Here is a 144,179-nt window from a genome sequence, read left to right as displayed (position 1 = left end):
AGAGTGAATCATCCCTTATATCATTTCTTAAGTCTTAAATTAGTGTTATATACAATTATTTTTATTACATTTTATATATATCGCCTTTTTTCCCTAGGTGAGACAAGGACTTTTAAGGGTTAAGGAGAGACTATAAAGAGCCTTACTTTATGGGTATTTATGACGCTAAGGCTGTAATGACTGGGAAAGAAAATAGTATTAAAGCAGACTCGTTTGGGGGAGGGAGGGAGGGAGGAAGTGTGAGTGACTTAGTGTGTGTGTGTGTGTGTGTGTGTGAGGACTTAGTGTGTGTGTGTGTGTGTAAATGAGTGGAGAGAAATATTACTAGTTAATATTGTTTTTGTTATTGTCGTTGTTGTTCTCTCTTTTTCCTCATTCATTAACTCAAACAACAACAACAACAACAACCAAACAACTTAACACAGCAACAACCACTAACTTAACACAAACAACCAAACAACAACAAAAACAAACAACAACCAGACAACGTAACACAGGAACAGCCACTAACTTTACACAGTCAACCAAACAACAACCAGACAACGTAACACAGGAACAGCCACTAACTTTACACAGTCAACCAAACAACAACCAGACAACGTAACACAGGAACAGCCACTAACTTTACACAGTCAACCAAACAACAACCAGACAACGTAACACAGGAACAGCCACTAACTTTACACAGTCAACCAAACAACAACCAGACAACGTAACACAGAACAGCCACCAACTTACACAGTCAACCAAACAACAACCAGACAACGTAACACAGGAACAGCCACTAACTTACACAGTCAACCAAACAAACAAACCAGACAACGTAACACAGAACAGCCACTAACTTTACACAGTCAACCAAACAACAACCAGACAACGTAACACAGGAACAGCCACTAACATTACACAGTCAACCAAACAACAACCAGACAACGTAACACAGGAACAGCCACTAACTTTACACAGTCAACCAAACAACAACCAGACAACGTAACACAGGAACAGCCACTAACTTTACACAGTCAACCAAACAACAACCAGACAACGTAACACAGGAACAGCCACTAACTTTACACAGTCAACCAAACAACAACCAGACAACGTAACACAGGAACAGCCACTAACTTTACACAGTCAACCAAACAACAACCAGACAACGTAACACAGGAACAGCCACTAACTTTACACAGTCAACCAAACAACAACCAGACAACGTAACACAGGAACAGCCACTAACTTTACACAGTCAACCAAACAACAACCAGACAACGTAACACAGGAACAGCCACTAACTTTACACAGTCAACCAAAAAAACCAGACAACGTAACACAGGAACAGCCACTAACTTTACATGGTCAACCAAACAACAACCAGACAACGTAACACAGGAACAGCCACTAACTTTACACAGTCAACCAAACAACAACCAGACAACGTAACACAGGAACAGCCACTAACTTTACACAGTCAACCAAAAAAACCAAAAAGAAGACAAACTTAACACAGACACAAAGAGTTTTAACGTATTAACCCAGAGTTCAAGAGGGAGGAAAACTGCCCACAGACGAGAGGTTATTTAGCTTATTTAAATCACTCCGCAAACCCTGGTAAATAACACACACACACACACACACACACACACACACACACACACACGCACACACACACACACACACACACACACACACACACACAGACACACACACACACACACACACAGACACACACACACACACACACACACACACACACACGGTATTATGGGTAACCAGTTTCTGTGGTGGGTATTCCCACTATATTTTTGTTGGATCACCTGTCGTCGTCTGTCTATTTAATTTTTTCTATCTTTATCTTTATCTCTCTTGCCTTATATATTAAAAAGATTAAGCGAGGGACGTAAGAATCTCTCTCTCTCTCTCTCTCTCTCTCTCTCTCTCTCTCTCTCTCTCTCTCTCTCTCTCTCTCTCTCTCTCTCCTCTCATGTATTCAAAAGAACTTGAAGGGTGAAACAAGGATAAGAATCTCTCTCTCTCTCTCTCTCTCTCTCCCTCGCTGTCTGGTGGGTGACGGTGGGCGGCGAGTTGGCGACGGCTGGCGGGCGGGCGGTGTCAGACAGAGGGCGGGCGGAGGACGGGCGGAGGGGGGCGGGACAGCCGTGGGCGCGGAAGTGCACCTCTGCCCTGCTACCTTCACGTTCTCACCACCCCGCGGGGCACTGATGTCTGCCTCACCTCCACACCACTGCTCTCTGCCCCACCTCCACACCGCGTCATCACACATCTACACCAAGTCACCACACCTCTACACCACGTCACCACACCTCTGCATCACGTCACCACACTTCCACATCACGTCACCACACAAATTTAGATTTAGGCGCGAAATAGGTAAACATTGGTTTGGAAATAGAGTAGTGGACGACTGGAATAAGTTACCAAATATCATCATTAACTCGAATACGCTGGATAGCTTCAAACATAGGTTGGATGGACATATGAGCAATAGGGGTTGGGTGTAAATGGGACTGCCCAGTATGGGCCAATAAGCCCGCTGCAGTTTTCTCCATTCATATGTTCTTATGTTCTCCACACCACACCTCCACATCACGTCACCACACCTCTACACCTCCACTCACCACACCTCTCATAAGTAACCACTTAAGCCTCCAACTAATACATTATAAGTAATTTTGTCATTAACTTAACAACTACGCGAAACCGAAAACTGTTTATAAATCATGGCCACTGTAGCTGTCTCGAGTGCCGACTACAAGCCACTTGAACCACACTGCAGCATATTCTAAGTTACCTCTTGTATAGTTCCTGGAGGCTACTTAAACATTGCAACATATTCTAAGTTACTTCACACTTTAGCTGAGAAATACGTAAAACCCCCGTCTGACCGCATACAGCTAATCTCATCTGCCTCTACTTATACAATTAAATCCACTTACACAGCTCACTCCCATAACGAGGCCTTCAATCTCAGTTACTTTACAGCTCAACAAATTCCCCTGGTGTGAATATAACAATTCCTCTATTTTTTCCTCAATCTGTGTAGCGAGGGGCGGCCACAGTCTCACCTCCTCGTGAGTCAGGTGTAAATATTCTTATAAAAAAGTATCCTTGGCAATCCGGTTCCCCATCCGCCTGCAGCGCGGCAACTCATGACATCACGACAAACTTACAGCCAACCGGATTGTGCGGCAGCTTGTGACGTCATAATCGTCCTACCAATGATAATAATTGTTGCTATTGATAAAAAATAAGATGATAAAACAGAAACTATAATAACATTAGCGGTAAAAAAAAATAACAAAAATAATAATTATAATAATGATAATAATAATAATTACAATAATATTAATAAAATAAAATAAATAATAACAATAATAGTAACAACAAATTAAAACCATAACAACAACAACAACAACAATAATAATAATAATAATAATAATAATAATAATAACAATAATAATAATAATAAAACACCACTGACAACACCAACACAGCCAACGCCGCCACAACCAACACCACTACAACCACTACCACAACCAACACTACCACAACCAACACTACAACCAACACCACCTCAGCCAACACTACCACACAACCGCAACCAACGCCTACAACCAACGCCGCCACAGCCAACACCACCACAACCAACACCACCACAACCAACGCCGCCACAACCAACACCACCACAACCAACACCACTACAACCAATATTACCACAACCAACACCTACACAACCAACACTACCCACAACCAACACCACTACAACCAACACTACCAACACAACACCACAATGTACCACCACAACCAACACTACACAACCAACCAACACCACCACAGCCAACACTACCACACCAACACCACCACAACCAACACCACTACAAGCCAACACTACCACAACCAACACCACCACAGCCAACCAGCACTACCACAACCAACACCACTACAACCAACACTACACCACAGCCAACACCACCACAACCAACACTACCACAACCAACACCACTGCAACCAATACTACACCGCACAACCAACACTGCCACCAGCCAACACCACCAACAACCACCAGCCAGCACCACCACAACCAACACTGCCACCAACACCACCACAACCAACACCAACACAGCCAACATATTAACCCAACCAACACTACACAACCAACACCACCACAACCAACACCACCACAGCCAACACACCACCACAACCAACCACCGCAACCTAGCACCACCACAACCAACACCAACACAGCCAACGCCTGCACAACCAACACCACCACAACCAACACCACCCACACCACCAACACCACCAACCAACACCACCACAACCAACACCACCACCAACCAACACCACCACAACCAACACCACCACAACCAACACCGCATGACCGCACAACCAACGCCGCACAACCAACGCCAACAACCACAACCAACACCACCACAAACAACACCACCACAATCAACACCACCACAACCAACACCACTACAACCAACACCACCACAACCAACACCACTACAACCAACACCACAAACCACACCACCACAACCAACACCACCACCACCACACTACCACAACTAACACCACCACAACTAACACCACCACAACTAACACCACTACAACACGTGTTTCCTCCATCTATCAGCTGTACCCTGATGATCAAAAGAGTAGACAGGTATGTAATTGACAGGTGATTAATCGGTAGTTTTAGACAGGTGTATCATTGACTGTATTAGGCGGGTTTGTAATTGACAGTATTTGACAGGTACTACCGTTATTTGACAGACGTGAACCGTGTTGGCATTAATAGTGAGGCATCAAGCGTAGTGGAAGTTAGTTGAGGTCACGAGAGGTCACGCGGGCAATTGCACCCGACGCAACCTGTATGTACGCACACACACACACACACACACACACACACACACACACACACACACACACACACACACTCACACAGAAAGAATTGAGAATAGGTCATGCAAGACAATTCTATGCCATCCAACACCACATATCAAGAAGCTGTCAGTACAGAGTCACTAACCGTCTCAGCTCTCTCTTATCATCACCATGACCTCCTCTGTAAGTTTGGGGAGAAGCTTCTGCACCACCCTCGGCACCGGCTCCCGCTCCCACCCGAAATCCCTCGACCACGAATTGTTGTTTGACACCACAATTGCACCCAGCCCATGCGACCACGTACTGGTCGCTATAAGAACAGCCCAGTCCCAACCGTTGTAACAATTATCAACAACTCGTAGTTAACTTGTGTGTGTTCACTCTCTGCCAATTTCCCTTTTGTACTGTAACTGTTTTGACTTTCCTTAATAAGTGACCCTCCCTCTCCCCCATTGCTATATATACAGTATATGTTCTACTTACGTCATCTGTATATTTTCAGTCTTTGACTGCAGTATTTGTTAAAAACAGTTAATTATTATCATTATTATTATCATCATCATTATTATTATTACACACACACACACACACACACACACACTCCTCTCTCTCTCTCGCTCTCGTGTGTGTGTGTGTGCGCGCGGGCAGGCACAGGTGTTCTTCGAGACGGTGACAACTGAAATAATAACAGGTGTGTCAACAAAGGCATTACCCAGGTGGTCACAGGTGTGCGGTACGAGGGTGAGGCGAGGGGGTAGCAGAGAGTTAGCTCTGGAATATGATGTATTTCTTTGTGTATGAACCTCTGTCCTGTGTGGCAGTGAGAAGTGATACCACCCTCAGTGTCAAGACCTGACTGAATTACTCAGAATAGGCAAACTGTACTACAAGTTTTGTCAATAAATTTGTTAAACTAAAAAAAAGCAGGTTGGGTTAGGTTAGGGTGAGATGTTTGAGTGAGAGGAAAGAGGAGAAGTGATTGAGGGGATAGGGTGAAAGGGGAGAAAAGAGGGAAATAAAGTTAGGTTAGGTTAAATTATGCTAAGGTGACAGTAACAGAGCAGTGAGGTTTTAGTCCGTTGAAGAGAGCAACACCTGTCAGGGGTGAGAGGGATGGGGTGTGACCAGTGCGGGGTGTGGCAGGGACGGGATGTGGTAAGACACATCCTCCTGCACGTGTTAAGGTGAGGTGAGCAGCGTCAGGTGGGACGATTGTGGTCACCAGGCGCAGCAAGTGACCCCGGGCCACAGGAAGACCACAAGGAGGAGGAAGAGGAAGACGATGGGCAGAAGGGAGAGGAGGAGGAGGAGGAGGAAAAGAATTATAAGAGAAGAAGAATGATAAAAATAAGATGAAGAACAAATGGATGAAAAAATAAGAAGAGGAGGAGGAGGAGGAAGAAGTCGTGGAGGAAAACCATGATGACGAGGAGGAAGAAGAGGAGGAGAGTAGACAACAGTAAAAAAAAGAAATAGAGGATGAGAGAAAAATAATAACGAGGAAGGAAATAAGGAGGAAGAAAGAAGAATGAAGAGGAAGAAGACTAATTAGAGAAGGGGGCAGCTGGTGACGAAGGCTGGGTCAGTCAACCACCTGCCAAGGGTTGACTGCAAGGACATCATACCAGTTACCAGGGCCGTCACACCATTTACCAGGGCCGTCATACCAGTTACCTAGGGGTCATACCAACTCGCCACGACCCCTTCCTCCCCCTGGCCACACACCTCCGGAACAAGGCGATATTTCACGACCCAGGAACTCAATAATCACCCTCTCCTCCCCCCTTCGTCCTGATGCGAGGTACTATTCCCACAGTGTTTTTCCGGTGTATTTTTGGTGTGGTGCTGTAACGTAATGTGTGTGTATGTGGTTGGTGCTGTGCTTCGACTTGATTCCCACGAGAGAGCTTCATGGCGTAATCTCATTAAAACACCATTCTTTTTACGGCAGGCTTTATCTACCCCCAGCCATCCTTTCACCCCTCCACCCCCCTCCCTCCTCTAAAGCTTCATCTGACGTCATGAGCTTCATCTGACGTCATGAGCTTCATCTGATCACCAAATCCATTATTAATTTTATTTGTTATACCGGGTGTTGAGATATGCTTACGTCATCATCATCATCATCTTGTTTTCTCTTTTACCTCCCTTCTTTTATCTCCTTCCCTTTATCCCTTCCTTCCATCCATATTCCCCTCTTCCCTCCCTCTCTCCCTCTTTTCCTATTCTCCTCCCTCCCTTTTATCCATGTTCACTCTATCCTTCTCTCCATCCTTTTCATCCTGTATCTCTCCCCAACCATTTCCCTCCTCTCTCCCTTCCTATTTTCTTCCCCCTCCCTCCCACTCCCTTACTTCATCAGCCTCCCCATCTCATCCCACATCATCATTATCTCCTCATCTCCCTCTCTGTCCTCCTCCTCCACCCCGGTGCTTGCTTCCCATCGCCCAGCTGTCCCTCGTCCCCTCACCTCCCCACGTCACCCCTCACCACCCTCTTCCCCCCTCACCCCTCTTCCCCCCTCAGCCCTGTAAATTCACTTACAAGACGGCAATGTACTGTTGTAAAAGAGTTCATTTACACAATCTATACTTTGATTTACGCACACACAAACACATACACACACACACACACGGCGGGAGAGGTCATGTAAGGGACACTCTCTCTCTCTCTCTCTCTCTCTATTACCTCAAGATAGACCCGGCCGTTCATATTACCTGCCGGACTAATTATTATTACCTGGTCGCTCCCGTGACCATATGTCCCACACCTGGCCCCACCCTCACCCCCACGAACCCACCCAGCCCACCCGACCCGACCCACCATCAGCCAACCACCTGCTCCCCACCGATGAAAAATCCATTCAACCATCTGATCCATTACTGGCCTGATCACCCCCACCAGCCCACCATTATCACCGACCCACCATTATCACCGACCCACCACCAGCACCGACCCACCACCAGCACCAACCCACTACCAGCACCAATAACCACATTTGAAGAACAGATAATCACTCATTGTGTCGGCAGGTTCCTGATCTGTATAAAACCTGTAATAAACGCGTAGTAAACAATATCTGATCACATGAAGACTAGGCACCCCTCAGCGTTCATCTGAGGAGTCGCTACCCCCCCCCACACCTGAAGTTTAAGCACCCCGATGCTAACCAAGGGTGCCTAATCTTCATGTGGTCCCAAAATATCGATATATTAAATTTATTATCTGGTTTATTCAGTACACCTTAAGTTGGGTGATGAATATTAAGGGTAATGGAAGTTTGAGGTCGGACAGACACTCGGACAGATAGCTAGAGATACACACGGACCAACAGACAGATAGACGGATACACAGACAGACAGACAGACAGACAGACAGACAGACAGACAGACAGACCACCACGACAACAACCTTCCGTCATCGTAGCGACCAAACAACGACGTCGTATGAAAAACGAGAATTAAACCTACAAGTAGTTAAACCCAGGTCAGTACACGGCGGGGGTGGGGGTTGGGGTAGGGTTGTTAGGGGAGGAGGCGTGATGGGGAATGCAAGGGGTAGTGGTGGGTGGGAATGTAGTGGTGGTGGTATGAGGTGGAGGGAGCGTGATAGACGGGGTAAATGCAAGGTGGTGGTGGTGAGAGGGGGATGGTAGTGAGGGGGGATGGTGGTGGTGGTGGGGGATGAAGGGCGGGGGTGATGGGTGGGTGGGATGGGTCAAGCAACAAGACCCCAGGTGAAGGAGTTCCCACGGCCACAACCTGTTGCCGTGGCTTGCAAGACCGTGCATCCGGTCACCAGCGTCCGGGTGTCGTGACCTACGCGCCCACACCTGTTAAACCATCACACCAGTCGTATACAAACTTACACCACCTGTTGTTTAATTTGATGTGGTTTATTCTCTGCGTGTGTCTGTCTCTCTCTCTCTCTCTCTCTCTCTCTCTCTCTCTTTCGCTTTTTTTCTTTTTGATCTCTTATCTTTTTTTATTATTTCTATTTTTTTCGCTTTATGCTGTGTCTCTCTCTCTCTCTCTCTCTCGCTAATTTTTCCTTCGTGTTCACTATTCTATCTTTTACTATTTCTTGTTTTATCTCTAGCACTATTTCTATTTTATTCTATTTCTAGTTGTGTATTTTATCTCCGGTACTAATTTCTGTCCTATTTTATCTCTCAAATCTCTATATCATATCATCTCTAGTGCTAATGTCTCTTTTGAGCTCTTGTAAACATGAGATACTCCATAGAGACTACTGGCCTAAAACATTAATGACGACACCCAACGAACCTAACCTAACCTAATCTAATCTAACCTAACTAACCTAACCTAACCTAACTAGCCTAATCTAACTAACCCATCCAAAAATATTGTTTATTTTCTTAGTTCAGTTAAGTTACGTCATGTTAGGAAAATGTTGTTTGTCGTCTATAAATAATTTAGGCTCGCTGTCTCTTTGAGGGATCCTGGGTTTACAAGATTGACGCTTCGTAAAGATATCCTTTGTGTTATTTTCCTATGTTTTTTTTCATAATTTCCTTATTGGCTCATTAAAAGACATTAATCTGTATCTCTCAAGGCCCACAAAAGAAAAATATGATGTGTCTTTTTGACCATCAAATATTAATGAAATCCAAACAAAATACAAATTCCTGTGAAATATATTGATTGATGAAGTTTCAGTGAATCAAGAAAAGCATTGTATCTACTTTAGAATCCGGTTCGCGTGCGGTTCATTACGATTTTCGACACGTCACGACCCGCCTCCCCGCGCATCATGTAAACAAACCCCAGAGCTGCTGGAGGAGGGTGCTGGTCTGATGGCAGAAGTTGACTCCCTGTCGAAATAAAAGCAAATAACTTCCTTAATAATTATTAGTTTTCTCAGCAGTAAATTCTAAGTCAACATAAAGATTGAAATGATAATAAATTTAATTGTTGCATAAATGTCCACAATTCAGTAATTACGGTGTTAAAGGAAAGTAAATTAATCCCAAACACGTTACTGAAGCATAAAACAAACACTGTGATTAGTCAACCCAGCACCGTCCTCTTTTGACCTGACTGATAATGTTGTTCACAGCATAATGAGGAAGTTCTGTCATAATGGCTCCGACAACTATTTTCTTTTTTTTTTAGGAAATATAGTTAACCTGTGTGTTTGATGTGTTTATGTGAGGTTTATGGTTTAACGACCTTGTTATGGAGGAAATAGTGAAAGGATGTAATTAAAAGAGATAACTGGTATTTTAGGAAGATATAACAGGGTGGCCTCTTCCTCATCCCCGTCACACACGCCTCTCCCCTCTCCATCCCCCACACATGCCTCTCCCCTCTCCATCCCCCACACCCTCCCTTCTCCATCCCCCTTCACACGCCTCTTCCTCATCCCCCACACACGCCTCTCCCCTCACCACCCCCACACACGCATCTCTCCTCCCTCCCTCACACACGCCCCTACGCACGCCCATTAACGCGCCACTGTTCCAGATAGCTTCCACCTGAGGAGTTCCATTTCCGAGTGAGCCAATTAAGGCTTTGAGTGTGAGCCGTTAAGAGAGTGAGGAACCGTGCACCTGCCTGCCCTCCCGCACGCACACACACACACACACACATCGACATCACTTGGTCAACTTAAACACTATTACTTTTTAATGTATTTTATAAGTATTAGATAATGATGACAAAAGTTTTAGATGTTTTAGTTACGTGTATAGTAATTTAGGTTTGTCCGAGCCAGTGTTACCACAATACAGATGCTTTCTATACCCTCCTTATCACACAACTTAACTTACAAACACTTTATCACTTTTTTATTCTACTTTATGAATGTTTAAGTGTATGATAATATTGTTATGGGAGTCTTATTTTTAGGTAATATTGAAAAAAGTGAGTGAAAGTCGACCAAGCAACAAGTGAAGGATCTGGTAACAATGTCTGGGGCTGTGGACGGAAGGAACAAGTGAAGGATCTGGTAACAATGTCTGGGGCTGTGGACGGAAGGAACAAGGGAAGGATCTGGTAACAATGTCTGGGGCTGTGGACGGAAGGAACAAGGGAAGGATCTGGTAACAATGTCTGGGGCTCTGGACGGAAGGAACAAGGGAAGGATCTGGTAACAATGTCTGGGACTCTGGACGGAAGGAACAAGGGAAGGATCTGGTAACAATGTCTGGGGCTCTGGAGGAAGGAACAAGGAAGGATCTGGTAACAATGTCTGGGGCTCTGTACGGAAGGAACAAGGGAAGGATCTGGTAACAATGTCTGGGGCTGTGGACGGAAGGAACAAGGGAAGGATCTGGTAACAATGTCTGGGGCTGTGGACGGAAGGAACAAGGGAAGGATCTGGTAACAATGTCTGGGGCTGTGGACGGAAGGAACAAGTGAAGGATCTAGTAACAATGTCTGGGGCTCTGGACGGAAGAAACAAGGGAAGGATATAAGATACAGAGGTAATATGCGCAAGTATGATGGAGGTATGTGGAGGTATACGACATACTCCCTTCGTGTATAACCATCCAGTTTAAAGCATATCGATAGGATTATAAAGTATACCCTGGAGTAATATAATTAGTATATTAATTCGTATAAGTTACAAGACATACCCCGAAGTATATCTAGTATAATAAATCGTATAAGAGTATATAAGACATGCCCAGGAGTATAAGACATATCCTGAGGTATATCCATCCTCATGAGTGTTATAAAGAGCTATAGAAGACATATATCCTATTGGTAGTGTGGGGGAAATAACGGATATACCAGGAGTATACCATCATGGCGGGAGATATAAGCTATGGGGTATAACCTCACGATCGGTGGTATAAGACAGACTGGTATAAGAGGATATATGAGGTATAATCAGAAATATAACCTTAGGGGATATACTAGATACTAGAATATAGCATAATAATTGCTATAAGAGACTATACGAGTATACTGTGCAATATAACCTTATAATTTATATAATGAAACGTACATATATAGGCTTTGGACTATATCATTGTTTATATGATGGTATATTATAGGATATGACCTGAAAAATATCATACTAGATTTAAGGAACATATATAAATACTTTATATGCAAGTATACTAATTAATATACACATTATATAACGACATATAAATAAAATAGATATATAGACGTTATAATATACGAGTATAATCCGCGATATAACAAATTATATCGCACAAAGACACAGAAGATATGGTGTAGAATATATGGTGATGGTGGGTAGTATGTTGTGGGTATACTCAGGGCGGATATACTCCAGGTGGGGCCGGAAGTATAACATTAGCTAATTAGTACTGGAAACTCCAAGGTTAGTGTGGCGTATATCTGTCTGCCTTGAGGGGGGCAGGGGTGAGAGAGGGGAGGGAGAGAGGGAGAGGGGAAAGAGAGGAAACGGAGAGAGAGAGAGAGATAAGAGAGAGAGATAAGAAGAATGGAGTAGAGAAAGAGGGAAGAGAAAAGGAACAAGAGGAGGGAAGAGGAAGGGGTAATAAGGGGATTGATTTTAGAAGGTGGGGAGGCTCGGAGAGAAGGGGTGAGAGTTGGGGAGGAAGGGCGGGAGGAGAGGGGAAGGGGGCAGAGAGTAGGGGAAGGGGTAGAGGGAAGATGGAGGGTGGAGGGTGGAGGAAGTAGAGGAGGAGGGAAGGAAGGGGTGCAGGGGAAGTAGACGAATAGCCCAATTAAAGAGGGAAGTCGTAGAAGAAAACGAGTGATAAACAGGGGTAGCATCTGTGATAACGAGGGAGGAGGAAGGGGAATGAGAGGAGGACGAAGAGATGGGGAGGGAGGAGGGAAGAAGAACAGAGGAAGGAAAAGGGAAGGGGGAAGAGAAGGGGAGGAAGGGGAAGAAGAGAGGGGAGGAAGGGGAAGAAGGAAGGGGGAAGAAGAGAGAGGGGAGGAAGGGGAAAAAGAGAGAGGGGAGGGGGGAAGAAGAGAGCGGGAGGAAGGAGAAAGAAAAGTAGAAAGAGGGAAGAAGAATGAGATTGAAAGGAAAGAAGAGAGGAGGAGGAAGTGAGGTTGATGGAAGAGGAGAAAGTGAAGTAGGAGGAGTAAGAGGAAGCGAGATGGGAAGAACAGAAGGTGGGGTAGGAAGAGGAAGAGGGGGGAGGGGAAGGGGAAGGAAGCAAGGTAAGAGGAGGTGGGGGAGGAGGAAGAGAGAGGGGAGAGGAGGAGGAGGAGGAGGAGGAGGAGGAAGGAGAGAAGGAGGTGAGGTAGAATCACACACACACACACACACACACACACACACACACACACACTATATATAAAAAATCGGGTCGTGAACGAGAATTACCTGTATATAATCCAATCAGCACATAATGTGAGCAAGACGAGGGATTAGTACACGGTGAATCTCCCGGATTAGTAGAGCAGAGAGCCCGGGGTCTACTGTCTCTATCCCAGGGTAATGGTGCGACTGGCCAATCCGATTAGCAAGGAGGGGATATATAGTCCGGAGTGAAAGAGATTGGGTTCAGTGATGGTGATTTGAGGTGTGTGTGTGTGTGTGTGTGTGTGTGTGTGTGTGTGCGTACATATATACATACATGAAGACAGACACATACATAAATTCATACGTAGTCTTACACATCAACAAGACAGGGAGCATATTAGTTATTAAAATATTCCTCCCTCCTTGCCTCCTTCCCTCCCTTCCTTCACCTCCCTTCCAACTCATTCCCTCCCCCCCCCCACCTTCCCTCCCACTCCAGCACGAGCCCGACCCCCTCTCCCTGGTATAGCCCTCTCGCCCATCCCACTCAGGAGAGATAAGCGAACCATTCACGTCCCCCGGAGCGTGTAGGGGCGTGGGGCGGCAAGAGACACAGTAGCCACGTATATGAGGCAGGGTTTACCTCGCCAGCACGAATAGTCTAGTTTAACGCATACTGACTCTTTGGTATTCAGCTGTGGGAAGGAGGGAGGGAGGTGTTGAATGCAGGGAGGAATATGTTGTGTGTGAGTGTGCGTGCGTGTGTGTGTGTGTGTGTGTGTGTGTGTGTGTGAAGGAAGGGGTGTGGGTTGTAGGAGTGACACCAATGGTTGGATTAGGTTAGGTTCCGGGTTAATCTCCGGGGTTTAGTTCAGGGATTCGATGTTGGCACTACACTGGTTTTGGTGTCGCTGGTGTCTGACAGGGTGTTGATAAGGTTTTTCCACTAGGTTCTGGCCAAGGTTTTTATGAAGTTTCTTACATACTGTGAGTAAAGTCAAGTCAGAGTATATTCCATGTAGTTTATGTAGATTCAACGTAGAAACTAAACTATAATTTATCCTCTTAATCATTTGTGTTATTGAATGATTTATTATTTTGACTCCCAGATGGCGGGTCTTAACAACGTCGCCTTCCATCTTGTGTTAAGGGAAGACCTGGTAGGTAGTGAGCGTCCGGTTGATCTCTCCTTCACTAGGCCTAGGAGAGCTTATATCCCCCCCCCCGTGTGTTGGTGGTCATTAGTGTGGTCGTCACTGTTGTCGTTATCGTTGTTGTCAATATCGTTATCGGGTGCTTCAGGTGGGTTAACATGGGGCGGAGAATCTTGTGGAGTCTTCAGGTGAGTACTGAGGCCTCTTCTTCACCTGTCGTGTTACCTGTGTTGTGTGAGGCTCTCTCGTCAGTCATTAATTGGCTTCAACAATATGGATTTCAAAAACGTGAAATGAATTGTCAAAGTTGCCATAATCAGAGGAACTGGACGAGAAGCTCCAAAAATATGGACAACTTTGAATGGAAATATCAGACCAAAGACTGTCAGGAGTACAAATCCACAGCTTCTATAAGGACTGGATGTTCCTTTTCTTCTAAATTCCACGTCTCACTTCAGAAATAGAGTTCGTCCATTTTGGGGATCACATCAAGATTAGGCACCCAGTGTGGCTCCGGGGAGCTTAAACTTGAGATGGGTTAAATTGGGGTGCCGAATATTCAAGTGGATATTTTGGGGTGCCGAACCTTCAAGAAATCAGAAATGAATGTGGTGGTAGGGTCCTGGCTGATGGGTATAGTGTGCGGTGGTTGGGGGTGTGGAGAGGCGTGCGGTGGCTGCTGAAAGGCTCGAAGAGAGACGTGGCGTGGCTGGAAGGCGTGGAAGGAGGCGTGGTTTGGCTGGAGGGGCGTGTAGACCTTGACCCAGAGGTGAGAGAGTTGCCGCGGGTTCTAGCTGGTGGTCACGCAGGCAACTATGTATTCCCCCTCTCTCTCTCTCTCTCTCCCTCTCTCTCTCTCTCTCTCTCTACTAATTGATTCATTTACGAAATGGAGCGAAATGGCGCCAATATCACAAGATGTAGCTTTGTTTTGTTATAGGCACATTTAATAGGTACACTTACTTCAAGGTATATTTGACAGTTATACGTAATAGGCACACGTCCCTATCAGGTACACTTACGCAATGGGTAAATTTAATAGGTACGTATATTGTATAGGTAAACTTAATAGGCATAATTAACAGGTACTGCATAATTAATATATACTGCATATGTAACGTGTACCGTTTAATTAATGGGTACATTTACCTAATGGGTATAATTAATAGGTACAAATAATTAGCACACTAATTAAGAACCATTAATGGCCAACAAACCTGCCCGAGTCCGACATTATCGTTCTCAAGATTTACACCTGTCCGTCAGCCCGTCCGTCCCACCCAAGCAAGGATTAAGTTCGCTGTTCACCATTAAAACTAAATTCTTTGTTATACGTATAGGGCGTTGAGTTAATTATTACTTCTCTTTTATTTAATTTTTTGTCTAGTTTAGAAACCAGACATGGTGAAGGGCATCTAAAGGGCCCAGGTTAAGACACCTAAATGCATTAAACCATTATACGTTGAGGCAATTAATTATATAAGAATGAGACAGTGAATTAATACCTGATAAATGTATAATTATCGTACATGATGTTGAGGCAATGAGCTCAACTATTAACCCGTCAATCACTTCACAAAAAACATAATCACCGTTGTCCGCCATGGCACTATATCAATGACTACATGGGCCAGTCCCTCGGAAACTACCTTGTTCCCATCACTTCTGGCCAGGTATAAGTAATTTCCCTCCACCATACAGTGACCAAGACGTCCAATCATCACTTTAAATGTCCCCGTCGTCGTCACCCAGCCAGCTGTTGTTGACACTTGTGGTGTGACTCCTTCTGTTATCTCTTAGTAAAGACACCAAGGGCTCCAGTCTTATCACAACTCAATATTTCGGTTTACTTCCCAATACGAACACGGATGACTTGTTCCTAGGTTCCGTGGCCCGGGGCTGGCAATATTAGAATATATTAAGTACAGAAGGATGGCAACTGGTGGCCACCCGCGTATGGGAAGAGCCCGAGGGAAGGACCCGAGTTGCCGGTTAGTCGGAAATAGACCTGATATGCAGATCTCTGGAATGTTGTGATTTTATAAGACTAACTACAATATTTCGACGAATTCAAAGCTACATCGTCTTATACCAAGTTGTAGTGTGTTGTAGATCACTGTATAAGTTATATCAAGTGATTACTTATGTTTTATAATGAAGGGTGGTCAGTATGAGGGAAGTGGGCATCTAGCAACTGATCAGAAAAAAAAGAAGAGTTAGGCTAACCGCGAAGTTCCGGCCACGGTGGCGTCACCTTAATCATTTTCCCCCAAGAAAACGAACCACAAATACCATGTTGACTAATATTACAATAACCCTTAACTTGCCCCAGGAAGATACATCTGTCTTTTTGTCCTTCACCCGCCCGGGATAAACTATGCTTTATAGACGGCGAATATTATGGGTAGTCATTAAAAGTTTTCTTGTTTCCTACTGAACATTATCATCTCTGTATTTCATACCAGCTGTGGACCTGAGCAAAACCTTGCGGAATCTCAGCGGACATTAGAGCTTGTAGTCCCGTCTATAACTATGTGAAACTGAGCCTTAAATAGGCACTGTTAGGGCATTGTAGGGTTACTGTCGCCCCGAGCGATGGGTTTAACACCGGATGTATCGAAGGTAAACTAATTGTGTTTAGAGAAAACGGATGCCCATGAAAGATTTTTATCAGTCCTCTTTTGTTTAGGAAAGGGGGGCAGATAGTTGAGCATGGCCGCCCACATTTCTCCTACACTGCTCTCTACATGACCTAAGTGTGCACCTTAATGTCAGGATTACAGTCATTAATAACTGAATTATCACAGCGTCGACAAGGCTGATAGAAGCGGCCTCTTGGCGGGGTTACATTATCTTTTTCTCAATCACTGACATCAACAACTGTTCATTCTGGTAATCTGTCGATAATGTTAAAGAAACTACCGCAACAACCTTACTCTGTTGGTAACCGGAAGAGAAGGATCATAGTAATACGGATTTATTGATAACCTTTAATGAACATAGGGGCCGATAATGACCACGAAAATAATAGTAGTAGTAGTAGTGGCATCAAGACATGAGAATGAACGTAATTGCAATCCATAAGAGGCAACCCTGTTTACACTCACCCTTTATCTCTCATATATCTGTCTAACCTATACTTGAAGCTACCCTACCCTACCCTACAGCGATCCCGTGTTAATGATGGCGTTTGGTAACTTGTTCCACTCATCCACAAATCTATTTTCACTAATCTAGAACCATTGCTATGTGTTCCATCCTGAATTCCTAGTTTAAGTACATCCGTTATATCACCTTTAATCAACCACATTCATCCAATTAAACATTTCCATCATGTCGTCTCCCATTCTACGTCACCGAAGAGAATGTAAATTTAGTTTTTTTATTGTCTCTATACTCCATGTTCCTAATGTCCGGGATCAATTTTGTCATGTCTTTTTCCAATACGTTATAGAGTATCAATATAATTTCTATAGTGTGGTGACCATAACTGACCCGCATATTTTATTGTGTTCTCATATACGGGAGATATAGTTGTGTAATAATAATAATAATAATAATAATAATAATACCCAGAAAATCTGCGAGCACATTATGTACTTTGCACTTTAAGATTACAATATGCACTTTGGGCCCACAATATGCACTCTGGGTTCACAACATAAACTCTAACCTCACAATATGCACTCTGGGTTCATAATATGCACGCTGAGCTCACAATAAGCACACTGAGCTCGCAATAAGCACACTGAGCTCACAATATGTACTCTAAGCTCACAGTAAGAACTCTAAGCTCACAGTAAGAACTCTAAGCTCATAATAAGCACTCTAAGCTCACAATAAGCACTCAGGGTTCATAATATGTACTCTGAGCTCACAATAAGCACTCTGAGCTCACAGTATGTACTCTAAGCTCACAGTAAGAACTCTAAGCTCACAGTAAGAACTCTAAGCTCATAATAAGCACTCTAAGCTCACAATAAGCACTCAGGGTTCATAATATGTACTCTAAGCTCACAATAAGCACTGAAAGCTCACAATAAGCACTGTGACCTCACAATATGCACTCTAAGTTCACAATAAGACTTCTGGACTCACAATACGCACTCTGTGTTCATAATATGCACTCTAAGCTCACAATAAGCACTCTGGACTTACAATAAGCACTCTGGGCTAACAATATGCACTCTGGGCTGACAATAAGCACTCTGAGCTCATCTAACCTCCACCAAGAGAGGAGAGTGATGGCGCAGAGGTTAATAACACAGGCGGGTCTCTCTCATAATAACTAGAACCTGTTTTATGTTAAAACCTCTTTAATTTCAGTAATCTCGTGCAATACAATAATTTTTGTTTTTGCCTGGATGTGTGTGTGTGTGTGTGTGCTTGGTCTTTGTGTTTTTGAGTCGGTAATGGAACCGGTTGACTTCACGACAGTCTGATGAGGTGTGAGTGTGTGTGTGCGCATTTTAACGAGTTTCAGTTTCTTCTTAATTATCCTACGAATCCATTACTATGGCATAACAGAGGACGAATGTATCAAAAGATTTAAAAAAATATGTATATGTGATCCCGTTAAAACTCACACGAATAATAAAAAATGGTTAACTCTTCGTCCTTCACCTATACCCCAGACGCCAACACAGTTAACGTCACTTTACCCGAACTTCTCAAGACGTCACCGCAAGTATAAAGTAAATCTGGCCTTGTGGTCGGGGAAATGGCCACCTCTTCACTCTGGTGCAAATCTGAGAACGACGTAACACAAGCCGCAAGAATGCAATACAGTGTGGGAAAATGCAATGTGTTTTTTCCTTATATGTAGCGACAACTTCTTCAGAAAAATTCCTAAATGTTTGTAAGTTTGGGAAAACATAATACTCAGGCCAAGTGAATTGTTTTATATATATGAGTCCTGTGTAATTAGTTTGCACCTGTCTTGATAATTTTCTAATACTTTCCAATATATATAAACAGATTTCTCGGCGGGGTTGATCTTCGTCGCTCTTATAATGTAGACATAACGTTCCCAAAAAGGCGAGAGGAAAAAAAGACCAGCTGGAGAGGTAGTGGACACTTAGAGGAGAGGGAGAGAGGAAGAGGTGGAAGAGAGCAGGAGAGAAGAAGGAGCGGAGGACGGGAGAAGGGTTGGTCGGCAGAAAGACAAGGAAACTTCCCCAAAAAGGAAGATTGGAAGATAAAAATCACTATGGCGAGGAAAACAATACAGAATATCATGAGGAGTACTCCGAGGAAGACTACGGGGAGTACTCCGAGGAAGACTACAGGGAGTACTCCGAGGAAGACTACGGGGAGTACTCCGAGGAAGACTACAGGGAGTACTCCGAGGAAGACTACGGGGAGTACTCCGAGGAAGACTACAGGGAGTACTCCGAGGAAGACTACGGGGAGTACTCCGAGGAAGACTACGGGGAGTACTCCGAGGAAGACTACGGGGAGTACTCCGAGGAAGACTACGGGGAGTACTCCGAGGAAGACTACAGGGAGTATTCCGAGTGAAATCGGAAAGAAAAAAATCGGATAATATATATTCGCTCTACTTTTCTAAGCAGTACAAGTGAACATAGTGTTCCGAGTTCTCTGGGAAGACAAGAGAACAGTATTCTCGCTGACACCAACTGTAAGAGTAACGAGGCTGCCATTATCCATGAATCACTAAACAACTATGTTGTTCCGGCCATGATTCCCGCCTAGACAAGGTATAAGGATAGTCTTAAGAGAAACCCCAATACAGGCCTTGGGATGGATTATCCCCCACTCTACCCCCTTCACACAGTACCCACCCCACAATACACAGCAAAGACCCTCACCCCCTCTTCTCAGGTCACAAACAAACATTCCATCAATCATCTGACCAAACAGCGGTGGGTGGCTTACCTGGTGACGCTCTGGCCAAGACCAGAGACCTGTTGATGTCTATGTCCATTAGACAGACCAGAGACCTACAACTAAGACATACCAGACAGTTTACGTCGTAAACTGTCTGGTATACAGCACACCGTAAAGTGTACGGTGTGCTGTCACCCTCACAGGTGGTGCCAAACGTATCAGTAACGTACAGTATTTGGGTTTAAACAGTTATATTTTCTCTGAGTTAAACTAAAGAACGTCAAGCAGTACCAACAACTGGGATCTCTCGAATCCACCACAAGTGACCTCCTCAGCTATAGGCTCCCAGGGATGACCTCACTTCTCCCTCACCTCAGGTCAACTGCGTGACCACAAATGACCCCCGAGGACCCGGAATTGACCATTAAGTGACGTCCCGTCGTAGTTTTTAAGCGATCTCTAATTACCTTCAACAATCTTTACTTAAATTTAAAATTTGCCCTAAACAGTCGTTGGGCTTGTTTATTGTGCACCCTTGCTTCCTGTGCAAGGTGAATTGCTAAAGTGTTACACAGTAGTCCAACAGGGAAGTATATGAAGTCATGCTTGTATTGTTAAATGATGAACGAGCGTCACTTTTCCTAGTTTATTTGACTAACGTCAGAAAATTTCATTCAACAAACAGACCCCTCGTACCCAAGGGGTTAAAAACTAATTACTAATTACATATAACGGATTCCCTGTGTAGATTCTTCTGTTTACAACAAAGTGTGGCAAGTGCTATCAGGCCTGCCAGTGGAAGGAGGGACGCCGTGATAAGAACATAAGAAAATAAGGAGTCTGCAATAGGCCGGTTGGCCTGTGCTTGGCAGCTCCTGTCGAGAGTTACTACCACTCTCTATCATCCATGAATCTATCTAGCCTCCTTTTGAAACTTTCCAAGTTCCCGCACTTACTACAAAGTTGCTAAGCTTGTTCCACTCGTCCACCACCCTATTTGAACCAGTTTCTTCCTATCTCCCTCTTAAACCTAAACTTATCCAACTTGAATCCGTTGAATCCGATGGTGACGACTAGGGTCATGTAGAAGGAGGTTTAGGGACCGCCAGGATTTAGTGGAGGGATATGTTGTGTGGCCAGGATCCGGGTTGTCCATATAGTGGTACTTATATTCAGGACAAAAGTTAAGATCAGGTCAGGGGGTGATGCTCTTCGTAATGGCGGTTGGCATGATGGCATCAGCAGCTACTGTGTCGTTGTGGCGCAGTGTGAGACAGAGGTACTGTCGCTGATGATAGGAGATTCCGTCGTTCAGTGTGGGCGTAGGCAACACCCTCACGGATACCCATGAAGATGGTTATCCTCCGCGTGTGGGTGTGGAGGAGGCCAGGTCGTGGATCTTGATCTTCCTGGAGTGTGGTGCTCAGGGATTTACGCTTCTCCGAGTGCGTCAACAGACCCATCACAGTAGACAAGGAGTAGGGGTCATGACTCGTGAGAGAGGAGGTGTCATCGTCGATTTTCACAAGTCATATAAATTTGAGTATGGATCTCTGTTAGCTACCTTTGGGGCCGGGAAGGGTGTGGACGACTGTACCCTCCTCCAGTGACCTTCACCAACGTCATCGAACTTCAACGACAACTCTCGACTTGGGACGAAGTTTCTCGGTCTCCAAAAACCTCCAGCGAAACCCTGTCGACAGCTACTTCAATCGACTTCCACCGACCTCGCGTGACCTCCAACGTGGCGGGCAGCACACTCCCATATGCAGCACAGCAAAAACTGGTCCCGCCGAGTGAGTGTGTGTACTAAGTAGCTCCGTACCGGAAGTTGCAAATGAGATGGCTGTAATTTTACTTTTGATAATTGTATCAGCATTACGCCATTACCAGTGCAGATAATCCCTGATAATTACCTGTTGGATTATCATAGGACAAGAGGTCAAGGCTTAGTTAGCGTGGTGAAGCCTCAGGTACACGCCCCTGTAATTTTATGTCTGTAATCTTGAATATATGAATGCTATTATGGAAATCTGTCTGTCTATCTCTCTGTCTGTCTGTCAGCTGAGGAATGTGTTGGTGCGATTTCAAATGGATACAGTTGTGGTCCTCTATTATGTATGTGGATGATTTATAAGGGAGGCGAATATACGTTTTCTGAAGGATGGTGTTACTGACATTGGCGCCTCATGTGCACACGTTTTCTATTCATAATTATCAGGTACTGTTCACTTTGTTGCGGGGAATTTTGTGGCCTTCCTGATGGGTCAAGAAGAGCTGGTTGCTTATTTGTCCACGAGCACTGCGCCCTCTTCAAGACCCCAGTGCAGTTATATTCAGGAGGTGTAAGTTACTTGCTCCCCGAGGTGTCTCAGGTGTGGTAGGTTGCATTGAAGTCACCACTATCATACTCCACCACTACCACCACTGGCAAGCACCACTACCACCATCGGTAAACACCACCACAATCATTGAGGGTGCAGGACCTGGTGGTGGCAGGCAGGGCTACGTGAGGTCATCAGCCAGCGATGACAGGAAATCCCAGAAAATGGTTTTATCCTTGACGCTGAACACCGCAAAAAAGAGGCGACTCCTGCAATGGCCCGAGGGTTGTACCAGCGTGGCGTAGCTCCTGTATAACTTGCTGGACCATGACGAGCTGGACCAAGGGGCTAAAAAACGGACCACGGTGTTTATTGTTGCCTGACCATGGTAATACCAATAACTGGACCAATATAATGAATGCAGCTGGACCATGACGATACCTCACAGCTTGAGGACAACACTCGCATGCGTACCAAGACGATATCAACAGATGGACCAAGACAATACCTCACAGATGGACCATGATAATGCCTCACAGCAGCTGGACCAAGACAATACCTAACAGCTGGACCAAAACAATACCTCACAGCTGGTCCCAGGATGGTGACCGTGTCCAGGAAGGCTTGAGTCATCCCTGTTGCGTATTCTCGGCGTATTTCCGGCCAATTATTCCTACTATTTGGCATATTTTTACTTTTTTTTGGGGGCGTCACGATCCAAGCACTTCCTTTTCTCTTCCTGCTCCTCCTCTTCTTTTCTTCTCATTCCCTCTTTCTTTTATTCTCCTTCCTTTTTTCTTAATATTTTTCTTCTTCTTCGTCTTCACTTCGTTCAAAGAAAATGACAATACAGATACGTAAAACAAATCAACAAACACAGGGAACTACAGTCATTATAACGTTGCCGGTGATTATAACTCAAGTGTTGGTGAAAAATATTCCATGGGTAATTTTTGTTGTGAAAATAACTCGACTCCACAACCAACCACTTTCACTATCATGCTCCAAGAGTGTACGTGATTGAAAGTGTCCGTGGTTGATAATGTAAATAATTGAAAGTATAATTGATTGAAAGTGTCCGTGATTGATAATTTACGTGACTGAAATTGTACGTGATTGAAAGTGTACGTGATTGAAAATATCTGTGATTGAAAGTGTCCGTGATTGCAAGTGTACGTGATTGAGTTTACATAGTTTTTAGTTTTGTCAAGTCATATTTACTTTAGGCAGCCGTCGACATGTTACCAATTATTGTATTATTTACTTAGTCTGTTTAATACCAGACAGCACTGAAATTACGAGAGGCTTGTAGATTACACCTGTCTACCTGCCTGTCTGTCTGTCTGTCTGTCTGTCTGTCTGTCTGCCTGTCTATCTGTTTGTCTACCGTGTTAATTATCTCTGACACTTCCGGTAGGTGGGGCTGCAGGTACACCCTCTGTTACATCATTAACACTGGTTGTTGACACCTGGCAGGATGTTGAGATTATGTCAACACACGCACACTAGTATTATATACGCAGGAATACACGCACGCACGCACTAATAATGGCTAGTCTCTCTCTCTCTCTCTCTCTCTCTCTCTCTCTCTCTCTCACACACACACACACACACACGGGTCCGCTGTTGCAGTGGATTGACCTCAATTTGACCTTGAAGACACTCCCCACCCCCCATCTTAATAGCCACGTCCCGACGGTGATTTACCCCCTCACCCTCACCCTCACACACACATACCCTCACTCTCACACCCCTCACACACACACACACACACACACACACACACCCCCACCCTCCCCACACACACACACACACACACACACACACACACACACACACACACACATTACACTGTAACACCTCCCTCCTCACCCTCATCGTGAGAATTACCATCCTCCTTTCTAATTTCTTCCCCTCAGGGATCCCCTGAGGGAGAGAGGGAGGAGAGCTAGTGTTTGAGGTAGGAGGTAGTTAATCGTTACGATTCTCCCACTTCTTACTCTTCTCACATTGCAATTTAGCTCCCCATTCCTCGTTTTTTCTTCCTCCTCTCTCTCTTTCACACTCATTCTCCTCCTCCCTCTCCCCTTCCCAACAACGACAGGAAATAACTAAACATTATGGTGAAGAAGGGGCACTGTCCATTTCTGTTGTTGAACTTTAATGGCCAGTTGGGGCGGTGAGGCCTGTGTTGTGGGAATTGGGGAGTAAGGAGGTAAGGGAGGTATGTGTGAGAGAAAGAATGGAAAGGGGTGTTAGTGTGGAGGGGAGGTTTTGTTGATGTAGGAGGGGAGAAGGGAGGGGAAGAGAGTGCAGGTTAATGGGGGATTGTGTTTACTTGTGAGGGGGGTGAGAGGGATGGTGTGGTGTGAGAGGAGTAGTGTGTGTGTGTGTCTGTGTGTGTGTAGTAGTAGTAGTAGTAGTAGTAGTAGTAGTAGTAGTAGAAGAAGACACAGATAACAACATGAACTTTGCCTCCTCCCCCCCCAAAAAAAAAAAATCAAAGAATTTGTTTTTTTACCCCAAATAACCGAAAATCTTATTACAAAACGGAAATTAAGTAAGTTTTATCAATGGGCTGTACTATAGATCACGTTAACGAGCTCACTAGCAATTGGACGGGTCGTTAAGAGGCTGTCTGTATCTGATAACGAGACAGGGGGAAGTCAGTTAAGAGACAGGGGAGGACAGTTAAGAGACAGGGAAGGTCAATTAAGAGACAGGGGAGTTCAGTTAAGAGACAGGAGAGGTCAGTTAAGAGACAGGGAAGGTCAGTTAAGAGACAGTGGAGGTCAGTTAAGAGACAGGGAAGGTCAGTTAAGACACAGTGGAGGTCAGTTAAGAGACAGGGGAGGTCAGTTAAGAGACAGGGGAGTTCATTTAAGAGACAGGGAAGGTCAGTTAAGACACAGTGGAGGTCAGTTAAGAGACAGGGAAGGTCAGTTAAGACACAGTGGAGGTCAGTTAAGAGACAGGGAAGGTCAGTTAAGAGACAGTGGAGGTCAGTTAAGAGACAGGGAAGGTCAGTTAAGACACAGTGGAAGTCAGTTAAGACACAGTGGAGGTCAGTTAAGAGACAGGGAAGGTCAATTAAGAGACAGGGGAGTTCAGTTGAGAGACAGGGGAGTTCATTTAAGAGACAGGGAAGGTCAGTTGAGAGACAGTGGAGGTCAGTTAAGAGACAGGAGAGGTCAGTTAAGACACAGTGGAGGTCAGTTAAGAGACAGGAGAAGTCAGTTAAGACACAGTGGAGGTCAGTTAAGAGACAGGAGAGGTCAATTAAGACACAGTGGAGGTCAGTTAAGAGACAGGAGAGGTCAGTTAAGAGACAGGAGAGGTCAGTTAAGAGACAGGAGAGGTCAGTTAAGAGACAGTGAAATCAGATGTGAAATTTGTTTAAGGTGTAGAAGCTGTCGTCAACACAACAACCACACCCTAAGTTAACGAACTCCATGACCCGGAGTTAAAGAATATTTCGAGATACCGGACAACTCTACTGGCTAACCATTATCCCGGAACACAATCCGTAAATCAATTAACATCCAGGTTTCTAATTACTGTTGGGTAGACAGAGGCAAATGGTGTAAAGAAATCTGCCCGTAGTTTCACCCTGCCCGGGGATTGAACCTGGGTCTACCGACTTGAGAGGCGAACATGCTGACCATTACACCATACACATACATACAAATATAAACTGACCAACAGAGGAAGACAAGAGACAGACACACATACAAACAGAGACAGACGAACATGGATACGTAAACAGAAGGGCTACTGGCTGAGACAGAAACAGACAGACAGATCTTACAAAACAAATAATCAACTATTACAAAGAGATAAAGAGACGAACAAAGACAACACAAACAACAACAAACAACCACACCAATAGCAACAACACTAAAGATATCAACAACTACAGTAACAACAACCAAAATCACAAAAACAACAACTACATCAACCACAACAGCCAACAACACAACAACAATAACCTCAACAAAGACATCAACCACCATCACAACCACAAGAAGCTACATCAACCACAGCAACCACCATCACAACCACAAGAAGCTACATCAACCACAACAACCACCATCACAACCACAAGAAGCTACATCAACCACAACAACCACCATCACAACCACAAGAAGCTACATCAACCACAACAACCACCATCGCAACCACAAGAAGCTACATCAACCACAACAACCACCATCACAACCACAAGAAGCTACATCAACCACAACAACCACCATCACAACCACAAGAAGCTACATCAACCACAACAACAACCACCAGAAAAAGAACATACATCAACCAGAAAAAAATCATCGTCAACCATCAACCATCAACCCTGATTTAATAAGACGAAAGATTATCATAGTTTTCTCTCTAATAATACAAAACTTAATGGGAAATCTCTCTCTCTCTATCTCTCAAAGGGTCGTAGTAGTTAATTAAACAACCCACCCGGCTGATTTACAACTCTTGATCAAAAACTGTGTATGAATCTTGGGTAAACATGTCCGCCGTGTACAACGAACACAGTTGGTGGACTTGGCCGCCCGTCTCACACACTTTATTATTATCTCTCTTACGGAATATTGATGAAGATTTGGAGATTCGTTTCAGCGCGCAGGTGTTGGCCAATTAGTATTCCTCCTCTGTTGTGTTGATGCTTCTCTTGTTTTTTATTGGTCAGGGAAGACACTCGGGAGATCTTATCGGCTCGCTCTTTTCATTACGTCTAACATTTCTCGGAATAACAAACGCGTAATTGCATATTTAAGTACAAATATACTTATAAAGCGAAATAAAAGTGGGTGTAATATACTTAACGACCCTTAATGGATAGTGTGGTAACAGTAGAGGTGTACGTTTAGGTAGCATCTTGGTACTGACTGCACTTGACCGCACTTTACTTTCTCAAATGTAAAGTTAGGTATCCATTTACAGCTGGGTGGACTGGGAGTGCCTCGGGATCGAACCAGCAAACACTAGGAGAGGACGTGAGTGGTGTGTCCGGAGGGAGGGAGGGAGGGGGGGGGGGAGACAGCACCTTGCCAGTGTGTCCTGCGTCAGGTGGATATGTTTACACGCAGAGGGCGCAGCACATGACCCTCGCCCGTCATCAGCCTGTCTTCCTGTCTATTCTGTCTGGCACACTGGCTGTCTGTTTTATCTGTCACTGTCTCTTTTATCTGTCAATGTCTGTTTGTCTGTCTGTTTGTTTTGTGTATCTGTCTATTTTGTCTAATACTGTCTGTCATTGTCTGTCTTTTGTCGATCAAAAATGTTTGTTTTTTGTCTTCTCAATTTCTGTTTTTAATTATTTGTATCCTTCTCTTCTTTATTCGTTTTCTTCCCCTCTCTTTGTCTTCCTTAACGTCCTCTCCCTCTTCCACACCTTCAGTATCACCCTTCTTCCTCCTCTTACTTCTTAACCTCCTTAGTATACCTCCATGGCCCCAACTTCCCTTTTTTTTTTCTCCCCACTAGATTATAACGCCCCTTTGTCTCCCCAACCTTCTCCCCCACTCTACCTTTTCCCTCCCCCTCCTCCTCCTCTTCCTCCCCACCAGGCGATAACTCCTCCCTTATCTCCCCCACTTCAATTCTTATCCCCATTAGAGTAACGCGTATTTCTCTCCCCAACTTCTCCCCACCTGGTAAAAACGCTTCCCCTATCTACCCAATCTTCTCCCCACCCCACCTGCACCCCTTCCTCCCCATCAGAAAACTAACGCTACCCCCTATCTCCCAACTTTCCTTCTCACCCTCCACCTGGTAATAACGCTCCCGTCTCCTCACCCCTCCTCCCAACTGGCAATAACGCTCCCTCAATTTCCTCAACCTACTCCCCACCCCACCTACGCCCCCCCCTGTCTCCCACCCAACCTTCTCACCTGGTAATAACGCTCCCCTGTATCTCCCCAACCTTCTCCCCACCTCCACCTTCTCCCCCCCTCTCCAGGTAGCATCAACACACACCCATCAGAATGCGTGGCCAGGAGTGCTTTATTACTCCTCTCTCTCTCTCTCTCTCTCTCCGTCTCCCCACTCTCTCTCCGTCTCCCCCCACTCTCTCTCTCTCTCTCCCCACTCTCTCTCTCCGTCTCCACTCTCTTCTTTTTTTCCTCTCATAATTTGTCTTCATCTCTGCCTATCTCATTTTCTCTCTATTCCATCCCTTCTCTTTTCTAGACTTCTATCCCTTTCCCCCCTTCGCTCTCTTCTTTTTCTCCATCCTTCCTCCTCTCTCTCTGTTTCGCCTTTTCTTTTCTCTATTCTTCACCGTTATCTTAATTCTTTTCCTCTCTCTGTCTTTCTCCTTCATGCCACTCTTTTCTTGACATCTTTTCCTCTCTCTTTTTGTCTTCGTTTTTTTCCTCTTCTCTCCCTCCTTTCTACTCTTGTATTCTCCCCTTTTCCCCTTTCACTTCTATCTCTCTTCTTTCTTTCTGTCTTCTCCTCTTCCTCCCTTTCATCTCTTCTCTTCTCTTCAGGTGTACGGCCTTCATCGTGCTAACCACCACTGTTTGACTTTAATAGCTTAGGTCAGTCAATCGTCGAGGTCGAGTCTTAGGTCAGTCTAGTGTTGAGGTCGAGTCTTAGGTTTGTATCGTCGAGGTCGAGTCTTATCTGTACTCTCTGAATTATTTAATACATTTAATGCATTAAACCTCAAACACTCATATCCCATAAATTCCTGAAACAACAACAACATAATAACCAAGGGAGTACAGTACACTATACACCAGTCATCAAAATTCTTCTCTTAGACAAAGAAAAAACGTGAGAATTCGGCAACTGTGGGTTCGTTCTCATCCAGCAGAATAACGTATAAGATTAAACCCACCCAGCAAAGTGCAGCAGTTAGCGTTGGTTCATTTCTTAACGTGTTATTTAGATTTTTCCTGGACAGTAACTCCCGGATTAAAGCGTAGAGGAGAAAAACTGTCTTTACCCTGGGTTTAAAGGGCCATGGCCGTGACCTTGAGACGCTTCCCCGCCATCACTGACCAAAACAACCTCCATGACGCGACAACGCCCTTGTGTGTCCTAGGATAAACAACACTGGTTTTTGTTTTGGGTCCAATGTATAAGACTTTCTGAAACGAACGATGACCAAATTAAGTTTAATTAGGCATTTGTTACGGTTAATTAGGTAAGTCAGGTCACTGGCTTTTAATTAGAGCTGTAAGGAGTAATTATAATCCCTTCCACGAGATCGCTGTTGATATCGATCGCTGTCTCTCATGGGGAAAAAAAGAAGGTGAACATCTGCATGTTCCCGGTCCATATTACCGGGGAGGCGTAATAATCCGGTGATCCCGGTAATAATCCGATGTTCCCTGGGCGGCGCAGTGTTGGCTGTGCGCAGTACTGTCCTTGATGCAACAAAGAGGAAGAACATAATGGCGATGATTGCCTCCAGCCCGCCATCGTTCCCACTAAAATATGTACGCTGAAAACTGTCGGGTGACCTCTGCCACGCTGAGACGACTGAGCACGACAGCGTCAGATGTTTTTACTTATTAATAATATTTATTATATAATAACAGTAATAATAATTATACAGTAATAATTAATTGTACAGTAATAATAATTCAGAGCAATAATGGTAATCTTGTATTTATCGGTGTAATATTATGCGCACCTTTGTTGACATTCGGCGAGGCTGGGAACTTCCCGAAGCACCAGTTACATTATATGATTTATCGTTCATAAGACGAGCCTAACCTAACCTAACCTAAATTTGAGCTTCACCAATATAAACATTGCTATATGATTTCCACGTAACCCCCCTTCCCCCCCCCAGCCTTCCAAGATCACAAGTAACTACTGGTCTGTGGTGATCCAACCTAAACATCCTGCCAACATCACAAGCAACGAGGTAATGCAACATTTATATTGTCTTCTTCTTCCTCCTCCTCCTCCTCCTCCTCCGCCACCACCACCACTAACCTCTTCCTCCAACACCACCACCTTTTCCTCCTCCAACTGACCTTCCACCTTAACCTCCTCCTGCTTCTCCTCCTCAACCTTCTGTCTTCCTGACCATATAAATAAACCCTACTACCCCCCCCACCCCCATCACCCCACCCTCTCCCCCCTACCCCCCTTCCCACTCCCCCAAAATTAAACTTAAGGCATCTCTCTCTCTCTCTCTCTCTTTTCCTTCCGTCGACTTCCTTTGTGTCCTGGGCTAAGTTTTCCCACGGTTCTGACAACTTTCCCACAAGGAGCTGCGCCCTATAGTGTACTCTTATCATAGCAGCCACCCCTACTACTACTACTACAACCATCTACTACTACTACTACTAATACTACTACCATCTACTACTACTACTACTACCACCAACATCACCATCCCCACCCACCACTACCACCACCAATACCTCCACCACTAACACCCATCACCACCACTACACTACCTCCCTGTCCGTCAGTATACCTCCTGAGGCTGCACGCACGCCTTGGGGTATGCTGGAGGGTGTAACTCACGAGTGTTCGGGGGTAGACGAGAGAGAGAGAGAGAGAGAGAGAGAGAGAGAGAGAGAGAGAGAGAGAGAGAGAGAGAGAGAGAGAGGCTGTGTTTCTCAAAAGTCCATCAAAATCGTCGTCCAGAGATAAGGAATAGCGTGTATGTAATGAAACAGAGATGATGACCTGTGGCGATAGAACGACGATGACAGAAGACGATAAACAATAGACGACGATAGACAACAATAAACAACGATAAACAATAGACGACGATAGACAACAATAAACAACGATAACAACAATAGACGACGATAGACAACAATAAACAACGATAAACAATAGACGACGATAGACAACAATAAACAACGATTAACAATAGACGACGATAGACAACAATAAACAACGATAAACAATAGACGACGATAAACAATAGACGACGATAGACAACGATAAACAACGATAAACAATAGACGACGATAAACAACAATAGACGACGATAAACAACAATAAACAACGATAACAACAAGAGACGACGATAAACAACAATAGACGACGATAAACAACAATAAACAACGATAACAACAAGAGACGACGATAGACAACAATAGACGACGATAAACAACAATAAACAACGATAACAACAATAGACGACGATGAACAATAACAAACTGCTCTTGTATGTAAACCAAATGACTGCCAATTACACCTGAGCGGCCACAACAAAGTTTACCTGGCCAAAAATGTGGTTCGTACACCCGATTAGAGAGAAGAAATTGTGTGAGCGAACGATTGGAATCATTATGTGTGTGTGTATGTGTGTAAGCAGAGCCAAGACGATTTGTAAATGACTGCAGTAGTTACATACACACACACACACACACACATGGAGACACACACAACACATGTACACATAAACAAAACACACACACACACACACACACACACTCAGAGACCATACGTACACATTGTAGCTATTAACCAGCTCTGTCATCACTCTTTTAATACTGCGGTATCAACATCCGTCGTTACATAGCCCTGGGCAGGCGCCGCGGGGTCAAAAGTGTCTGTCTGTCTGTCTGCCTGCGTGCACCTCTGCCTGACTGGCGCACCTTCTGCCTGGCGCACCCTTGCTCAAGAACTCGGGAACCGTCCACCTGTGAGTCGACCCCTGGTGATGGTGGTGCAGTTCCTGGCGCGTTATAATGAAGGAGGAAGAGGGAGGACACGGGAAGAGAGGGAGGAGGAGAGATGGAGAGAGGGAGCAGGGAGGACAGAAGGAAAAGGAGGGAGGACAGAGGAAGAGAGAGGCATGAGTGAGGGAGTGGATAAAGGGAGGGAGGGGAGAGAGAGAAGAATGAGGGGGTTTAAGTGTACACGAAAACACAATCCTGTTGCTGATCATAACTGCACTTGCGGTGTAAGGTACTTGTGCTGCCCCCCGACACATCCCAGGTTCCCACGGAGCTCATATCTCCTGTGCAGTCAAGGGATTAACCACTGAAGGAGCGTTGCAGGCATTCTAACAATCCCACAGAGTTGCGAGGTCAATTCTCCGTCGCCCCCCTCCACACACACACACACACGTTTCACAGTAAATCGTCCGCGCTGCAAAAACCTGGTACGAAACGAGGTGGATCCTGGGAACACTGTGTTCAGGTCAAGAGGACCAACAACACTTATGATGACGGCGGAATGTGCAGGTTTTCCTCTTCCCTACTACCACCACCACTACCAACAACAACACCATCACCACCACTACCACTACCACCACCACAACCACCATCACTATCACCATCACCACCACTACCACCACCACCATCACCACCACCACCACCACCACCACCACCATCACTATCATCACCACCACCACCACCACCATCACTATTACCACAACCACCATCACTATCATCACCACCACCATCACCACCACCACCACCACCATCACATCATCACCACCACCACCATCACTATTACCACAACCACCATCACTATCATCACCACCACCACCACCACCATCACTATTACCACAACCACCATCACTATCATCACCACCATCACCACCACCACCACCACCACCATCACTATCATCACCACCACCACCACCACCATCACTATTACCACAACCACCATCACTACCACCACCACCACCACCATCGGTAGATTTACTATTAATATTAGTACTACTAATATTACCAATCCTATCTGTTCTTCTCATCACCACGAGTACTACCACTACAGTACTTATGCTACTTCTAATTGCACCACCACTGTCACTACTACCATAATTACCACGATCATTACCTGTGCTACCATCATTAACACCAATATTTCCATCACTATCGCCATCAGGATGAGGTTTGTGGGGTTGTCAGGGCGTGGGGAGTGTGGTTTGGGTTTTACAAGGTGGCGGCCGGGCCCATACGAGGACTGCTGTTGACATTGCCGCGGGTGTCGGGGCAGGCAGGTGCTGGTGCTGCCGGATCCTGAAGCGTAATTTCGTGTTTGTGGCTCCGGCGAGGAAACAAATAGTGGTGTAATAGTTATGGTGTGATAGTTTTTATGGTGTCCGCGCCTTCAACACTCCCCACCCCGTCAACCCACCCTCCTCAATCCACCCCTTCAACCCACTCGAGAAAAAAAAGACCGAAGTTTCCTCTGCGCATTCTCTTGTTCGTGTGTTCTCTTGATGTTTTGACAACTCCAGTTCTCGTATCAAGTTAATCTTAGAAATATCATGTTTCTCTTTATTCATTCAGACGTTGTCAAGGTAAAAACAAAAATTCAAAAGCTTTTCTTCTGTTTCAATTTCATATAACTTTTGGTACCTTATTTATGTTCAATAGTTGTTTATCTCAGTATGGAAGTCTCCCTAACCATAATAATTACTCCTCGAGAACTCAACTTGGCTGTGTTCCCGAAAAGACGTTTATTTTTTCACTAACCCTCGACCTTAATCTCCGGTAGTTACTCCCTTCGAAATTATCGCTCATTGTAACATGAAAGAAAAGGGATAAAAATTTCATGACACGTAAAGAGAGGATGAGGGAGACCAAAACTCGTTCAGTGGCAACAAACAGACATAGAACCAACAGAAACTAACGGCTCTGTTTATCAGCAGTAAGCGAACAGATAGATCCAACTAAGCCCTGGAATAAGTTAACAATATTTACACCATCTTTTTTTTTGAGAAAGAGAGAGAGAGAATTGAAGACTCCAAAAAGGTTACCAAAATCTGCAGCGTATAACGAAGCTAATAACGTAGATGGAGACAATATGATGACAAAGACGAGGAAGACAGATAACAAAATACAGTCAACAGACATCGATGCCATACAGTACCAGAAACGAGAAGAAACGTTACCAAAACTCCTAAGAGGGTGAAGACGGGGCAAACACAGGCGCACACGAGATCGTTATCAAGGACACACAGAGATAACGATAAACCAGAGACCGTTACTAGAATTTATAACTGTTAACGAGGAGGGTGAATACGGGAGGTGCAGTGGCTGGCTGGCTGGAGGGTCCTGTACATGGGGACCGGAAATACTGGCCAACATTGGCAAGATTACCTTCCAGTGCGGCCTTAATGGGGGAGGGGGGGGGAGGGGCCAGATTAGGGAAAGGGGGAGAGGGAGAAGTGGTCATAATAGGGAATAGGGGACGGGAAAGAGGTAGGGGAGAGAGGGGAAGGCATGAGGAAAAAGAAAAAGGATTGGGAAGAGGACAGATTGAGGAATGCAGAAGGGGGAAGGGAGAAGAGGGGATGGTTGACTAGACTGACGCGAGTTTTGGTGATATAGGGACGGATTGGGTGGTGGTGGTGGTGGTAGGAGGAGGAGGAGGTCCGCATATTTCGTGTTCCCCCGTGGCGGACCCCGACACTGGCGATCGTCAGTGTCGTTGTTATTATCGTTTCCTCCTGTTTTTTGTTTTGTTTTGTTTACGTTCAGCAAGTTGTCAAAAGTTATTATTATTATTATTCATTACATTGTTTAACTCAGACTTAAACTAAAATAAACAGATGAAAATATAACGAGAGAGAGAGAGAGAGAGAGAGAGAGAGAGAGAGAGAGAGATAATTAATGGAAGGAAAAAAATCAGAAGATTCTGGCCCTCTCCTATTGTTTCTCCCTCGACGACCACTGAGGGAGGGGAGGGAGAATGGCGAAGGAGGAACAAGGATGTAAGGTAAGAGGAGGGAGGAGAGAGGGAACGAGGGAAGAGGAAGAACAAGCTAAGGAGAGGGGTGGTGGCTGAGGGAGGAAGAAATGCGTCAGGGAGGGAGGGAAAGAGGAAGGAAGGAGGGAGACTGAAGATGGAAAAGGAAATTGAGGACAGGAAAGGAGGGGAAAAGGGAAATTAAAAATGCAGGTGAGGGAAGAAAGGAGAGAGAGAGAGGGGAGGGAGGAGGGAAGAGAAGGAGGTGGAGGGGGGTAGGAGGTAGGGAGAAAAGGAAGGAGGTGCAGGAGGGAGGAGGTGGAAAAGGAGGAAGAGAAGGAGGTAGAGGGAGGGGGTAGGGAGGTAGGGAGGGAAGGCAGGAGGTGGAGGGGGTAGGAAGTAAGGAGGGGAGAGAGTGAGGGAGCACAGTCATATCCTGAGTACATATGTCACACGCAGCCTTGAAAACTGTCTTGGACATCCTGTTCCTTGGGGAAGGGGGGGAGGGTAAGGAATGGGGAGAGGGAGGGTAAGGAATGGGGAGGGAGGGAGGTAAGGGAATGGGAGAGAGGGAGGGATATAAGAAATGGGGAGGGGAGGGGTAAGAAGGAGAGAGGTAAGGGATGGGGAGAGGGAGGGTAAGGAATGGGGAGAGGGAAGGAGGGAAACGAAGAGGAAAGTGAAAAGGTATTGGAGGGGAGAAGGGAGGGGGGAGTGAGAGGGTAAGGGAAGGGGGAAGAAGGGGAAGGGAGGGGGGAAATGGGAGGGCAAGGGAAGGGAAAGTAGGAGGGTAAGGGAGGGGGAAGTGGTGGGGAAAGGGAGGGGGAAGTGAAAGGGTAAAGAACAGAATGAGAGAGAGAGAGAGAGAGAGAGAGAGATGGAAAATAAAATACATTCATATGACAAAACACACAATAGAAACCAGGAAGAGTAGAGTAGAGAAAGGAAGAGGAAGAGGATTGTGATAGGGGGAAAAATAAGATAAACGGAGAAGACTCAGGCAGTACCAGACCACATATTAGATAATGGAGGTAATTACTGTAATACAGGAAATGATCTAATGAACGTATAGATGCGTTTTATCTCTCTCTCTCTCTCTCTCTCTCTCTCTCATAAGTGAACGCAAATTGAGTCCTCGTTAAGTTAATACTAATCTCGTTTTAACAGACCCAGATAAAAAGACAATGAAAAGGTGATCAGCTGAGCGGCGTTCAGTGACATTCGTACGGTATTTAATCAGAATCATTTTAAAAGCAGAAAGTCTACATGGGAAGATGGTGAGGTCGCTTAGTGATGGATAGAAGTGTCCTTTTTGTTTTACCAGTGAGTGTTGTGATGGGCGTGACCTCCCCTGTGCTACCTACCTCAACAACCCTCACGCCCCTTACTACCCTCACGCCCACGCTGTTCACCACGACCCTCACCACCACCACACAGCTGTCTTGTCTCACAGCCATACAACCATAACCCCACCACAACCACCTCCACCTCCTCCTCCACCTTACCCTTACCATTATCCACCACCCCTCTTTCCATCACACTAATGGTCAGCACAACCCCATATATACCTCCCCACCCATTATTAACACCCCTCCCCCCCCTACGCCTCCTCCACACCCCCTCCCCATTCCCATTTCCAGACCACATTGGCACGCGAGGGAAAAAAATCACCTCCCCTGTAATAAGTGCGCCATTTTTCTCTCGTCTGGAGTAAAGAGAACTATTAGACGTCACCTGTAATGGCTGCCAAAGACACTAGTGACTCGAGGAGGAGGGGGGGGGAGGGGGGGCTGTCTCTCACCAAACCCCCCGGAGGTGAGAAGAACTTAAGAGAGAGAGAGAAAACTGGTGACTTGTAATGGTGCGCTACGGATAGACAGAACGACACACGTATGCATACACATTCATACATAATACATACACGCAGACACACGTATGTACACACACAAAAAAGAGAGATTTTCGTATACATTAAATGTCAGACAGTTTTGACAGCAGTGAAATACTTCTTAAGTATAATTGTTTCCGATTTTCAAAAAGGTTCTTACGTCGAATTTTTTACCCTTGCATCATGACAGGTGTGTGTGTGTGTGTGTGTGTGTGTGTGTGTGTGTGTGTGTGTGTGTGTGTGTGTGTGTGTGTGTGTGTGTGTGTGTGTGTGTGTGTGTGTGTGTGTGTGTGTGGGTGTGTGTGTGTGTGTGTGTGTGTGACAAAATACCGTTGTTAGTAATTAGTATTTTAACTTCATCGTCAAAACCCAACTTAACCAAACCAATAATCACACATATGTCATAACATTAACTACTGTACTGCGAATATAGGCCTATAATTGTTTTCATCATACAAATCTTTAAAAATCAAGACCCGGGATAATGATGATGATGATGATGATGAACGAGGGGATGAAAATATGTTGGGAAATATATCACAGGGAAAAATGATTTGCGGGAAGTATTTTTTTTTCTACGCGTGTGTTGGTCTTTTTTTTATTATTATTATTTTTTTTGGTTCATGCAACCTCGAACGCTGTGTTTAGGTCCCGGGGCAACCATCAGTGTAAAGGTCTTGCCCACAAAACACGCCTTATTTTGACGCTGATTTCGGAAATATGTCAATATCACACTGAGTGATTGCTAGTCGGCTATATATAAGGCATATTGTGTGTGTGTGTGTGTTCACTCTGTCTTTATTAACCATTAGAGAAGAAAGGTCGGGTTAAATTCACTCTGTTTCTCGTTAGTCTTCCGTGTATTTGTGAATGATTTGCCGGGGTATAATTTTTTCTGCTTTATATTTACGATTTTTTTTTGGGGGCTTCGGAAGGCGAAATGTGTGTGATGTGAATGCTCCCTGAATAGACGATTCTGAATTTGAATGGCATGATTTCTCTAATAATAATAATAATAATAATAATAATAATAATAATAATAATAATAATAATAATAATAATAGCACTAACAAGAAGATGATGATAAAGAGAAATAATAACAATACAATAAAAATAACAACACCACCTACAACAACAACAGCATATACAATAACCATTAATCATAGGACACCACCTACACACACCCCTCCATTAACATCTCAGACCACAAGCGGCAATATGGCAACTCAAGGAATTTTAACCTCACAAAAACCTTACAATTATAACACCCGATACAGTTACGCTGAGGGAGGAAAAAAAAAAGAGTCGACCTTACGAAGCTTTGGGACTGTGGGTGCAGGTAGGTAGGTAGGCAGGTGTGTAGGTGTGACTAAATAATGTCAACACAGGTAAGCCAAGTGTAGGTCAGCACTAGTCCAGGTATGATGGAATTAATGGACTCCCGGAAATAACTCTGTCTCGACCTGGAACTTTCCCCTTTGTGGTCTGTCTGTCTGTCTAGCTGGTGGTGTGTGATGTCTGTCTGTCTGTCTGTCTGTCTGGTAATGTGTCTGTGTCGTCTTTCTGTTTAGTGGTTTGCCTGTTTGTTTGTATACCCTACGGTCTGTCTGTTTGTCTACTTGTCTACCTGGCAGTGTGTGTGTGTGTGTGTGTGTGTGTGTGTGTGTGTGTGTCTGTCTACCTGATAATATTTCTGTCTATATACCCGTTGGCCTATCTGTCCGTACCAATTTTAATCTACCAGACTACAGACATACACAGACATCACCCAACCGCACTTTACGACAGTCTGAATGAGAGTTATGAAGGCGAGGAGTAATCAAATCCATCACGTAATATAACAAAGTTTCCCATAAAAATAATGACCATTTTCTCTGAGTTAATTAAAGTTTCGTAATATGGAACAAGAGTAATAAAGATAGGGAATGAAGTAATAAGAGATGATAAAAGTAATAACGAAGAGTAAAAGCAAAAAATACAACATTAATGATTTAAATTTTTATAGTGATGTATTTTGATCATCCTGGGAATAAAAGAAAAAACGGATTATCGTATTTGGATGTTGATTATTCGTCCATCCTGGGAATAATATGTAATGAACGATAACTTCTCGGAATTATATTAATGTTTCGTCCTTAATATAATTTTTCAGTTATATAAATTTGATAATATAAAAAAAATATATGTTTCCGGAGTTTTTACCGTTTTTGTTTTTTCTTGGTAATTACATCATACATCATCGTTAAGTATCATACAACACCGCCAATTATCGTACAGCATCGGTAATTATCATCAAATATCGTTAGTTATCATAGAACATCGCAAAATTAATTATCATACACTTTCGCATAACTTGATAATTATGATATTTTCCCGTCCCATATTGATTTAAATTAATCTATAAACATAATTTTTTAATGTACCATTTACGTATGATTTTATTCACAATGATCATTTTACGAAGTATATTATAAAATGTATGAGATCAATATAAGAAAAATGTCGAATAAATAATAAGAATCTTAAAAAAAATATTATGCCGCTACTAATTCTCCTAAATATCGTCTCTCAACCGACACGTTATCGTTTCCGAAATTTAATATGAAGACGTTAATATATGACTCCAGAACGCTGTTGTCTCACAGACCGACTGTTAAAATAAACTTTTATGACTTTTACACCGCCATTATAAACGTAAAAGATTCAATAACAGTTCACAGTCACAGTCATTGAGGAAGTGATTCAATAACAGTTCACAGTCACAGTCATTGAGGAAGTGAAATTCTCTCACAACCCCCACAAACATTACGTCTCCTAATAGACTTGTTTATGGCTTTCTGTACTGTTATCGCAGGAACTGAGATCCAAGAGGAGAATTTCAACGACAAGAAGGAGATAAAACTTTATTATTTTCTACTTCATTGTTCATTATTCGGTGAAGGAATCTAATATCTCTTTAAAATGAAGTCGACTCGGAGTCAATTTATTTATAACTTTCCGATTAGAATGTGAATGAAAGGAGAACTGCAAGTCGTTCTTAAATGAGTTAAATAATTAGTGTCGTTTCTAGAGGTCATGGATCAAGTAGAGAATTCCAATGGCTCCTTAAATGAAACGAGAATGCCAATCACAGTCGCTCAATGAAGCGTATTTCACAATCCCTCGTTCACACACTTGGTTTGACTTCCGCGTCGCCCTTCCCCGTTACTGTAGCGAACAGTTTACTACTTTTCCGCAACTATGTCAGACTTCACCCTCAGTCTGCCCCGGGGGTGAACTAGGGCTACGCTGCGGGTCCCTGGGGGCAAGGGGTCACGGCGCTACACACAGGGGTACAGGGGGAGGGGCGAAAGGGGTATAGGTGTGACCCAAGGGATACAGGTGTGACCCCAGGGATACAGGTGTGACCCCAGGGGTACAGGTGACCCCAGGGTACATATGTGACACCAGGGGTATATGTACAAGTGTGACCTTAGGAATATACAGTAGGTGTGACCCCAGGGATATATGTATGACCCCAGGGGTATACATATGAACCCAGGGGTACAAGTGTGACCCTACGTATATAGGTATGACCCCAGGGACATAGGTGTGACCCCAGGGATATATGTGTGACCCCGGGGATATTGGTGTGACCCCAAGGTATTTGTGACACCAGGCTAGTAAATGTATGTGAGAAACAGCTTATTATTATTATTATTATTATTATTATTATTATTATTATTATTATTATTAGTAGTAGTAGTAGTAGTAGTAGTAGTAGTAGTAGTAGTAGTAGTATTATTCCTAGGCCCCAGACTAACCAAAATGTAACTGGATTAATTGGCGCTTGAATGCACTAAGGTGAGAACAAGGCCCACTTGTCTTAAGAATTTCTAATCCCTAATGATCAATAAAGAAACGAAAGAGAGAAAAAAGAAAAGGCCCCCCCCAAAAAATTGAAAACGAACGAATAATTAAGAATACAGCGAAGATGTGGTCAAATGGCAGAGGAGAGATATATTTGACTGAGGAAGAAAACGGTAAAGAAATTTCTATCGTAAGGGGATACTGTAATAAAATCCAACGACTGCCAGATGGTTGGAATGGAGGAGGCTGGTGTGTTTATGTTTGTCATGAGTGGAAAAAGATAGATAGATAGATAGATAGATAGATAGATAGATAGATAGATAGGGTCGGCATCGTCTTCGTCTTAAAAACCTATGTACTGCTATTGTGCACCTACCATACTATCACCACATCCACACACCTTCACCACACCCACACACCATCACTATATCCACACACCATCACCACACCCACACACCCTCACCATACCCACGCCACACACCTTCACCACGCCTACACGCCCTCACTTTGACCACACCCACACCCCTTGACCCTCAGCTCAGCCACACCCTCACCCCTCAAGACGCCACACAACCTCACCATTTAGAAAGCTGCGTGAAAGTAATACCCCTGGCGGCTGGCTCAGTGATGGTAGTGATGAGGTAATAGTGGAGCTAGTCATAACAATTAGCTGATCAGGAACAATGACAGTAACGAGGGAGGGGAGGAAGGGGTGGAGAGAGGGGGGAGAGATAGGGGTACGGAGGAGATAGGGAAGGAAAAACAAGGGGAATAGGAAAGGTGAAGAGAATGAAGGAAGGAGGGGAAGAGGAAGGCGTAGGGAAGGAAAGAGGTCTTGGAAAACTAATTAAATAAATATTATCATTAGGTAAATATAATAATATATATATATATATATATATATATATATATATATATATGTGTGTGTGTGTGTGTGTGTGTGTGTGTATATACCAGTCTATATGTATTCATGTATACAGGGTAACTGAAAAGTAAGGGGGGCGAGGGAGGGGCTATGGAAAAAGGAGGAGAGGAGGGACGGAGTGGAAAGGGGGAAGTAGTGCGAGGAGGGAGGGAGGGGGCTATGAAGAGAGGAAGGGAAAGAAGAGGGGGGCGGGGAAAGGAGGAAAGAAAAGGAAAGAGAGTAAAAGAGACCGCTCATTACACCATCAATATGAAGGATTTCACTGTTATTTTCTCCATAAAAAAAAAGAAAATACTGAACGGTCAAATATTGTTGTTCTCTATTTAACGCCTGAAAACTGAAAAAAAAAATATAATAATAACCTTTGCAATGCGTAAGTAATGTTGACACTGTGTGTGGGAAAAATAACAGTGCCAAAACAAAGTTTATAAATCCCTTCATGAAAAATTTCTAACCAAAAAATAAAGCACAAGTAACCAGCAATATATTCAAAAGGACGCCGAAAATACCAATCCAAATACATCATATTATTAGCTTACTATATGGAACGTTAAACAAAAAATTACAAGTATAAGATCATCTAAAAAAAAAAGTTTACATATGTTGCACTGAAATACCTTCATCTGAAGTAAATATTCGATTTAAGTTTAAAAAAAAAACACATGTGCATTACCTTAATGAAATTAAAACTTATGTAATGTATTGAAATATTGTAGTCTAGTTCAAGATTCTTCGATCACTGCTAGAGACAGCTGGCAACTCAAGGCCATTTGTTTACTATAGTACGTCGTAAAAATTAAGAATGAATGTAAAAGTGATCGGTGATTGGTTACTTAGTTCCCGGTTGCTTAATTTACTGGTTGGGCTTTGTTGTTTCGTATTATATTATACTCCGTACTATAGTAAACAAACGGCCTTGAGTTGCCAGCTGCCTACAGCAGTGTTCGAAGAATCTTGAACAAGACTGTATGTAATTTATTAGCACCTTAAGAAAATTGCATCATGTGTTGCACTGAAAACGACATGAACTTTATCTTCATCTAAATAAACTTTACATATGTGGTGTACAGAAAGAATTACATAAAATACTTGTGTACAATGACCTACAGGTGTGATGTTACGCCTTATAGTCTGGCTAGGAAACTGCTGTTTCCAGTACTTGTTTTTGTCAGTATTTTTATACATGTATTAATATTCGAAAGAACCAATCGATAAAAATTCAATTATATCCATATTGGGATAAAAACGAATATTAACCGAATAATCTTCAACGGAAATAATACTTGGAGTGAATTTGTTTTAAATGAAGCAGTCACCAACAACCATACCCTAGGTTAAACGAGCTGCAAATGACCTAAAGAAACCTGCCCTCTGTTTCACCCCGCCTCATTTGCATGGCAGTCATGCTGACCATTACACCACAGATCGTCACACACACACACACAGTGTCACACACTTGGTCTCAACTATCGTTTCGGTTGTTGGATTTTAATTCATCATTCGTCATTTACGGTTGGTTAAATTTTTACTTAGAAACGGGTCATTTTTCGTTAACCACCATCACCTTTTTTTCAAATGAAAAATATATTTTTTTTCGCTAGTTTTCTTGCTGTTTTAGATGATTCTGACATTTATCTTTGGGACAAATCATTTTTTTATGTTAGGTTAGGTTAGTACGTAGACCTATAGTTTAGTTTAAAAAAAATTTCATGTGAAAAAAGGTGATGGTGGTTAACGAAAAATGACCCGTTTCTAAGTAAAAATTTAACCAACCGTAAATGACGAATGATGAATTAAAATCCAATAACAGAAACGATAGTGATGGTGGTGCACGAAACTGACCGAAATACATTATGGTATTACTGTATTAGTGGGTCCAAATCAATTTTTAATTAAAAACACGTTTATCGCATAATTCAGACTATTTTAAGACACTTGTCTTCTATGGCATTCCCATCGGAATCGAGCGGTTACCAAATTATTGCGCGATTTAGGTTGGAATGGGGCCCACTTATGACAATTTACACATCATATACGTAATATTCTGTAAATATATTTTTTTCACATATGCTGAGACATTAAAATTCAACTGGCTCTACACCTTCGCCAGCTTATACAGTACAGGGTATGGTCGTCATCTGACTTACCTGCGTCATGTCGTCGGTTGATTACATTTGGCACAGTAACTGACGTCTCCCTGACACACTGCGCCGCATGAAGTACTTATCATGTCTGATTCTAGTCTTCCTCTATAATAACACCAGAATACGATGTTAGTAATTACTAAACTTTCAATATATTTCAGTAAAATCCAGTCAGGGATTTTCTTTGCTTTAAATCGTATCTGCAGTTGTTAATGCAAATGACTGTAAGCACTTAACTAACCTTACACACTATACTGTAAACAAACCGAGTTGCGTCTGGGCTCCGGAGTTGTCATTGGCTGTGGTTTAAAAATGGCGGCACTCTCCGGCCAATGAAAATATCGTCACAATAACGTATAGCTGCGTACGATACCCAACATTGTATCGTACGCAGATCCTAATTAACATACAGTACATTAAAAACCTACTAACTTTATTGCGATTTATTAATTTTTCCTCATTATTATTGTTACACGTGGTATTAATTGTTTTCCATCTTTAGTTCAATTTTGCAGTTATTGAATATATATAGATTACGAAAATTAGGTTTGAAATTGACGATGATTAGTAAATACGATAGTCAGGTATACTGGAGTTGGTCTACAGGGATATTTACACTGTAGCGTCTACTTACCCAACATAACCTTACCTAACTTATTCTAATATTTCTTAACCTAGTTAGGTAAGGTGAATTGACGCTACAGTGTAAACATCCCGATATTTACACTGTAGCATATATTAACTCAACGTAACCTAACCTAAGTTCATCTAACATTTCTTAACTTAACCTAACCTAAGGATGCTAGTGTAAATATCTCGGCAGACTCAACTCCAGCTCGGTAGACTACATACTACAGTAGCTCTAGCTCAATAGACCGCAAACTATAGTAGCACCAGCTAATTAGACCGCAAACTATAGTAGCACCAATTACAGTATAGGCTCATAGGATATTATTGAAACCTCCCTTAAAATAATTTTATTTCGCAACTTGTCGTGTTTTATTATATGTTTGTGTGTGTGTGCGTGTGTGTAGAGAGAAGTAATCTTATTCTGTAAACACAGAGTCTGCCACAGATATGAGACAAGTTGAGAAGAAAAAATAGCATTAATAATTACAATTCACCACCAACAAACGGCACCACTGAACTGTGTAGCCACTGTCATTAGGTGAGTTCGTGCCATCATCTACGACTGCAATCACTTTGATGCTTTACCGAGATTGAATTAGTTTTTGTTGGCGGCAGTTTCCCAGAGTCAACACCCACCCACATCCTGGTGGAGTGTGCAGCCGAGCCTTACTCACACCGCTACTGGTGCTGTTCTTTCCATCTGCGTTTGCTGTTCTGTCAGTGATGAACATTTTTGCTGTTCCTGTAGCTGTGTTGAGTTCTGCTGTTCTGTTAGTGATATTCCTTTTTGCTGTTTTTTTTTCTATTTGGTTCTGCTGGTTTGATAGCAATTCTTTATTCTGTTTCTGCTGCTGCATCTGGTTCAGCCATTCTTTTAGTGATTTCTACTGATCCTGTCACTACACCTGCTACTGCTGTTGTCAATTATTCATCTTTAATGTAGGTGTGTGTATGTCAGCAGCTACTTGGTGGCCAACGCTCAACATTTTTTCCACACTCATTACACCTCACACTATATGGGTCTGTTAGCAGCATCAAATGGCCTGGTGTAGCCTACGTCACTTGCCACAAGGTTCATTCTCCCTACTCCCCAACACAGCTCGACCTGACACTTAAGAACTACTATATACAGTATATACTGGTATAAATTTGTCATCCCTTTTAGCACTTTTGCAAAATCCAGTTTACGAACACTGCATATACAGGGGGGTATACTGATTATATTATGTCCAGAGGCTGATCTTACGAGACACTACACAACTTAGCCCAGGATTTTTTTTGGGGGGGGGGCGGGGGGAGGGGGGTGCTAACAAATTGATGACCAACTGTTTGCCTGTTCAGGAAAAATAGTTTGTTCTAAGTAGGTAATGAAAGAAACTTTCTTTCCCAAATAAATTAAGCAATGTATTATTTTTGATATTTTCCCTTTGAATGAAGGACAGTGTGGGGTTCAAGATGTTTGGTTCACACTCAGGATGGGTTGGAGAAAGGAAACTCACAATGTGCTCTCTGTATACATGTTGTATTGGATGTACAATGCAGCTTGGTGCTGGGAAGGCAGCATGGTTACAAGCGTGATGTAGAGAGAGCTGGTTGGTGAGGATGCTCACAGGACAGCTTGTGGGTCGCCATGCTCGCCGGCGGGAGGGAGGACCGCCAGGCAGGCGGAGGAGGAGGAGGTGTTGCTGGCTGGTTGGTGTGTAGGTAGAAAGAGACAGGTCACCACGAGGTCAGGTCTTAAATAGCGGGGGTAGGCGTGGCTTAGTAGTTGACCCCCGCTCCGTGATGTATGGCGGCGCTGGTTGACCTAGACCACGAGGCACACATTGTGGAATTCGTGGGGTTGGCTACGCAGCGACAAACAGCGTTTGTAGGGGAGAAATCCACTACAATACTCCCCCTTCCCTCCAGGCGGTGTAGGAGACTTGTTGTCTGCAGGGTTGCATAGCACATGTGAGGCAGAACGGGCGGTGCATGCCTCATGTGAGACAACGGCGATGGCGTGGATGAGCCGGTCGCTGGAGACAACTGTCTAGATACACAATATCTGTGGGAGTAGAGAGGGAGAAAAGGGTGTGTGGAGGCGATGAATGTTGTGCTTCCCTCACGGCAGGTACAGAGTCGTCAGATGCGCCTGCTGGGGTGTGTGGGCCTGGGTCAGGAGCAGGGGCTGCGTCAGCAGAAGCGGATGAGGGCTCGTGACAGCAGCTGGGTCCACAACAGCAGCAGGGTGCAGGACATTAGCAGGGAGTACCTGAGGGAGAAAAGAGGGGTGGTGGGTCCGCACTCAGGAACAGGGGCCGCGTCAGGAGAAGCGGCAGGGGGTACTGCTGGGCCGGGGTCGGTGTCTGAGGCAGGACGGGTGTGTTGGTCCGCGTCAGGAGCAGGGGCCGCATCAGGGGCGGCAGGGGTTACTGCTGGGCCGGGGGCGGCGTCTGAGGCAGGACGAGTGTGCTGGGGTCGGTAGGACGTGGTGTTTGGGGCAGGAAGAGGAGCTGGTGTCTGCTTAGAGAAGCAGTGCTGCTCTAGGGTGTCTAACCTGCGGTTTAGAGACAGTAGCTGTAGAGCCGATGAGAGCTGCTTCTGGGTGGATAAGCCAGTCTTCCATGTTGCTTGAAGACTGGGAGCGTGATCTGTTTCTCCTCCATCCTGTGTGAGTGCGAATCTCCGGGAGACACTATTGTGGGGTTCAAGATGTTTGGTTCACACTCAGGATGGGTTGGAGAAAGGAAACTGACAATGTGCTCTCTGTATTCATGTTGTATTGGATGTACAATGCAGCTTGGTGCTGGGAAGGCAGCATGGTTACAAGCATGATGTAGAGAGAGCTGGTTGGTGAGGATGCTCACAGGACAGCTTGTGGGTCGCCATGCTCGCCGGCGGGAGGGAGGACCGCCAGGCAGGCGGAGGAGGAGGAGGTGTTGCTGGCTGGTTGGTGTGTAGGTAGAAAGAGACAGGTCACCACGAGGTCAGGTCTTAAATAGCGGGGGTAGGCGTGGCTTAGTAGTTGACCCCCGCTCCGTGATGTATGGCGGCACTGGTTGACCTAGACCACGAGGCACACACTGTGGAATTCGTGGGGTCGGCTACGCAGCGACAAACAGCGTTTGTAGGGGAGAAATCCACTACAACAGTATAGCTAGCATTTACAAGGCAGCCTGACAGCCAATACCAAAGGACAAACTATATAACTGCTCAGCCATTCTTTATGTATCCCACTTATTTCATAGAGTATCATAACCATGATCATGTAATTCAGATCTGAATCCCAAGGTAACCTCACTCTACAAGTGTTCCACTGGGAAATATCACCCCACTTGAACACCTTATCATACCAGTGGTGTGTACTTTAGAGTATTTCCCCAGTTTACTCTCTGAGTCTGATCGGAAAACAAAAGAAAAGAATTAGAACTATAATTTTATTCTTATATATACATAATAATAACTATTAAGATGTACAGAAACTTTTATGTACAACATGTACAAGGTAGCATAGGGAAGATGGAATGATTTGTGATTTCTGGTAAATAGTCAGCATTTTCCCCGGCTCATTAAAGAAACGTACAAGATAAAAAAAAACATACAGTATTACAATACAAACATGCTTTTGGCTCATTTTCCCATAATAAAAAATACAAAAATAATCACAGTACTGTACATGTATCTGAATCTTACAAAGGGAATTCTGTAAGGGCTCCATCATTCATTTTGTGTATCTTCAGAAATGTCAGAAAATGAAGAACTGTACACAGTGAAATAATTTTGTGAGAAGAGCACAGCTGCAATGCTCAAGGATTTGCATAACAATTTCTGTAATTATCACACAAGTTGAAAACAGTACAGAAGGATGATCATAGACCACTAAACACAATAAAGGACACTTATAAGATAAAAAAAAATATATATAAAAGAGCACCAAATGGAAAATTAAACTGAGCTTGAGAATGAGTGATATAACACGAGGCTAGACTAAAGTAGATGTGACATCAGGTGAAAAAATCATGCAAATGAGAGGACAAAGATTTTTTTTTGCAGTACAGTACAGTACAGTACAGTACTTGATTTTACATAAATTAATAACTCTACAGTATGTGCATAAAATTTTAATGATTATCAACTTACTATTATAAGTACGAATAAAGCTAGGCTGTCAAGACACTTTGTAAAAATAAAAAATAAATAAATAAAGTAAAGTGTGCAGTGTACAAACAATGTACTGTACAGTAGTCGTCCATGCATCTAAGGTCAGTCGGTACAAGTTGATCTGATAATGTAAAGTAAACCATACCATTGACATTCATAAACTGATTGTCTTTAAAATTGCCTCAAGTGGAACTAAGACATTCACATCTTAAGAATCACAATAAATTTCTGGTCTTGTTTTTGTGCATTTAGTGTCTTAAAGATGATGAATTGGAGAACATAAATCTTGCTCATTATGTAATATTAATATGGTAAACTTCAAAGGGGAGTATTTTAGTAAAGAATTTTGTAAAACTGGAAAATATGACAGCAAAAAGGCATCAGTGTCCTAAAACTTTACAATAATCTTATCTCGTACATTTATACATACCATAGTTTCACTTCTTAAAATGTAAATTTTCAATGTTTGCATGATATTTCCTCTTTGCTTGTTTAAATATACAGTACTGTACAATGATACTTTAAAAACTCATTTTACAGACACTTTGGTTAATAAGGATGCATTTATGCTTTAAATACAAAATCATGCCCAGAAAATTTACTGACCTCCTCCAGATAGTGGCAGTACCATTTAACTTATGTAAATAATTGACTTAAAGCACAAAAATTTCTTGCCCTAATTACAGAGAAGTTTTAAAACTAGAAAAAAAATGGTCAGCATTATGGAGATCTATTTTTTACACCTCACGTAAAAATTTTAGAATTAGTTTTTCTGATTCATAAACTTATAAATAAATCATAATACCTTTTGAGCTATATTGTAAGTGTATACAATAATTATAAAAATGTGGGGTTTGAAGCATTTACATGACAGCACCTACTAAACAAGAAAACATACATCACACTTTAATTTGTGTCATACTTCTTGGCATTAACAACTTGCCCTCTATTAAGCTCTGCTTGCTACAAGCAGAACTTTTTTATGGTGCACATATAAAATTAACTACAGCATAAACATAATGATTTGTTCAATCCTGCATGGATTAATGGTTGGTCATAAAGGTTCACTGTTATAATCATTGGAAAGATGTCTGAGCACAAGAAGCCATGTACGGTACTAGTCCTCAAGAACTATAGACTGTATAGTGTATTTTAATTACCACAGGTAAAGCAGATAAGGGTTTTCATACTTCAGTACTCGAGTTCCCAGAAAGAAAAGATCATTTAAAATGGAAAACACTACCTACTATTGGCTCTATACAGGTACCTACAGCATGTATGTTCTCATAGTTCTGTACCTAACAGCAGGTATGTCCTCGTGGCTCCACACCTAACAGTATATATGTCCTTATGGATCCAAACCAATAACAGCAAAAATGTCCATATGGTTTCAAAACCTACAGCTGGTATATTGTATCAGCTTCATAGCATAAAGGAGGGTTACCCTTAGAGCTACATATACTATAGCATGTTTCTCAGTTTTCCCTCAAACCAATCTTGTTCACACCCTTTCAAAACATCTGAAAGGTAAACTTCAAGTAAGATTTAAATGTTACTTAACCCTCTTAATGATTTATATAGTATTTTTTTATTTCATGATACAAAACAGAAAGCTACTAAAACCCAATTCAAAAATTGTTCTTTCACATTTAACTGAATTACCGATATTGACACACTAAATTTTTATTATCAATGTTACATATTAAACTACCTTTTGTAAAAACTTGGCAAAGCTAAAGATCATACTAACAGATTTGATCCCAGGGCCATGGAGAGTTGGTAAGGCATTTTTGTGTCTATGAGGTCTTAGGGAGGAGGAGGAGGGGGGAGTCATCAAACACATAAGTTGGTAAGTATGAAGTTGTCAGTTATTTGTTACTGTGTTCTGCCATTATCAGTAACAGAAATAATATATCCTCAAAATTCCCAGCACATTGTAAGGAAACTAAAAGGGTTGAGGTAGGAACTTTTACACTTAGCTAGGAATGAGTAATTAAGTTATTTATGCAACAATATAACCTTAACTTTCCCTTTCAGACATCTCAGAAGGAAACAAGAGAGTAGGTTGATAATTCACAAGGTTGAATAGGCAATGTGTATAAATAACAAGAAACATGTATAATGGTAACATTGGAGCCAATAAATGCAGTACAGTACAGGTATTCAATTTCAATGGAAATTATCATGTGCTTCTAAAATGGCCTGAGAAAAGTGCTGAATATCATAAAGAATATACAGTATAGTTACAAATGGGGTTTGGTAATACAAATTAGAACATTAATTAATCACGTCACCCTATGCCAGTCTTTAAGTTTGAAGCTGATATTGGCAACACAATGACCAGTATCTATATAATAATCCCAAGCTCAAGTAAAGGTGGTGTGTGAGGTACTGCCACAAGAACATTACACCAGAAATTACTCATTTAAAATACAAAATCTCTATAGCAAACTCATCTCTTGTACCTCATCTTGACTTTGTGAGAAAACAAAAATTATATATATATATATATATATATATATATATATATATATATATATATATATATATATATATATATATATATATATATATATATATATATATATATATATATATATATATATATATATAATGACCTATGATTAAGTTCATGAAATAATAATCATACAAGGGGCCTAGTGCACCATTACCATGTACCCTATGATTATCCAAGACCAAATTGACCAAAATTTCATTATATCCAACTCTAACACCAAAATCGTTATTAATTTACATCTAAACACACACACATACACAATATCATTCAAAACCCAATCATACAAAGTCATGATTATCCCACACTCAGACACCAAGTCATGGCCATGTAGGATAAAGATAAAATTACTAGTACTGTAGAGGGATATGGGGCCACAGTTAACCACAAACATAATCATCCAAAACATAAATACTTGTAGGACCAAACTGACATAACCTGTGATTACAGTATTACCCCGCTTTACGCGTTTTTTTTTACGCGTTTCCACGTTTACGCGATACCCTGCCAGACCCGGAATACTCACTTTACGCGGTGCATGTACTCTTACGCGGAGAGCGGCGCGGGCAGGGTGCGCACAAGGTCGCCCAGTCATCAAAACATTACCGACTTCTTCACCCGCCACCCACCACAGCCGGCCCAAGTCAGTGATAGTGATAGTGAGGATATGGACTTTGAGGGGTTTGACAAAGAGGCCCTGCAAGCCTCTGTGGTGGATAGTGATACAATTGATACAAGTGATACAGGTGAGGGCCAATAATCTGCCCTCTGCCTCGGAACCAACCCCCCATCCCCGTGTGCCCAGCCATCTTTTCTACTAATGTAAGTGTTAAAAAACCTAATATTATTGATATTTCTCTTAATTATTAATTGTGTGTGCATACCATCACAAAATTAAGAAGTTATTTTTACTACAACGTAGGTATTGTGTCTGAAAAAGTGGAGTTTGGGGGTCGGCCCAGTCTCTATTTCAATTAATCCCATATGTTCTGTTGTTCACTTTACGCATTTCCCGCTTTACGCGGGCCTCCGTGGGTTCAATTGACCGCGTAAAGCGAGGTTTCACTGTATCTAGAACCTGGTTAACTAATACAATGATTAGTCCAAAAAATATTAGTGGGTAATAATTTTTTGTGACAACCAATTTCAAGAACATTTGGTGCCAAGCTGAATGCATTCACAATTTATTCTACATTAGATCATCGCACTGCCGGGTACTCTCTTAGTCAAACTCTTAAAAACAAGTCAATCAGAATTTTTATATATACAAGGATCAAATTCAAAAACATTATTGGAATTCATGTATTCTGTACAGGTACAGTATTTTGAAATTCCAAAGACAATACAAATTATAATTTTCTAGGTTCACACTGTTTAAAAACTGTATTATCATCAAGATATCCTGAATTACAGTTGTTAAGGATGCACTAAGGTAAACTTTTTCCTACTCTGCAACAGGGAAGTTTTGATGTGTAAAGCAAAGTCAAAACATAAGGAGAAATATGGGAGACAGAATATGACATAATGTGTCCTAGTTAACTGGGACTTGGATAATCTAGGTACTGGTGAATGAATTGTTCTGTGACCATGAATATAAAAGCTCAGAAGTGTTTTGGTCACATCTATGAGCCTCTCTAATAATAAGATAAGTAAGTATGAATGGTACATGGAGAAAATGGACAATATAAATACCTGTACCACACTAAGTCTTCTGGAAGAACTAACTTACGAGACAGGTGCGGCAAATGTGAGCCCATTGTCAACTCCTTACAAGGTTCACTTTCCTCCTTTTTTGCAGAGGAATTAATAAACCCTATAAAAATGCAAATAAAGTTTAATAACAGGGTTTGGTTGGTCTAATAATAGTGCTAAAGACATATACAGTATCATCTGAGGAAGGAATAGTATCACAGAGTATTGAAGACATACAAGACTTTCACTCTAGGTTTAACAAACAAATTAACAAAATACATGAGTAAAATTATTACAACCACATAATTAGTTCTTATTCAAAAACATCAGCAACCTTAAAGGAACCACAGTTGCATCATGCTTTTCACAAAATATATCCCAAAATACAGGGTAATTTGAAATATTTCACAAACACAGTCAACACTACAAATGGGAAGTACATCGTCAACTCCCACTGTAACCAAGACTTTAAGCTGAGCTGTAACTGAACCCAAGATGGTGACCTCCAGTACCACAAGTAGGTCTAATAGTAAATAAGTTTATAAGCTAATACAAAACACAATCTCACAAGTTTTTTCAGGGTATATTTGGGCAGTTTTCCCTACTTATAGTTATTAATACAAACAAAATATGTAAATTACATTTAACTTCTTTTTTGTAATGACCACCAAAATTTATTTCTCACAGATCATTAATTCTCTTATTTAAAGGATTCAATTACCTCAACTCTGGAAATTTTTAAAGCTAAAATATAAATATCTAAAAATAATTTATAAAAAAAAAAAAACACCCATCTAACAACCTGATTACAGTACAATACGAGTATTATAAAATAATAATAATAATTTCAGAGAACTAAGTACTACTATACATACACAATAAAAGATTCAACTAATGAACAAATCAGGTAACTTTTGATTTCAAACTGATAATAAAAATATATTTGGTGAAATATACATTCAACAGTGCTCAAGCAGATTCAGTAGTATGGAAGTATTATTTGAACTACAGTTATCAACACTCTCCCAAATAACTGGCACAAATAAATTAGGTGGATATTTTAAGTACCTTTAACGTCAAACTTCACCTAGTTATTACGGCTGTTAACAAATGGACCCCAAGCACAATTAATTAAACAATGCATAAGGCTGTCTGTCCCTGGTCGTCACACACGTACAAGTTGCAGAGCCAGAGCTTGTCGATGCAAGTTATAAGGAACTGGCATTACCTCTGCTTCTTGATTATCCACATTAGTTAGTGATTATTAAAAGTAAGATGCACATGCATTTTTATGTATTTACAAGTATGTCACACGAGAAAACATTGGCATTCGCTAAGTACAAAACTTTGTCGTTATGATCGAAAAAACCAACATCTAGTATACAGAATTCTCAGAAAGGAAAGATCTATAAAAGCAAACAGTCCTATCTAGGCATGTTAAACGGTATTAATTACTTGGAGCAGATCTATACATTCCTTATAGAGTATAGCATCAAATCTTTGGTTGTATTCAAGTTTTAAGCAAATGTGGCTAAGCACATGATCTACTGTACTGTACATCCATTACTGTTAAATAACAAATTCAATCATAGTCAAGAAACAATAAACGAATGACAACGAGTTCCATTTTTCACCGTCCCTGTGAATGCTAAAAAAAAAAATCTATAAATAATATTATCTTAAAAACTGTGCCAGTCTCTATTTTAAGACCCCCTTATACAAGTCTAATGAGTTTTGTGCACCGAGGTTGTATGACAAGAATATTGAGAATCAATTCACAAAAGCACATCACTGCTCCATTTTCTTCTTTGAGAAAGTTCATTATATTATGTATTCACGAGCTGTTATGTTTGTTGCTCCATAAAATAAAATGACCAGAAATAAAATATGCAATGTATCATGAAGGAATTAAAGGTTACCTTATTCTTTACACCACACAAGGCATAAATGATACACCACAGCATCGAGGGGTCTAAGGCATCATATCCATCTCTGGCAGGAGGATATTTACAGTGAAAGCCAACCAGGAGTAACTTAGCAAGAAACCTTCATTTCATGTCAGTGCCTTTTAAATGAAAAAAAAAATAAATAAATAAAAAATAAATAAATAAAAATAAATAAATAAAAATAAATAAATAATAATAATAATGCTCTGGATACTGGGCATAAAGATCCCCTTTGCTGCCAATATATTGAACTCTCCTGTGTGCATTATAGCATCAGAGTGAGATTTGTGATTTATATTTGTTCACCTAGCTGGTATAATTTCAAAAGCAATGCCTCACTTTAAATTTTCTAAAGCAGCACTGAACAGGTTCTTGATTATAATGTATCTTATTATGTATGTAGTGTAAATGCATGTTCCCTGGAGCGCTTCTACAAGCATGCTCCTATGATCAAAAAGAAATCATTTGTGTGTTTGTAGTATACTGTATCTTGTCTGTGTTTGTATGTGCAAATACAAATATACATATCCATGAGCAACCTATTGAAGTGTATGCCAGCTTGTATACTCACTTGTATGTACCTCTTTGCTTTCCCCAATGATTCCTGACACTGTATCAGTATTATTAAATGTAAGATCCTACTTGATCTATTCATGTACAGTACAACACTGCAAGAATTGGTGTGAGCAAGGCCTTCACATACACACAAGTGAGAGATACTTTACCACACACGTCCTTGAGAAACAATACACAATTGTAAGAAAAATTATTTTCATGAGGAAAGCGTATAAATATTACAAGCTGGGCCTCCTCTTCAGGAACTAACCTTCTTTTTTGTTCTTTTACCCATTAAAAATAAATATGAATATATTATCAGTAATAATTATAAAATATATTATCTGACCTTCATTAAGTAATTTTTAAATAAAGTTAATACATATAGTTCAATATATTTACAACCCATTATTCAAGAGTTAGCCTGTGTTTAAACATATGCCATACCTACTTTATCCTGCTCTTCAGATTACATATACTGTAACTACTTGTTTCAAATTACTTTTATATACTGTAATGGTTGACCAATTTTCTGCTAACTAACAGCTCGACACACAATCCTAACAAAGACACTTTAAGCTCATTTCCTTCACCAAGAACGTCTAACTGGTCAATCTGAACATGTAGCCAATATATTATTTAAAGCAGGTGAGTTGAAATCACTTTTTTAATAATGCTCTCATAATCTGGTATCACAATATATACTTTTCTCTCTATCACCAGGGGGAACATCAAGGATTCAGCAGGTGTACATCTTAGTAAATACAGTTGCAGGCACAGCACCAACACAGGGACACTAAAGGTCTTCAAGATTCTTGGTGAAACTTCCTCAAGCTTAACAAACAGACCTCTCAAATTGACATCTGCTTTGGGTGTATGAAAAAGGTGTCACTTTACAGTACACAAAAAAAATAAATTAAAATGAATATACAGCACAGGTAGTTAGATATTTGAGCATCCGTAAAAAAAAAAAAAAATAATAAATTAGGCCATCCCTTCAAAATTAGATTTCAGCTCAGTACCCAAAAAATGAAAATGGCATTTCATATTATAAGCCCATGTAGTAGTCTAGCTCACTTGTTGATTTTGCCATGACCAATTCCTGGCTCAATGTCCACCATCACTGACAAGATTATAATTGCAGGCTGGACTTAAGGCACCTCCTGCATATTATTTTCATATACCATACACCCACTATACCAGATATAATTGTCACACTATTCTCAAGTTATTAAACACTTGCACTTTCATTAATTTATGGATCACTTAAACATTACAATATGGTCATTTTATGAGGAAGCACAATACTGTATCTCTCTTGATCAGTTGGTGTACTTCAATGGTCTGGTCACATGTAACACATAATTCATTATTCAGTCACTAGTGTTAATCATGCTGAGTTTGCTTCTGTATACATGAAGTGCACGAGAAAATATGGCTAGCTATGAAGAATAATAGAATGGCAAGGATTTACAAGACCATATATGGAGGAAAGATGGGGAGAGCTGGACTGTGCAGGAGATGGTTTAGTCAGTAGGCAACTAGTAAAGCTGTAGGAACATGGCAGTGGAGTATGTCAAAAGAATGACAAAAGACCATGAACATGGATGATAAAAAAGATATATGAAACACAAAGAGTAGTTCACGATGTATGTCTCACTAAGGAGATAACTTGGAGAGCCAACAAAAGTTATGGAGAACGCAAAGTGAACATGTTGTGAAGCATTCAATCTGAGCGGAATCCTTGTGGTTCGGTGTGTTACTCAACATAAGGGTAAATGGATTTTTGGTAGCTTTACACCCTAGGTTGTTAGGAATGGCACAAGGTCAATAAAAAAAAAAGAGATTCCTCAACAAACGTGACAGACAGTTAGCACCTGCACTTTGCTATATTAAAAGGTACTTATATACTGCGTGAGAAGATCCTATTTCAATTCCAGCAAAACAAACCCATGAAGGCAAAAGAATGAAGCCTGCATTTTCCCCCAAGAAGATACAAAAAACAAAAAGGGGAAGAGTGGTTCCAAAATTGAGTTTAATGTTTCCTTAATTTAGATTTTGTATAGCAAGTTGCTCCTTTTACAGGAGTGTATGGTTCTTCTGTGATATAACATCTGCTATTGATTACATTTAGTACCACGTAAAAATTCTACCGACTGATTTGAATCACCGCATTCTCCATAGCCTCAGACCACACGTGAGTCATTGTCAGAGCGATCCATTTGGGTGAGTTACTTACGGTGGGAAGTGTATCATGTTTGTTGTCCGAGAGTCATTGTATAGTAACTTCGATGTATAATGATTTATTAATGTGTCTGTGTTATTGAGCTGAATAATATATACCCGGTAGCGGTATGTAGAATTGGTGTTTAGAAAATTTCCCCTAAGAATATATTAAGAGGCAAATAACTAATCGGCCAAGCTACCAAACTTTCCTCACTTTACAATCCTACAACTATAACTTCTTCCTTTTTCTTCTATACGAGTTTTGACTTGTTACAAGGGACAGACCTTGACGACATGCCAAGTCCACACATACAGTCACTTAACACACACACATGCTCTTCATTTTTCTTATTTTATAGCAACATGCCATCTCCACTGATAATTATTTTTTCTAATTCTATAATGCTGTACAGCACTCACTGGGCCTGCGTGTTGTGCGTGGGTGGCGTGAGGAGGCTACCCTTGGACTTGACTGCCAATTGGACCACGCAAAATGTTTTTTAATTGATCATGTTTAGCCTAATTTTCCCGTGCTAGCCCGGCTCAAACCGTGTTCATTCGAATCTTAAACCCGTGTAAAGTGATATCAGATACTGTAGTAATAAAAAACAGCATTTGGGGGAATCCATGTTGAAAAAACAAGTGTTAAGTGAGGGGGCAGTAAAAAATTAGACAAACAGAAATTAAAAGGGGGCAGTATAAAATTAGACAAACAGAAATTAAAGTCGATACAAGGGAAAATACAATGAATTTGAGAACATTTTCACTAAGAATGAATGGATGGAAGCAAAAATATCAGACAATTAGTTAAGAAGACAAAGGTAAACTGGGAAAGCTGTTCAGCGAGTAAGACACAAAAACTGTGAGTACTGTAATCAGGTTTGGCAAGACTTGTGAAGAGTTGTGCAACACATGTGAACCATCAGGTGTGGAGAGTCTGATAGCACACTCCCACGGGGATAAGGAGCACAAGCAGTAAATATGAATGCTTTAAGAAGTGGATAGGATTATGTACTATGAATGCTTTAAGATTTGGATATGGTTAGAATGTATGTTTCATAAAGTAGATAGCTATGGTTAATATGTATGCTTTAAAGTGTGGATACTGCACACACAGATGTTTTAAGAAGTGAATATAACAGCTACACATGTTTAGACACATGTTGATGGCTAGTGTGACTGTTCTAAGAAGTGAACATGGAGGGACAGTGTATAGACCAGGGAGTGACAAAATGAGAGGGAGACATAGCAGTGAAGCATAGGCAGTATGAACATGTGGAAAAGGCAACCAAAATACATTCATGTCTGTGAGCACCAACAAGAACACCATGAGGTGAAAAAGACTGAAAGAACAAGTGAGGAGGTGCTTCAGTGGTAGAGGCTACAGCATGGACACAGAAGAGGTCATTATCTATGATGGAAGTTCAATAAAAGTCTCAGTCAGTCCTTTATACTGTATCAGGAAAAGGTTTATAGGTTATAGAGAGTGTGAATGAAAGATAAATAGAAAGAAATGCAGACAGATATTGATAGAAAACTCTACATAGAGGATACACATAGATAGAAATATCTACAGATTACTGCATATCATTAATAACAATACATTAAGGCATCTGATCAGCTGTTCAGTGGGTATTTTCCATTAAAAAAAGTGAAAAAATTATGTGTTGTGACCAAGTAAAAGAAATATTTAAATAGAAACAAACATATAGTGGTTGATGAAACTTAAATAGTAAACTCTACTGAGTCACTCGACCAGCACTAAAATGAAACATCAAACACTTACAAATATATATGTATGTATATCTACTGTATATGAAAAAATTCTACTTACCTTAATAAATTATTGGGGCTTATACAGCCACTTTAACTGACAAAATTCAACAACTCATGACACATTAAATATTTAAAACATCTATTAACCTACAAAAAATATTGTTATATTTCACATATGGTAATCATCAAACATCCACTAAAGCTGATTGTGTACTAATAGAGCTCGTGCGCATGACCACTTAAATCTGCTGGGTGAGGGATATCTAGGTAAATACTATCATTCCTTTCTCTTTATATAATTATCAACCACATCTTAAAATGTTTTCTTTATGCTTTTCAATTCCTCCATGCATGCTCCAGTGAACAGTATTATACTGTACTGCACTTGTAATACACCATTTTGGCAACTAGATAAAACTGCAAAATTCTCATTAAAATATTTTCCTATACAGTGTGTGTTACATATATACATATATATATATACATATATATATATATATATATATATATATATATATATATATATATATATATATATATATATATATATATATATATATATATATATATATATATATATATATATATATACTGTATATATATATATAATGATGGAGTGTGAATTAGCTTCTGTGATCCTATACATTGTTTTTTGCTTAATATTGTCTGGTAGTGGGTGTAGTAAACTAGCAATAGGAAAGGGAGAACTGTTTCTATGAGTAACCTCAGCATTTCATGCACAATGTAATGCTAATATTGTCTAAGACCATAATGTTTCATATGGTAATTAACAAACCATTCTTGACCTCAATGATGGGGCATGAAGAGTTCTAACAGTTATTTATTTCGTGGATTTCCATGATGGACACTGTCCTTGGGCCTCCGTGGTGGTGGCACAGGGCTCTCGGGCGGCGTTGTTGCGGCTGTCACAGCAGCAGATGCTTTACGCGGGGTCTTGAAGGATAACTTTTTATTTCCACGAGGAGATGAACCACTAGTGCTGTCGTCATTACTGCTCATGTGGTCCATCAAAAGTACACCTATGAAGAAAAAATCACAATTATGAGATAAATTTATAATTTTTAGCTAGGTTATGACAAGCAAGAGACAGAAATTGAAGATACTTTAAAAATTTCATCAATTATGATTTATAAAAACAAAAGACTTTCCACTAATATAAGGTACATGTTACACACAGAACAGTATACCTCAGCTATGTTCATGTTACACTTAAATGAAGTTTTAATTAATTATAATACTGTACACACAATAAGTATTTTTGCTATATGTATATATCTTGAGCTAAAAGTCTTAAAGAAGTTTTAAATAAAATTACAGCATTCAACATATAAACTTCTAGTTGATGGCAGAAGAAGGTAGGTAGCCTAAGTAGTTTAAATAATAAAAGGCGATGAAAGAACAACGGACACCCTGAAACTTCATGTTTTTATGTAAATCCTGATTACACGGGCATAAAAGAAACAAATTTTTGTCGTGGCAACAAAATGTGTCTATAAGCCACAATCCATCCTTAACCAAACACACATGCAGGAACTTATTCCAATCTCACATCTTTTTTTCTTCAGTGTTTACAACCATGTACTAAAGCTACTTCATAAACAAAATCCAAATTTAGTATTTTTGTTTTTGAATTTGAACATCACAACATGAAGCAGGATACTGTACCACAAATTTAAGAGAAAGAAAATTTGGTCTAAATGAGGCTCAGGATGTCCACTAAACATCCTTGCATCAATAATAATAATAATCCTGTTACTCTGGCTACACTTGGCTCCACCTGATGGTCTTCACAGGTGAGCACTGAACAATGAAATGTAATAAAAAATATAAAAAGAAAAATCACATACAGTATAAAAGGACTAAAAGAAGTAAAGGGTGCTAAATGTTTTGGAAATTATTATGAGTGGAAGAGAGGCAAGGACAATAGATACCAGACTTCTATCACACATAAATAAGTACATTGTAGGAGCAGAGGACATAATGGGATTTAAAGTATATTTTAGTTTTGACCCTGTGGACTCTCCCTTCAGTACAGTAACGATAAATTTTGATTTAACTTCATCCAAGCTATAGCCATTTTCTAGATTTCCTTCACTTTCCTCTCATTACATATTGTTCCACTTTCTGTCTGTGATACCACAATTGCTAAGACCAACCGTATTTACAGTTTTAATTTTGTGCGTCAGTTTCATCAATACAGAGGAAATAACTAACTCATTTAACTGATTTCTATGACAACAGATTGCCTGGAAAATTATTAAATGCAGTACTAATGGATTCTCATGGAAAAAAAATCTTTAGTGTAAGAAAATGCAGGACTTTTTATTTGTTTTTAAATTTCAGTTTGGTAAACCATTCACCTAAATTTAGAATATGGCTCGTTGGATGAAAACAGACATAGCTATACTCATATATAGATCAACATATTCAGAAGAGTTGGACACGGGACAAAATAATGCAGTTAGGTTAGAGAAAACAGACAAGTGGAATATGGGTGGAAGTAAGTCAACTTCTACATACACAGAATATTCAACTGTTGATGAACAATACTGAATTAATCTGAAAATTATCTCATCATCAATTTTGCATTCTAACAAGTATCAAAATAAATGATTGAAACATGAAATCCCATTCTATGGCCAAGTGGAAAAAAATGTGTGACCTGTGAGATACCACCGCAAGCACACCTTCAGCAGAGCATGCCATTCCTGGGTAGTGTGCACTGATTGGCAGTAGGGACACATTATCCAAAAGAACCATATTTATGCTGGGAGCATTCTTTTCACATCATCAAATCTGGATTGGTGGTTATCTCAAGGACTAATGAGGTTTCAGGTCAGGAGATGAAACTCGAGGACCTGCTCACTTTTTGAGACTCCTCTAACCATGTGGGCTCATACTCCAAACCTAACAGTTCCCACCTGATCTAAAAATCCCAATCTAGGGAGGTGTGTGAAAATCCATGTCACTGCTTCATGTCCTTAATCATTTAATGGGATTTCATGATTCAATTCATCACTGTGGCCTTTGGGTCCTAATTAGTGTCCCTGTAAGATGCAAATGTCTACGAATGGACATCCTGGATGCTTCCAAAATTAGGAAACACACCCATCAATGAGAGGTATGATGAATGAATCTAATGCCTGTTACATTCCTAGATTCACACAGGTTGGGTAGAAAGTCTAACAAAAAAAACTTTATATGATGATCATGACTTTTGCTCTAACATAGTCTTAACATATTTTCCTGTAAAAATGTTCCAATAAAAGGTAAGTTTGGCTAAGAAACTGGATTGTGATCATTACCAGAGTAATAATTATATTAGATATGCATGTTTTTGAGGCTTGCATTAACAGGATCTGTGTGGATAATGTTCCCCTACCACTAAACACAGCACATTTCCAGGGCAGGGTCAGACTGCTTGGGAGTGCTTAAACTATATCTTACATGTCGCTCATGAGGACTTGTAAGCCATAAAATAACTATTATGGCCACAAGCTTTGAATATCAAAGAAGACAGGATGAAAGTCTCTGAAACAGATTAGTTGAAGTTTTTAATTTTATATACCCGGTAAGTCAATAAATTTTACAGTTGCAAGTGCAAAGTAGAATGATGATTGTGTATCTACACACTTCATCAGCCAATTTTCACTGAATATACCAAGGTGATCACTAATTAATAAGCATCTGTATTTCACCATTTTTGCCACAGTTCTACCTATGTCATGAAGACGAAGTACTGTACTACTCGTATATAAGGAGTAAATACACAGCAAAACCTCACTAATCTGATCTATAAGGGGATAAAGGTGGGTTGAATTAGCAGATAAACTCTAATTGAAAAACAGACATTCATACATGGCTATTAACACATTTGTTGTTGCAATTTTCTTTTAGAAATGTGGCAAATCGAGGTAAAACTGTTCACATCGCCCATCAACAGAAAAGCATATATATATATATTTCTTTGTGATGTCATGCACCACCAAAATAAGGGGACATAACTACAAGCTCGCCAAGTTATCAGCAGAACAAACATAAGGAAGTATTTCTTCAGACAAAGGGTGGTAGATCTATGGAACAGTTTACCAGGTCAAGCTGTGTAATCAAGAACAATACTGAGCTTCAAAATAGTCCTTGACAAAATTATCAAGAACAATGGAGGGATCCTTCACAGGACAATGGCCTTCTTCCCTTAGCATGGCCACCTCTAGTGGGTGACCATTAGGTAAATAAGGTAAAATAAGGAATTTTAATTTATGGAAAGATTTTATGGAACCTAACCTTTCAGTATACTGGCAATGACTGTATATACCCTGTATACCAGTACAGTACATATAGGTAGATCCTATAAACCCAGAGCCTATAATTATATGGTTTATGCGACCAACACACTAATGTTACAGGTTGTTTAAGGACACTTTCTTAAAGAGACTTTACCAGAAAAAAAAATCTACCCATTGGTAAAAAAAAAAAAAAAAAAAATGCTAAATTTTGCCATATTTAGAAGATGAATAATAGCCAAGTCATGAGAACTCAGCCTTGGACTGGCTGCACCACCAACAATACAAGACTTAATGAGTTCAAGAGAGTCCACAGTCCTTATAGAATGTACCCTAATGAATTTGTTCCAATTATCTGAAAAGTGAATTAGTGAGGTTTTACCATATACCTAACACTTATTATACCACTATAATATCAACATCCTAGTAATAAATAAGATATCTAAGAATATGTAATTTTGTTTCCATAATGCAAAAAAAAGGAGGTGCAACAAAGGGGTGAATTGTTCACTCACGTGGAAGCTAAGCACAGTGCAGTTTGTGTAGCATAAAGTGAACCATGAGGCTAAAGAGTAGCACATACAATAAGAAAGTTTAAGTAATAACAATAATAATAATAATAATAATAATAATAATAATAATAATAATAATAATAATAATTAAAACTGGATATTTATATTTGAAGTAAGAGATCAAGAATTTAGGGACTAGAATCATGCATAAACAAATAACAAAGTAAGAAAACTGAAGAGGGAAACAAAGGTGATAAAGATGAGTCCAAGAAAGATAAAGTGACAAGAAAGTAGTAAGAGAGATTCAAAGACGACTGAACAGAATGGAATGGGTAAGGAAGATGGGTTGTGGGAAAAGATTGAGTGAGAAGGAACAGATAAAAAAAAAAAAAATGTGGTATTGCATACACGTGGCAGAGTATAAGAAGATAGGATCATGTAAAGATTAGGCACCTCTGGCACCTCTAGATTATTTCACCTAATGATTGAACACCCTCATGTTATCTGAAGGGGTTAGGTTATTATTAGGGTGTTTAAATGTCAGGTGAAATAAGCTGAGGGGAGCCTTATCTTAATGTGTTCTAGAAGATATGCAAAAGACAGAGGGAACTACACCAAGTGATTATGCACCACACAGGCACTATAAAAGTCAAGACATGAAATCACAAAAGTGGAATAAACAATGTGTACTTGTAGGTGCAATAATATGCTGGGAAATGTGGTTCAACATTTAGTACTCCACTGTAAGAGTGAAACAATTACACAAGTATAGTATGACGGTGATTGCAACCAAAGGAGAAACTTGGATAAAAAGAAGGACTTGAAGAAAAGAAGAGAGGCCAGAGAGAAATTATAAAGTGAGAAAAAATATTGCACAGAAAAAAAAAAGTCTCATGCCATATAAATAATTAGCAAGCTCCAGAGGTTGGGAAGTAAGGTGCTAAACGGATGGTGGAAAAATGACCTAGTACAGTACCGTACTCAGTGAATTAAAATGCAGAAAAATAGTGAAGAAAACCAAGGTAGAGTGTGTGAGTAACAGGTGGAGAGAGTACAACATGAATTGATATGGTCTAAGAAATACTGTGTGAATGGATGAGAACAAAGAATTGATATGAACCTAATGGTGAAGTGGATCTGTGAAGCAAGGAAACAAGACAAAGACAGATGTTAATACAGAAGAGTGTATGGAGAAAGGTGAGAATTAGGGTTTGCAGAGGAAACTCTACCTGGGCCACCAGAATGAACACTTGAATATGGCACAATGGATAAATACAAACATATTTTGTAAAAATATCAAGGCCACTATTTGATTAATTCATGATAAAACAATTAAACCACAGCAGTAATTACCAATTAATATTAAGCATTGGTGTTGATGTTGTATGTTAATTACTTTTCCAGTTATGAATGTTATTATTGCACAGCTCACTAAGCTGCATAAATAACTTCTTCTGATAGCAAAAAGAGGAATACTGTACACAAAAACCTTGACACTATCAACTTGTTTCTTTAAAAATTACTCAAAAGTGTAGGAAAAGTATAACATACTACTTTAAGTTTATGTGGACAATAACAATTTATATAGTAAATATATTTTTTAAACAAGTGTTAGAACAATAAAATGTCAGAAACACTGTTATATAAAACAATAAAAGCAACAAAATATAAAACTATACTTGGGTTATCATATAAATGAGTAACAAATGTGTCACTGGCTTGGCTGTCTAAATGCTTCACCTTCAAGTCATCAATGGGAGAGACTGTCATCCTAATTACCCTAACAAAATGATCATTACAATATATAAATATAATATAAATTTTCTCAAAGTTCAACAAAACAAATAGTAAATTTAACAGTGGGAATGTAATTTTTTTTAGAACATACACAGAAGTTTCAATTAATTCATCAACAATTCTTCAAGTTCAGTTCTCACTGAACACAGCAGTCAGTTTAGAAAAGGGTTTCTAAAAGCTCTCAACTATTAACTTTAGGGTCACTCTAAGCCCAGAAACTTTCACTTTCTGGGCAAACTATAATTCACTGTTCCCAAGACAACGTGCAGAAATGCAAGGTGAACGGTGGTTAGATGGCTCCCAATTTGTCTACATGCACATATACTGTAAAAGCAGGTTCCTGCACGCCACAGTACATACACACACACGCACACCACACAACACACCTATCTGATGTCTGACAAGACTCGCAGCATTGCTGGCTGTAATTGTTGTTCATTTTCCCTTGGGGTACGGGGAAGCTCTTGCTATATGCAGAGTTGCGACGAATGCTTCCTAGCATTTGCCGAACTCCTGTGTGCAGTTAACAGTAGTACATATCATATCTGTATCTACTTCTACATCATAGAATATCAAAAGGGCACATAAATCAAGTATTAAAAAAAATGCTAAAATAAATGTATTATCATAAAAACATGTTAAAATTACAAGGACTGTAAATAATTTGTATATACAGTACAGTAGAACTCTTTTCCCTCATGTTGTCTATCAAAAGCATAATCATCAATCTGAAAAAATACTGTGTTTATAATTATTAAAAAAAAAAAGGGCACTGCCAATGAATTGAAGAGATCTAAGAAAAGCAGGAGTAAAAGCACAACTGCAAAAGAAGTGGAAAATAATGAAGACAGTATTGGCCAATCACTTCTCAAATACCTTGAATATATTACAGGTATTCCAGTATGATAAAAGTAGTAATGTATGTACCAGTATATGAATGGCCAAGAATAAATGGAAACAGAGAGACATTGTAACCAAATCTGGAAATATCACTGCAGCTATACCCCTTGTATTTGTATAGCTGACAGTAACACATCTACTGTGACTGTATATCATGTACAGCACCTAGCAAATAAAAAATACTCCGAGTGAATAAGAGAGTGAGTGAGTACACACAGCGCTACTATTCAGAGTTAGGTGATGCTGCCAAACTACACTGAAAAATTTTTGGGTACACAACCATTTCTGTCCTCATCTGCTTTATGAGTCCCCATTAGTTTATCTAATGACATCTAGTTGTCAATAAAATCCATACACCTAAAGCCTTCTTCCTTGGTCAATATGAAAAAAAAAAAAAAATGCCTTTCTTAAGTGAAAAACAAAACAAAAAACATTCAATATCTTTTGTGTCCCAACATATGGTACTTTTCCATAACTTTACAAAAAAGAAATTGAATGGTCTTACTTTTGTTAAATAAAGATCTAACTAAAGCTACAGTTTATGTCAATCTTGTTAATATATACAGTGGTCCCTCGGTTAACGAAAGGTTCGATTAAAGAAATTTCGGATAACAAATTAGCTCCCATAAGGATTTTCAGTTCGATTGATGAACAAATCTTCGATTAACAAAATCCTTACGACAAACACGTTTTGTTGAGCGCATCAGCTGATCGGCTAGTCCGCCAATACAGTAATTGGTTCTTTGTTTACATTCGTTTTCAGTGAAGTAAATATGAAGAGGGGTGGTCTCTTGAATATTTCTGCATTTTTTATATTAAAATTATTGGTCATTCTGAAATTTAGTTAACATATTGATAATATATACAGCACAGGGAACAGTTTTTGTGCGCCCATCAGCTGATTGAATCACCCAACAACGCTTCTCAGTTTAACTTTGTTTACAGTGGAGTGAACATCAATTTTGTTGGTCTCTTGAAAATTTTTGCATTTTTACATTAAAATTATTGGTCATTCTGAAATTTAGTTAACATATTGATAACATACAGTGCAGAAATTATTATGAAACATGAAGAAGGCATTAGAACCAATGCACTCTGTAAAGAATATGGCATGTCATCATTGACTGCCTCTACAATCAGCTGTTTGATATGTAAACAAAGCTGCCGGGAATACGACATACACACCCCAAAGTAAGTTGAAATACAGTATTCTATTGTTTTTTATTTATTATTATACAGTACAGTATACTGTACAGTACAGTATACTGTATTTAGTTTATAATAAATTTTTTGTAAATTCTATTACTGGTATACAGTACTTTATATCCATACTTTTTCTGTGAGTTGGAACCAATTACCCAATATCCCATTGAAATAATAGATTCGGTTAACAAAATTTTTGGTTAACGAACGACTTTGTGGAACGAATTGTGTTCGTTAACCAAGGGACAACAGAAGTATTTCAATATCTAAAAAAAGAGAAACACAGAACAAGTAAAACAACATGATCATTTATCAGTCCGTAGCTCTATACAGTACAGTACCCCCAATGAGTTGACGGACATAAACTTAGAATCAGTTTCATTTCACGTTCCCTGTAAATATTAACACATCATAACAAGTAGCATCGAACAACTGACTCTGGGATGGCCCTCACTGGGAGACCATTAGTCATACGTGGCAGAGTCATCCAGTATAAATACAGTCAATCAGTCACTCAAAGTATCAATCTACAAATATCACACCAAGACACCACAGTGAATAGCAATCTGAACATATCACACGGACATACCATAATAAACAACATCCTCTACATGCATATTTCTCTTCAAAATTCAATAAAGAGAAACTATTTTAATTACAGCAGATAATCTATAGCAATTGGCAAAATCTGTCTTCCAGGTTCAGTTTTCCCATATTAATGTTTTGTAAATATCACTGTCATCATTTAACCATCTCTACACTCATTCATGTCCATGGCCCATCTTCTAACACAACCTTCCTTGATTAGCTCTCTCACTTTAGCTTTATTCTTACTCTGCGCCTATCCCCAATAACTCCTATCAATATAATAGCTTTCACTATTCACCTAACCTCAGTATTTTTCACAAATCTTATACTGTACTTAATGACCCTTTAATTCTTATACCACAATCTACCCTGATTTTACCATTACTTAATTCAATATTCATCCCTTAATATTTATATCTCATTCCCTCACACTTCAAGGGCAATTATTCTTCGGGTTTTGGAATCTTTACAAAAATATAACGACCTGTATATCTGTGCCTTTAGAAACACCACCAAACATTACAGTATGTAGATCAGTGAGTGAGTCCAGTTCATAGTTCATGAAAAGCCATCCCATAAAGAGTACATTGTCTGAAAAATACAATTATCATATAGCACTACCTAAAGAACTTGGAAAGTAAACCAGACATTAATTGCTACAAATAAAATTATAACTCACTTCGTGCTTTCTCCCGAAGGTGATGTTGTTCTCCTGTGGAGTAGCTTGTTGGTCGCGTGAGGGGAGGTCGCTGCGGTTGGCCAGGGGGTAGTTGAGGTCCATCTAGAAGAGCCGCTGCCAAGCCTGAGACACCTGTACCACCACCAAATCCACCCATGTTGGAGTCAAACACCCGAGAAGAAAATGATGTCCCTGTAATGTATGCCACTTTGTACAGGGTCTTATTCAAACTTTAAAAAAAAAAAATTCTCGGTCATTTTTGTGAATAAAGGGTTCATCATTCAACCCTTACTGTAGCAGAACATATACATGCATATAGATAAAATCATACATCACTATCAAGACACTGGAAAAATTAAATAAAAATATGTACAGTACAGTAAATAAAATGCTTAATTAATCTTTTAGCTTGGCACCATAATTATTTGTGTTGTTTTTCAGTATTGCAAGCCTTCTCCCATTATGCTGTAGAGCGGCAAGAATCAAGAGCAAACAAGGACTCTCTCCATTTGCTGTTACCCATTTATTCTAACTTCTGTGACATTCTCATAAACCACTCACTGCCATTATCTTCTGTCATTCACAGGCACTGCTGCTTCCCGAGTGTCAATCTCTCCTCATTTCAAGTGAAGTAGAAATTCTTGGCAATTACAATTAAATACATTATCTAAAATGTTAATGCAATAACCCTAACATTTACAGGACATATATAGCCATGATTTACATTCTTCAAGATAAACAAATACAGGGAATGAATATCATCATAGAACTACTGTCACTGAGTAATTGGATCATAAGTTATGACTTCTTGAAGAGCAGCAAGATCAACTATGGAATTCTCCCCACTTAACACCAGGAAGCATTTTAGTTTTTAACTTTCATCCACAATAAAAGCATTCAAAGCAGAAGGCATTTCTGAAATAAAGAAAACTAATGAATAAAAATATTAAAATATGGCATTCCTTTAACATGACTTCTTTATGTAAGCAATTCTGAATCTTAACATACAGAATATCAAACTTTATGCTGTACATGAAGACACATTAACACTGACAAGAGCATGGTTGGGAAGGTGATGATAAAGAACAGGAAGAGGAAGATAATAGTGGGCAGGGATATAAGATAATAGATGGGAACAAATATTGAACAGGATAATGGGAGGACGCGATATAATTATGCAGTACGGAGGTAAGAGGAATAACATACAATAATGGTGTGGATGAGTTAAAAAAAAGAAAATGGGAAAAGGGAAGAGAAAAGGGAGAGCAAAGAAAGAGGAGCAATAATAAACAAAAGGGAAGAGGAGAGGAAGAGGAGAGGAGGAGGAGGAGGAGGACCAAGAGGAGAAAGACGAGAAAGAAAAAAATCAGTAAGAAGAAGTGGTGGGGAAACAAGTTAGAGAGTAGAAAGGATGAAGGAAAGTGTAAAATTGTTATAAAAAATGAAATATTTTCAAGAAATCATGCAGAAAAACAAAATTCTTAAACAAAAACACAAAATTCTTCATAAGACGGACACACAGACACAGCTACAGTTGTATGACGCAAACACAAAACACGAGAGAACAGACACACACATTTTTATCCATTTACCCTAAGCTTAGAGAATCCATGCTCTCTCCAACCAAGACACGTCCAGGACTATAGTGAGAGAGACATACAGCTCCCTCACACCTACCTACAGCACTTCACTAAAACCTGACTATTGTACTTGAAACTGGTGAACATGCTCAGATATTTTTAAAGCATTACAGTTATCTTTCATACTTGTCATAACAACTACTAAGAAACAAATAAACTGTAATAGGTAGGTCATACTGTACTGCTCATGGGTAACAATAAACTTTACCGAATGAAAATTTATACCTTCTTTAAATGCATTGATTCCCTGTGCAAATCTCTTAAAGCCAAGATAACCTATGTTTCTCACTTTATATACTGTAGTATTAAGACCTATAATGTGCCCAAATTTCCTTAACTAATAAAATTGGCCCAACAGTAATCAGAGTTAGTTATTTGGCCCAACAGTAATCAGAGTTAGTTATCCATTCAATACCCGTACAGTTGAGAAAAACAACAATCAGCTTACTTAACAGATTGAAGAAGCTTGTCCAGGCATATGCAAAGTTTACTTATTTGATGTAGAGGTAAACATCAGTACTGGTAGCAAGGTGAGCAATACTTCGGTCAACACTTTTATCTCATGTTACCCTTGACTGACAACTATCTTTATAGATAGTTCAATACCCTCCACAAAGAACACTATTCACAACAGGCACACACACTGCAGCCACTACAGCAGACACTATATATAGTTCCAGATTATCTACAGAAATTATCAACTACATGATATAGTTGAAGAGATAGATAGTAACTATAGGAGGCACCAAAGTCACATGCTTAGGAAGCTCCCAGCCAACAATAACCAACCTCCCGGCGCGAGTACGATACGTGGCCAGAGTTACACTAGGTCTTCTTCACTGGGGTTGTAGGACAGCATGCTTCCTGTTGCAACAGAATGGTGCACAGCAAGCTTAGGGAATGTAGCAGCAAGTGCCAAGATGCTGGGTGGGATATTTGCACAGCAACATAATGCAGTCATATGAAGGAGAGATCTCTTGATCGTGTTTCACAACAATGGACTATGGTTGGCCTATTCAATTTTTATGTGAGTGCAATAAGTTAAAACAGCCAACACTAACAATGTGAAATAAACAAACACTTAAAACTTCTTTAACATTAAATAAACTAAAGATAACCAATTAATACTTTTCAACATTGTATGAACAAGGATACAATACATCTGTCTCTCTCATATGGAACACAAGACTAGCAAGGGGAGGGAGTATATATGGAAACTGCCTTTGATATTCAACTCAAGAAAATAAATCCACCTACACTAGTAAATATCCAAAAGTGAACTGTATAAAAATCAAAGGATACTTGAGAGTGCCAAATGTAATGTTATGGTTATGCATGACCCATACTATTACTGGGGGAGAGAGAGGGAGGGACATTATAAAGAATAAGCATGTCACTAGCCCTCTTGCAGGGTTATCAATCAACATTTATAAAAATGCACATTCCATAAGGTGACTACAGGATTAACCCTTTCTTTACTGCAAACCAACACTCACTATGGTATTAACTCACTCTTAGGTGTGGTATGCATGTACTGTACATTATATAACTACAGTTCTGGTTTGCAGTGAAGAAGGACTTAACTACTCTCTTTAATGCAAGAAATACAGATTTGAAAATAATGATACCGTAAATACAGTACAATATAAATACAGTAATATCTCCGTTAGCTGGAATCCCTCAAACCCAGAACCCTCCGATAGCTGGATTTGAAATTTTCTCGGAAAATTCCGGCTTTGGGAACGATTTCCCGAGAGGCACATTTTCCAGAAAATTCTGAGAAAATTTTTCCAATACCCAGAAAATTCCGGAAAATATCAGGGATGAGGGATATTTTTCTGGGTTTGAGAGATGATGTAATGGGTAATTTCTGGAACTTCCGAGAAAATTTTTCCGTTACCCGGAAAATTCCAGGGATAAGGGATTTTTATCCGACTTTGAGAGAGTAGTCTCATTACCCATAAATCTCTCATTCCCGGAAGTGCTCAGCACCAATTGTTCTGGCTAACGGGGATATCACTGTATGAGTAACCTGAGGAAATATCCTTAAACCTGAACCAGTGAGTTAATGCACAATTGTAAATGGATTACTCTGACATAAAATTCTGAGAGAGGATTATTTAATGACAAAGGAAGGAACATAAAATCACTACAGAATTAGTTTTTGATAAAGGAAAAAAAATAATATCTGTGCAAGTGCTGATGTGAATGAAATTTGGGCTCCATTTTAACATGGCACATATAACTAGTTATTCAATATAGTGTGCACTGACAGCCTGAACTTTGCTGGTTTACAACAAACCCCTATTAACATTTACCACAAGATGTCGTCTTGCATGTTAACCGCCACCATGTACACTGCCACCACAACTACCATCATCACCACCACCACCACCACCACCAACACCACCACCATCATCATCACCATCATCATCATCACTGCCACCACAACTACCATCATCACCACCACCACCACCACCACCAACACCACCACCATCATCATCACCATCATCATCATCACTGCCACCACAATTACCACCACCACCACCATCAACACTACCACCACCATCAACACTACCACCACCATCACCATTACTGCATAATCATTGATACAATTTATCTATCATACAGCAAGTAATTCATGTCAGTTGATCTTACAAACAAAAGATTTAAATTTAAAGTACTGTAATTTGTTTCAATCAAAAGACAACAAATCAATTCTTCCTATGGTGATCTTTGAGCCTTGTCCATGACATTGACCTTTGAACACTTAATGTGGTTCATGACACATCCTCAAAATATAAATCTGTGTCAAGTTTCATTTGAATTCCATCACTGGTTAAGTCACTATGAACTGGTCACAAAATACATAACATAAAGGCTGGATGGATGGATGTATCTCTAGCCTTCTGTTGCTTGTATGTCAACAGACTGTTAATCATTATTATTACTGCTACAGGTATTACTACTAAGTATGGACAGATCGATCAATAAAGTGGTGATTAGGTGCTCCACCCACAGTTCAGGAAGCATACAAACTGTGTAAAAAATATGACTTACCTGATGCCCGAGTTGGTCCAGAAGTAAAGGATGCAGGGAAGACAGGACAGTACACTGATGAGATAAAGGCTTCAAAAGTCGTAGCTTCGCTGTACTGCTCTATGATGGTGTCCAGTGCCCGGGCTCTCTCTTCATAGCTGTCAATGGAGTTGGAGGAGATGTAAGAGACAGATCTCTTTCAAACTACTGAATGTTTATGGCTCAAAATGAAAGTCTACTAAGTATATGTCTAATTAATATAAAACTTACCACTAGTTGATGTAAATAATAATCATACAAAATTCAATAATTCACTGACTTCAAATGATAACCCAAAATGTGAGTAAAATGACAACTGTTTAAATCTTAAAAAAAAAAAAAATAGCAGTTCATGTATACTGCACCTGTAACTCAACATACACAGCCACGCTGAAGGATTTTACCTGACATGTACTCTTATGTCTCACAGCTAATTTTTATATTCTTATTCCAGCTGTTGCTGGTGCACAAAATTGGTTTTACAAGATTTAATATTTTAGTTTTCTTTTTTTAAAAACATTTAAGTACAATGGTTTCAATGGAGCACAAGCATTTGCAAACACAATTAAAAAATGGTTAAACTTTTTCTTCTTCAGTCTTAATAAGATTAGTGTCCACTTGTCAAATCTAAAGACAAATACTGTACTGTATCATAAGTTCATTTGGTTAGATATCTAAAAAAATAAAAGTACAGTATAATTATGAGCTCCCACGTCACTGCTGTGGAGGGAGGGGGGACACATCACTGCCCCCATGACACCCCTATTCATTGCCAATGACAGTGACATTTGTCAGAGATCTCACATGACCTATTACCAAAGGTCTGATCAGTGTTAAAGCTGATGTTGACACTGTATGACCTGATGTTCATAATCAGCCAATGCACTTATAAGGGTTATCTGCTCCCTTGGATCCCCCAAGGAGGACCAACCAGCCCTTCACCCTCCACCCCCTTTCTTGGGTGTGTGCCCAGACACAAAATCTGGTAGCTCAAAATTGTATAAAAAAAAAAGATAGGTTTGTAATTTTTATTGCAATATTAATGGTTTTTGGAAAGAAATTTAAGGCCTGGAACACATCTTAATTTTCTTCACAATTAACAACACCCATTCCCATGCATATAATATCCATTGTGTTCTCCAGGAACATAACCTCCACAGAAGAAGTGGACTTACTGTACTTTAATGCAGAACACTTTATGTAGTGAAGTTCCTTTCTACAATGCATATAATAGAAATACAGTAGGATCTCAAGTTTAGCGAGTTTTTGAGTCGCGATTCATATGTTTTGCATCACTTTTAAAATTTCCAGCCTCTCAAGAATAGCTATTTTCATTACCAGTTTCGTGAGTCATTGTTGAGTGGACAGCGCGCATTGTCACTGTCTTTTGTTATCCGTTGACCCGCCGAGGGTTTTTTTTTTACAGCATAAAGCAGTTAGTTTGAATGAGCGAGCGGTGCAGTGACCTTGGATTATATGACCCATTGTGCTTACGTTTCGCGAGATTCTTGTTTGACTATTAGCGATTCTTGTGTATTAACGATGAGTGAGGTGCGTAATGTAAATGTCGTGAGCGGTTCTGGTGGTAATGATGGCCGTAAAGAAGGTCAACAAGGAAAGCCCCAAGCCAAGCGTGACTCCCGTAAGGGGGTCAAGAAGAGGAAATACACCCTTGAAATGAAACAAGAGATGCTTGAAATGATCAAAAGTGGTGCTCGCACCTGTGAAATCATGCATAGGTTCAACTGCCCCTGAATCAACCATACGTTCCATAAAGAAGACCAAGGAAGCCTTAACTGCTTCTGTAAATGTATTCTCAAGATTTTCTAGTAGCAGGACGTTCTCCGATTCTTCACAACGAAACCTACTGTTAGTTATCACAGAACATTACCTTCACAAGCAGGTGGAAAGAAGAAACCATTAGCAAGGCGACCTGTCTGGACCACAGATAAGGCATCAGGCACGTGCTTATTATGCTGTAGTTGCACAAAAGAAACATGTTAACTCTCCACCACCGTTCAATGCTTCTGTTGGTTGGTTGGCTGCCTTTAAGAAGCGTTATGAAGTCAAGTTTACCCACTACTATGGTGAGAGCGCATTGACTGATGTCATAGCAGCAGAAAAATATCCACATGTCTTTCAAGCTCTTGTGAAAGAGGGTGGTTATTGCCGAGAGCAGATCATCAATGGTGACGAAAATGGCATTTTCTGTAAGCACTCACCTAAGACCACTTTAATTGCCAAGGATAAAAAACAGGCAAGGGGTGTAAAGACTTCAAAAGACAGGATTACAGTTTTATTCACAGCTAATGCTAGTGGAGACTTCTTGATGAAAACCCTGGTTGTTAACCGTGCTGCCTGTCCTAGAGCCTACCGTCATGCTAACATGTTGCAGCTCAATGTTTATTGGACGTCTAATAAGAAAGCTTGGGTTACAAAGTCTTCATGCACCGATTGGTTTGACAAGCACTTTGTTCCTGACGCCAAACAGAACTGCCGGAGGAAGAACATTGACTTCAAAGTGATCCTGGTGATGGATAATGCTCCTGGACACTCTAAGATTCTATAGCCACCCTAATGTACAAGTTATCATCCTTCCTCCTAACACCATATCGCTTCTGCAGCCACTTGACCACGAATTCATCAGTGATGTTAAACTGTTCTACTATCAGTCACTCTAGAAAGATTTTTGTCTGCAGACAGACTCATTAGTTGAGTTACAACAAATCGAGGCAGAACTCGATGACAGTGACCAGGCTCTACCAGCTAACCAGGAGGAGGAGGAGGAGGAGATGGTAGACGACCTGACTCCTAGCACCTCACCACCCCACAAATGTGAAGTGTTATCCATTTGTGAATTTTGGAAGAAATATATTAAAAATGCAGTACAGTAGACAGAATTGTTGAGACATGGCATAAGATTAATGTTGCAACAGTGCTACACGCATGGAAGCCTCTGCTCGCTAACTCTGAGATAAGTGGGGCAGAGCAGACCAAGGCAAGCGGAGAGAGGCAGTCCGAGGTGACAACACTAATGGACACAGTGGAAGCAGCGCACTCAGTCCCAGCACCAGGATTTTCAGGTGTTCTGGTTGAAAATTTGCAAGAAATCGTTGGTCAATATCAGCAGCAACCAACAATTGAAGAAATGTTAGAGGATGATGAAGAACAAGAATAACAGCAACCAACACAAGAGGATGACGTTAAGCCTGGTGAATCTACAACACGCCAGCTGACTGAGTTGCTCACAAACATCGCACGTCTCAGTGAACAGTTAGAAGAATACGATACCAGGCCTCATCCTCGGAACTTAATGTGTTCTGCCCTTGATATGGGTATGGAGGAATATAAGGCCTTGTACATGTCCCGTGTTAATACTCGTCAGCAGGCCCTTATTACTCGGTACTTGCGCAAGGCCCAGCCGGTTAATGCCTTGGCAAACATCACTTTAGGAGATGATGATGTTACCACTGATGATGATATTGAAGTGTTGGGTGACTTACTGGTGGAAGAGCTGCCTCAAGACTTTGAGGGATTTGATGCTGAGGTTAGAGGAGGTGTAGAGAAGGGAGCAGGGAGGAAGCAGTAACCAGCCCTCCCTGCCCTTCATCAAGGTAAGTTATTCTACAGTATGAGAGTACATAAATATTGTTATCAACAATATGTACAATATAATATGTATGAATACATTACTGTAATGTCATTTTCTTGGTGAGTTTTAGGTCATTATAGGGGGGTTTGAATGACACCACGGAACAGATAGGCTTATTTATATGTATTTCAATGTCACTCGTTTTGCGATTTTAACTTTTGCGACGCTAAAACTGGTATCAATTAGTCGCGAAACATGAGATCCTACAGTAATGTTCTAATCAGGAGCTAATAGTATTACATTATATCAGAACTAATATAGAACACATTAATGAACTTACAAATTCTGATAAAGTGCCAGTCGGCTGCGTTTGGCTCTAGATGCATTAATGGCTGTACTACGCACCAACCCTGGCAACACCTTGTGAGCCACTATTGCTCCATCAAACAGAGGTCCAAAGAATGGAACCTGAAAAATAAAGAAGACATAAGAAACAATGAGTGACTAAGTCTTCTGCAACATGAGATACCATACTGGAGTACTGTGTGAAAGGAAAAAATGAATCATAAGTTAACTCCTGTAGTAGAAAAGTAAAGTCTGCCTTAAGAGGTCAGATGACAGTAGTGTACAGTATTTCTTAGTACACACTACAGTTCTGTACTTACATCCGGTTTTGTAGAAATTTGTATTCTGTACAGCCTGTTAGGTAGTGGATATATGACAATAAGGACATCACAGAATTCAGTTGGGATGATGCCTCTCCGGTAGTCCCGAGTGTGTTCCGACCATACAATGTGAACCTCGTCATTACCCAAGTGGCGAGTCTGCAGGGATATAATGTAACAATATACTGTATATGAATCCATTAATTTGCTTTTATATTCAAGGGTCAAAACTAAGTGAGAGTTTATGTTTCAATACTGATGTACCAATATTAGAGGTATCCAAAAAATAAATAAAAAATTATCCTTTAAAGCATTTCATATTCGTTCATTGTTATATATTTCAATTCGTATCACTGCATACAGTTTATACTCTAGTTATCTATCCATAATCTACAGGTTACACCAACACAAAAGGTGCTAAACATCCATCAATTATGACAGATCACCTTATGTTCCTTAATACTGATATTTTTCTAGATCCATAACCATAGCTACACACCTTTCCAGGCTTATGTATTTCTCAACCACATAAAACTTATCTTTTCTTTATTACCAGTACCACTGTTTTTGTCTGTGTTTGTAACCAATTATTCATCGTTATTTATACTGTATTGTAGTTATATTTCTAAGGAGTTACTTCACTCGTATAAACTCTGTCAGACCTGAAGTAACACTTTACCTTTTGCAACATGCTTTGTTCAGAAAATGATGGCATACGAGTAGATACATGGAAAACCACCTCAGTTAATGAAGTAGCATAGTATGGAGCAGTCTCCCCTGTTGAACCATTGCGTTGAAGGCCACCAAGAAAACCTGTATGTGTTGCCAATTCCACTTCCCAGCCCAGACCAGCAACAAACTCCTGTGAGGGACATTAACAGTTAGACTATATAGTGTATACTGCATAATGAAAATTTGTTGGAGATCTATACTGACTTTTACTCAAATATCTAGTATTAACTGCAGGTTTCTACCTTGTTCTATTAACTTAAAACCTTCATCCACATTTACACATCCTCTCCTACTCATTTACACAATGCAAACATATCTACATTATAAATAATACATATTTTCTTTTTGCACACTAATTCACCATTTGATATTTGTTTATACTGTACTCACTTCTCTCATTCCCATATGATAGTTTCACTGCCCACAATCTGTGATCATTCCTCTAGAATCACCACTTGTAGAAGTAGCTTTCATACATTTACTTTTTGTCCCAACTCCTCAAAACTAATACTGTATCTTCAACTTGGTTCTCACCCAAGGTGCATCATCTCAATGCCTTCCTTATCAGATACATATTTCTCAAAATAGGACTTGTTATATTTTGTTGCCTTCTAAACACAAAGTAATACAAGAGTTTCTCACCTCAAAGCCTGCAGAACCTGCACTGTTGCTGAGGATGGACATTTTGTCCTCCTGACCTTCAGCCACATATATCACAGCCAGCTTATGAGTCTCTCGACATTTCTGAAACACGATGTAATATATACAGGTCACAACAACCACTCTATGGAATCAAATACTCATGATATGTAAAGAATATATTTTCAGGTTTTAGAAAATGAGTAAGATTATAAAATTTTCTTATGAGAATGGCAAGTTTTGCTCACTGAATACTGTACAGTGGTGTAATCAGTCCCTATACACTCAATTGATAAAACATCTTCAATAATAGAAATCATACAATATATAATTAGTACTGTAATTTAATCTGAGAATAAAAGGATAAGCTGCATTGAAGGTAGTACCTCATTCCCCCCTCCTCCCTCCTGCAACACTGTAAGCTAATGGAAAATTTCCATTAAACAGAAACAATTTAATATGATAAGAAATAGAATAAAACAAGATATCAAGAGGAAATGATTATATACATTTTATTATTTCTATTTTAATATAATGGACACTGAGACTTGATAAGGATGTGCTAACATGGAATGTGGATTTGAGTCATGACAATGTTACTGGTACTCTACTTATCCCAGTCCGTGTACGTACCTCCCAAACACAGATGTCCTCAGATAGTCGTATTTCTTTCAGCAACCATATTGAATAGGTTTATGGACATGGGGCATCAACATGGTAGGTTGAAAATAAACAAATGTTCATTCATGGTGGTGTTGTACCATTGCTTTTCCACAATGATTTTGCAATTACCACTGCTCCACTCACCTGCACCACAAACACCTCGTGCATGTGTTGGTTATGCATTCTTACCCAATATATGTTCAACAAGTTTAGAACCACTTTTACCTTACCTTCAGCTTCACTTTCCTCCTGGTCTCTAAGCATTTCTCCTCTGCTTAGTTTGTGAGTGCCACTATTGCTGAAACTCACAAACAAGCTACCATTTCCAAATTTACTCAGCAAATCTCCGAGTTCTTCGAACTCACCCTCGTGCTCTGATTTCCATAATATTTTACTTATTTTTCCGGGTGTCAAGGCAACACTACTTTGGCGATGAGTCTTTCTGTATGACGCATCACTGGAATTGTCAGATACTTCCTCCATGACAACAAAAACACTACTGATAAAAGGAGGGACATGGGGAGAGACCAACGTGGGCATGGAAAAGATGCTATGAGTCACAATGAATCACCCGAGCAAAAATCAGGCACCTAACTTTAAAATTGTGGCACAGAAAGATCCTGATTATATACTGTAGATGATCGCTGTTGTAGTGGGACAAAAGGCATTAATTCACAATCACTGTAATTTAGGGATTAAAGGATAGAGAAAATGAAAATGGAAAACTAGATTCTAAATGAAAACAAAAGTTACAAACAACTAACCTGATTATCTAAATTCTTCAATTCTCGCAGTAATTTGTCATTTTTCTTTAGTGTATGAATGGATCGTCGTTTTTCCCATGATCCTAGACCCAACTGGTCAAAGAGGAGTCGACCTTGTTGGAATGCTGATCTTGACTCTACTGGTGTAGGACAGTGGCCACTTGGACAAACCATGCTAAGAAAAGAAAATCACGTAAAAAAATAAGTTACAAGCAGACTACACAGTTCATTTGGTTATCAGATATAGCACGCAAACAGCATTTCCATCTAAAAAATAACTGATCATGAAAGAAAAGAGGAGTAAACTGCTTATTTTTTTTATAATTAATCTTATATATTTAGAAAACCTGGGTTAGGAGAGACAGCTGTAAATGGATGAAATAGAGCAAGACAAATTTATAAGCTGAGGAATACATAACTCATTAGGTCTTATAAATATAAGAACAAAATCTGGAGCTTATGACAATAATGTTCATTCAGCCTTGTCAATAAAAATAGCACTTACGAGGGGTACCTGATTTACGAACATCCGACTTACGAACGCCCACCGATACGAACGGGGTTAAACTTGAAATTTATAGTTCGTACTTGTACAATATTTTATTAACCTGATGACTTAATTTTCTTACTTTCATTTACAGTACTGTATTTTGTCATTCTATTTCTTATTTTGTCTTAAATTAAGTAATTTTAGATGTTTATAAGGACTTAGGCTATGATATAGTGGGATTTTAAACATTGTTATGTAAGTATGGTATGCACATAGCATGTTTTCTGACTTCTGTACAAATCCGACTTAAGAACGCCTTCAGGAACGGAACCTGTTCGTAGCCCGGGGACCTCCTGTATTCCCAACCGAGTAGTGTACCTGACTACAGAAAACATTACTCTTGTGGTTTATCACCTTAAAATTAAGTTAAAAAATAAATATAATCAATATGAACTTTCAACAGGGTGGATAAATTTTCTTGGAATCCACATGATCAGAAAAATACTGCTATAAAACAGAACCTAAGAAAATGAACGAAAATTTAATCATCTTAAGAAACTCTGTAACTAATACTGCAGACTTTGAACTCACTTGGGATCTGTAGAGTGTCTGCTGAAGAAGTCATTTTCAACATTACGTTGGTTTAGAATGGTTGAGATGGCATCATGCTGAGCCTCGATGGGGAGAGTTGGAGGAGGACCAATAGCTTCATTCAATGCATGACCAAACTGCTCCAAAACTTCAGGGCTTGTATGTCCTACATAACTCAACAGCTGAGAAAGATGAATATACACAATGTGAGCCTCCAGTATTTATAGGGCATAGAGCCATCTCCAAATTGGGTAAGCAGTCTGTGCTTTCATTAAATACTGTAATTAAGTTGTAGATTTGAAGGTGTTTTGAAGAGGCTGGTGGTCAAGAGAGCATAACTAACATACTTTAAGTCTTTACACAATAAAAATACATGACAGTGAATCAATTCAAAAAGCAAACATAGTGTATTCACATTTCATGTTTAAAAAGGAAGAGTTTTAACTTTGCACATTTTAAATCAATTCAAATCAGGTTACAAGAATAATATGAACCAGATTTTGTTGAACAACCGGTCAATTTTGCCAACAACCATTGATGTGCAGAAGCAAATAAACGTACATCATCAAGGTTGTCAAGATCATCTGCAGATTCCTCGTGTGTTGGTAGTACACCTGGTGGGCGGTGTCTGACTGTGTGTCTGGGTGGTGAAGTTACCACAAATGAAGATGACATTGTATCATCCCGACTTGCATCAAGACCTGGGCACCCAGCAGTATTAAACTGAACCCCGAGTGCAGAATAACCAACACTTGTCACTATTGATGGTGATGCTCCTGCACTGGCCTGAAATATATTTACATATCAATAGATGCAACACTACACAGTCATCTAAATTCCCCAATACTGTACTTGAATAATATTGAAATTAGGGAAGCTGTCCCATTTAGCATAAGACATCATTTTACTAATAGATTAATTTGTATGTTAAAATTTAATAATAATAATAATAAACCCCCCTAAATGCTCCTCAAAGTATACTACAGAAATGACACTCTGAATAATGGACAAATAAGTGAATATATGGCCTCAGGAAACCCATTTCAATGACTATCCACCCTCAAACTTGTCAAGAGAGGAATAATTAATAAAGTTGATGGTAGCGAGAAAATAAAATTATCTATCAAGACAGTAAATGCCAATCTCAGTTACACTGTCAAGATGAAGAACACATGAAGAGCATGAAGCATATCTTAACAAGAATACCAACCCCTGGGGAAATGTTTGATTGCTGCTGTACTTGTGACTGTAACTGTTGTTGTTGCTGCTGATGTGGCTGTTGCTGCTGTTGATGATGGGTGGGCTGTTCAGGCACATATTCAGTTGGTGGGGCATAAAGGAGCGAGGCATCCCAAGAGAACTTCCCTGATAAGTCCCGCAGGATGAGTCGCACCTGATGGCAAATATAAAACATGACCAATATGTCTATTGCATAGGCTTAAGAGTTCTTTACCCTATATTTTCTATAGCAATTTGAAGTCAAGAGTATAAACTGTAAACATTAAAATAATCTGAACATCTTGCCTCTGAATTTGGTGTTTTAAATCCCACTGTAGCTGCACCACCGGGGACCTGTAGTGCTGGTAGCTGCACCAAGGACAGCAGACATGACTGATTAAGTGCAAATAGTTGTACATGAGGGGACAGGAACACTTCAGAGGACAGTTCATCCCCAGAGAGTCCTGGTACATCATCTCCTTCCACAACCAGAGATGAGAGACGCTGAGCTCCCACACCCAGGGGAAAGTGCCACAAGTGGTTCATGATATGGCTTGTAATCTGCAAAAAATTCAGTCGTGGTCAGATGGATACTGTATGTCCCCCACCTAACATAATTAACCCAAATTACCTGTTTACTGAATTTAATTAAAATCAAATACCTAAAGAATTGTAAAAGACAAAGTCTAAAAACTGAGGAAAAGTAAAAAAAAAAAAAAAAAATGCCCAAACCAACCAAACAGCTAGAAAATCTAATCAGGACATCTATGGAAGCACATTAAGAAGCCTACAAACCTTTTATTGCTCAGCACTGGAAACATTTTGCACACAGGCAGGTTAGTGGACAGGTGCAAATAAATGTATCCCCCCTGTATATTCATTGGGGGCTTAAAAACATAAACCAAGGAACAAAGAGTAAAGAATAACTTCCCTTATAGCACAAAGATATAGACCCCAAATTCAGAAACAGTAATAAAGTAAGAGCAAATGGTAAAATTCAAGCAATATGCAGTAAAAGTTCACCTTAATGACAAGGTAAAACATCTCACACCAAGGTACTCATACCAGAAAAATAAAGCACTCAAAAGCAATCAAAGTTTATGTGTGTACAATACCCTGGAGAAACTGTAAACCTAAATAAGAGTGCAGTGAGATATTCTTCAGTCACTCAGATGCAAAATTAAATATTAAAACTTTACTTACTGATCTTGCTGCCAGTTTGATGGTGGATGTGCAGGATGGGGGGAAGGATGATCTCTTTAGGGAGTCTCCTCTAGTGGCGGAGTCCATGCTGCCTGTCCTGCCATTATCTTCCCGTACGTAGCCATCAAAATCCACCACTTCCAAATTTGGTGATCTGATGTGACTACTTTTCTTCCCACTGACAACAACTTGTAAAACCTTAAAAAAAATAAAAATAAAAATCGAACTTATCAAAGAAAAAATAACAAGTGCCATGAAAGGATGAAAGTACGGTACAGTACTTATCTATTGAGGACAATAAATATAAATGCAAAAATTCAATTGGACAAGAGTTTAAAGTTACTAATCTGTAATGTGTACACTTTGGGCACTAATGACCTTCATCACAACAAATTTCAGAAAAATCAATCATCCTATTTTGAGATATGGCTGTTTAGTGCCACTGCTCCCCCTTGTTACACTATAATTAATAATCCCTATAATTTTTGAGCCACTATTTTAAAAAACTAAATGATGAGTTTTATTCTAAAAAATTTAAAGCATTCTGAGAAGAGAAAACCAACCTTAAATACATGTTGCAGAAGAGGTTGCTTGTCTTGTGTGGGTTGAATGAGAACCTGTTGAGGCATGCGCATGACCCACTCAGCCAAGCAAAAGAGAGATGAAAGCACGAGGTGTTTCCCCTCAGAACTGGTGGTGAAGCTCATGTCTGTTCCAATTGATCCCAGAGTTTGACACAGAACCTGGAAAATGAAAATTAAGAACAATAATTCCATAAATAAATTTAAGTGCAGTTCCAAAATACAACCTGGAGTCTGATGAGGAAATGAGAACAAAACATCAATATATGAACTGTGTGTGTGCCAAATAGTGTGTGTTTGATGAATATTTATATCATATATTAACAAGAAAACAGGTTGAAAGGTTTGGGGTGAAGGTCTATCTGTTTATGAGTTGCTTGTCTCCAAAAAAGAATTATTTAAATAGTTTAGAAAAAGAAATGCAGATGAGAAGCCAAGCTAAATAAAAATAAATAAATAAATAAATAAATAAATAACAGAGAGAAACAAGTTGAAGAAAGAAATTATGAGACTTTAAGTTTCAATAGAAGCTATGTGAGAAAATGAAAAGAACAGAATGTGAACTAAATGAGGCAGAAATACTATGGAGCAAAAAAGAGTCTGCTAGCTATTAGTGGAAATTGGAAAAACTGAACAAGAGAGCAAAAAGATGGTAAGATTGAGCAAAAGAACAATGGATGAGGATTTTGGCAATTGAACAGATGATAACTTCAAGAAAATGGTAAATCTTTGTGGAAGGAGAAAAATAAGATCAAGAACAAGGGATGTGCCACGAATAGAGATATTTTACGTAATGAGAGATATGGTAAATGAAGAAGCTGAAAATAAATAAACAGAGTAATTTTGAGATCCAGCATGATTGGATGACACAAGAGAAGTTGACAAAGAATTCAGGAGAGAACTGATGAGATATAGATTAGAGGTACAGACATTGCAAAACATGAAGTAAAGCATTATAAACTGGTAAGTTGAGAGGTATATGTAAGATGGTGAGCACAATGATTAAAAGAGGATGCATAATCAATCATTCATGACTGAATAGATGTGGGCAAGCAAATGAGGATTGGTAAAAGGTCATTTTCATCCTTCTGTATAATGGCAAATGAATCAAGAATGAGTTCAAAGATTTGGAAGAATTGGTCTTCTGAGCATAGCAGGTAGAGAGGTACCGTACTGTATATGGAAGGATATTGATCAATGTGTAAGAGGCATTGCAGATATGTTCATAGGTAAGGAACAGAAAGATATTTGAAAAGAAAGAGGTTTATTGATCATACTAGATGAAGCTGAGAGTTTTCAGAGGACAAAGGTGAACAGAGCAATTATTTGCATTTAAGCAGAGAGAACCTTCAAAAAGGTTAGAGTACATGCCATACATCTGCCATATGATACAGTAAGTAAATACTGTAGCAAAGCTTCATGGAGAGTTTTTATGTTTGAATCATGTGTGTAAAAGTACCAGTGAGCACTGTAGTGTGTATGAGTAGTTTGAGTTACTGCAAGTGGAGGAGTCTTGTGTGTGTGATCACTCTTTACTTAATTAAAGTCTTTTGGGAAGGATCAATAAGAGAAATGAAAGTAATTAGAGGTGATAGTGGAATAAAACTGAAGAAATATGACACAGAGTAGAAGCTGCCTTGTTTATTGTGTGCAAATGATATTGTGTTGTCAGCTACACCTAAAGGTGAGTTTGAGAAAATGTTATACGCTGTTCTAGCATCTTCTCCCCTAACATTTCCTTCCTTTATTGAGGTGTCAGTTTCCTTTGATCAACTCTAGAAAAATTGGGAGAATAGTTAGTTAGTTAGTTATCACTCACTTGGATAATTCTGGTGGGAATATCGGGGTAGTGGGTGAGGAAGGCCTCAGCGTGGTCACACAGTAGCAGCAGTAGATCTGCTGCTACTTGACCTACCAATCGTCCAACCTGTGAAAATTAATTCAATACTCAATAACTGAGATATAAACTCATAATTACAATGTTACATCTAGTTCTATCATATTTGGGAAGTCTCCCTAAATAACTATACAATTCTCTTAGAAAATTAGCACAACTGTACATAAAGTATTTTTGAAAAATCAAATTGAATCAATTCTAGTATCTGCAGCATTCATTACCTGTGGCTATAATTAAAAAAAGTTGGCCTTAATTCTCAGAATGATATAATGTGCATTAGCCAATCCATATAAAATACATTGATTCTCTTTCACATAAACAGTATAACAATGATCACTAAATCATTATGGCAAGAGCTTATTCATATCAAATGTTATCTCTGATTCCAAATTCGTATCAAATGCCGACTTTGATCCTAATTCATGAATATACTTGGTCAGTCATATGTGCACCAAAAGGGTTTTCTGTGGTCAGGATACCATATTTAAAAGTAAAAAAGCCAATGCAGCAATAAAATAATGTTGTTGAATACTAAAGTTAAATGAGTCCAGGAGTGCCATTACTAGGAGGAACCATCAATTTATGTGTGACTTTCAAACTATTATTCTTAGCAAATACTGTATACTGTACTAACACTGTACTATATTGATGGACAATTTCAATTCCACTTTGCAGGTCAAAATTATACATATGCTAATATATATGTTGTGTATCTTCATGTACTGAAAAAAATACACTACATCCCAATGAGTCTACAGCTCTTCTAAAATTGTCATGCATACAAGCCTTCTCTCCTTATGATGCAGGGTGACTGGATAAATGCAGATATTTTGATTCTTAACATTCAGCAGCTAGTGGGCTACTTCATCCCCCTGACAGGATGCAAGTTTACTAAAAGTATGTTCCAACAATAGCATGTACACCTGCTAGTGCACTCGTTTATTGCTGAGGGCACAAGGATTAGTGTATAGAGAAGGAACCAACCCTGTTGTGAATCGAACCCATGACCATTCACTTGTGAGGTGAATGACCTACTAACTAAACTGCAGAGCCACTACTGTATTTTAATTATTTTTATAATCAAACAAAGTAATCCCTTCTTATGCTGCATTTGCTCCAGGGGTATAACACATACATAAACCAAGAAGACACAAGCAATATGACCAGTAGTTACACAAATTAACAAAGGTACAGCACAACACTACCTGGCAGCTGTAATGATGTAGATTTAAGTACAATGAATATCATTCTTAACCTGATATCCAAACCTTAATGACTATATTTCAGTGTTTATGGAGGAACAATCACAACAAGTCAAGATTAACATAGCATTCCTACCTGTTTATTATAATTCACCACATGTTAGTAAGTGAATAAAGTACTTCCCTAAGTCTATAAACTCACCACACAGCATCACAATGCCAAGGTTACAGATGATTATCATAAGTAAAAACTAAATCTCTTTATAAGAGAAGGAAGCTTTATCAGTTTCACAATAATTTGAAGGAGTTTTAGAATTTTGAAGTCCAATCTTAATCATAATCTTATCTAAAAGTATCACCATATATCCTCAGTCTTCAGTTTCAGTCTTATCCTCTTTGTCACTTGCCAGCTTACTAGCCAGTTGGGTGGTCAGTCTGTTCTCTGTTGTGTACTATTGGCTAATACAACAGCCACTGAAAATGGACTAACCCCAACCACAATTGGATTACCCTGTACAGGTAACTCTAAAACTAGTTTTTTTCCTTTTAGTTGCAAATTTTCTGATATCAATTTTTTTAATCCTCAAAACATGTTTTTTTTTTTTTGCATTACTGTATGTCCCCAAAACTATTATACCACACACACTGTCTCTTCTACCAGTCAATCTCGCCTAGTGCTTTTTTATATATACTGTATTTATAATGTGTTTTCAAACTGAATGACTTCACACTGCAGCCCCTCAAAATACATTCACATCAACTACCTTGCAGTTCATTCAATTCTCCCCACCAACAGCACATTCCAACAATCCTCTATATAGTATTCTGCATATTTCCTCACAATTCCCTCTACAATACTTCCCAATCACCAATTCTTGTTTTTAAATCTTGCTTCACTTTCATGCTTTCTCTTACACTCAAACTCTTAATACTGTGCAGCATTCATGTATTCTTAACATCTCTCTCTTCCCTCCTTGGTCTTCTCATTCTTGGTGCATCTGTACTCACCATAACCCACCTTTCTCTTCCTACCTGGTACTTTAACCTGATCCATAATATTCTGGGACTGAACCCCTAATACTCAAGCACATGACATTATACCCACAATCTTCTTCTGCTCTTACCATCTCACACACTCCTGAACTTAAACCCTTCACTTACCCCTAAACTCAACCATCCTTTAAATTTTATCACTGTTTTCCTCTTAAACAAAGACAACCAGGCTCCTTTCACCCATCACATTTTTAGACACTCTTTCATCACAGCAATTACATCCACACATATTCAAATATTGCACTAAGTACTGACAAATATTAGCCTTTCAAATTGTTTCCCTGTTACCTTTACTTTTAAAACTTGTTATATTTATTTCTAAGCTTGAACATTATCTTTCCTTAGTAATGGTTAGGTACTGCTCAACTAACTTATTAATATTCTTCTAATCTTAGCTCATTTTGATTAGCTACCCTGCAACTTTATCTGTCCACTCATTTGTGGGGTCAGTGCACATGCCTAATAACAGTAGTATACAGTAGATGCCGGTCTTTCAATAAACATTCCTTATAATAATCATCAGCAACCCAGAACCCTTCACCCATACATTATCACACAGAAGGAGGTACCTCAGTACTCTGGGCCAGATGCTTAGCTTGGTGCGGTGAAGATACTGCCTGCTAGAATGCAAAATACTTATCAGTCTCATCATGCAGGGAAATGCTGTACTTATTGCCAAAGGACCAGATGTGGAAAATGTGTAGCAATTAGTATGTTTAAAACATATACAGCAAAAGCTTTGAATATCCTACAATGCTACCAAATCCTTAAAAAAATGAAAACTTAAAAACAACTATAATTCAATTTAATTACAGTACAAAAACATAATAAATAACAATAATAATACTGGTGTTAACATAAGTATAAAAAACTACATGAAAATTTACAGCTGTGATAACACAGGTGATAGAAAATTTCCAACGATATTCAAATGAGCTACACAGTTTTACACTAGAGACATGTACAGTAATTCCAGTACTTTTTGTAGTTACAACATGAAACTCATTCTAAGAGGCATAAATCACTACATAAAAGCATCACTATAAAATTTGCACACAAAAAATTTATGTCCTAAGATCCTCCTAAAACAAAAATAGATAATATGTAAGTCATGCATGACTGATGGATTTGTGCAAATGATTGATCACACTGCCTAGCTAATGGATCCATTGCCTTTTCTCCCTCCAGGAATAGACATTCCAGCAAGAGAAAATACTAAAAATCACAGCTCACTAACAAACCTCTAATTGCTCAGTTCCCACACTGAAAATGTGGGCTAGAAGTAAGAGGGCCATCAAGCTGTAAAACTTGCTTTAAATTTGTTTGATGGCAACCAGGACACCATGCCATCAGGTATTCATGCCTAACAAGAGCAAACATAGAAAATGGCAGAAAGTGATGATAATGATGATGAATACCAGATGCTTGGGTTTCAGCATGCCTACTCCTAACTTGTATTTGAATCAGTCTAAACTATGTCGTGTGTATACTGTACAGCATGCCCTGACAATTTACGGATTTTTAATTCGCGAACCTCGATTATTCACCAATGACACCCTGGATATACCCAAGAATGTCTAAGGGTAGTTTTAAAGTTGCTGGCATTTTTGCAGCTGGGACAGGGAGCCATTCATTCTAGAGACAGTAATTTCTTTTACCTGTATATGTGTGTGTGTGTGTGTGTGTGTGTGTGTGTGTAGACACACACACAAAACATAAAAATAAATTATAATGGGAAAATCCTCTCACAAATAATCAGAAACAAGACAACAAAAATGTGTTAAAAATGTTAGAGTCTACCCTCAAGTCAACTCCGTGCCCGCAGCGTTTCCTGTCTCATGTTTACACTCAACCATTGCCTGCAACACAGTATCTCTTGTGTTGTGGTTCAAAACTTTAGTATTTTTATGTGAAATGGACTCTAAAAGACTGCCTAGTGTCAGTGCTAGTGGAGTGAAACATAAAAGGCAGAAGTCAGTGATGACCCTGACAAAGAAAGGTGAATTATTAGATAAGTTAAAGAGGGGATGAGTACTGCCGTGGCTGGTCGGTTGTTTGGCATATGTATACAGTAGTGCACTAAGGCAGGCTAAGTTGCTATTCGTGGTTTTGCCTATTCGAGCCATTCCTTGGAATCTAACCCCCGCGAATAACAAGGGTTTACTATATTTCACTTAACGGTCAGTTTTTTCAGGAACATATCCCAATCGTTAAACAAGGGATACCTGTATAGTTAACAGATGAACCTTGTAAACTTTATTACACTTCTTACAGTACATCTCTGACCATGAATAATCTTTTTACCTTTACAGGAAACATCAAATCATAATCTTTCATCTCAAATTTTATCACTTGTCCTGGGTATTAACCACAAAATGTATTAAGTCAAGGAAAAAGTAAAATAGAAAAATAGAGCTACATTTATACTGCTCACAAGGCATATTTGCATATGGTAATTGCACAAAGAGTACTGGAATTTCTGTATAGTTTGCAATCTCTATTGACCTTATCTCTTAAATCAAACACACAGCAATCTATATTGTATCAACATAAAAATACTAAGCATCAAACTTACTGAATTATTCATGCATAACTGGTTACAACAACTAAGGTCATGCAATGATGGTTTTCAAATCAAGTAAATTTCATCATATCAAGCACTAATATTAAGCAAAAATAAGAAATAAATAAAGTTACAATTTGTTAGATTAGTAAGGTAAGTACATTACATACTAATTACACCATACAGTAAAACCCTGAAAATCCCAAATCAAATTTTCTGAAAATACTAATTTTCTAAAAGGAATAAACTTAAATTTTCATTCAGTTCCAGAAAATGTTTTTGATAGTTCAGGCACATAACCTTGACTTCATATACCATTACAATACAGAGTGCTGTACTGTATAATATTAAATTTTATTTTATTGAACTGTAATGTATTGGTACTTTCATTATTCATGCTAATCTACAATAAATGAAAGGTTAAATGTATTTTTATTAAATATTTTGGTCATTAAAGTGTTTCTAGTAAACCAGAACTTAACTCTGCATTACAACTATGAGTTATAAAACCAAATCAACTATTCAACAAAATCCATTCCAAAAGCATACACCTGATCCTGGGGTACTTCACCTTTTCTGGATTTTACTGTATATCAAATTATACTCTGTCAACTGCAACACTGTGACCAATCAAAATTATAGTATGAGAAATAATCTTAACTCCCAGAAGTATCAGTGGCATTCAGACTTACCTTGAGGGATGCTAGGAGAACGTTGATTGCCTCGTTGACTTTGGTGTGGAATGTTTGGTGGGCCAGTTCATGGTAGAGGTAGATAGCCAGGGTACTTAGGGCTAGGGATCTCGTGCGCCACCATCCATCTCGTTTACCACTCTTCAGCAGTACATTCACCAAATGATCCTGCATAATAAAGGCGAAGAATTAAATACAAATACAGTATATCTACAAAGATATTACTTCATTTATAATTATAATGATACAATGATAACAACTGAGTATGATAATTAAATCTTAACAGAATAGGTTGGGCACATACCTTCACATTAGTGTAGTTCATGATTAGGCTGTTTTTAAATAATTATGAAATACTTGTAAATTATAAGACTAAAACATAAATCACAGCCAGTCAGGTTGGATACAAACCTTAACATCAGAACAATTCATGAGAGCCAGGTCAGCTGCTGAGGGCTGAAGGACTGGCATGGACGGGTAGAGCGAGGACAGTGGCAGCAATGACCCAAGCAAACTCAAGGCCTCCAGTTTTGGAGCTTGCTATTAGGAAAATATTACCATATTTAAAACTACAATTACTTCCTTTATTAACCTTCACTTGTACCTACACACATGAATATTAAGCATCAAAATTAAAGATGCACAATACAATATTCTCTCCAAAAGAGAAAGCGTTATGTCAAACCCTCTGGCAAAGGCTGCCTAAACCTGGGGGTGTATTATTTGTGTGGATTTCACAGATTACTCGCTGATATCCTATATGTAATACAGAGAATTTGTCACAACTTACAACTTTGGTTTCAGGGGATGTGATAACTGTGTTGGTGGCGAAGATAAAGTCTAGGGTGAGCATGGTAGCACCTGGCAGACCAAGGGAGAAGAAGCTTGGACCACACTCTGCCACTAAGGTATTAATAACTTCCTGTAATCAAAGGAAATTATTGGAGTTTGGTCTGCATAAAAAACTGCCTGAAGTTAAGCATATTCTACATAACTATAAGAATAATGAAACAAAAATGTGAAAGTATAATTTATCATATACACAATGAAGGAAAAAATGGTTCAACCCTTATAGTATTGGTCTCAAACCCTTATACTGTATTTTACAGTATTGTACAATAAATTGGAGTTTTTTAATTGTAATGAAATATATACAATTTACAAGAATTGGCAGAAATCAGGAAAAAGAATTTTCAGTACAGCATAAAGAAACAGAGGAAATGAGCAAGAGATCTTAAAGTGGTAAAACACAAGGGCCCAAGTATTAAGGTAACACAGCCTCACAGACAGACAGGAGAACAAACTGTACAAGCTGAGTATATGACAGGGGAACATCTTGAGGCAACATTACAGGAAAAAAGAAGTAAAGATGATTGACTAAGCTAAGGAATAAGGTCCATGAATGAATAAAAGCTAATATAACCCAATCGAATTTACTTACTAAACAATATTTTTCTGTTGAAGGATATCCTGAATACAACACAATAATTATTGTACGGTACTTAGGTATGCAAACTCTTCTTTTAGAAAATTTGACTAAAAAATTCAAATAAATTAAAAGTGCAATCATACTTGTGGTGACAAAGCTAATAATAATAATAGCAATAAAAATAATAATAATAATAATAATAAAAAACTTAAAGAAGCCTACAATAGCAAACTAATACAATATATCTATCCTATTAAGGCTCACTTGATGTATTGATGACCTTTGACCCTTATAAGATGGTCAAATAGACAAATCTATTTATGGGCACCAGCGAGACAACTTTGGCTCTTATAAAATGCCCACGAATTTTTATACTCCTCAAAGCTTTTTATCATTATTTAAGGACAGCACTAACACATCTTTGCACCAAATCCCATAAAAACTCACTTTATTTTGATAATACTGTAGTGGACAAAGACAAAAATAAATAAACAAATTAGGCACTTTTGTGACTTCTGATTCCTAAAAAAAAAAAAAAAAAAGAAAGAAGATAAAATGTACAAATTTCCTATTCTTAAAAGTTAAAGTACGTGGTGGTTAGTAAGGTACAATATATTTCTATTAACTTTTATATTACGTGTCCTTGGTTTAAACAAATTGAACAATAAGTGGCTCACAGTTGAAAAAGTTTTGATCCAATGTATAATATTGACAAGGAGAGAAAGAACACTGGATAAACCCTAAGTCTCCCTCCTCAGGCAGAAAAATAATAATACACGTCATGTGAAGCAACTCCACATAAACCAAACAGGCACAGAGGTTTAGTACTGAGAATTCAAATATTCATGGTGGAATATCCTTTGGCCATACTGATTTTACAGTGCAATTCCCTTCTATATGTTCTAAATATATAGTGTCTTTGTTCCTTAAATATAAATAATACTGAGAACTAAAAACATTCTCAATCATAAAATTCATTAAATAGTCTTACCTTGACTCCTCTTCCTCATTCACATAGAGGAGGATCAATAGGTACAGAAACATTAAAGAAAAGATGGATATAATGTGCAAGTGGCACTACAGAAAATGGAAATACTCTACCCACAAGCACTTGTTCACATCCTCAAATTGCACATGCAGCATACTAAATGAATCTGCCTCAAAAACTGATTCACAATGCACCATAACAATTCACTATGTTTACTGAGTTGTCAGGTTTATCCATGTTTAACCCTGTCACGTACACAACTTGGGAAGAGAAATTTCCTTACCTGATCTTGACCAACAAGACCCTGATGTAAGACTCTGTAGAAGTGTGTGAGTATGTCACGGGGAAGCTGGAGGTCGTGCCGCCGCACAATCATTACACATAATAATCGGTACGCCAGAGTTTTGCCTCGATGAAATTGGGGTGGTAAAGTCAGGGCCTGGTGAGAAGAAAATGTTTACCAACTTGCAAATAATGAGTAAAACAAATATCTATTATCACTATTCAACATACCTGTACTGTATTATCATAATATAAAAGTGGGGTGCAGTATACTGTACAGGTACACCTATTTTTACGATCTGATCTTTGACCTTCCATTGGCATTCAGCGTTATCTTGTGATGATTTATATCCTTGAGGCATTTCATTAAAATATCTCTATCAATACAAGAGTTATGTTCAAGACATGGACAAATTTATAGGCATCCAGATACACTGACAAACAGATTGCGTAATGCCATGAAAAAATGAATTTCCAACACGGTTATAAAATATAAAATAATTATGAAGTACATTATTTACATTTACACTGAATACCAATGGCATGAACACAGACAGGCAAATATGGGAAAAGAAGGGAATTCATTACTACCACCATTATCATCATCATTTTATGGATACTCTCCACACTTGCACGGGTTAACCAGACAAGGATGTCCCTACCTGCTCACCTCTGCAAACCCAGGGTGCCAGTCCAGAAATGCAGCAGAGACCAGGGGATGGGCAGGATGAGCACAGCTCTGGTGACCTGATTGCCATCAGACATGTTGAGGCAAAGTTTTACTGTTGGATGCCCTTCCTAATGCCAACCCATAGGATGGGAACAGCTGGCAAAGTAGGATCACAACTCCATGAGGTTATCGAAGACTACCCACCTACCTTGTGCAAAAATATGCTGTGAGAAAAGAAATCCTAGTCAATAAGTAATTATGCTAATTTTCATGGTGAACTTACCCTGAAACACCATGGAGCGACTAGTGTGAGTGGAGGTATAAGTTCTGGAGGCTCAGGACTGCTTTGGTTGTCAACGGTAATACTTTGATTGCTACGCAACTGTCAAGAAAGGGAAAGAAAATATTTAATGTATGCATTCAGCAAAAAAGAATATTTAATACAATTCTAGAGCACACACAGTTAAAAAATTACTAAGTTATATCACATGAATCATCCTGAATTAAGTACATCATCAAATTTTCTTACCTTTACCAATGTGTCAGTGAGTTCTGAGAGATATTTGAATATCTGTGCATGAATAAGGGGAGAAGCCACATCATTAGGATCACCAAGAAGGCCTAAGACTCGCCGCCATAAGACAACGGCAACGTCTGGTAGCCAGCCACGAACAGTCCCACCTGACATCACTGAACGTTGGTCAGATGATAGCCCTCCTTCTAAGGTATCTGAAATTTTTTTAAATAACCCTTGCAATAACAAATCATTGAAATCAAAAGGTGGTGATGATCAAAGAACTTTACAATACTGTACTAGTTACAGGAGTTCTTTGAACTCTATAAGTGTATTTTATAACAAACTTGTGCTTACTGATTGTTGAATCTTGTAGTACTTATCACTTACAGTACTCTGATTTCCCCTTTTTAAGTAACACTATATCACTGGATGGAAAAAGCAATAAACTTCTTCTGGAACAAACCTATGCTAGTAGTATCTCCCCCAAGTTCAATCTGCATCGGTGAATCCTTCATGGATGACGACTCTACACCTGAGGATGGTGAAGGGGAGGGCGTACGCGAGTCATCCTCTCCATACCCTAAATTAATATACATAATCAATAAAAGATAATGCAATTCAAAGGTACAGACTGGAAATACGACCAAAAATTATTAGTAAACTACAAACATTCCGTATCATTTTATACAAAGTGAAAAGTAACATCAGGATTTATTTATTTTTAATCCAGGTGCTATTCATCTTTTTCTTTTAAATTACGTATTTCAGTGATTTTATTCCCTAATCCAGAAGTTTAAATCCTTTTCATGACTTTCATAACCTTAAAAAAATTCTTATAACTGACTAATACAGTATAATTAATCATGTTTGAAAATTTCAATAAAAATGAAGTCAAAGTAACTCCTCTGGTGACAAGTGAATCCCAAGCATACAAAAGACTAAACAAAGTTTTACCATGAAAAGCAATAGTCAATATTCCCATATAGCTCAAACTCACATTTGCATGACACAAACTTCCACTTAATTATAACTCTGCTGGCAAACAGATATACTGTACAGTACAATATAACAAAATCTAATATCAAGTGATTCTAATTTCTACATATTGTAGCAATATATTCTGATCAACATGAGGATTCTCAGAGCTCTGATGCTGTCTATGAAGAAATGTAATGAAATATTTGAAGCCATTCAGTGAAACTTCAATTAAGAATGAAAAATAAACAGTTCCTCACAAAGGCAAATAAGACGTAGCACCGAGAGTTTTATCCTGAATGAAGATCCACTCATGATTAGAACCTCAAAAGGTTAGGTCAGGTCAGGTCAGGTCAGGTTAAGTTAGGTTGAGTTGGTTGGGTTTGGGTTACACCAAGTTAGGTTAGGTAAGAAAAGACATAACACTTTTAATGTCTGATCATCTAATAATACTTAAGGAAGAAAGGAAGGAAAGAGGGGTAGAATAATATGGATTTTAAATATCATACACTTAATACTTAACAGAAAATAAGAATTCTAATAAAATAAATATCTAATGGATATACTTATAAGCATGATTTACTTTGATAGTATTTCATAGAGTTAAGACTCAAAGGCAGGTTCTACATTAGGGACATCTTTCAACGTATTGGTTTGTGTAGACCACTTGATGTACAGTTGCCTCTACATGAACGTACCACAACCTGGGAGTGTGAGAAGGCTTGGGTATGAGATGTGGCACCGCAACGCCATTATCGGGGCTGAATGAATCAGCATGAAACAGGGAAATTACCCTGTTTGTGTGGCCACACATCAAAGCTAAAAAACATTGATCACATGGATGCTTTATTTGTTTATATTATGCAGAAATGTTGTGTAGCTGTGACTGAGTGATTAGGACTGAACTACAGGGAACCGGCAAACAGGGTAATCCACAGTTTCATGCCCATGACTTTGGCACTACGTTGCCACATCTTGTACCTATGCCCTCACACATTCCCAGGCCGTGGTACATTCATGTAGAAGTAACTGTGCAGTATTTTCTCAAGAGAGCTCACTACAGTATCTTGTGTTTCCATCTTAATTATCTTATACTTTCTGCTCAGATTTAATGCTACCAGTATATGCTTTATTAATTCAAAACTTATATTTTTTTTATTATATGGCAAAAAAAATACCCAAGAACAACCAGACTACCATCACGAATAAGCAATCCAAGGGCAAAAACAGATAATCATCCTTGCCACTCCTCACACAGCAAGGACTGAGTTTACTTCTAATACACTCCTAAGGATGTGAAGATAATAAAATTAAAGATCATTAATATGTAAGCAACCAATATGACATCAAAGTAAATCAAGCATCTTGTAACAACTAAATAAATGAACAGGGTAAATGTGGTTCAGTGTGTCTAAGTAGTGTACAAACTATAGAAGGTGTAGTGGCGATTGTTATCATACTACAGTATAACAGTGACTGTGAATCTACAATGGAAAAGTGACTGTGATCCTACCAAGGTTAAGTGACAATGAATCTATTGTGAGAGAGTGATTGTGATCCTACTATGGGTAAGTGGCAATAAATCTAAAGTGGGGAAACTGTGGGAAATTGACTGAACCTATCATAGGACAGGACAGTGATTGTGAACCTACCGTGGGAAAGGGTCTCCAGGGATTTAGATCTGGTGCCGTGCAAGTACCGGTGACTGCTCATGTGACCGTCACACTCCCCTGGGTATAACAACAATCAAACATTCACTAACACACACAATGTCTTTGGTACCCATTTCTCAGGATGGTAAAAGAAATAATTTACAATCATTTTTTTTTTACAACATGCATGAACAGGCACAAGTCAGTGGTGATCACTTTATTTTCACAAGTGCCTCTGTGAAACTACATACATAAAAAAGTATACTGTACAATTATGTACTAATAAACAAACAGAGATTATATACATAATAATCATATGCACAAATAACACAAAAATTTCTGGTTCATGAGGCACAACTTTTCAAAATGACAAGTCACAGACCCGAAGTATTGAATCTGTCTAAAGTTGTGAGGCCAACTAGGTTCCTTAAGTCAGTTATAAAATAACCCTCCAAAAACAGAATGTGCATCGAGGACAATTAGAGTATGACAAGAAATTAGAGGATGTGTGCCCTCTAATCCTTCTGCCTACCTCAAATCCACCACTGGTAAAATAATTTAAACTTTCTACATAAATTCCTCTTGGTGGGAAGAAAGGAAATGAAAGATGATTTGGTACATGTGAAGCAATAATTAAAGAAGCAATTAAGAACACCATCTATGGAAAATTTCAGATATGAACAATTTTGGATACAATGGGTATCACTCATCATCAAAACCTAAACCAATGAAAATGTATTATTTCCAGGTGCAATCCTTAATAGCCCTGATATTAACTTTCATTTATCCTACTAAAATGTCTCACAAACATTCTAACTCCTCACCTTAAAATGTGTATCATCACAGTACAGTACAGTACAGTACAGTACATTATATACAAACAAGAGTAACCTGAGAAATGATCAAATGCTGTGTCAGCACTTGTTGGTCAAAATGTTCTCACAGTCAGTCAGGTTGTGTGGTCATAGTGCTGATGATGCTACTATAAATGATTCACCCTTAACCACTGCAGTTTAGGTATATTAAAGACACTAATATCTACAATTCCAACCCCAAAAGTAGTATTAAGCAGCTTTACATGAAGCAAAATAAAATTAAAGAAAATATAAGCCAGAAAATACAATCTTACCCCACACACATACCACATGAGTCAACCCCAGTGGGAGATCTAGCTAAAAAGTGGTTTTAGTGACTGTGAAGACCAAAGGAAACAATCCCACTAGTGTTTCAGGAATAAAACTCTTCTTTAAATATTAGTCTTAATATACCATCGACACAATGGAAAAAAAAGATGGCAAAATCTGCTATGCAATGATAAACATCTTGCAACCACTGTTATAAAATTTTAGATCTGCTTGTGGGACTCATATGATACAAAATGCAATGAATAACCAGTTATTTTATTCCCTCCAAGACTTTCATCATTTATTACTTGGTACATTTAAAATCAGTACATTAATACCCCATTGGAAGTTGATTTGCTCTTAAGATCTTGGCTTTTTTCTTTTAATTTTAGAGCGCATAAAAACTTGTGAATTCGAATGAAGCGGACACACCTGCCATTTTTGTTTATGCTTGCTGAACAGGGTAAGCCAATGGGTAGAAGACCATACTCAGTGCCACTTGCCTTTAAGTCAGTTTATTATCATGGAGAAAGCAAGAAGCATCTTTAACCTAATATACTGCTGGTGATCAAGGGTCGTTTGGTGTGAGATACCATTGTGCATGAAACAGTGTGGGCAGCCGAGTTCTAGCATTCACCCAGAACAATTTTCATTCTCAGAGACTTTTTAAAACACTCTTAAATATTCCATGGAACTAGTTTTGCATATAGTACCTGCTGATTTATAAAAAAAATAGTTACCACTAGCCCCCGCCCTTTTAAAAGTTCATATATTACATGCAATACCGAATCTACTTCTAATACAACTGATTTGAGAATATCATGAAGCAGGCAAAACAAAATTTACTTAATAAATGAGCAATAAGATGAAAAAAGAGATAAAAGTAAAAGACAAAATGCTGCATAACATAAACAATGTACACCTAAAGATATTACAGTAACCCTCAAAGCACACCCAAAATAGAAGATAGGTAATTGTCCATTGTAAAATAAGAATTTAATCATCTATAGAAATTGTATTACACCTGATAAAACAACTGAAAGTTTCAAGCTGACTACTAAAGCACATGTACTGTACACATGTACCTGAATTACCTGCTGTAGGAAACCAAAAAGCATCAAAGAAGATAATGTTCACTGCACCCCTCACTTACCGTGTGAGCGCCCTCGGCTTGGCCTCCTCCTTACTATTAAACTTGACTCAGACAAGGAGCGTGTAAGTCTTCTGCCGAGTCCTGGGTGGGGTGAGTGATGTGAGTGAGGGTGATGATCATGGTGGTGGTGGTGATGGTGTGAATGGTCACTGGAAGGGTGGTGTGGGGACAGCTTGGGGCTACCACTGCTGCCACCAGCACCAGCTTTGAGGGACCCTCCACCAACGCTGCCACGACGTTTACGAGCAAATGGACTGCGCTCACTGCTCCCTGTTGAATAATTACATCTTGTAAATACTATAAAGAATGGCAAAAAATTTTCCAATTATAAATAAACAACAATATACAGTCAGTCCTCGACTTACAACGGGGTTAGGGACTGACGACCAGGTCGTAAGTCGAATTGGTCGCAAGTCAAAAATGTGAAAATAATATAGAAAATCTAAAATGGGTGTCTCTTTTTCTTCTCAGCACCACGAGAACTCTCACTTTTAAGCTTGCCATCCATTTTAAAGGGAATTACAAACGAAAATTTTGTCAGTACACAGTGCAATCACTAACGTCGGGACTCGAAAATACGTAATTTGAAAAATATTTTATAAGACTGCGGCGGTCGTATGTCCGGGTGGTCGTAAGTCGAGGAGTACCTGTAATTATACCACATTGTCCAAGTGCCCTTCCATGTGATATAGGAAAGTAACTAATGTACATCTCATATTTCTCTACACCAACACACTACTGTACAGTACAGTGGTCTACATGTTATAGACAAGACACTAAATATGGTAGAAGAACCATATGAAAGAATAGACAAACAGATAAAGCAGTGATTCTATACTCCCCCATGTTGAGAAGTATGAAAATAAAGAGAGCACATGAACATTTATAAAGACCTGATAACAGCAGTTTTCTGAGCAAATTCTGTTCCAGCTATTGAGCTTCTATTCTCTTTCTTGTTATTTTCCATTACCGGTATTTCTTTCACTTCCACTCAGACACCAAACAATCTTCATACACTGTATTTCACAAAGTTCCCTAACTTCACCACAGAACACCTCTACTAAATCAATATATCCTGCACATAACCTCATTTCTTTTCTCAATGAACACTATGATGGTAAAACTTTAATTTATTCATCCATTCTTCCACATGTATTCTCAAGGGATTAGACTAAGTATTTAGGCTGATGGCCTAAAGAGGATTTTAAGGGGGTGGAGACCTGGTGGTCCATAGCATACCTTGTGGGACAAACTAAATAGAATGAGTGATGAAATCAATCTTGATATGCTAATGAATTAACTAGATTGAGTTTATATTTCCAAGACCTTTAGATAGATAAACTTTTAAATCTAGGAACAATCTAAATCATTCAATATGCCAGCTCCATCAGACATTCTGACCAGTTACAGTTCTGAATAAAAATCCAAGTTTTTCCTTATTCATAACTAATTTTTGCAATTGTGAACTTTAAAAATTATCAATCACTACAAAGCCCTTACCTACTATAAATGACATATTTTCCTTTCTCACCAAACAATGTTACCTAAATACACATGAAGTATGGGTGAGTCAGCTCCTGAAACTAACCTTGAGAGCTCACACTGTCTGCCTGTGCTTCCTCCTGTAGGTGTGAGAGTGGTGGAGGCCCAGCATTATGATTGTCTGGTGCATTGACCTGACGATCCATACGCACACTACTCCAGCTCCGCGCAAAACTGCTCCTCACAGACTATGGCACAAATACAGTACGATAGTACAATTTGCAATCATGACAATCAAATAGTTCTTAAATTTAAAAAATCCTTGTACTGTATAGATTTACATTAAACCCTGAAAGCTCTAGATACAGTAATCAAGTTAATTTACTCAACTAACATAATATAAAAGCAATTACCTGTATAGCAAAGTTCTACAGTACAGTACTGTACTAATAATTTTAGAACTGCTCATTTACTTTACCTTCTTCTTAAATGATTCCACACAATATTCAAGACAGTTTTTCTAAGACCCTTATATTTACCATCCCACACTACAGTAATATCTCCGTTAGCTGGAATCCTTCAAACCCAGAACTCTCCGATAGCCGGAAGTGAGATTGGGAACGATATTCCGAGGGGCAAATTTTCCAGAAAATTCCGGGGATGGGGGAGTTTTTTCCGGGTTTGAGAGATGAAAATCAGGCGCATTTTCAGGAAATTCCGATAAAATTTTTCCATTACAGTAGAGTCGGGATATGTAGTGAAATAGGGTCCAAGGATGTTCGCTATATACTAAATCACGATATACAATTACATGTAATCAATGGGGGAAATTGGGTTAGGTTCTGGAGGTCTATAAAAGTGACTAAATTTGACGTAAAATGGCACAGTCTAAAGTTGGCAGAATATAAATTGCATTGCTGGAATCCTTGCAAGATAACGAATAATTATGTAGATAATCATATATTTTGCGGAAGAGAAAAAATTTAAGTCCTATGTACTAAAATGTACTAATTAATACTAAAATTGTTATGTCTATTGCAAACTATAACATGTTTATATTCAAATTAGTCACTATTTTACAAGAATTCCAGCAATGTTAATTATATTCTCTTAAGTCAATTCATTGACATTTTATAAGAGAAAAATGTAAACTCCCTCTACTGTATATGACTTAAATAAACTCCACTAGGTAACCTTGTCTGTGCTCAGGCCCAGCTGTCATAATAAATCAACTCCCTTCCGACTTCCAGTAAGAGTGACTGTGGTTTTTAGGCTTAAGTTTTGATCATATAAAATGACATAGACTAAAGTTAGCAGATTATAATTTGCATTGCCGGAATCCTTGCAAGACAGCAAATAATTTGAATATAGACATCACATATTTTGCACAAGAGAAAAAACAATTCAACTCATATTTGGGGGGCTATTTCGGGAATTTTTAGGAGTGTTTCTGACTTTGTACGGTTTTTGGCTTTATGTGAGGTCCCAAGAACATAACCCCACGTAAGTTGTGAGTACTGTAAATAAATTTATCACTATATATTGGAAAATTTAGATAATTTTGGTAGTACAGTACTGATAAATTATAAATATTTCCTGCCCGATTTCCCTAGCGAAATAAAAACAATTATCGCTATATTGTAAAATAGGAAAATGTCGATAATTTTGGTAGCCGTCATATAAAAAAATAATTACATAAAGTCGCTATATATCCCAACCCTACTGTACCCGGAAAATTCCAGGAATGAGGGATATTTTTCCCGGTTCGAGATATGATGTAACTGGCAATTTCTGGAACTTCCAAGAACACAATCCGGTTACCTGGAAAATTCCGGGGATGAGGAATATTTTTCTGGGTTCGAGAGATAATGTAATGGGAAATTTCTAAGACTTCCGAGAACATTTTTCCGTTACCAAGATAATTCCGGAAATTCCTGGGATGAGGGATTTTTTTCCAGCTTTGAGAGAGTCGTCTCGTTACCCAGAAATCTCTCATTCCGGAAGAGCTCTGCACCAATTGTTCCGGCTAACGGGGATAACACTGCGAAAACACTATCAAACCCTTCAGGGTAATGACTAAGAAGTTTAAATTGTTTCTGTCCTACTTTAATTAAAACTTCAAATTGTATGTCTCAACTTCTCTCTTGAAATTAACACCTTATACACCACTAGACAAAATTTACTACTGTTTATCATATACAACTACCATAAAGTACTTACATCCAGTCCCATTAATTTAGTTCCTCTCTTGATTAAACGGCGCTCAGTCACACGCTCCAAGGGGAGATTATTGAGCTCCAGCCCATATACATGTCGAGCAAGCACACGGGTGAGGGTGTCCAGGGTTTTCTATGAAAAGCATCCAATTAATGGAGAGACCTTTGAAACATTATTGCCATTTTTAAAGTTATATGAGTCAATGAAAAGTGGGAAATACTATATCCAATTGTTTTAGTTGTCCTTTTATAATTTTTTTTAACCTCAAAACTTTTCTCACTTAATGCAGTGCCCAGAATCACGAGTGAATACACACACACATATATATTTTCCCTTCGCCAAGTCATTTATACTATGCTACTTCATTTCCACAACAGTGTCCAAATTTTGTGTTTCCCCAACACAATCAATTACTACACATAGGCACTAAGTTTGCAATTCTGCAAATAAAACAAAACTAATAATAAAAATAAAATATCTTTCTTTTTGTGTCAGTTTTCCATGAACCACTGTTTCACATGATTTTTTCTCTACCTTATCAAAAAAGCTCGGTCAACCTTCTAAAAATCCATTTCTCAAGATCTTCCTTTAACTACCTCTGTATCTATACTTTGCTAACTATCATTACTGTGCCATAAAAACCTCCACTAAACAGTCTAACACCTTGACAGTATACCTTCCTGTTGTACCTCACCACCCTACAGTGTACCTCACTCTCCTACAGTGTACATTAAACCATACCAAAGTTGATTCCTATGATAAGTGATAGATAAGTAAAATGTGCAAGCAACCTAAACAATGCAAACTTTGCATTCCTAAGTACTACAGTCATGTCTCTTTCATGTCTTCATAAATCATCTGTCTGAAATATCTGAAACTACATTTTTGATCTACCTGTATACTTTGTTCATCCATTCAAGATTATCAGTTCACACTATCATTTGAACCTATTGCCTTCTCAGTATTTTTCTTTTGCACAATCAATTTGTCATTATGTGTCAACTGTAAATTTTGAGCAACCTCACCCATTAAATGTTAAAAACTGTACAATTATTACACATTGACAAGCAAACTGTGATGTCTGTTCTCTCTCTCAACAGTTATGGGTCACTTACAAAGTACTGCACATATTAAAAGGTGGCTAGAGAGAATGAAGGAGAGTCAATGTCACCTTTGATGCCAGTCACTATAATATACAGTAGTGAGAAAGGGTTTGCAAGCACTAAAAAAGTTATTGTTCGAGGTTCTCGGCCAGAGTGACCACAAGACTGTGTGATACTCCTTGGTTGTCTCTAGTGATATTGGTGGATGAACAACAGTTTTAAACACATTTTGATAAAAACTGCATATACCTGTACAAGGTCCACCAAAGAATATCATAACTAGATACTGTGCCAACAAATATAGGAGAAATGCTGAGATGTTGCCAGCACAGTATTAAGTATCCAATATCATATTCATGAAGCTGCCATCTACTTTTTGAACAAAACAGAAGATATTACTTTTTATCACATTTGTGAGATAATACATGAGTGGTATTACTAATGTAAATGTAGTGCCATGCAGTGTAAAATATTATGGAATTCATATACAGTATATTGTATGTTACATAGAAGCAATTTTAACAGACTTTTTTATCAACTACTGTACCATAATTTTTTACTTGAAATATTCAAAGTAAATAATCTCTGTTTTATTACAAATGCCAAACACAGCCTATATACATTATATAAAACTTTAAGATTGCTTTAATGTACATGAATAGATGGAAAATGTACAAACCATTTCTGTAAATAACAGCTCTGCTTTGAAGTATAGAAAAATGTGAACCAAGACAATTTTTTTTTAGAGAATTAGTCTTAAAAGCCATTAGGATAGTTCTTACCGCCCACTCTTTGATGAGCTCATCCCAGTGGGTGAGGGAAGATAGGGTCAGCAGAAGTTGGTCCCAGAGTTCACCAGATATAGCAACACTCAAGTTGGCTTTAATCCACGATACAATTAGAGTCTAGAAGAAATAAAATCAAGCTATAAATTTCATAGGTTTAGGGTATTCAATAAAGACAAGTTGTCTTTCACAAAATATGAGGTAATGCCCATCTGATATCTTTAGTCCTCTAACATTTCTGCAGGAAATGAATCAAAGGTTAGAACAACCACAAAAAGAGGTTATGTACAGTCCTCAATACTTGCCACATTTTTGCCTAAGCTTTCCTCTTTTCCTTACTTTTCCTACAGACCCAGAGACAGGGTCATGAAAGTATTAGTACACTGCTAAAAAGGAGTCTTTGATTGTATCTAATAAAGCAGCAAAGTTCATACACATAAAACTAAAATCTTTGGAGTCAAGGCTTTACTCTATCATAAATAAAAAATATATTTTTTAAATACTACACTGTTTCTTATAAAAGTTATTTTGTTCACAAATTCATTCACAGATCCATGTGATCCTCCTCAGGAGCAAGGGGATAACTAGTGAACCAACTAACCTGGAAAAGAGCTGAAGCAAAGCGTCCCCCAAGGGAATCCTCTTTGTGCGTGGTGGGTCGTCCACATAAAGTTTGGGAAGTCACGTGAAGTAGCACCACTAATAGTTGTTCCCTGTGGTTAAATTGTTAGTAAATATACTCATTTAATAATATTACACATCTCACCCCTCTAAATACAAGTCTTGGTAAATTTACGATTCCTCTCTGGGGTTAATACTGAAAGAGTATTATGAACAATGCAACTACAGGCACCTGAAGCAACTACAATATCAAAGACCACATACCAATTGCAAATTTACAATAGATAGTAAAACTTATGTATTCTGTTTAATTATCCTACTTTTTCTCTTTTAAGAAGTGAAAAATAATAGTAGGAGTAGTATGAACTGTAAATGCCCCCACCAAAAATAGCAGGTAAACCAATACAAGTTACCTTCGAGAACATAGCCCTGACCAAACATGAGTCTAATAATAATAATAATAATAATAATAAACGGTTTATTAATAGAGTTGCAGCCGGTGGCTGAAAATATACAGACTTACATTTAATTTAGACATAATGATATAATATGCATTGAATACATTTACAGGGCTGTGCAGTACATAAATCAGGAGTTGTTTGTCTAATGAAGAAATGGGCGCTAGTTGATAATATTGTATCAGATTGCAAAATAAAACAACAGGCACAGCACTGTACTGTCTGAATCAAATCAATTTATGCATACCGGTATCTGAAATATAGCTGATGAAAAATGAATGGGCAAACATACAGAGTTGAAATCCCTGTGAAATAGGTACCAGCCAGACATACTGGATTGGACCGACAAACAAAATGACAATATATAGAAGAAATGATGTTTCACTTATGTAGCAAGTCTGAATAAAATGTATTCATGCACAGATGATAGATAACTATGTTATATTAGGCTTGGTTAACTTAGCCAGACTTGTGTTAGGTTGCAGTAAATATGAAGAAAAGAGCTCATGATAGTTCCTTAGAATGCTTGATGAATTATCTCACAAAATATCTCAACATGAACTTTAGGAGATACAATTAACAAATCTTTCAATTAATCACGCACACACACACTAATACAGTGGTCCCTCGGTTAACGAGCGCCTTGGTTAACGAGTTACCTTCCATAAGATTCTTAACTTCGGTTAACGAGCAATCCCTCGATTAACGAGGTTCTTATGAGCCGACCAGAACATGTTTTCGCTTGCATTTGGCGGTCCACCAGCTGTAGTATTAGTCTGCCAATACAGTAATCGGTTCTAGGGCTTAAATTCCTTACCATTTTAGCAAATATCAAGAAGTTTATACTATTCAATAATTTTAAAAGTTTAATATTAAATTTTTTAGTCATTTTAACAATTACGGTATTGAACATAATTGAAGGTAATGAAACTAGTTTTATGCTCGCCATCCAGCCTCTCAACACACCATACAGGCGTCAGTCTTTGTGTCTTTTCAGAGGAGGTAACATCTTGCTTGAGACTCTCTTCAACTAAATGCTTTTTTTCTGTGTTTGCAAGCAAATTATTGGTCATTCTGAAATTTATTTTACATATTGACAATATATAATGCAGTGCAGTGTTGACTTAAAGAAAATAATCTTGAATTACACCAAGAGAACTAAAATTTTATGGGTGAAATGGCGCCATGGGATGACTTCTCTTTCACCCCAATGCCTTCTCTTCTCCCTTCTCCTCCACCCCCATTCTAATTCCCATCATCATCATCATCATCATCATCATCCAGGAGCCTTCTACATACACACCTCAAAGTAAGTGTACTTTTCTACCATTTTTGTTGAATTTAGGCAATTTTCGGTGAGCTGGAACCAATTACTCAAAAACCCATTGAAACAATGGCTTCGGTTAACGAGTTTTTCGGTTAACGAGCAACCTTCTAGAACGGATTGTGCTCATTAACCGAGAGACCACTGTACACAATAAATAACAAATACCAATATGAAGATATACCATTACATTTGAACTTAGTTACCATGTTTTCTGTATATTCTAACAATAGCAAATTTGGTAACCGATCCATACAAACATTAAAACATAATAAGTAACATATGTAAACTTAGTTACCATGTTTTCTGCTCCATGCGGGTGTTCATGACCATGTACCGGTAAATATTCAACACATGTTTGCACACCTCTACTTGTTCATCCAGAAGACGAGGATAATCAGGTGAGACTTCTAAGAGGAAGACGTTTGCAGCGCTTGTTATGAAGATCTGAAGAACATTCTGTGGAAATGGTAGTCATAGCTAGGTGTACTTAACATTTTCCAGTCAAATGTTTTTGCATTGAATACATTTCTATGCATTATACTGAACAGTACTCTTAATAATATTGACTTCTCTATAATTTAAAATATATTCACATGAGTTGCCTTCTTAAATCAGGAATATATAACAACCAATCATATTTAATCAAATACAGTATGTAAACCCATCCCTACTATTTGGCAAAATTGTTAGAACCAAAAGCAAAAATAACCCTCTTCTCATTCACGCTTTTACAATTGCAACAGATGTGCTCTATAATGGTTTCTCCCTTCCATAATGTGGACCCAAGGTATCTACCAGGTTTATCTCTCTCACTTCACACAACTAAGTACCACCCATTACCAGCACAACCACTGTAGTGACATCTCTGTTAGCCGGAACAATTGATGCAGTGCACTTCCGGGAATGAGAGATTTCCGGGTAATGAGACGACTCTTTCAAAGCCAAAAAAAAAATTCCTCATCCCCGAAATATTTTGGGTACCAGGAAAATTTTCTCAGAATTCTCCAGAAAATGTGCCGCTTGGAAAATTGTTCCCAAAACCATAATTTTCTGGAAAATTATGGCTTTGGAAACGATTTTCCAAGAAAATGTCAATCCTGACTATCGGAGAGCTCCAGTTAAGAGGGATTCCGGCTTACAGAGATACTGTATTACTTTTGCAAATCAATGTTTATGGAATGGCCAAAATTAAAACGGGTTCACTGTAATCTATTTCCTTACACACCTGAAGTCCTGCCCTAATATGGATGTCCTTGTTAACTGCTCCAAGATAAGATTCATTGCGTAGGCGTCTCTGGCCATTATTTTCCTGTGCAACTGTTCCATCATCTCTCGGACTAGTTCCTCCTTCCAGTGGCTCCAACATAAAGGGTGGCATCTCTGGGGCCTAGAGTAAAGAGAATTATGTTAAGTTAACAATAAAAATGGTTTCTATATCACATAATTGTCATGGCCATCATCTAACTATTTTGCTTATATAATACATTAACAAAATATTAGAAGCAGGCAATAGGTGATTTAATTTACTTTTTTTTATAAATATTCTAGGTAATTTTTTAATGAGAAAGAAAAAAGAGGAAGTTTCTATTAATACCATGAAAATAGTACAAAATTTATCTCAGATTTTTCAATTTAAAATTAATGTCCAACACCGTAATATTTGAATATGTTAATTCAGGCATCACATACTAGGCAACCTTAAATCAATTTAATAAAATTATAAACCATAAAGCTAACAGTACACATACTGTAGAGATATCCATATCCTCATCCACACACTCCTACACAAAGGCCACAGAACACTTACATTCATCTGTATCCAATCTTTATATGTAAATATGACGGTCCTCATGATTGCTGCATAGCGGAAACAGAGGCACAGAGCCTGACGAAACAGTTCATGAATGAAGTTAATGTTCTCCCGTGATGAGAAGAATATGTCTCGTACCATTATCCCATCTTCACTTGATCCACCTTCATCACTGGAAAAGTTAATGAAGAAATCAGACAACTAATGCCAACAATAGAGCAATTTTTTCATCCTTACATCACCTCAGCATCAAATTTAATAATGAAGTACAGGGGGTCCTCAATGTGTGCAGGGTTACATTCCAGAAAAAGTTCACAAATTGAAATTGCACATGCAAAACTTGGATATAACAAAGAACCCCCTGTACAATACTTTAATTAATGACATTAATGATTTATAATCCATGTTCATGCAAGTTCTAAAATATGTTACATGTCTAGTACAGTACCTTCTGCCTTAACCAGGACAGACTTGTAGAGGGTATGAATTTTAATTATTTTTAACAAAATACTGTATACTGTACATGTTATTATTCTGAATTCATTGCAACCTTTAAGTAAGGATAGATCAAGGGGGCAAAGAAAACTAGGATATTAATGCAAGACAAGTGTGGACAGTGACAGGACAGAGTTCAAATAAAATATCAAATCACCAAGTAACTACAGGTACAAGATAATTATTGAACTGAAGATTAAGGAACAAACTGTTACAGAGGATTATCTACTACAGTACAGTACTTAAAACTGATTCCATAATACATATTGGCAGTGATAAATACAGTAAGTAATCATAAAAATTGGAATATGGCAAGTTAATTACACAGCACTTCACCATATATTTAACATTAACTGAAATTTTTAACAAATATTGCAATGACTTTTTCTTCTCTTTTTGCAAAGTACTGTACTGTACAATTGAAATTGCAAAACAAAACAAAAATATTCAGAAAATGTCCCTTACAGGAAAACAGCACAGTATACCATAATGTTTTTTCATGTCACTTACTGTACAGTACTATACAGTAAGTCCTCCTCCAACGGGAAAGTTAGGTTCCTCGCAAACGGCGTGTTCAGTGAATCCGCATTGGAAGAACTTATAATCATATGATAATACGTAATAGGATTGGGGGAATGTGGCCATTTAATTTATTCGATTATTATATAGATACTGTACATACTTTACAGTACAGTAGGGTCGGGATATATAGCGACTTTATATAAAGATTTTTTTATATCGTGGCTACCAAATTATCAACATTTTCCAATATATAGCAATAATTTGTTTTATTTTGCAAGGGAAATCAGGCAGGAAATATTTCAAATTTATCACGACTACCAAAATTATCGACATTTTCCAATATATAGCGATAAATTTCTTCACAGTAGACTCACAACTTGCGTGGGGTTATGTTCCTAGGATTGTATAAAGTCATAAACACTCCTAAAAATCCCCTAAATCGACCCAAAAATAAAAGTTGAAAAACTGTATAGTATTGTACTTAAAGAACTGTACTACTCTAAAAGACTAAAAAATTTATCTCATGTGCAAAATATATGTCTATATTCAAATTATTTGCTATCTTGCAAGGATTCCTGCAATGCAATTTATATTCTGCTAACTTTAGACTGCAATTCTCTGTCAAATTTAGTCACTTTTATTGGCCTCCAGAACCTAGCCCTATTTCCCCCATTGATTACATATGATAACATATCGCGATTTAGTATATAGCGAACATACTTGGACTCTATCTCGCGAAATATCCCAACCCTACTGTACCCACAAATGAAAAGCCTTAACTGTACTGTATTATATATGAACTAAAAATATATTAAAATACAACATAAAGACATATCCTTATATATCCTTATGATAAAAAGAAACTGTATGCATGAAATCCATTTCTTTCTTGCAAACTTAGCTGTCAGAGGTAGATAATTTAATGCGGAGCAAATGGTAATACGTTCTAGTCCTTAGTTACTCATCAAAAACAAACTAAAACTGCTACAATAAAAATAATACATGGCACATCATAAAAAACAATAGCACACATTTTATGTACAATAAATATCTCCTTCCACTATCAAACCACCCCCAAGATGATGCAGAGTGAGACTGTGGGCCACTGGCACTGGGCAACAGTTTGCCAGGGCATCACACTGGGAGAGACAAGAGGCTAGGCAGAGGCAACATTCCGTAGAAGTTTTATAATAGAAAATAGAAATTATGAGCTAAGCTTATTTAACTTGACTACCAGTGGATAAGAGGATAAAGAAAACTTATATCACTGGTGTGCGTTTAAAATGAAATAGGTCTAACTAGCTATGTCGCTAGATGCACTACTGACAAACCACTCAGTGACTCCACACATAAATTCACCTCCCATACAGAATATATGCTCTTCATTTTTCTTATTTTATAGTTTTAAATTAGATTTTCTAGTTATATTAGAGTATTCAAATGATTTTTCCACAACTTTTATAGTTTCATTACATGTAACAATGACAACATGTGAAGCAATCTCACAGGCCACAGTTGGCTGGAGATGTAAGTTATGTTTTGAGATACACACTCCTTTCTGATTGGATGAAAGAAAACAAACAACTATGGTGATGCATTCTTGTTGGAGTCCACTAGTTTTCTTTTTTCTTAATTTTAAGAAAAAAGGGGAGAGAAAACGAACTTCGTAATAAAAAGGCTGCACTCATGCCACTTTGTAACATACCAAGAACTTTAATTTTCTCTTCTAATATCATCACTCAGGGCTTTTCTTAACTACACCACCAAGTGAAGATCCTTTATGTTTAAAATCCATACTGTTTAAGGGATAGTTAAAAAAAAAAATTAAAAGTAGATCAACTCGGACAACAGCCATCAACATAACTCTGTATAGCTTACATGAGAGGGAGAAATCGGGGGCGAAGAAAGAGGAAGATGCAGGAGAGAGACAGATCAAGAAAGTATGAGAGTGCACACCCTGTACTGAGTCCACTCAAATTTTATAAATTGTGCAGTTAATTGGTCACACTTATTTTTACATGTAAAAACGAATCCGCACTGGAGAAATGTGCATTGGAGGAGGGCTTTCTGTATATCAACTGATTATTACAGTTATTACATATACTGTACAGTACTGTACTTTATCCTGTAAACAAAATCAAAGTAATGAAATGGCTGAATTTACTTGACATAAAATGCTGATGTAATGGAATCTTGATCACTGGTATTCCCTTCTGGTGCGTCACCATGACCAGAACGTCGACCGTCTTCCTCCCTGTCGAAGAAGCCAAGAACTGGTAAAGAACTACACTTTATTTTCAGATTCACAGATAAACTAAAAATAAAAAGCAATACATTTAGTAAAAATTCATAATAAACAAAAGTACTGTATATCTTATGAATTTTATTGGCAGAAAAAAAGAGTACAGTGCAGATCATAAAATACTGCTAAGATCTAATTTTAATAATATATATATATAAATATATATATGTGTGTGTGTGTGTGTGTGTGTGAGAAGAAATACTCTGGCAAGTTCAAATAAAAGATATATCAACCTTAACATAAAAGAAAGAAAAAAGTATAAAAGCAAATATTATCAAGTTAAAATTCAATAAAGTCTACAAATCAATTTGTCTTATATTCCACAAGGAATGCAGAGTCAGATCCTGGATTTCATTGGTAGGAAATGGAATGGAATGGAAATAAAGTCACAATTCTGGGTAGGAAAAAAGTCACATTTTACTTCAATACCATTGCAATTAAAGTATGAGACCAAGAGCATTTAAGGTGGTTGTTAATTGACAATGCAGTATATAAAATCCGCAGATTGACAACACCAAATTTCATGGCATTACAGTCAACCCTCGCTTTACGCGGTCCCACACTCCGCATTTCCACGTTTACGCGGTACCCTGCTGAAACCGGAATGCTCACATTCCGCGGTGCGTGTGCCCCTTTACGCGGAGAGCGGCTGGCGAGCCGCGCCATTTTTGGATCAAAACCTCCCGCCATCTCTCCCGCCATCTGCCATGTTGTGTAAGCGGTGCGAGCAGGGTGCGCACAAGGTCGCCCAGTCATCAAAACATTACCGAGTTCTTCACCCGCCACCCACCACAGCCGGCCCAAGTCAGTGATAGTGATAATTATAGTGAGGATACGGACTTATATGGACTTTGAGGGGTTTGACAAAGAGGCCCTGCAAGCCTCTGTGGTGGATAGTGATACAATTGATACAAGTGATACAGGTGAGGGCCAATAATCTGCCCTCTGCCTCGGAACCAACCCCCCATCCCCGTGCCCAGCCATCTTTTCTACTAATGTAAGTGTTAAAAAACCTAATATTATTGATATTTCTCTTAATTATTAATTGTGTGTGCATACCATCATAAAATTAAGAAGTTATTTTTACTACAACGTAGGTATTGTGTCTGAAAAAGTGGAGTTTGGGGGTCGGCCCAGTCTCTATTTCAATTAATCCCATATGTTATGTTGTTCACTTTACGCGTTTCTCACTTTCCGTGGTACCCTGTGGGTTGAATTAACCGCGTAAAGTGAGGGTTCACTGTACAGTAACCAAAAATTTTCTCATACTGCTGGACAGCAACCACTGGATCTTTTCTCACATTTCCACCACAACTTGGTTTTGTGAGTTGCATGCTTGGTATATTTGAACTCATTGTAGCAGATTTTTTACTATCAATAATTTACATGGCAGTAAACATTAATAATATTTACGATACTGTCTACAGGCAGCCCCCGGATTATGTACGAGTTCTGTTCCTATGAACGTTCTTAAGTAAAAATTGTACTCAAGTCAAACCACATACCTTATGTGCATACCATACTTACATAACAATGCTTAAAATCCCACTTTATCATAACCTAAGTCCTTATATATAACTAAAATTACTTAATTTAAGAGAAAAGAAGAAACAGAATGACAAAATACAGTAAATGAAACTAAAAAATAAGTCATCAGGTACATAAAATACTGTTCATAAGTTGGACGTACGCAACCCGGGGATCTCCTGTATACGGTTCCTCCGTAATTTTGACACAATGACGGTTTGACCTGAGTCAGTCAGTTGTTGCTAATTGCCTTACCAGTGATCATCATAATTCTCGGAATTGTCAAAGATATCATCTTTCTGTACCTCAATGGCATGGTGAGGGAGGGGCCCAGGGGTTGGAATCCTTTGGGTCACTTGTGATGGTCAAAGTCAACCTCAGGTGACTGTCAGGTTAGTAACTGACCATTGTGGAATTGTTAAGAAAAAAAACTTTATAAAAATTACATATTTCTGTCACTAGTTATACATTTACAGTGATATTTCCGTTAGCCGAAACAACTAGTGCAGTGCACTTCCGGGAATGAGAGATTTCCGGGTAATGAGACGACTCTCTCAAAGCCGGAAAAAAATCCCCCATTACCAGTACTCTCCAGTTAATGGAAAGATGTTCTCTGAAGTTCCAGAATGATGCATTATTTCAACTCCCAAAGCCAGAAAAAGACGTTTTTTTCTAAAAACCAGTTTTTGTGATATAGCCCAGAATGCGACGCCTAGCTTTAACCTAGGTATGTTCATGCCTAGCAATAACTAGCCAGGCCAACATATAGGCAATTAAAACATCTAATAATTACTTAATAAGTAATATTAGGAGGACACGTTGCTACCTGGCATTTATTTGCAATTCTCCCTCATCCCCGGAATTTTCCGGGTAACAGTAAAATATTCTCGGAAGTTCTGGAAATTGCGCTTTACATTATCTCTCAAACCCAGAAAAATATCCCTCATCCCCAGAATTTTACAGGTACCATAAAAGTTTTCATGGAATTTCCAGAAAATTACAGATTTTCATCTCTCAAACCCGGAATAAAAATCCCCCATACCCGGAATTTTCCGGGTACTGGAAAAATTTTCTTAGAATTTTCCAGAAAATTTACCCCTTGGAAAATAATTTCCAATGCCGGAATTTTCCTGAAAATTACGGCTTTGAGAATGATTTTCCGAGAAAATTTCAATTCCGGATATCAGAGAGTTACGGGTTTGAGGGAATCCGGCTAATGGAAATATTATTATATTAGATATCACACTTACTCAATAACTAGCCTCAAAAATGCAAACTCCTGTCACTTTATGTCTATAGCCTCCCAGCTTGGTGGTTCCTCTGAAATGTTGACAACTTTGCACAGACTGACTAAAAGCGGGTTGGCAGCTTAATGTAGAGATAAATTACCTGTACCTGATACTGCATTGGTCTTTTATCCTGGTATATGTTATACCGCTAGCCAGGAATGCGTATTACTGTAGTTGGTAAGGGCAAGTTGGTCTGGCACAATTTGACATTTGACCTGACAAGACTTAACGTGGAGTCAGGTGAGTCTTGGGAGAAGAGGCTCACTGGAGTGCAACAGAAAGTAGGCAACACATGTTAACAGAATGGTGCCATGCCAGGAAATATTTATGTTGTGGTTTGAGTCTTAAGTTTATGGATGAAGGGTACAAGTGAAGCAAATTATTTCAGGGTTTTTACTAGTGTTCTAACAAGCTCACTGCCTCCTGATGTAACCACCAGATCAGAGTCACAGCTTCCTCATAAATAAAATGGGTGGGTGGTGTTTACAGAATTTGCAATTAATTTAATGGAGAGTTACTGTCTCAGAACGTATATTACTTCCCTTGATAATTGACCTAAAACCCATAAAATGTAGTCACAGCTCACCCTACAGATGACACTGATTGTCCACTGCGCTGCGAGGTAGATATTACAAACTTCCGCACCCATTCGACAACTGCCACCTGGCACGTACCATAGGGGCTCAACCCTGGACTACTGCGCAGTTCTGGTAACTCTGAAAATTGAAGAAAAGCAAGGTTATATGACTTAATATAATGAAGATGAATAACTTGCCATATCTTCTAGTCTACATATTGACTCCTTTTTGAGTCTTCCACTTTTAACAGTTTCTGCTCTTCCTCTTAATAGGGTTACAAAGGCACTCTACTAAATACTAGTGGTCAAACACTCTATCAGAGATCAAACTATTTCCTTATTTCTTACCTACCTTATTCACCTAATGGCCACCCACTAAAGGTGGCCATGCCGAGGGATGGAGGTCGATGCCCAGCGTAGGATCCTTCCAGTGTTTTTGATAATTATTTTATTTTTTTCTAAACTCAGTACTGTTCTCAATTTGACAGATTGAGTTGGTAGATCATTCCATAGATCTACCAACCTCTGTGTGAAGAAATATTTCCTTATGTTCGTTCTGCATGTTAACTTGGCAAGTTTGTAGCTATGGCCTCTTGTGTTGGTGGTGCACAATGTTTCATATTGTTATGCACGGCATAGTTTTCAATACTTTTTTGACTGTACAACACACCCACTGATAAACCTTGGGCCACGTAGTCTGTTACCATTCAAGGAACATGAGTAATAAATTTTTCAAGCATGATTTTCTTTCAATGAAACTGTTGTGATGCATTGATAAGACTGGTGTCCCTCAGAATTTTCTCAAAAGTTTGCACAGATGGGATGTTAGGTTGATTGACCTGTAGTTTTCTGCTGCACTTTTTCTACACTTGTTGTATACTGGGGTGATGTTGGCTCACTTCCAGTCCTAGTGGAATGTAAATTTTATTTGCCATCTCCCCTATTACCTTGGTCCATGCTCCATCCACTCCAGGGCCTTTCAATTCTTTTGAGCTGGCTATTTTCCTTTTGATGATATCTTCTGTAACTGCTATCTCTCTTAATTCATTTTCCACCCCTAAGGTATCGGTTCTCTTAGGTACTGGCATACTATTCACTGTCTCTTGTGTGAATACTGATGCAAAGTATTCATTTAAAGCACCTGCTGTTTGTCTGTCATCCTCCAGGGACACCTTATTATTGTCCTTTAGAGGGTCAACAGTATCCTTGATTTTCATTTTATTCCTGGCATATACATAAAAAGACTTGAGATCTTTCTTAATATTTTTGGCTAGTTTTATCTCAAAGTGCCTTTAGACTGATCTAATTTTATGATTGCCCACACACATATAGGTCTACCCATCTGCTAATAACACCCCCTATATTGCTATTTCTAGCCTTCGACAAGTCATGTTTTACACGCATGTATTTTGGGCTCCTCTATTCAGTTCCATAAAATTTAGCTTGACTGCTCAAAGTTCTATTTTATAAAAAAGTAACTACTGTACAGTACAGTACTCTAAATGACTAAAGTTCATTTATTACATTACAAAAAGTATTCATACATGACTATCTTACCTAGATTTGGTTTATACAGAGAATTTGAAGAAATGAAGCTCGGGAAGATATGAGGCATATACCACATTCGGAACATATCAAACAGGTACGAAAATGACTTGCTGTGCTGTGTACGATCTTGCCATTCAACTCTTCGAACCTGGAGATCAAACAAATAAAACAAATAAACAAATAAAAAGGAATATTCATTAAGAATACAGGAAAGCCACCGATAACGACGGTTCTACCAACGACAATTCATATTTATGACCCTGGTTAATTTAGAGCCCAATTCAATTTACGACACTATTTTCTTCGTATTTACGATGAAAATGGAATAAAAAATAGAAAATATTACATTTTTATATAAATAATAATTAAATCCTGATATGTATTACTGCATACAAAAAAAAAAAAAAACGCCTTGCGCACAGAGGCTGCCGGGCTGGTGAGTGGTGACGCCAGCATCGCTAGTACAGTGTAAACAGTCGCAGCTTGGCGGGCCTCTTTGTTTTCACGCGTCTGAACAGGAAAAGGAGAAAAACTTTCTCAGGTTTCTTACGGCATTTTTGCGTCCCTATTCAACATAAGCAAGAACGCAAGTATTGGTAGTGCTGGTTCAAAAGCTAAAAGAAAGTGCATAAGCTTAGCCAAGAAACTAGATGTGTTAAAATGATATGAAAAGGGTGAGAGGTCTGTGAATATTATATGGAGCAAGCAATGAACATATTTTCTGAAGTGGATCCATTAACAGAACAAAGCATAAAATTCACAGGGACATGAAAAATGCAAATGGCCTTTACATAAAGATGTATAATGAGAAAAGAAAGCAGCTGTGCAAGGTTCTTTTGACAGCTTTATTATTTGTATGCGTAAACCATCAACTTCAGCTACACCATCAAATTCAGCATCATAAGCAGCTTCATCAACAACTTTAGGTTCATTAACAGTTTCAGCAACAGCTATGACATATTTATGGAACGCTACAGCCTCAGCGAGAGTTGAACCTGATAACATCGTTATCTGAGTAAAAACTCACACATCATCATTGGCTGTCCTTATGTTTGAGACTTTACCACCATTGGTGAGTAGAATTTTTGTTTTACATTCGTAAGTATTATTTAAAACATATATGAACAGTAAATAAGAGTTGTTTTCATATTCTTATGTAGAGAAATGACGCTATGTTTCCTTGAGTGCTCACGTATACGTTGGCATTCCCAATCCATCTCGCTTTATTTCTTTACCGTTATTGGTTAGCTACTTCTATTGTTCCATTTATTTACATTAAATAACATTACTTAAAACATATACAAGTACAGTATATTCATTTTTTTACATTAATTTTACTCCAGTTATAACCAGGGTCTTATTTTCTTCAGTTTCATATGTAGAACCATTGTCACGGGTGTAAACTAAAAAAAACAATGCCGTCTCGTCTCCTCTTGTGTGTTTTAATGTTCTACGTATTATTAATGAATTGTATTGTTCATTTCGCCTTTACAGGGTATAAAGATTAATGCAATCATATACATAGTCAGTAATAAACAATAATTAATCTTTTGTACAATGAAAGACAAAAGTCGTGTCATGAAATTTGCTGAAAACATATGCCGAAGGGCTAAACTTTTGGTGCGCTCTGCCTTGTGGTAGGGGGCCCACGAGTTATACAGTATTTAAATTCGGACAAAACTGCAACACGACTTTTGTCTTTGATTGTATATATTCTTAATAAGATAAATGATGCTATGTTTCGTTGAAGGCGCAAGTATATGCAGGCATTCCCAATCCATCTCGCCTTATTTCTTTGCCATTAGTGGTTAGCTACTTATATTGGTCCATTTATTAACATTAAATAACATTACTTAAAACATTTATTCATTATTTTACATTAATTTTACTACAGCTACAACCAGGGTTTTATTTTCTTCACTTCCTTATGTAGAACCGTCATCCCGGGTTTAAACATTAATGAAAACAATGGCGTCCCATCTCCTCTTGAGTGACCAAATTATTATTCATTTTTATTGTATAAGGTGCATTCATAAACATTATTTAAAGAAAATAATTTGCATTTTTCATTAATTTTATTGTTTGGGGGGAAAGGAGGGTAAAAAGCCACACAAAAGATATGAAAAGGTCACACTAGGGAACACATCTCATTATTATTGCTTTATTTTAATGGTAATGATTCACGATGCGATGATTCACCTTACACTGCAATACTGGAGGACACATTACCGTCGTTATTCGAGGCTTTACTGTACTATACAGGGTATATATATATATATATATATATATATATATATATATATATATATATATATATATATATATATATATATATATATATATATATATATATATATATATATATATATATATATATATATATTAATTACAATATATATATATACCCTGTATAGATTTGAGTCTTTGATATCAGATGGTAAGTGTATAAGTCCTTAACTTTTAATGATAAAATATTTTCTCAGTCTAACATATAAGGTTACATCAGCAGAGAGAGAGAGAGAAACTTACCTGTGTGACCATAAAGTCTAGGAGTGACCTGAGGAGGTAAGATGATAGATCATCTGGTGGTGTTTTCTCGGTGCTGGGGAGGGGGACGACCGGCGATGGTTCCAGGCACGTGACGCCCCCATAGCCCAGGTCAGGGGGTATGGCTGCAGGAGGGGGCACCGGGAATCCTGGTACCAGTAAGGCGAACATGCGATCCATCTCGGGGGTTTTTGACTCCCCAACTATCATGTACCAGATAACAAATAACCTGGAGATCAATAAGTCATTATTAAGTTACACAATTCTTACACCTTACATCCCCACCTAGTGAACAACTAAGTCTCTGAGTACTAAATGGAATTCGAAGGTTAAAGGCATTAATATCTTCCATCAGTGAGGCATTAATTTTAAGTTTAAAAGTTAAATAAAAAATAGTGATTATTCAAAAACCTGTTAACATAAAAACTTATCAATATACATAATTGTAAGAGCACACAGTAAAATGTAAATATCAAGTGACTATAACAGCATACTGCATAATAAAAAAAAATTATACAACAAATTTATAAAAATTTAAATTTGATACAAAAAGAGTAGCTCAAGAATATTACCGCATTGCATCTCGACGCAGCCGCACAATGTTTCCTGGGTGGAGAATCTTTTTGAATATATGTGTAAGGGCATTGCACTGCCATCGCTTTTCAAATCTTTCAGGTAAAAGGCAGAGGAGTCGATCCAAGACATACAGTGAGCATTCCAAGTCCTCTTTATGACTTTTCTGCACAGCAAATGTCCCTGAGAACCAAACAGTTTTACAAGATATGCAAATAAGGTTAAAAAAAGAAAGATTTCTTCCAACTCTAGCGATTACATCTTACATCACCCCTCCCTCAACCACCACACACAGAATCCAATTCATTTCTCTGGTTTAAAACTATAAACAAAGACCTTTTTCTTTCCACTAACATCAGTGGTGTTAAACTAATCTTTTCAGGATCTATGGGATTAAATAATGTTCTTTCTCAACTGAAAATTACCTATACTGAACAACATCCATTATAGTCAACCACAAGGAAGTGAGTCATTTTGAGTCAAATAAACATCTGCTTTGATTGTCATCTGCATCTATAACCTACCCAGGAGCAGATACACGAATATCAAAAGGGGGGAGAGGGGTTCCAAGAAGTTGTGGGTGGGGGATCATGGCGAGCACAGCAAGCCCACCCAGCTGGGGGGCCCTTTAAGCCCCCTCCCCCCCAAAAAAATTTATTTGAAATCTGACCAATATCATGGGCAATTTGAGGCCATTTTGAGGCCATGTGCACTTGATATTAGGAGATATTCTGAGGTCAATAGTAATAACTTTTTACAATACAAAAATGCCTGAGTACAATACTGCATTAAGGCAAATGTATTGGAATTTTCTGATGAAAAGGGGGGTGCAGACCCCCACGACCTCCCCTGCCCTGAGATTCCCTATACAGTACTTGTACTGCACAATACTGGTACATATCTATACTAATTCAATATGAACAAGAACAATATTTTACATAAATGAGTATCAATGAACTCCACCGACATTTGCTTATACCGTACAGTACTGTACTGTACAGTAGCAAAACAACTATCTGTGCATACTTTGTGGGAAACAATATTAGACCATGGATGATAAATTTTGGTATATGAGAGCTGTCACTAGTCACACATAAAATTTCAGAGAATATCGACCCCCACCTGCACAGATAGTTGTTTTAGCTACTGTACCTGAAACAAACAAACATTCATTTATCAGGGATTTATTAAAAACTTTTATGCATACAAGCAGATTGAAACAAAGTTGAAAATCTTTAGTTTATATGAAATTCTTCAACAGTTTCACCAGATATTCAGATATTCAAGTGAATATGCACACTTTATACCCTTGTACTGCACTGTATTTATTAACTTATAAAAGTTTAATGATCCACTGCCACTGAGAGGAAATTCTCCTTACCCTTTTGCTTTAGATTTCCTTCAAAAGTGATGAATGCCTCATAGAAAACATGAAAAACAGGGCTGTAGTTTACATCTAGGAAAGACTTCAACTCCCCAGCATCTGTATTATCTGGAGGAGATAAAAATTGTGATTAGAGAACTTAACCAACAAACATAGGAAAACACAAATGACATCAACATTTTTGGGCCATTTTCTATACAAAGCCAGTATCTGTGGACTGTAATTTTAATAGTATGCAAAAAATTGTCACAAGAAAAAAATATTTTGAAAATGCCTATGGTTTTACCTATAAAGTTGAGAATGCTATAACGAACGAAACTCCTACAACAATTTTTTTTTTTACTAATTTATTGTTTTTTTATTACAAGTATTAATGATATTTTTTATTTCAGGGGTTTAGATGCATATTTATGCACTTTTTTAAATTTTTACAATTTTATATTATATTTTTCAGTGTTAAGCGGTTGTATTTGGGGGCCTGGAACGGATTAATCCTATAACAAACGAATGCTATAACGAACAAGGTTCTCGAACCAATTAGATTCGTTATAGCATACCCCACTGTATTTGTTGACTGACCCTATTCAAACTCCATATCGCCTGCTTAATGATGGAACCCTAAACCAACATCAGGGATTCTCACATACTGTACACTTACATGAGGTCCAGAAATTCTATTCTCCATAAAACTTTGGAATGAAAAAAAGCCTCATCTAAAACTGCTCAGTCCTTAAAGCTGAATTACATTCTGCTTAACATTTCAGTCAGAGAACTCTACACATATACTGTATACAGATCCAGTTATTCATTATTAGAACTCTTTTATAAAATATTATAGAAGTATTGCTGATACATACAGTATTTCTATACATAGAAATGTAGATGATTATATTGTGTTTATGTAACAGATCCTAAAAATTATTTAATTTGGGGAGAATCTTAAAAATTCAAGTTTCTTAAAAATTCCAGCTTGTTAAGAAATGAAAAGTAAACTACTATACAGTATTTAGTTGTGCTAATGACCCTTAAAATAATTCACCTCTTTTCAATCACTACCATGACTGCAAAAAAATATTGATCCCCTCTGCATAATTAGCTGTGTTTATATACTGTACAAGGTTTCACCGAGTCTCAACCTTGATATTTTTTTTTTTTATTTATGGCTCTTTATTTTTCTTCTTATTATTATTATTATTCATATTTAAAAAATTATTATTATTATTATTATTATTTTTCTTTATTATAATTGTTATTTATTTTATATTTTTATTAATTTTATTACTATTATTATTATTATCATCATCATCATCAACATAATTATTATTATTATTTTATTATATTTTCGCCCCCAGGCCTTGATGTGGGTCATTAAAAATTACATGTTCCCGGGGGGGCTAATGCCCTTAGAAAAAATATATATATATACTCCTGTATATATATATTTGGCTTGAACTTGGATATTCCAATATTTTAAAATATTTTTTACTTATATTACTCAACTTTAACCGCACATATTCCTTCTACTTAATAGCCCAGACCACTAGCAGAATTGAATTCAGAAACTACGATATTAAGGATATATTTTTGGAATGTGCCGATTTTTTCACTATAAAGATGAGCAAAAAGATTCTGATAAAATTTTGTAACAGCACACAACCCTCACTTACAATTTGACCAAAAGCTTCAAATTTGTCCTTTTTTTAAATCTGGGTATGATACGTGGCATAACCAGAAGGTAATAAAGTAAATTTCATTCCATAAAAAAATATGTTAAATGTGTAGTTTTGCTATATCCAGCATCCTTTAGTTTTACCTGAAATATTAAAAGATTATTATATTTGATTAGGTTTGTTTGATTCTATTCTTCTGTCACCATTAACTGTGAGCCCAGAAACTACATCGATGCTATCTATTTCCTAGGTACAGGATACAGGTTCGGCAGCTGTATGCAAAACGTTGATGTCGATTGGTACAGCTACCTAATTTGCATGCATGGGCAGACTATACAATGATAGATACGGTCTGACTATTCTAACCCAACCTAACATAACCTAACCTGACCATACCATTAACAACACAGTCCATCAATACAGCTGCCAGACCTATATCTAATGTGATATTTGGCATATGGCTGCCATACCTGTATCCACTACATATTTCTTACTCATCGTGTTCCTTAATTAGTAAGAGTCACTTTAACTCTACAGCATAAGGTTGAGTAATTAAAGGTTACCAATCATATTTCATTTTTGTCTTGCCTGTGAAATCATGATGTTTGGTAAACAAGAATTGATGGCAACCACTTAATAATAAAAGCTACTGGATGTACCTTTAAACTACTGTCAAGCCATGACACTCATGACCAGGCCTTTAAAGACAACCAAAATAATATTACGTTCCCATGAATTAATCACGACTGTCTATGCCTGACGCTTGTTTCCAACAGGAGGCGTCCGGAGCCTAAATATCATGTACTGGAGTATTTTAAAGGGCACTACCATACACCCTTATACTTAAGGCAAAATAAAATGATAGAATTAAAGAGATAATATTAAACTCTCACCCAACACAGTCCGCAGATGCTTCAGACGGGTGGGCGTATCTCGCTTAATGTCCAGACATTTACTTAGACTCTTCTTCACGTCCGACGATGTGGCGTTCTTCTTGAACATGTTTCAATGTTCATAGTAGGTGTTGGTGGTCATGAAGGTCGCAGGAACCACCCAAACTGAAAGATGACCCAAAATACGCGATAATCATCCAGCACAACAAAGGTTCACAAACACTTGGCTCGAATAGGTACTCCGACCATTCACAATAATTTTACATTTTTACTAACAAAATGCAAAAACTTTATTATTACATTGATTAATGTGAATGCTTAATATATATTATTATAAATTATTTAAAGTAATTATCAGTATATATAATTATATTATGATTATTGACACTGACGGGGAGTTGTCAAATGCGCCTTTGATGTCTCTGCGACGAGACGTATACGGCATCACAAAACAGGTTGTGACATACTGTAGTCTTTACTTACAAGTTAATTCCTTGTATAGATACCACGACATTTCACATTTATCATATATACCTGAAACATACTAAATACAACATGAAATGATTTAACATTTCGTGTGACTCAGATGAAATAAGTAAAAGTAGAACTCGGAGAAAACAATCAGCAAAGAAATTAGTCAGAAAATACACCAGTTGCAATTGTCATCTATTTCGTGATTTTTCCCTAAAAGAAGATACCATCATATATTGTTGTAATAATTTCATTATATGAAAATATTTTTGGACATTTACATTTACATCATTTCTTATTTTGCATGTATTCAAGTCAATTGTAATGCGTTTAGTTATTCTGTAGTAAGGGTATTGTAGGAACGTCCACTACAGTATGTAATGTAAATTAGAAATGTACTGTATTAGCTCCTTCCAATATCAATTTATGTCTTAGTACTGACAACAATTCAGTTTTGTACATTTACAAAATTACAAACCACATCAAATTTGCATAAATATAGAGTGTGTATGTGAGATTTAATTATGCATAGACTAATTGTCTCTCAAATCATCCACAAATCTACAGATCCTTCGATATTAAAATTATGTTCTCGATCTCCCGACACTCATCTAAAATCATCCAATGACAAGTTTTCCATTGGAAATTTTTATTAGTCTTTAATAATACTGTATTGACATTTTGTCATGTACAGTGTTGGTCAAGTCTGGTCTTGAAAGAGCTTACATTCGGTGCCGTCACAACACTTTCTGGCAGATTGTTCCAAGAATTCACAACCCTCACTCCGAAAAAGTTTGCCCTCACAGTTTTCTGGACCTGAGGCTTCTTCAATCTCGAGCTGTGACCCCTTGTGGGGCGAGCGTCCGCCAGCTCCAAGTAAGGACACTTGACTGAGTAGTGCCCCTTGAGAGGCTTATATACCTCAGTTAGGTCGCCCCTTGCCCGTCTGTAGTATAAGCTAAGCAAGTTCAGGCGCTCCAATCTCTCAGGGTAGTTGAAGTGCCGAAGCGCAGGCACCAATCTGGTGACCCTACTTTGAACATTTTCAACTAACTAACAGTCCCTAGTATATCTCGGGGACCAGACGGGGTGACAGTACTCCAGATGGGGAAGCACTTCACTCTTGAAGATCGTTACGATATCTGAACGACCTTCTTATATGACTTAATAATTTATTTGCCCGATTTACCTTCTTCTCGCAATGGCCGGAGAACTTCAGCTCATTGTCAACATACACATCTAGGTCCTTCCCACATTCGGTCTCTAATAGTGCAGTTTCTTCATCCCGTTGGGACATATGATACGCCTCCTTACCGTTGGTACGCCCCGGGTGCATCCTCTTACACTTCGTGACACTAAATCTCAGCAGCCATTTCTTCTACCATTCTTGGAGCTCACAGAGATCCTTCTGCAGCTTTTCACAGCCCGCTTGGTTCTTGATTTCCAGGCTTCTATTTAGTCACCTCTTGCCCACTTATAGTATAAGCTAGGTAACTTGATACAATATGGTTCAAGAATTTTTCCTTTTCAGAGATTTATAATTTATTGTCCCCGCCATATCAACCAAGACCCTGATTCTTGGAGTTTAGTTAGATAGATAGATAGATAGTTAGATATTCAGTAAAATGTTGATTATTCAAATATACTGAGGGCCTTAGACTTCACAACCCTTCAGATCTCATTGGAACATTCAAAATCTCGAAAGGGGTGGCAAACAGGAACCCAGGCCATTTTTTTGTGATGTCAAACACCACCAACACGAGGGGATATAACTACAAGCTCGCCAAGTTATCACACAGAACGAATATAAGGAAATACTTCTCCAGACAGAGGATGGGAGATGTATGGAACAGTCTCCCAACTCAATTTGTGGAATCAAGAACAGTACTGGGCTTCAAAATAGCCCTTGGTAAAATTATCAAGAACAATGGAGGGATCCTACTCAGGACACTGACCTTCCCTCGACGTGGCCGCCTCTAGTGGGTGGCCGATGGGTAAATAAGGTACGGGATAAACAGGGTTATAATTAATCAGTGTGTTTAAAGAGATTACAAACACTGGCATAGATTTTTGTGATCGATGGGAGGAGTGACTTCCAGTACTTATTTTATATAATTTTGAGCACCAGAGGTACACAGCAATATTTTGCAACACGATAATTCTTTAGACATAAATTTATATTTCTGTAACTGCAACACAATGATTCTTCAAGTATATTATGTACATTATTAAAAGATGATTTTAGTAGCAATTAAAGTATGAAGGCATATGCATTTTTTTAAAGTTTATTACAAATTTACTCTTTACAAGAAACCCTTGTTCTCATTGAGCGGGTATTCTGTTACAGACGAAGACAGGGAGTAGGAGGCGAAGAAGATAATATCCACACAGAGTGACAGATAAAACTAAACAAATTTCCTACTCCCGCTATCATGTAGTGTTATCATGAAAAAAAAATCTTATTCTGAATTACATGAATTGTAGGGGTGATTATATAAGCCATCCCCTCCAACATGAGTGCAGGAGAGAATGTGTCCCGGCCCCATAATCCACACACATGAATACAAGTATACACTGTACGTACACATATACAATGCAGATATATAAATGATGTACACTCCAGTACATAGCGGAGGTATACAATGTTCATAGGCAGTTTAGTTATACAATCGAAATACATAAACACTGCGAGTACAGTATACAAATAATGTGTATAGACCGAGTATAACCAACAAAGCCATCAGAGGCTTATTACCTTTACAATACTCTAGATCAGTGGTTCTCAACCTTGTTTGCCCCATGCAACCCTTTCACCATATGTCAGAATGTCATTCCCCCCTCCTTTCCAAGATTGTCTGCCTCAAAAAGTGCATTCCAAATAATATGCATATAATACTGAAAATCCTTTATTTTTTCCATATTAGTATCAGTTTCCCCGAAAACCTGAGGGGGGAAATTACCCCCTGGTTGAGAACCCCTGCTCTAGATGTATGTGAGAACCATCTGATTGGCTTACTTAAGTTGCTACACAAATCAGCGTTGCCCAATGATGTAAACTGTAAATAATGGACCTAAGACTGTATCATAATTATGTAACGATAAATGTGTTTTCTTACTCCTAGTTCAGTACAATAAAATAAATCTTAGGACTGAACACCCTAACGTAACGTAACGTAACGAAACGTAATCTCCCCCCCCCCATTATTCATTTGGGTGTTTAATCAACAGGTGAAATAAGCGGGGATTCCTATTCTTTACGAGATTCACAAAGAGCACATGAATTATTAAGACTCAGCTGGAGTTCAGTTTCATGTAATCATAGTAAAGATGTGACTAACTGGTGTGTGTCTGGCTGAGCTACTTTTTTTTTATAATTGTTAAGAAACTTTGAGGATCATATGAAGATTACCACCCCAACTGGTGATTTAACATCCTAACAATAAACTAACCAAACCTAACTTAACTTAACCTAATCTAACCTAACCTAACTCCCTGGTAGTGTTACAATGTGCAGTCATTAAGAGAAATAAAGTTGGGTTGCTATTATTCATTTGATCCGGTTTTGACTTCCAATAAATTGTTCACAACAGTACCGAGGACAACATCACAATACAGATAAGAATTCTCGGACTATGACAGTTAATCAGTATATAATAGAAGACCCAACATAACTGAAGTGGTACATTTCATGGGCAGACCTGAAGAACGTCGTATTTTTAAGCAGAAACACCCTGCACGTATAACAATATTGCTGACAATCACAATATATATTATGTATTTATAAGATTGGCTCATGGGTATACATATTTTAAGCCTTATGTTTAGTGTAAATCGCCACAAACTTTCTTCACCCTTTGGCAATATGGCGGGCTGTGTTGCTACGAATGTTGTCACTCCCATCATAATCCTCGTGAATCATACACTTGTAATCATACGCCTGTAGTCACACATCTACCAGTGTATTTACTTCAGTGTCTAATGTTTTTGCAGTGAGGAATATCTGACACTACATACCTACAAACACATCTTTAGAGTATACTAATTGACATACTGTACCACTTACATATTATGACTGTACAGTATACATTAAGGCGTAAGAGAAAGCATACTTACACTACAAATAGGTACGTTCTGCTACACCGTATAAACACTAATGGAGTAGCAATGACTATCTATATATACTATACAAGATGTATTGTCCAGTATTCAACATCAATGGGGTTTAGAAAATGCCTTCCCCGTTTCTCACTACCTACACACACAGTCCTCCCTGGTAACCAAATTTAAGAGAGAATTTGAGTTTTGTTCTCATCTGGATTTTTCATATTATACACAGCTCGCCCGAAAGATTCGCTTCATCATATGTCTCGCTGACCATGTTTTGAGGTAGAATGTCTCGCTGGCCATGTTCTGAGGTAGAATGTCTCGCTGGCCATGTTTTGAGGCAGAATGTCTCGCTGGCCATGTTTTGAGGTAGAATGTCTCGCTGGCCATGTTTTGAGGCAGAATGTCTCGCTGGCCATGTTTTGAGGTGAATGTCTCGCTGGCCATGTTTTAGAATGTCTCGCTGGCCATGTTTTGAGGTAGAATGTCTCGCTGGCCATGTTCTGAGGTAGAATGTCTCGCTGGCCATGTTTTGAGGCAGAATGTCTCGCTGGCCATGTTTTGAGGTAGAATGTCTCGCTGGCCATGTTTTAAAGTATGTCTCACTGGCCATGTTTTGAAGTAGAATGTTTTGCTGGCCATATTTTGAGGTAGAATGTCTCGTTAGCCATGTTCTAGGGTGGAATGTCTCGTTGGCCACGTTTTGAGGTGGAATGTCTCGCAGGCCATGATCTGGGGTAGAATGTCTCGCTGGCCATGTTCTGGGGCAGAACGTCTCGCTGGCCATGTTTTGAGGTGGAATGTCTTGCTGGTCATGTTTTGAGGTAAAATATCTCGCTGGCCATGTTTTGAGGTGGAATGTCTCGTTAGCCATGTTCTGGAGGAGAATGTCTCGTTGGCCATGTTCTGGGGTAGACTGTCTCACTGGCCATGTTTTGAGGTGGAATGTCTCACTGGTTGCTTTAGGGGTAGGATGTCTCGTTGGCCATGTTCTGGGGTAGAATATCTCTTTGGCTATGTTCTGGGTTAGAATGTCTCACTGGCCATGTTCTGGGGTAGAATGTCTCGTTGGCCATGTTCTCTGTGGGAGACGACGGGACGTAAATGCTGCTGAGGCTGTTGTAAGGCTGTGGACACATTTCTAGGTCTGTGATGCTTTCGTAGATGTGATCAGCGAGAGAGAGGCGTACTTTTTCATTTGTTCTCAATTTCCAGGCACTTGTTTCCCGGAGGTGAGTCCCGCCCTCTGCTGCATTGCCAAAGTCATTTTCACCCGTCTTTGTGCCTTGTTTTCCAACCATTACACTGGCACCTTGGAACGGAAGTCTCAGGTGACCCTCTTTGACACAGTGCTTAAGAGAAGAAGGATTCCCTTTGTCAAGGAACCGAGGGTGACCAGGTATGGGTGGTAGTTCGACGGGTGGTTGAGAAAATGGAATCGGGGGCCTTGGCAATGTTGACCCTTGGTTGCTCCTTCGCTGTACACAAACATAGACTAATTTGGCGGCCAAAACCAAAAGCAACAGCACACTCAGAACCGGTGTTGTGATGTTGCCAATCGACGTCTTGGGAGGATGCGATTGCGGTAGGGTTGGCGATTGGGTTGAGTTATGAATGTTTTTGGCTGCCTCTGTAGTCGGACTCTCTCCCTGACTCGTCACATCAGCGGTCTCTGAAATTTATTTTTTTAATTTAAGTGTCCGTGTGTTAGGCGTGAGTTACAGCATAAAATAATATAATTGGACAAAATGGGAACCGGTGATAACATATCACAAACACAAGAAACATAAAATTATAAAATGACAAATGCATCGTCGGGTTATTCAACATATTCTGAATGATTGTCATTTGTTATTCAGGAACGCGACTTCATTGTATCTTATAGAACACCGTAAGTATTTGGATACTAGCGTAGTCTAATATTCACTTGTAAGAAAACATCCTCGAGAATATTTTGTAAATAACTGACTAAAACGCGCGTGTGCATATATATATATATATATATATATATATATATATATATATATATATATATATATATATATATATATATATATATATATATATATATATATATATATATATATATGCACTTCTACTTAGTTTGTACTCACCCCTGAAGATGTGAATTACACGAAAGCGCTTGGGAACTTCGTGTTTTTTTTTCTTTGTATATTATATATATATATATATATATATATATATATATATATATATATATATATATATATATATATATATATATATATATATATATACAGTATATATACAGTATATATAATTTTTTTTTTTTGCCTCAAGGGGCTAGTTTATTGGGCACCCCTTATCATCCTGTGCAAGGTGAAGCGCAAAAGAGTTTACAGCGCCCATCTGGGAAGCATGCATAGTTCATGTTTGCCTTCATGACTCATGCATTAAGGGCGTAAAAGCCTGAAGGGTCGTGGGTTTTATCAGTAAGTTACATAAAGTGACAGAATGATGAGTGTGTGGGGGGAAAATTTCCTGTACAATTTATGTTTATGGCAAAGCGTGGCAGGTCCCTAATAATGTCAAGTGCCAGGCTTGTCTCGAGGAGGAGGGATATCTGGCCAGGGAGGGACGAGGTGTTGGTAACAGGGTCATCAATGGTTTGTATGTAAGAAAGTCAGGAGTTACCCCGGGAGTTTGGGTAGGGCCCCTGGGAGCAGAGACTGGAGTGTCAGGCATTGAGATCCCCCACAAGGAGGGTGGGGGTGGAGGTGATATGTTGTGGTAGGACAGGTGCAGGAGAGGTGGAGGGAGGCACATAGGCATTGACAATATTAGGGGACATACCTTTTAGTGTGATTGTGATGGCTTGTACGTCAATATTGTCGGCTTCAAGGGGACGTTGAGAGGTTGGTGGGAGACATCCTTCTTGGCGTAGATACGTAGTCCACGTGCATGTCCTCATGGTGGTCCATCGATGTGGAGAACTGGAGTGGATGGGCCCCAGGTGCCGGCATGCCGGTGGGATGCTGGGAGCCGAGGGTGGTGTCCTCGGGTCCAACAGGGGTCCCTGGTACAGACAGCTCAGGGACATATGCAGGCGCAGCTTGTGGTGGGTGGACAGAATGAGGCACCACGTGTCGTGATGGAGCGGGACGTGGCACGGGGGCAGCAGGACACACCGGTGCAGGCTCGGTAGGTGCCACGCCAGCAATGGTGCCAGACGGTGATGGAGTAGGCCGAAAGCATGAGGGGTACACAGGGGGGCTACCAGCTTGTGTCAAACCAGAAGGCAGGGGTAGTCGGTGTAGGTCGGAGATGGAGGTACAGAGTGTATCAAATAGTTTTCAATACGGTTGGTAAATTCTTGGAAGAGGGATATGATCTGTGTCGTGTCACAGGAGGGGGGTTGTGGGGGGAGGGGCACTGGTGAGAGCACAAGGCCTAACAGTGTCAGAGTAGAGACGGGGGAGGAGGCCCAGTAATAGTTGAGTTAGGAGACGGCCGGGACTGCTGTGTTGCAGCCAGGTGAGGCCAAGCAGGGATAGGTGTTGTTGAAGAAGGAGGTGTTGCTTGAGACAGAGGAAGGGACGCAGAGGGAGACGGCCCGGTAGGCTGGGGGGATGGTTGCGGTTGATGCAGCCTTCGGGGAGGCTTTTCCCCTGGGACAGATGAACGTTTGGGGCATTGCCGTGAGCCAGCATTGTGCCAGCCACTTCAATTACAACACCTGGGGTCAACAACATAGCCCACACCACCACCATTGAGGTGGTCTTTGATTTTCTGGGCACAGACGGAGGAGTGATGGTTACGTGAACAGAAGCGACATCTGGGACGATCACGTCGGCAGCAGGGGATGAAGATGTGACCCCAATGGGAGCAGATGACACAAAAAGCAGGCCCGGGGTGATAGGGTTCTGCATACAGTGGAGGGAGCACTGGGTGAGCCTCAACAGTGGTTGGGCACTCCCTCCCCTTCCTTTAACTATGACAGCTGCTTCTGGGGTCTTCCCCCGGTAGTGTCGACGTATACTGAGTATACGTGGATTAAAGTCACGAGTGGGTGTGTGTGTGTGTGTGTGTAAAAGTGACATCAGAGCGTCATAACAGTGGAGGCTAGTGGTGGTGGGCGGGAGAGCCTACTCCCTCACCGCTGCTCTATATGAGATACCAGTTATCACCACCAGCCACTGATACTTAAGATACTTTAGCTACAAACCTTGGTGACTGTAAATGTAAATCCATTTTAATTTATACTGTCGTATTATAAAAGAAAATTAATGTCACTTTTGAATCTCCACTAACTTCTGGTCTAATCTTACCTGTCTCCTCACAGTCGAAGAAGAGAGTGAAGTTTTCGTCAGCTTGTTTGTTCACCAGTTCGAGTGCCAGGGCTGCTTCAGAGGCACTTTGTCGAGAAGATATACTCCACTCTTCCCAGTTGCTGACTAAAGATGTCGTCAAGTTAATTTTCACCATGTTGGACACCTCCACCTGGAGTGTGGTCTTAGTGCCTGGCAGGAAGTGCGTCATCAACGGCAATAATGGATTTGTATCAATTTTAGTTTCATCAAGGAACCCAGAAATATTTTGTCGTTTATCACTGGAATTAATTATAGTCACATTCCCGAAAACCTTCCTGTCGACGAGAAGCATTAGTCCGAGTAACCATTCGTCGCCGTGGTCAGGTCTCACGGTCAACGACACTTTTCTGTCCCTCAGAGTAAGAGTAAAGGGTTTGTTGCCAAGCAGCTTCTCCTTACAGCCTGAAACAAATACATATAATAATAATTCATCCATCAGAAACTTCCCTCCATTATAAACTACATAAAGTCTGTGTGACCTTTGAAATGAGAGCCATTGTTGTGTAATAATAATAATAATAATAATAATAATAACAATTAATAATAATAATAATAATAATAATAACAGAATTAATAATAATAATAATAACATAATTAATAATAATAATAATAATAATAATAATAACATAATTATTAATAATAATAATAATAATAATAATAATAATAATAATAATAATAATAATAGTGTAAGGGCAACACTCACTTCGTGCCAGTAAGGGCGACAACAACAGCAACATGAAGGATACAAACGACCTCCTGACCACCATATTGTAGCTACACTGAGATGTACACTGTCATGTACACCTTAAAGTACGCAATAGAGATATTGTACACTGTGGTGGTGTACTGTACACTAGTCCGGCCTAGTAGTTATGGTAGTTGTAGTGCGAAGAGGATAAAAGTAAAAAGTAAAAAGGTATTAATGGTTGTGGTAGTAGTAGTGGTAGTGATGGTAGTAGAGGTGAGCAACAACACAACGCAGCCGTCCTCTCATGGCTCTTGTTGAGTCTCGAGTGAACATGTGCTTGTGGTTGTTGTTGATAATGAAGGCAAGAAGGACGGAAGTGGCTGATAACTGTCTTCTCAAAAAAAAAAAACCTTCCTGTTCACCAGTAACAAGTAACATGAGTGATAGTCAAAATATCTTCTGCCATGGTCGTGATTTTCGAACAAAAAGGTTCACTTCCTGGCAGTCATTGCCCGAGATCTTGTTGACGGTAAAATGCTCTTCTTGTAAATGTTTGTATGTACTCTATGTACGAACAGTTCATCCAAAAATATGATCTGATTAGTAACGTAAAGTGTACGTCATGAAGAACACAAACCAGTTATCAGATATAAGAAATACAGCTCTATATAGTTAAAAATCCAGTTGATGAAATATCCTCGTTGTACTGTGCGTGATACTCTCCGTATTTAATATTTTATACTGAAAGTGAAGAGACGTCTCGGTAAATAGGACATGTTTGGAAACTTATCTTGAGTTTGGGAGGTCGGCGTCTCCTGCATCCTTCCGGTTTATCTTACGTTATCAATTGTCTGGGAAAAGTATGAATAATGATAAAAAAGATGAATTATAGATGAAAAACAAACAATAAAAGGAAAATCGGGTATTTTTGTGATTACAACGAAAATTAACCGAGCGTGAATCGTACGGTCAGTTACGTTAGTGTGGAATAATTCTTTTTTGTTACCTCTCATTTTGTATAGAATTTAGTCAAAAGTAATTTTTAGCCAACTTGTATTTCCAGCTGCCGTAGTGGATCACGACAATTTATTTATAACACTTTCTGGTATATTGATTGTGAAGATGTGTGCGTGATTGTATGTCTAATTTCTCATATACTGACTAACTCACGAGTCACTAGTATATCCATTATTCTAGTAACTGTTTAGATTAACGAATGATACCTCTTATTAGAATGAAAATATTCCTTTGTCTTAAGATCAATAGTGAATGAACTCTTGAAGTCAGTCCTATCATGATAATCGAACAATGATAACTGAGTAACTAATACATTGACACCTTCTGATATACTGTATGTGGTTAAGTTGTGATTTGGATCATGGGAGGGCAGACTGGCAAACACTGTCATGTAAGATGGGAGTGATGGGGCATAACAGGTGAGGTAAGTTAAGACCTGGACAGACAGCACAAAAAAATGGTATCGCTTCTTGCTCCAATCCCATTTTTGCTACTATCTATCTCTCTTACACCTTCCAAACATGTGAATACTACCTTTGAACCCAACTCAATGCTCTTTGAATGGTCACTAAAACCAAAGAAAATGTGGTAGCACCAAGGGTAACGTACCTACTACCTATAGTTTGTTCACTCGAGGCTTGCAACTGAGGGCCGTGTTCAGTCAATATACCACCCGACCGATTAGTAGCATCGTCGTGTGTCGGTATTCCAAAACGCTTACAGGTCCGAAGGCAGTCCCGGTGGATCAGGTTTCCTTTCGGGATCACTGGAACAAATTCATCGGGTGGGGGTACCCGCCCTATGGCATTCCCGGTGATTATATACATTTTTTCACCCTCCATTTTTTTATATATATTGAGATAGAACGTATCAAACTGATAGGAAATGAATATTGGTGATAGAAAGTCTTATTTTTTTATATACAGATTGTCCTGTTATTTACAGCTGATCATGAGCTTACAGCCAAGTATATATAAGACCGTCACTACTCAAGTCTCTGCAACATCTACTTGTAGAGAACATCTACAAGCAGATGTTGCCTGTATAATTAGAGATAACGTCAGGGTTATCTACTTATCAGTTTTGAATAATAATAATTATAATAATAATAATAATAATAATAATAATAATAATAATAATAATAATAATAATATAATGGTTACCCCTCGTGTACGAGGATTGCCGGCCCTAGGGCCACCTCGGCGTGAATTTGCTTAAGGTGTAAAAGCTGTCACTAACACAACAACCACACCCTAAGCTAATTAGTTGCATGACCCAGTGTCAAGGAATGGTCGGAGAAGACCGAAAACTCGCCAACTACATTGAATAACCTTTACCCCGGAACACGATCCGCAAATCGCTTAACAATCAGATTCCCAATTACTGCTGGGTAGACAGAGGCAAATGGCGTAAAGAAACCTGCTCATACTGTAGTTTCACCCTGACTGGGGATCGAACCCGGGTTCACTTTCTTGTGAGGCGAACATGCTGACCATTGCATGATAATTGATATTCCTAGAGCATGAAACGAGAAAATCTTTAATATATACATTTTACAGTACTTTGGTTGAGGCAAATTGGTAACTACTGTCCAACAAAAAGACTGGGTCATGACAAAAACAAAAGGACGTGGCTACTTAACAGGGAATTCCTGACCGAACAAATTGGAGGCTACTAAGCCGGGATGTTATGTTTGGTTGGAAAGTCATGTATCTTGATATGTGAGGGTCGTTAGGTCTGGTTCCGTAGGTTTACAAGATTATAGTCGGTGCCAGTGTCACGGTCTATCTCATCCCCAGTCCACAACATCGGCATTGCTCTTCTGCGCATGCGCGGAAAACGGGGGAAGTCAAGACTGCAGTATGTCTCGTTCTGAGTGCCCACTGATGCCTTATGGAACCCAGTTTTCGCAACTGCAACTAAAAAAAAATAATATTAATTTTTTTGGTAGCTCTGGAAGGAATTAATTGACCTCAAGAAATTTTTTCGTTTCATTAAGTGATGTAAATTTCAACATTATTGGGGAAATATTACATATATCTATATACAGTACGTACTGTATAACTCACAAATATATACATCAAAATTGTAAAAACTTAAAGCATTTTCCCTTTTTGATTCTAAAGGAGCTTTTCCCGGATTTTTGTATATCAAGCTACGGAAAAAAGTTAGTGATACTAAATAGTACTACTACTACTGTTGCTATTACCACTACTACTACTACTGCTACTCCTACTCATAATACTAATGATACATGTAATACAACGGAAGCAGATGGTGGTGAAGAGAGGATGCACCCGTGTGACACCTTATCTACTTCCTCTGCCCTGTTTGTTTCCAGTAACACTGATAAAGACTCCGGATCTTAGATATGGTGATGTTTATGACTTATATTTTGAAAATAGTTGTATAAATATTTATAGTATACTGTTGTTAATGCCTTACAGGATATAAGCATGAGATGGTTTTCTTAGGTTATCTTTGGTCGAATCGACTTACTATTTACAATTATTTGTATACTTGCACAGTGTATATACATTATTTTTATACTTAGACTGTCTATGTACACAGTTTGTTCACCTTTATTATTTATGTACCGCTTTGTATACCTGCACTATCTATGTAAAGCACATTTGGAATCTAAATTAACTTTTCTGATGATTTCATTGAATATATACAGGGTATCTGTCTCTCTGTCCAGGCGTCTGTAGGTGATTCTAGAATGTTCGAGAGGCGTCTGACGAGGGGTTTATAAGCGGGCATGGGCTACCTTGGGGCAGTTAGTCGATCGCCTCTGTTCATAGTGTAAATAATAAGCCTAGCACAACAACTGAAGACAATTTTTGTGCAAGTATTGTGGAATTGTTGTGATTAATATACAATGAGAAGGCTAAGGAATTGTACACAAGTAGTGTGCTGACTAAATATTTGAATGTCCGGAACATTGTGGACAACTTAACCTAACCTAGGGGAGAGGAAGATAGCACACTCCCCACCCACCCGCTCTGCAATGGGAAAACACTATTTTCCTTTGGCATATGTGTAAGTCTAACCCCTAAAATAAAATCAAAAATAATAATAAAAACTAACGGAGACAATCGATAATGACCGTCTCCTTAACTATTACCTTCATTTCCTTTATACCTTTTGTTTGCTACACTATTAATCTCCCAATGTTAACCAGGAAAAGTCAGACCACATTATGACTTAAATTCCTCCTGCACCCTCACCTCCCTTCACTCTGCCTCTCTTTTTTACCTCACACTTCCTCCTCCTCCCACCTTCACCTCACACTTCCTCCTCCTCCCCCCTTCACCTCACACTTCCTCCACCTCCCCCCTTCACCTCACACTTCCTCCTCTTTCCCCCCCCTCACACTTCTCCCTCCTCCCCTCACCCCACACTCCTCCTCCCCCACCCCCCACTCCCCAGAACATGGCCAGTGAGACATACCCCAGAACATGGCCAGTGAGACATATTGTACCCCAGAACACAGTGAGACCAGAACATGACCAGTGAGACATATTGTTCCCCAGAACATGGCCAGTGAGACATATTGTACCCCAGAACATGGCCAGTGAGACATATTGTACCCCAGAACATGACCAGTGAGACATATTATACCCAGAACATGGCCAGTGAGACATATTGTACCCCAGAACATGACCATTGAGACATATTATACCCAAAACATGGTCAGTGAGACATATTATACCCCAGAACATGGCTAGTGAGACATATTGTACCCCAGAACATGGCTAGTGAGACATATTGTACCCCAGAACATGGCTAGTGAGACATATTGTACCCCAGAACATGACCAGTGAGACATATTATACCCAGAACATGGTCAGTGAGACATATTGTACTCTAGAACATGGCCAATAAGATAAATTTTCTCCTAAATTAATTATGTAAATAAGACGAATAAGTGTTAAAGTACAGAATTATAAAGAATATTTCATTTTGTAAACTGAGAGAAGGTCCCAAATGTTTGAAACTTGTGAAAGGTCTGTACTTGAGGGGACGTCATTAAGAACAGTGAATATCACACAAACCCTTGACCCTCAGATACGTGTGACCAACATGTCTCTGTCCTATGTATTTATTTAATAAACATGCTGTGGAAATCAGTAAGATAAATATATTTACAAATTTATGAGTTATGGATGAAAAATTCGAGTAGAAGTTTGAGGGATAACATAGAAAACGTGAAGTCTTGTTTTTAGAGTATGATAAACTGTAGTATACAGAATTTATTGGATGCTTATATAGCGTGCGGCCTACAAAGCTATCGAACCTAACCTAACCTACAGTAAATATTTTGTAGACGGCTTCACGGCACACTATAGTAGCACTTCCATTTCTCATAATTTTGTATTGCTGTTGGACTAGTGTAATTACTAAATCTTACGGGCATAAAGACCTTCGTTGTTGAAGCGCAGTAATAACCAAAGAATATGATAAGGAACCAAAACTCCCTTATATTCCCTTTAAACACCGACACTGACGCTATCTATTGGATAAGCCAGAAATCATAAAAAATGATAATCGGTGTTCTCGAGAATTTAATTTTTATTTTATTTTTATGGTACTATTGGTAATGATTTAATTATCTATTTTTATTATTTATCATTTCACCACTTATCACCTTATTTGCCATTCGGGAGGTTTGTCTTTACTTTGTTAGATTTATTTTTTATGAACTATGTAGACCAATGTTAGGACAAGAGGAATCTGGTGTACCCGGGAGAAACTTGAGATGTAAGTATGCTATGTTCATTTTACTTGGCCAGTCTATACATCTGTAATGATAAATAAGAGCTTCAAATATCAAAGGAAATTAAAGTTAAAGGTGGTTGAATGTAAAATACTTAGAAAGTACCACTAAATTAGGGAGACCCCTTTTTTACTCAAAGTTATCTTTAAATTGTCACAACTGCAGTTGAAAATGAATATTATAAACACGACGCAACTGCTCAAGCATTATATTGATTACTACTATGTTATATGGAAGGAAACTGCAGGGGTTAAAAAGGTATTTGCTCCCGTATTGGTAATGAGTGACAGGCACGTAACTAAAACCTATATTATAAACGTCCGTAGATACGTGCTTTCAAACGACTGGTTATACTGTAGTTTAAGACCCATTGAGTAGCCCCCCTTTATTATGGTAGCCTCGTAATTTGTTTTTGATGGATCCTTTCTTTCTAAATTTTCATCGCTGAGTTTCAATATGATATTCATTTCGTCGGTAAATGCTTCATTTGGTAGATAATGAGGCCCCTACTGTAAGCTCGCACTACTTCGTTTTTCTGGGCGGCGAAATGCCGCGGTGGCCATGTTGTCGTCTGCTCGGTCCAGGTGTACTCTCAGATCCACAAAAAACGTAAAATTACACTACTACTTTTCAAGAAAGTTGCTTTCATTGGTACCAGATATCAAGGTAAGTTCTATCTGTTTAATATCCAGAGGGCGGAGCCCCCGGCTAGGAAGTTAGGTAGGTTTCTTTGGTTAGGTTGGTGTTAGCCGTCGGTTAACAACGATTCGGTCTCTGCAAAACCGTGAAATTGCTGCGTTTTTAATATAATTTTCTTGGAAAATAATTACATACAAAATTTACGGAAATTAATATGAAAAAGTTACAGCCAATTTAACTTTGCATTTCGCCTCATAAACCGGTGGTCGGCGACACACGAACCACTATATCGCACTAGAAGTGTAACAAACTGTGCTCTTACTTTTCTTCTATTGGTTACCTACATTTCTAACTGCAAATTTGAAGATATGAAATTACACTAGAAACAACTGTAAAAGGAGGGGGTAACTCGATGGGTGCTACTGAACAATGAAATTCACAACAAAATAGCAAATAAAGGTGGCGGCACACTAGGCACTTTCCTACAAACATGTTGCCCATTTTGCTGGGCGTTGGCCGAAACACCCAGCAAGCAGCAGGATTTTTGCTGTTGCTAAAAATGGACAACGGTTTGGTGGGGAACTTTGCTGGCCGGATTAGTGCTCAAATGAGCTTCATATAATTTCAAGTAAAAATTTAAATAAATCATGAAACAATAATAATTTAAAATATAACACAATCCTGCAAGGCCTCAACTGTAGCAACGGGATCCATGGCGAACCTTGTTTAGACGCCTTGTTGTTTTCGTTGCGTTGGGCAAGACGCTCCAACAAAACATCCCTGTGTGACACAAAACATCTTTGTTTTGCTGGCCGGACAGTGGTTGCCAAACACGTTTGGAGGAAAGTGCCAGTGTGTGTCGCTGCCTTAAGAGACTGCGACCCGAATGGCTAGTAAGACAAGTGATGAAATTAAACTAAAATTAACCGTCATTGCTTATTAACTAACCACATAACTATGAACTTACCGTTTCCTGTCTTTTGAGAAGAAATGAAGCCTTAGCTCTATCATTTCCTTGTTTTCCCACAAACAACACGACGATGGCCGGCGCTCGGAGCCGTATATTTATATCTACCGCCACGCCCCTTAGCGAAGGTTGAAGCGCCGTTGAAGCGCGCAAAACTTGTAAACAAACAGGAAGCCCTAACACCAGCGTTCCAGCGCCATCTCGACAAGCATCCAACTAATAGTGATTGATTTACTCTTGTAAGACTAATAGTTCCTTATGATATTCCTTGGTAAATAACATATAACAACAACACATCGGGTCCCCCGAGACTGATGTTAACACCTTCAGTGTTCACACATTACTGTTACTGTACTCTCCGTGCTGCAAGACCTTATTTACTGCTAGTATCTTGCCATCTTTATCTCTCTTTATGTCAGGAAACGTAACCTCAGCTAACCAGCCATTTCCTTAGACTTGATGGTACTGTCTCACTTCTCATGTTCCTACGTGACTATAGTGATATATATTCTTCCCTGAGCGCTTGTGATTGTTCGTGGTGATTTCCCCGGCTCTTCATATTTGTGTTTATAACCGCTACTCTGAGCAAGCTTACTGTCATATGTTATTATGCTTCATGTTATCTATGT

General features: G+C 39.0%; 2 protein-coding genes across 6 annotated transcripts; both read right to left on the bottom strand.

Moving 5' to 3' along the window:
* Positions 1-60,004: 60,004 nt before the first annotated feature.
* Positions 60,005-126,774, bottom strand: LOC121880416 (ral GTPase-activating protein subunit alpha-2-like). Of its 5 annotated transcripts, none has more exons than XM_042387610.1 (39): positions 126,554-126,774; positions 123,988-124,098; positions 122,606-122,789; positions 122,016-122,262; positions 119,496-119,634; positions 117,948-118,077; positions 114,408-114,497; positions 111,224-111,398; positions 110,642-110,803; positions 109,712-109,872; positions 107,612-107,723; positions 107,008-107,130; positions 105,126-105,254; positions 103,012-103,153; positions 101,424-101,693; positions 99,147-99,224; positions 96,983-97,099; positions 96,532-96,731; positions 96,286-96,384; positions 95,334-95,489; positions 93,424-93,555; positions 93,045-93,173; positions 92,634-92,801; positions 89,948-89,998; positions 87,046-87,153; positions 85,209-85,388; positions 84,646-84,843; positions 83,749-84,003; positions 83,435-83,617; positions 82,786-83,010; positions 82,225-82,406; positions 81,144-81,318; positions 79,720-79,821; positions 79,025-79,207; positions 78,346-78,504; positions 78,021-78,148; positions 74,071-74,207; positions 69,371-69,562; positions 60,005-60,427 (listed from the first exon to the last, which is right to left on the bottom strand). In XM_042387610.1, the coding sequence occupies exons 1-39, from the start codon at positions 126,660-126,662 to the stop codon at positions 60,225-60,227; spliced, it is 6,024 nt and encodes a 2,007-aa protein (XP_042243544.1). In that variant the 5' UTR covers positions 126,663-126,774; the 3' UTR covers positions 60,005-60,224. The 5 variants fall into 5 exon arrangements, with proteins under 5 accessions (XP_042243544.1, XP_042243543.1, XP_042243546.1 ...); XM_042387609.1 differs by lacking the exon at positions 60,005-60,427 and adding an exon at positions 66,270-66,513; XM_042387612.1 differs by lacking the exon at positions 60,005-60,427 and adding an exon at positions 66,270-66,513 and having other exon boundaries at positions 69,371-69,502.
* A 4,812-nt stretch (positions 126,775-131,586) lies between these two features.
* On the bottom strand, positions 131,587-136,458 carry LOC121880399. The gene is made up of 3 exons (XM_042387588.1): positions 136,163-136,458; positions 135,418-135,861; positions 131,587-132,800 (listed from the first exon to the last, which is right to left on the bottom strand). The coding sequence occupies exons 1-3, from the start codon at positions 136,224-136,226 to the stop codon at positions 132,091-132,093; spliced, it is 1,218 nt and encodes a 405-aa protein (XP_042243522.1). The 5' UTR covers positions 136,227-136,458; the 3' UTR covers positions 131,587-132,090.
* Between the last annotated feature and the right edge of the window lie 7,721 nt (positions 136,459-144,179).

The sequence above is a fragment of the Homarus americanus genome, unplaced genomic scaffold (assembly GCF_018991925.1).
Source record: "Homarus americanus isolate GMGI-L3 unplaced genomic scaffold, GMGI_Hamer_2.0 scaffold50165, whole genome shotgun sequence".
In the NCBI taxonomy this organism is placed as follows: domain Eukaryota; kingdom Metazoa; phylum Arthropoda; class Malacostraca; order Decapoda; family Nephropidae; genus Homarus; species Homarus americanus.
The sequence above is the reverse complement of the archived record's forward strand: the minus strand, read 5'-3'. Positions and strand labels throughout refer to the sequence as shown.

Bases quoted from the DNA above. Each gene is read 5' to 3' on its own strand.
- LOC121880416 (XM_042387609.1), bottom strand. From the start codon at position 126,662: ATGTTCAAGAAGAACGCCACATCGTCGGACGTGAAGAAGAGTCTAAGT. The intron at 92,802-93,044 runs GTTTGTATCCAA...TTTATTATGCAG, and splicing joins TGAATTGTTCTGATGTTAAG to GATCATTTGGTGAATGTACT. The intron at 83,618-83,748 runs GCAAGATGTTCA...ATTTGCCATCAG, and splicing joins TTAAAACACCAAATTCAGAG to GTGCGACTCATCCTGCGGGA.
- LOC121880399 (XM_042387588.1), bottom strand. From the start codon at position 136,226: ATGGTGGTCAGGAGGTCGTTTGTATCCTTCATGTTGCTGTTGTTGTCG. The intron at 135,862-136,162 runs GTGAGTGTTGCC...TATTTGTTTCAG, and splicing joins GTCGCCCTTACTGGCACGAA to GCTGTAAGGAGAAGCTGCTT. The intron at 132,801-135,417 runs GTAAGATTAGAC...AATAAATTTCAG, and splicing joins CTTCGACTGTGAGGAGACAG to AGACCGCTGATGTGACGAGT.